Source organism: Schistocerca americana, chromosome 3 (assembly GCF_021461395.2).
Source record: "Schistocerca americana isolate TAMUIC-IGC-003095 chromosome 3, iqSchAmer2.1, whole genome shotgun sequence".
Taxonomy (NCBI): domain Eukaryota; kingdom Metazoa; phylum Arthropoda; class Insecta; order Orthoptera; family Acrididae; genus Schistocerca; species Schistocerca americana.
The window spans coordinates 701,322,582-701,466,760 of NC_060121.1; the positions used below are offsets into that span (position 1 = coordinate 701,322,582).

General features: G+C 42.6%; 1 protein-coding gene across 1 annotated transcript; it reads left to right on the plus strand.

Annotated features, from left to right (window-relative positions):
* The first annotated feature begins 18,665 nt into the window (after nt 1–18,665).
* LOC124606322 (transcription factor SOX-10-like) lies at nt 18,666–84,184 on the plus strand. Its single transcript, XM_047138305.1, has 4 exons — nt 18,666–18,687; nt 40,737–40,914; nt 73,629–73,716; nt 84,014–84,184. The coding sequence occupies exons 1-4, from the start codon at nt 18,666–18,668 to the stop codon at nt 84,182–84,184; spliced, it is 459 nt and encodes a 152-aa protein (XP_046994261.1).
* Nucleotides 84,185–144,179: the final 59,995 nt, after the last annotated feature.

Sequence of the window (144,179 nt, forward strand, 5' to 3'; positions counted from 1 at the left end):
ACAGCTGCACGACTACCCTAGCGTGCCTCCCGCCCAGATGGCGCGGTGGTCAGTGCATCTGCCTAGTAAGCAGGAAACCAGCTTTAAATCCCGGTCTGTCTTGATGCACAGTGGCTGCAGGGCCAAAATGGTATCTCCATAATGAAATTTTCACTCTGCAGCGGAGTGCGGGCTGATATGATACTTCCTGGTACATTAAAACTGCGTGCCGGATCGAGACTCGAACTCGGGACGAGATACTGGTGGAATTAAAGCTGTGAGGACGGGTCGTGAGCCGCGCTTGAGTAGGTCAGACGGTAGAGCATTTTCTCGCGAAAGGTAAAAGGTCCCTATTCGAGACTCGGTCCGGCTCACAGGTCTAATCTGCCAGGAAGTTTTAAAATCGTGTCTGTTCTTTCGCACATGTCTGATAGAACAGATACCACGTATGTAATTAAGGCGAGTACGACCAATTGGTAATACCAGTGCGGATGCACGCCACCCTCGAACTCTTACGGAAATCGGCGTAATGTCGCGAGTAATGAGGATAATGGGAAAGGAACACTGCATCTGCAGTGTGGATAAGCGGATAATTTGTGTCTGACAGGAGACGTGCTATGGTAGGTAATCCGTGTAGTTGCGATGACAGCTGTGTTCGGATGCTACAGTGGTCAGCGTATCTGGCATAGTAAGTAGAAGACCCATGTTCGAATCCTCATGTGGCACAGATTTTCAACTTTCCCCATTGATTTAAATCAATGCCCACTGGCAGACAACTTTGTGTCTTGAAGTTAAAAGGTAGTGGAGTTGGAGTTTCATGTCTCGTCGGCAGTGATGCCTCTAGAAGCGGAGCGCCTGTTCGATTGGACAAAGATGGAGGGAGAAAATCATCTGTGACTTTTTCGAGGGAACATTCCTCGTATCACCCTGATGAAATTTAACGAACCACAGAGAACTTCAACACCATGAAACTACAGCTCCTCGAGAGCTTCATCACATTACGGGTATTAAATGGTCAAACTTCCATTCAATTCAGAACTGATTTGATCCATTAGAAATTGACTGTGAAAGCCTGTGACTTCGAAAACAGTGCGTTTGTTTACGAATAATTTTTCTGCTAGCATTCACGATTTTCATTTTAGTAACATTTTACAAGATGCGTTTCACGAAATGATTCTCATTTTCTACTGTGTTTTTCTTTATGTAGTATGCCATTTTTTTGTAATGTTTTCGACGTGTGAGGTCCTGCTTTGTTCTGTTGACTTTACTGCAGCAAAACGCAACTTAAAGTCGGAAAAATTTCCCGAAATGCGTCGTTTAAAATGTAAATAAAAGGAAAATAGTGACTGGTACCAGAAAAGTTATTGACAAATCTACTCAATTCAGAACTGATATCCATCATCAACATCAGTATGGGTGTAGCCCTCAAGGGCACGAAATAGTCGTGCATTAGATGTGGCATGGGACCTACCGAATGTGATCTTCAGAAATTTCTTACCATGCCTGAAACATATACTATGTCGGTAATGAAGACTGCTGGCTGGAGGCATATGTGACATTTCGCTGTGAAACAGGAAGGTCAGCATTGGCCATTCAAGTAGAAATGTTTGTTATTGTTACAAATCAATTTGAATCACTGTGTGACCATCATCAGTGCTAATATTAAAGCCCTGTGGACTTATAACTGACCCTCTTTTTGTTATTAGTACTGGCGTGGTGGTTCTGGTGCACACAACTCCTGATGGAGTCCTCATTCAAATAAATATTGTCTGTCTGTGAAAGCTGCCAAAAATGCATTATAGGAATGCCATGTCATGTGTTCCACGAAGCAGTGCAATCACAAATATCCTAGCGTTTTACCGCACATGGTCCAAATAACGTCTGTAATACCTCCATCTGATGATGAGCCTGCAGTGGCTTGAAGACTAGTTAATGTTGCAATAAACCGTACCAAACTACAAAAATTCGGCTTGTTCCATACTGTCCACATATCAATCATTGGCATAATAGTGTCCATTGTTCGCCCAAAAAGTTCCGAGATTCATTTTATTGCTGGCGTATAAGCGAAATCTGCGGACTGATTACTGTGGCAGCTTGAACTAACAACTGTAAACAGCAGATGTGCAGTCGAGCAGTCAATTGTGAGCAGGCAGTGTTAAGCAGAGGACATGCGACCGTAGCGTATCGACTTTGTTGTGTCACAAATCGCAATGGAGCAACATCTCTGAATTAATACTTCAAAGACTTAAGATGGAGAAGTTAAGATTTCTTGATGCAGTCTCACATGATATGGATGATACTTATGACGATGCAGTATTGTGACGATACTACCTACAGACATACCGGAATCGCACTTATCCGTGGATTATAGTGCAGCTATTTCACTAACTTCTCCTGTAACTCGTTTGCTTGGTTTCCTTTTGCCGGTCTGTACGCTGCCATTAGACATAAGGGCGCTCACAGCCTTGTAAAAGAACGAACGTGAGCGATCTTTCTCTGGAAAATACTCGGCATACAAGGCAACAACTGCCTCAACATTTCTCCTATATTCTTCGTAAATCAGGATTATTTCAATTTTTTCCTCTGTCGTTGCAACAGTCATCGGCCACTTGCACGTATGTTCTCCAAGTAATAGGTATGCGAGCAGGCAATAAACGCTGCGCAAGTGTTGTAAGATTTGGAACCGCTATCTGTTCCACGTCTGCACGATAGTGAGTGTACTGCCTGTTATGATACGCCATAGTTCGCCACATGGCCACAGTGATGCGTCGAGTAGTCCCATATTTGACATGTCGGAAGAATACTTTGCGAATGGGATTTCCAATTAGAAGATGCGAAATACTGTCCTGTCCTACTCTCGAAGCATGGATGTCGTAAATTAAGATTGTGTACCCATTTCTGTTCCTCCGATTACAGCGCCATCTATGGCGAAACGGAAAAAAAGAGCTTGAGACAAAACGTGTGTAGATTTTGCCGTATAATCGTAATCTGCAGCTAAAAAACGGAGGTTCCCATTAAAGATCTCGAAGTTGCTCCCCGCCACCCGCGCACGGGGCGGGGTGGTGGGTCGAGAGTGGTATCGTTAGACATCCCCCTCAAGGTAAACAATTTGAATTTATAATTTTTTTGATCCGACGTGTAGTTTTCGAGATATTTCAATCTCTAGTAAAAATGAACACCATGTATATATTTAAGTTCTGTATAGAAAATTAAAGCCATTTTGAGGACATTGTTAATCTTGTGTTACACAGTTTTGTGGTGAGGGGAATTCTGTATATTTTTAAAACTAGGTACATAACGTGTGGACGGTCAAGCCAAACTTCATCAGTCGTGCACTATCTTGTACATTGAAACAGAAGGCCTTTTTACCACGGAAAACGTGATATTTAGGAAAGAACTGAGTTTCTTTAATGTATGAACAATTTCCCCCGTCTCCAAAATGGAAATTTGTGTTTATTGCCAATAGCTTCTATTTAACAATATTTTTAGCTTGTAACTGGTTTCTTAATTAGATTTCAGTTACTGATTATTGGTATGTAGTAGAGTAATAACATAACACACAGACTCTTACACACAGTAGTGATAAGATTTTTTCGACTGATACATTTTTAAATTTGAATAAAATATTTGTTACTGGTTACATGAGCTCTAACCAGTTTTTCACATCTGGAAAAAACCTTTATTTTCAGGAAAATCTTTTTGTAATTCCAAAAATAGTTGCATCACACAAAAAGCGATTGCTATTGTTTCAAGACGGAATAAGTAAATACGTGAAATTTCTCTGAGGCTAGAGGTGAAAGTCTGAAAAATGTTCCAAGGTACAAAACTCTCCGTCACTGAATTAAAATATATAACAAGAAAATGAAAGAAACGAGGCACCACCAAGGGGTTATGCAAATTGATTACAAATTGATATTTATTAGAGCTATCGAAGAAAAATACAAAATTGTAAATTTTGGTGGTCCATGGATGAAAGTGTGACGCTGCAGCGCAATTTATCCTCGCAGCTGGCAGGGATAGTGAATAGGAGATATATCGATACCAGGGCATAAAGTTTTTGCAAATTTCATTCGGTATTCTACGTTGGACAGTGACTGTGTGAATCACAGCATTCTTTTAAGTAAATTAAAATATTATGGCGTCACTGGTAGTGCTGCAAAGTGGTTTCAGTCATATGTTACTAATAGTAAACAAAGGGTGTCATTATGTAACACTTCAGCAGTAGGCAATCAGACATCATCTGACTGGGAAGAAATTACATCTGGTGTTCCCCAAGGTTCCATACTAGGTCCACTACTGTTTCTTGTGTATGTTAATGACCTGTCAACTGTTACATTACCAGATGCCAAGTTTGTCTTATTTGCAGATGATACAAACATTGCAATAAATAGTAAATCAAATATAAATCTTGAAAGGGCAGCTAATCAAATTTTTACTGACATTGATAAGTGGTTCACAGCCAATTCACTGTCATTAAACTTTGAAAAGACCCACTATACGCAGTTCAGAACTTCCAAGACATTTCCTTCTAGTGTGTGTATAAAATATGATGACATGGAAATAGGAGAAGTTGAGAGTGTAAAATTCTTGGGATTACAACTTGATAATAAATTTAGTTGGGAGCAACATACTAACGAAAGAAGATATAAATGTAAAAAAAAAACTTGCATATTTTGCTTATTTTCACTCCATTATGTCATATGGTATCATATTTTGGGGTAACTCCACAAACAGAGAAAAAAATGTTTAGAGTACAGAAGCGTATAATAAGAGTAATGAGTAGTGAAAATCCAAGAACGTCATTAAGAAACCTATTCAAAGAACTGGGCATATTAACCACAGCTTCTCAGTATATTTATTCCTTAATGAAGTTTGTTGTAAATAATATGTCTCTTTTTCCAACTACGTGCTTAGTATACAGGATCAATACTAGGAATACGAACAGAATACATAAAGATTTAAAATCACTTACTGTTGCCCAGAAAGGAGTGCAGTATTCAGCAACGCATATTTATAATAAGTTACCACCAACCATCAGGAGTTTAGTTTCAGACAAGGCACAATTTAAACATAATTTAAAAGAATTTTTGGTGGCCAATTCCTTCTATTCCATCCATGAGTTTCTCAACAAGTGCAGTAGACCATTTTAATGAAAATTTATCATATTTTAATTTTTGACAATACTTGGTTGTAACAGCCACCTACTGTGTGAATGACGGATGTATGGAAATCAGATGTAAGTCTTAAGTCTGTAAATAGTGGAAGTTTAATTTTAAATCTTGTACATAATCTGACTGTTCTTAACTGAGGATCACTGAAATGAATAATTTATTTTAATTTTTGACAATACCTGGTTGTAATAGCCAAGAAACTAGCAAATGTCTGAATGATGGATTTAATGAAAGCAGATGTAAGTATTAAACTTGTAAATATTAGAAGTTTAAATTTAATTCATGTACATAAGTTTACTGTTTGTTGACTGAGGATCATTAAAATTAATGAAACTCAAGTTTTTATAATTACATTTTTGTAATGTGTTTATCTCAAATGTTCCACACCCAGGATTCCCTCTATTATGAGTCTATGGAATGAATAATTAATCTAATCTCTAATCTAATCTACGCCCCGCAGTTGTCCGAATTTGAAAGAGGACGTGTAGGGAGTGTAGTTGGGCTCAAAGAAGACAGTTGGAGTAATCGGAGGATCGCTTGACATTTGAACAGGAGCGATGCCAATATTCGACGATGTTAGCAGGGATGGGTGAGACACGGCCAAATACAGCGTCAAGAAGGAAGCGGTCTACTTAGAGAGAGGGCAGGTCGTGAGGAGCAGGCAATCGTACGAGAGGCACTGACAGCCCCCGATTCATCAGTGTCATGCATCCGTCGCTCAGCTAGTGCTTTAGTGATCACTACGGCCATTAATATGCGGCTCACAGAAAGGGGGCTGAGCTCACGGCACCCCATGCCCCGACCCCATTAACCTCTGTACACGCAAACCAGTTTGCAGTGGTGTAGGGCAAATTCGGCTGGAATCGCACTGACTGGAGTAGAATTGTCCTCAGTGGTGAATCGCGCTACGAATTGAGCCCTGATGATCAGCGAAGACCTGTCAGAAACTCCCCAGACAGCAGTCCGGTACCAACCTGACTGTCGCTCGCAATACTGCGCCACAACCAGGGGTGATGGATTGGGTTGCGATTTCATTTCATAGCAGGATCCCTTTGGTTGTCATCTGCAGTACCCTTAAATCACAACGGTTCGTGACGATATTCTATGCCCAGTGGTGTTGTCCTTCTTATAATGCCATCGTGGCCTTATATTTGAGCAAGGTAATGCCGGGCTGCATATGGCGAGAGTCTCTACTGCCTGATAGGTCACCGGATCCCTCTCAAATTGAGAACGTTTGGAGCATTGTAGGCAAGGCCCATCAACCAGCTCGGGACTTTGAGGATTTAACGCGTCAATTGGAGAAAATTTAGCACGCTATCCCTCAGGAGGACATCCAACAGTTCTATCAGTCAATGCCAAGCCGAATAACTGCTTGCCTAAGGACCAGAGGTGGAACAAGCTTTATTGATTTTATGAAATTGGAATCATTTGTTTGCCTCTATATATACATCACATCAACCGAATTTCGTCCCACTCGGATAATTCATCCGTGATGCGTCGGTTTTATTTTTTCCATAGTGTAAGCAGAGATTTCAATCGAAATTTCCAATGCCTCGGAGAAATGCGTTCTGTTGTAGGTGGTGCTCCATCCTGTTGACAATTTAAAATTTCTGGCATATTCGTCGAGCTCCGCAGATAACGGGATAAGTGAACGAGCCAGCTTATTACGCCTGGAAGATCCCTACCAGGAACAAAATGAACCGGCAACTTACAAATGACGCGAAAGTACACTTTTAGTTTCTGTGTGTTGGTTAAAATGTACCCCAAGTTTCAGTATCAGTTCACGCATTCTGGTGAAATGGGATGACTCCCTGTACACAGACTAAGTTGCTGCTCCCACTGTCGGAAGTAGCCGCTGAGAAAGAGTTGCCTCCGCCGGCGGCCCACGTGGGGGTGGGCCGCGCCCCGCGCATATGCTCGCCCCTAATTGCTCATTTGGCTGTTCCGGGTGGACGCCGCCCCCGCCTTTGAGACGCCGCCGCAGTTCCGGCCGCCACACACGCGGACGCCGCTTCCTGCGTCGCCAATCCGGACCACCCGCCCCTAGCCGCGCGCGCGTGTGTGTGTGTGTGTGTGTGTGTGTGTACGAGCGTCCGTACGTGCGTAAATGTCAGCGATATGTCATGTGCGATGTGAGTATCCAGTACCGCAGATTACAAAATAACAGCAATGTTGTGCCTATTTATCATAATGCCACTTTCAATGCAATCATAGGCTTTTTCAGGCAAGTTTCAATAGTCGATAAATATTTCAAAAAACTCATGACACTGAACTGCATTAACTCAATTTACTTTCTACTTCCGGTTTCGGCCGTAAGTCATCATCGGATACGAAATCGCTTAAAACATTTCAGTTGTCAGGGATATTGAAACACAAACCACTGAACGTTTTAATCCACATAAAACACGTAATTAAAAACTTATTCATTGGTATACCAAGTCACTTTGTATTCGTGATTGTCATCTCATATGAATCAATGCTGTGAAGGAGGTTTTTATTACGCGGTTCTTGTGATTAAAATTCTCGATGCTTTGTGTTTCGATATTCATGACGCTTGAAATGTTTTAAGTGATTTTCGTACCAGATGATGGCTTAAGGCTGAAACCGGTAGTACTAATAAAACACAATTAATGTAGTTCAGGTTCAATGCAATCGTTAGCTTTCCAGTGAGTTTATGGACACACCGACTGACACTGAAAAACTACAACATACTGAGGCGAGCTCTAGTAAGGTTCTTCGAAGCTTTCATGACAATACCGGCTGCAGCCGTGTTTATCATTCTTCGATTATGCCCAATCGATATGACCTTGAGATACCAAGAAAAGATATATTTGTTCTGCGTTTACATTATACTCTCCAAGCCACCTAACAGTGCCTGTTGGAAGCTACTTCCGGTACCATTCATTGATCCCTTCTTTCCTGTTCCACTTGCGAATGGCCCATAGGAGGAATGATTCTTGGTAAGCCTCTATATTATCTCTAATTTTTCCGGATTTTCTCGTCATGGTCATTTTGCGAGATGTATTTATGTAGGAGGAAGTAGTAGGTTGTTGGACTTTTCTCGGAAAATGCTCTCTCAAAATTTCAATAGCAAACCTCTCCGTGATGCACAACGTCCCTCGCATAAAGTCTGCCACTGGAGTTTGTTGAGCACCATCAGTCCTACCCAGTAAGGAAATCAGATTGATGAACTATACTGAGCAATCGGTCGAACTACAGCCTTGTAAGCTACTTCCTCCGTATAAGAGTTATATTTCCTTAAGACTCTTCCTAAGAATCTCAGTCTGACATCTGCTTTTCCTTCTGTTTGTTTTGTGTGTTCGTTCCACTTAAGCTCGCTCTGGATAGTTCTTCCTCGATATTTTACGGTGGATACTGTTTCCAGCAGTATTTCATCAACAGTGCAGTTGCACAGCTGTAGATTTCTTTTCATATGTATGCACAATATGTTACACTATTTCAAAAATGTTTGTGAATTCCTAAGGGACCAAACTGTTGAGGTGATCGGTCCATAGACTTACCCATTACTTAAACTAACTTATGCTAAGAACAACACAAACACCCATACGCGAGAGAGGACTCGAACCTCCGGTGCGAGGGGCCGCGTAATCCGTGACATGTCACCTCTAACCGCGCTGTCACTCCGCACAGCTTGCACTTATTTACGTTCAGCATCAGCTTACAGAACGCTACGCTATTCATCAATCCTCTGCAGGTCATTCTGCAATCGACATTGTCTTATGGCGTTGCTACTTTCTTGTGGGCAACCGCATCATCTGTAGAGGACTGGAAATACATGGTGGTCCATTGATGGTGACCGGGCCAAATATCTCACGAAATAAGCATCAAACGAAAAAACTACGAAGAACGAAACTCGTCTAGCTTGAAGGGGGAAACCAGATGGCGCTATGGTTGGCCCGCTAGATGGCGCTGCCATAGGTCAAACGGATATCAACTGCGTTTTTTAAAGTAGGAACCCCCATTTTTATTACATATTCGTGTAGTATGTAAAGAAACATGAATGTTTTAGTTGGACCACTTTTTTCGCTTTGTGATAGATGGCGCTCTAATAGTCACAAACGTATAAGTACGTTGTAACACGTAACATTCCACCAGCGCGGACGGTATTTGCTTCGTGATACATTACCCGTGTTAAAATGGACCGTTTACCAATTGCGGAAAAGGTCCATATCGTGTTGATGGCTATTGTGATCAAAATGCCCAACGGGCGTGTGCTATTTACGCTGCTCGGTATCCTGGACGACATCATCCAAGTGTCCGGACCGTTCGCCGGATACTTACGTTATTTAAGGAAACAGGAAGTGTTGAGCCACATGTGAAACGTCAACCACAACCTGCAATAAATAATGTTGCCCAAGTAGGAGTTTTAATTGCTGTCGTGGGTAATCCGCACATCAGTAGCAGACAAACTGCGCGAGAATCGGGAATCTCAAAAATGTCAGTGTTGAGAATGCTACATCAACATCGATTGCACCCATACCATAATTCTATGCACCAGGAATTGCATGGCGACGACTTCGAACGTCGTGTACAGTTCTGCCTCTGGGCACAAGAGAAATTACGGGGCGATGACAGATTTTTTGCGCGGTTCTATTTAGCGACGAAGCATCATTCACCAACAGCGGTAACGTAAACCGGCATAATATGCACTATTGGGCATCGGAAAATCCACGATGGCTGCGACAAGTGGAACATCAGCGACCTTGGCGCGTTAATGTATGGTGCGGAATTATGGTTCAAATGGTTCAAATGGCTCTGAGCACTATGGGACTTAACAGCTGTGGTCATCAGTCCCCTAGAACTTAGTACTACTTAAACCTAACTAACCTAAGGACATCACACACATCCATGCCCGAGGCAGGATTCGAACCTGCGACCGTAGCAGTCGCGCGGTTCCGGACTGCGCGCCTAGAACCGCGAGACCACCGCGGCCGGCGCGGAATTATGGAAGGAAGAATAATTGGCCCCCATTTTATCGATGGGAATCTAAATGGTGCAATGTATGCTGATTTCCTATGTAATGTTCTACCGATGTTACTACAAGATGTTTCACTGCAAGACAGAATGGCGATGCACTTCCAACATGATGGATGTCCGGCACATAGCTCGCGTGTGGTTGAAGCTGTATTGAATAGCATATTTCATGACAGGTGGATTGGTCGTCGAAGCACCATACCATGGCGCGCACGTCCAACGGATCTGACGTCCCCGGATTTCTTTCTGTTGGGGAAGTTGAAGGATATTTGCTATCGTGATCCACCGACAACGCCTGACTACATGCGTCAACGCATTTTCAATGCATATGCGAACATTACGGAAGGCGAACTACTCGCTGTTGTGAGGAATGTCGTTACACGTATTGCCAAATGCATTGAGGTTGACGGACATCATTTTGAGCATTTATTGCATTAATGTGGTATTTACAGGTAATCACGCTGTAACAGCATGCGTTCTCAGAAATGATAAGTTCACAAAGGTATATGTATCACATTGTAACAACCGAAATAAAATGTTCAAACGTACCTACGTTCTGTATTTCAATTTAAAAAACCCACCTGTTACCAACCGTTCGCCTAAAATCGTGAGCCATATGTTTGTGACTATTACAGCGCCATCTATCACAAAGCGAAAAAAGTGATCCAACTAAAACATTCTTATTTCCTTACGTACTACACGATATGTAATAAAAATTGGGGGTTCCTATTTAAAAAAAGCGTAGTTGATATCCGTTTGACCTTTGGCAGCGCCATCTAGCGGGCCAACCATAGCGCCATCTGGTTTCCCCCTTCAAGCTAGACAAGTTTTAAAGAAAACGCACAGCAATAAATAAAGTGGGAAAAAAGTGTCGATACCCTCCCCCGCCTCCCACACCCCCGCCACCCCTCCCCCCGTAACCTTCCCTTCGCTCCCCCAAGCTGTCACTTTCTACTGACAGAGGCCGCATGTCTTCAAGAAGGGAGAAAAGTATTGTACCGCACTTTGATGAAACTACACAACTGAAAAAGTTTCCTTATCGTTACTCTGTTATTTGATTGTATCCATAGCTGCCAGCGTTCCTTCTGTGACTTATTACTTTCGTAAGATAAAGAACAGCCGCCTTCAGTCACAATCGTGATTTCATTTCAATGCATGATGCATTTCGAGTCCTGGGGCTCATCTTCAGGTGCCTTGACACTCCACACATATATATATATATATATATATATATATAAATCTTACTAGGACCAGAATTAACACGAATATATATATATCCATGTTTATGCATGTAAACTGTTGCATGAAAAGTAACTGCTTTGGTTACATAAACGAGCAGAAGTTACGCGATCAGCTAAATTTTTTTACTTATAAAATGCAGTTTACATTACGTAAGGACATAAAATACAAAACTGAATAACACTGAATGATATGCGTTTCTAGTTATGTGCAAAACAAACAACCAAACAAACGAAAAAACAAAGAGAAGGCGTCGTCTCATATTTTCTCTCTTACACATGTATGTTTCTTTCTCCACCAATTCTATCAATACTAACGATAATTTTACTATCTATTACGTCATTTATGTAATGTACCAAAACTACCGAACCGTAGTTTTGGTAGAACGCATCTGTGTCAGTATAACTTATTACAATCCGTATTACTCTCTTCTCCCTAAAAATTATATCAAAAAGGGTAAACAAGATGTTATGGAGATATGACAGCATTACCGTTGCATGATTGCAATTCACGTGGTCGATTTACAGAAATTACATTACAGATCTGTATTCCGTGGCACATATGTACGTTGGAAAGCTACGTCGAAATAAACGATAGTATATGAATATTGTATGTAGTCTTCAACGATGACTGCACGCTTCTATCTTTGCGCTGTTTGTTCTTCACGTTGCTCTTCTTTTTCTTCAATTTTTTGTTAGAAATTAACTTCCTGTGAAGAGTGGTGCCGTAAGTGACAGAGCGTTGGCTTTGTTTTGAAATGGGTTGCGCGCGGATTGTTCGAAGAACGAGACCGACACCCGCTGAGGGATATTTTCGGAAACCACTGAAAATCTAATTAACATGGTGGCGTAACGAGTTGAAACCAACGTTTTCGAACAAGTGTATAATAATTTACCGTCACGCTGTCTTTCCTAGTTTACTCATGGTTATCGCAAGAAATGACTTAGTCTCCGTAAGAAGTCAACTCTATTGTGCGATTAATTTGGCATCCAAATGCAGTACACGTTGGCCGCTGCCACAGATCTTTTTAAGGGAAAAAAGCAGTACATATGGAGAAGGTGATGTAGTAACGAGAAACACGTCAGGTGGCACGAGGAATACAGTACAACCTGGTGCCACTACATTGTCTTCTCCTCTCAACTGGCGTTAATAAAGTTGCTGACCTGAACACACTCATCGGATTGACCTCAACAACGTTACATCGCCCACGAAAGGAAAATCGTTTTAAACATATTGTCTAGGCAGGTATCAGCATAGATATACTGTAGGAAATGCGTAAGACAGATGCTAGCTTTAAAGCAATTTATTTACCGACCGGTTTCAGCCCAGAACCATGTTTACGGTAGTCAAATAAACAGTTAAAAACCAACATTACATATCACACATGTTTCGAAACGGAAGTTACATAATTTAACTGGTTGTTGTTGTGGTCTTCAGTCTTGAGACTGGTATGATGCAGCTCTCCATGCTACTCTATCCTGTGCAAGCTTCTTCGTCTCCCAGTACTTACTACAACCTACATCCTTCTGAATCTGTTTAGTGTATTCATCTCTTGGTCTCCCCCAACGATTTTTACCCTCCGCGCTGCCCTCCAATACCATATTTGTGATCCCTTGATGCCTCAGAATATGTCCTACCAATCGATCCCTTCTTCTAGTCAAGTTGTGCCACAAATTTCTCTTCTCCCCAATTCTATTCAATACTTCCTCATTAGTTATGTGATCCACCCATCTAATCTTCAGCATCCTTCTGTAGCACCACATTTCGAAAGCTTCTCTTCTTGTCTAAGCTATTTATCGTCCACATTTCACTTCCATACATGGCTACACTCCACACATATACTTTCAGAAAATACTTCCTGACACCTAAATCTATACTCGATGTTAACAAATTTATCTTCTTCAGAAACGCCTTCCTTGCCATTGCCAGTCTACATTTTATATCCTCTCTACTTCGACCATCATCAGTTATTTTGCTCCCCAAATAGCAAAACTCCTTTATTACTTTAAGTTTCTCATTTCCTAATCTAATACCCTCAGAATCACCCGATTTCATTCTACTACATTCCATTATCATCGTTTTGCTTTTGTTGATGAATTTAACTTAGTTATCGTATTCATAACTGTTCCGCTTGACTTAAATTACGCACCTTGGATTTCGAAAAATCTGTGATATATAATGTTGGTCCTGTACTGAAACCTGCCGGTAAATAAATTATATTTTATTCAGCATTTGTGTTATGCTTTCCCACAGGTGAAAATTGTACCTAGCACATATCTTGTATGTCTTGGAGACAATGTATACCTTCCCTCTCTATAGGGTCATAATCCGTTCATGGATTTTAGATTGATGTGAGGGACACGGAAAATTATAAAAAAAAAGACGGTCTCAATATAAGCGATATATTTCGCATCTTCCACCACGCCTAGGATGAGCACTTATTGTTACACATTGTTAGTTTACATTCATTGAAGTGTCCTGGTTCGTTTCCGTATAACCTTCACCTGTCTCCACGCCTCAAATTCGTGAAAGAGAGGAGGAGACCCTTTCGTTTCATGAAGAGGCTACCTCTGCTTGTGAACATGTGCTACACTAAGCAGGAAGCTAATCTGTTTCTGAGGAAACGAAAAAGTGTGAATCTCCTTGTACCATAGGCAGCGAGGTCAATAGATATTATCTACATCTCCATCTACTTACGTACTCCGCAAGCCACTATACGGTGCGTGACGGAGGGTACCCTGTACCACAACTAGTCGTTTCCTTTCCTGTTCCACCCGAAAATAGAGCTAGGGAAAAATAACTGTCTATATGCCTCCGTTTGAGCCCTAATTACACATATCTTATCTTCGTGGTCCCTACCCGAGATGTATGTTGGCGGCGGTAGGACCGTTCTGCAGTGAGCTTCAAACACCTTTTCGCTAAACTTTCTCAGTAGTGTTCATCGAAATGAATGTATTCTTCTCTCCAGGGACTCCCATCTGAGCTCCAGAAGTATATCCGTAACACTTGCATGTTGATCGAACCTACCGGTAACAAATCTAGAGGCTCGCCTTTGAGTTGCTACAGTGTCTTCTTTCAATCCGAACTTGTGTGGATCCCAAACACTCCAGCAGTATTCAAGAACAGGTCACACTAGCGTCCCACATGCTGTCTCCTTTACAGGTGAACCACTCTTTCCTAAAATTCTCCCAATAAACCGAAGTCGACCATTCGCCTTCCCTGCCGCAATCCTGACATACTCGTTCTATGTCATATTGCTTCGCATCCTTACGCCCAGATATTTAAACGACGTGACTGTGTCAAGTAGGACACTACCAATGCTGTATCCCAACATTACGGATTTGTTTTGCCTACTCGTCGGCATTAACTTATATTTTTCCACATAAAGAGCTAGTTACCACTCATGACACCAGTCAGAAATTTTGTCTACGTCATTATGTATCTACCTACAGCTACTTACCTTCCATACCTTCCCGTAGACCACAGCATCATCAGCGAACAACCGCAGTTTGCCGCCCATCATGTCTGTCAGATCATTTACGTACATAGACCATGGAAACGGTCCTATCACACTTACCAGGGGCACTCTTGATGTTACCCCTCCCCTGTCTCCGATGAACACTTGCCATCGAGGACAACGTACTGAATTCTATTACTTCAGAAGTCGTCGAGCCAGTCACATATCTGGAAGCCTATTCCGCATGCACGTACCATCGTTAACATCTGCAGAGGGGTAGCGTGTCGAATGCCTTTTGGGAAATCTAGAAATGTGGAATCACCTGTTGCCCTTCATCCATAGTACGCAGAAACAAGCAGAATGGTTCTAAGCACTGAAATAAATTTCCTAGAGACCGAAAAGCTCATGTCCACGAATCAGTGCGGCTTTAGAAAACATCACTCCTGCGAAACCCAGCTTGCTTTTTTCTGCCGGCCGCTGTGGCCGAGCGGTTCTAGGCCCTTCAATCTGGAACCGCGCTGCTGTTACGGTCGCAGGTTCGAATCCTGCCTCGTCCATGGATGTGTGTGATGTCCTTAGGTTCGTTAGGTTTAAGTAGTTATAAGTTCTAGGGGACAGATGACCTCAGATGTTAAGTCCCATAGTGCGCAGAGCCATTTGAACCATTTGAATCCTCTCTGCTTCTCTGTAGTGCAATAGAGTGACAGGAGAGTGGAAGGGCTGGTTGGTTATGTGAGTTACTCTATATGACATTAGCTAAAACAAATAAATAATAATACAACATAATCGTCTCCAGCAGGCACAATTAAGAAACACATATTTAGCAGTTAGGCCCAGCCGCCACTTCAACAAAAGATTTCTAAATTGTCACAACAGGCACTGTAACAGGAAGCATTTTGAATTCAGTCTAATTAAAGAAGCACACACTAGCCGCTTTAAAAAAATAAATTAAATAATTGCATTCGAGGTTATCCACGTCATTCTCAGATCCGTAAAAATGACCACTGAAAGCCTTTTTTTCGGCACAAACGCCGCACCACTAGTTACTACTACTGGCAGCTAGTTTCTGGCTTATGCCAATGTTTACATGCACATAACCTGACACAGTTGTCATCAACGATATTCTTAAATTATTTGTAGTGCTGCCACTTCTCAGTTGATCGTAGAACTGTTAACCAATGTGAATAAGGCATAAGTAGCACATTCCATGTTTTGCAAGAAATAACTCTGTTTCCCATCGACCGTACTTTACGATTCTTTACAGCCGAGATCCACAGTTCTATCTACTGTAACGTATGCATGCTAGGTTCGTGAATATTTCGCTCGACTGCGCTGTAATATGGTAATGTAAGTGTCACCGTTGCGATATTTTCACGCACGATTCAATGAAATAAGGGCGCAGGAGTTACTCGATCAACTAATTTTTATTACTCATAAAATGCAATTTATAGTCTATAAGAATATAAGATACACAATGGACTAATATTGAATGATGTGCGGTTCTAATTCTGTGCGAAACAAACAACCAAACAAACAAAGATACTTCCAGCTGCTAACAAGTTCTTCGCTTTGAAATTTAAAACTTCCCTGGCGTACAGATGGTTCCACAAAATATCGGGAAAACTGCCGGATGTCCGCAATTTGCCACCGCAATATTTGGACGCAGTGTCTTCCGGACATCTTCAGGCGAATACCAATGCATGCGCTTTAGCTGCAAGCCTGTGTGCTGTGCCGCGCGCCGGCCATGATCAAGGCAAGCTGTTCACGTACTGAAGACCGCCGTTTGCAAGGACGAACATAAAAACTGTCCTGTGAATTACAGAACATGAGAAGCAAAGAAAGCAAACCGAAGAACAAAATAAAAGAATGTTTACTTCACATTTCCTACGGAATAATGAAGCCGGCCGTTGTGGCCAAGCGGCTCTAGACGCTTCAGTCCGAAACCGAGAGACTGCTACGGTCGCAGGTTCGAATCCTGCCTCGGGTATGGATGTGTGTGATGTCCTTAGGTTAGTTAGATTTAAGTAGTTCTAAGTCTAGGGGACTGATGACCTCAGTAGTTAAGTCCCATAGTGCTCAGAGCCATTTGAACCATTTTTGAATCTTCTTTGATGGAAACACTGTTAGCGGTCATCAGTATTTTTTCTTTGTTACAAAAGTGTTTGTTTCCGTGGCTGAACGAGAACTACTTCATTTCTCAACAAGGCGAATCATCCCTTCACTGGGGTCGACAACTGCGTGAAAATCTAAGAGAAACTCCACGGAGTTTCAAGCCGTCGGCTGAGCAGTTCTCAACTGGCCTCCACGCTCACCGGATTTGACTCCCTGTGACTTCTTCCTGTGGGTTTTTATAAAGGACAACGTTTGTGCACCAACAGTACTAAAGGACCTAGAACAGTTGAAGAACCGGATCCTTACCGCCATAACACCAGTGACGATGGACATGCTTACCCGAGTGTGAGAGTAATTCTAGTATCGATGTGATATTTTTCGCGTTGCTCGTGGAGAATGCATTGAACATCTGCAATCTAAACGTGAGAGATTCGTAAGTTTGACAGTTGTATGTGTAACAGTTCAACAAATATATGCGTTCGAAATACGTATATCCTTTTTGAAACACGTTGTATTTTGATGGTTTTCGCATGGTGTATACTGGATAGTCCTGCCAAAAACACGTATTTTGAGACATGATTAAAGGAGACGTCTGACAGTCGGGAATTTGGCGAAACTCTTAACAGATTCACAGCCTACCCCAGAATGGAATCCACAGCCCGTGCCCGTTGCAGACAGTTGCAGAGGAGGGCTAACGACTGCGGCGGCGTACGACACGGGGTGGTCTATTTCGAAGACATTTTGGCGGTGAACGGGATGAGTCAGGGCGCACTGGCGCCCTCTTCCGAGCCGTGCCCGTGACTCTACTTCTTCTCCCCGACCGCTTTGAGGGGGCGCTGCCGCTGCCGCGACGGCTTCAAAGCGGCGGTCCACGGATCATATCCCGGCCAAATTGGTCGCGAGTTGTCGGCTGTGATGTACGGCCGGGCGCGGGCCCCTTGTCGGCAAATCTCGCAGCAAATTAAACGGCGGCGCCCTCTGTCTCGTCTAATTATTTACTTCCTTTCCGCGCCGCCGGCGATGAGAGGTGCTCGTGTTCGCCGTGCCGGCGTCTTCCTCTGCGTAGGTCGTTTGTAACTCAATAGCGCGTGGCTGCGCCGCGGACGCTCTTAGCCCGCACCGCCGGCTCGCGGTAAATTGCTTCTGCCGTCGTTAGTTCAGGTGCAGCTCTGCTGAGACAGCTCTGTCGGTAAGCACAGCCACCTGCTGGTCGTATGATGCTTCAGGTGCATCTGTTCTTATTGGTGATTTACTAACTTCACATGTCGTAGGAGTGATTCACTGTCGGACGTGTTTTATGACACCCGTAGCGTGTCCCAACAGGAATGCTCGACATTCAGTGATTTGACAGGAACGATCATTAGAAAGAAAAATGTCTGATAAACACGGGCTCTATAATGTATGTCTCAAGAGCTATAAGCACTTGTTTAGTAGAAGAGATGTTTCGCAGCAGTGATGATGAGGAAGTTCTCATAGCTTTTAAAGCATTTTTACGGGACTGTTTTTCAGGAAGCAGTCTCCATAAAGATCCATAAAGAAAATCTCATATGATTGGAATACTTAACTGACACCAAAGGAAATGATAAACACCAGCACTAGTGATTGTCGGTAAATAACTAATGCAGCCTTACTATTCTTTTACTCCTAATAAGTATTTGCATGCCCTGTAGAAGTGAGAAAACGTTAAAAGCAACCAAATTGTGAAAAGGTACATGGCTCAACAGAAGCAGCAAAGTGAGCCATGTCTCAGCAGCAGTTTTTGAAGGTAGAAGGGGGAAGTCTGAGGGTCAATTGTCAACTTGCCAATGGCTATTGCCTTGTAGCAGAGCTGCTAGATGCAACGCTTTGTATCGAAACACCCTTTTTTAGCAGAAAGCACTGATAGATAGATATAAACATCTTGGAGACAGATGGGCCTTTGAAAACGTGAGACATCGCCGACATTTGACTCTACAAAAAAACATATGTTTACACGATGTAATCCTGTAATCCTGGCGCATTGTCTCATGCAAATAAATTATGCGTTAGATAGACAAACCGGACGGTGTTACAAAGAGCAATTCACACGTCGATAAAAGAGAGACAGACAGAAAGTGACGCGACTTTTTTCTGTAGAGGATGGTTGGACGCAAGTTATTTATTAACCAGCTAGAGGAAGGGAACTAGTGTTTTGTAAGAAGCGATTTGATCTGCCAGCGCCCGGAATATACGGAGCTAATCAATAGTCTGTGAGAGAAGCAATACGCGGCAATGCGATGTTTTCTTTCAATTCACACTCGATCAGAAATCAGACTTAGATTGCAGCTCCAACATTCGATTGCATCTTCGGCAGCTCCCACCACCAGAAGACTTTCCCGCTGAGAGTCTGCTGGCGGCTGCCAAGTCGCGTGATCTGATTTACTAGTGCTTACAAAATTTTCGGACTAATCTCAACTCAGCCAAAGACGAGGATCGGTCATTCCGCCAATGATAATTCCACAGCCGCTCCAGCCACTACTTGCGATATTATGGTGAGATGATGTGTATGGCCATCTGTCATTTTAAAGTATTCCGATTACTTCAAGCTTCACTCTGAAGACTTGCATCTTAACGCCATGAACAGATGCTTTCAACTCTGTCTACTGCTATCTGTTTTCAATGAACATCATGACAATCACTGGGCACTTCGTAATTACAATTAATTTACCAGCGCGATTATTAAAATCTTTCCTCCGACCCCTATGTCAGTTACGCCAAGGTATTATTAGACTGACGTTACCACAGGTTTCCATTTGTTTATCTGTGATTTTGTTGTATGAAGATTTATGTTGCCACACGTTGTCACTTGTTTAACGATCATTTCATTAAAATAAATCAAAGTAATTATCATTCATGTCTCATTTAATAGCATAAATTTTCCAGTTTATTATTTTGGAGGGTACCCTAGCATATTTAATCGACGCCTGCCGGGATTCAATTCACTAACCTGGTAGGTCAACACACGATATACAGGATGTTCAAAAATGGGTGTCGAATGCTTTCGAAGGTGGTAATACTCATCGAAACAAGAAAAATAAGTCCAATAAACATGGGTCTGAAAACGCATACTTTCTGCGTTAAGGCCGGCCGGGGTGGCCGAGCGGTTCTAGGCGCTACAGTCTGGAACCGCGCGACGTCTACGGTCGCAGGTTCGAATCCTGCCTCGGGCATGGATGTATGTGATGTCTTTAGGTTAGTTAGGTTTAAGTAGTTCTAAGTTCTAGGGGACCGATGACCTCAGAAGTTAAGTCCCATGGTGCTCAGAGCCATTTGAACCATTTTTTTCTGCGTTGCACTCGTGTTTATAGGGGGTGTTCAGTGTGGCGTCAATTCATTCTATTACAAGAAAACGTTGACTAGAGAGACGTTACAAATGCTTTGCACCTCTATTACTAATGTATAACATGAAAGTAGTTTACGACAGACGGATTTCCATTCATAAGTTTTTATGTTACTTCTCAATATTATTTCTATTGAGCTCAATACATTTTCCTATCAAGACTGCAAGACTTTTATTCTCCCACGAAAGAAATTTATTTATGGTTATCTTTGCTACTGAATGTGCCAACAACCTTCACATCGTTAAAAAAATTCGCACTAGCGCATTATTCGAGTTATCAAAGGACCAGATCTAAAGGCTAATTAGACGGCCAGCTAATGCACTTTTGGCTCTGCAGCAGCCTACTCGAGAGCAGACAACGTGCTGGGGCAGGAACACTGCTCTGCAAGCTAGTCATGATCACTCTGTGGCCGGTGTATAACACTATTTGTTTATGGTACATCTATATTTTTTATAATTTTTTGCTTTAAAATTTTCGCATATTGGTACTATATTTTCTGTATATGTAAAGTAAAGTGTACTATACCGGAGGTTGAAGTTCTTTGTATTGTATATAAGTAATGTATGTAAAATACTATATAAATTGTTTATTACGTTAAATAATTTTCTGATGACATTCGTATTTCAAAATATTTGTGTGTATTAACTATTCATGTAGATGTAAATTTGACAACTGTAAGAAAGGCTCACGCTTAGGGACAATGTAAGAAGTAGGTGTTATGTAAAAGGCAGTGTGCTTTTGTCTGAAACGAAAGTACCTCTGAGGAGTGGAAAAGGTGGGTGGCAAGGGCGAACTGGTGCGCTACCTAGAGCAAGCGCGGGAATTAAGTCACACAGTCTGTAGGCAGCAGTGATTGAGGCAACAACCTTGTGGAGCAGGAGAAGCTTTTTCTGCAAATTTGCACAAAAATGCCTCGGATGAAGGCTGCAAACGGCTTACGGCATAGCTGCGAGTTGTCAGGTTACTGTACGTGAAATTCGACGACGCGAAGAAGAGAAATTGAGTCCATCAGCAAGATATTTGCAGGCCGTACTGTGGGAGTATAGCCGTTGTAATCGTTCGCCACTCTCAAGCCTACAGCCACTAGATAAGAGTTTTTTTGTATTCTACTTTTGAACAGCGTGAACCATTAACTATAACTGTGAGTAACCATTCTTGAAGAAACTGGTTCACCCTGTTATATCATCCTAATCATACATTTATATAGGGTTCCTCTCTGCTGTTTGATTAAACCGAGTATCCTGTTTTACAGACTTATGAAGAGCCAAGTAAACATAAAGAGGCACCATGCAAATCGTTTTTTGGGTAAATAATGAGATAGTTTTCTTAACTATTGCAAAGTATTATAGCAAAAGTTTGCGTACGTGAAATTCAGTTAGAGTGAAGCAAAGTTACTAGAATCTATTAATGACTATACAGAGTTAGTTCAAAGAATAATGGCTTTTGAAAGTAAATTACGGTAAGAAAGATATTTTCTTGAAGTGGAATGTTCAGTATAAAAAGTTTGTGCTTTAGTGTCTAAGTATTTTAGCATTTAAGTTTGTTGATTATGGAAAGCGTTTTTCTAAAGGTCCCCCATGGCAAAAATTGTTTTAGCTTCCATGAAGTCATCTACTGGGCTTTTTCTCTTTTAAAAACGTAATGTATAAGGGTGTAGAAGTCAAAAATAAATTCCAGTGTCTGCCCCAATATTGTCTACATGGAGTAATACTTATTTGAAGAAGCAACTTAAACACTAGCAAGAAAGTAGGCAAAATTCATACTTCGCTGTTTCATTGCCTTCATACGCTGGCGATCGTTAGTACATATTTTAAACCACTGACTAAACTTGGAACTGAGTTGTCCGACCTTCAGTATTATACTACTCATACTGCGTTTCTGTCTAACCGCTGGGTAAGATCTTAGGAAAAGAATCCAGTAGTATGATTTACTTATCCATTAGACATAACACACCGTCAAACCCTGTAAAAAGGGTAACTCTATTGATTAGCTTTTACTATTAACAGGACTACCTTCTCATAGTGTACATTATTTGGAAAACAAGCTATATTTAGTAAGAGGGTTATATACGGCAACATAGAGAAAGAGTTATCTGTTATTCAGGTAAAAGCATACTAAATTACAATAGTAGTGGTAGGGTTATAGATGCTGTCCGTGGCTTACTTCATACCGGCCTCTCTCCGAAGGGATGAAAACCTCTGAGCTGCCTACAAACCGAACACTGTTCATTAACACAGGGCTTCCTTCTTCGCTGGGAAAATGCTCCAATCTGTGATGCCTATGGCAAAAGACTCACTGCAAGCCACGTTTTGATGAAGTCCATGTGATAGGACGAGAGGACAGCGGCTGGTGTAACTGGAGACCTAAGCTCTGTTTTAGCTAAAGATAAGACAAATGTTACAAAGCATTTCAAATTTCGTGCGTTAAAGGCTGTGGTCGGAGGTTCTAGTGTGTTGCAGAGTGGCTGTGATTCCTTCTTGTTAGTGACCAGCTAGTCACGTACATCTAATATAGTATCCCAATCACTTCTTCATTGGATCCGTCAAGCTTAACGTCTAAGAATTAACGTAGGGACACTTTTTTATTTAGTTTGTGTGTGTGTGTGTGTGTGTGTGTGTGTGTGTGTGTGTGTGTGTGTGTGTGAATAGATCTCAGCATAAGAACTTTAAAGAAATTATGTTCTCTTTCAGTATACAGGGTGGTCCATTGATAGTGACCGGGCCAAATATCTCACTAAATAAGCATCAAACGAAAAAACTACAAAGAACGAAACTTGTCTAGCTTGAAGGGGGAAACCAGATGGCGCTATGGTTGGGCCGCTAGATGGCGCTGCCATAGGTCAAACGAATATCAACTGCGATTTTTTTAAATAGGTACCCCCATTTTTTTATTACATATTCGTGTAGTACGTAAGGAAATATGAATGTTTTAGTTGGACCATTTTTTTCGCTTTATGACAGATGGCTCTCTAATAGTCACAAACGTATAAGTACGTGGTATCACGTAACATTCCGCCAGTGCGGACGGTATTTGCTTCGTCATAATTACCCGTGCTAAAATGGACCGTTTACCAATTGCGGAAAAGGTCAATATCGTGTTGAAGTATGGCTATTGTGATCAAAATGCCTAATGGGAGTGTGCTATGTATGCTGCTCGGTATCCTGGACGACATCAACCAAGTGTCCGGACCGTTCGCTGGATACTTACGCTATTTAAGGAAACAGGAAGTGTTGAGCCACATGTGAAACGTCAACCACAACATGCAATAAATAATGTTGCCCAAGTAGGTGTTTTAGCTGCTGTCGCGGCTAATCCGCACGTCAGTAGCAGACAAACTGCGCGCGAATCGGGGATCTCAAAAAAGTCGGTGTTGAGAATGCTACATCAACATCGATTGCATGGCGACGACTTTGAATGTCGTGTACAGATCTGCCACTGGGCATAAGAGAAATTACGGGCCGACGACAGATCTTTTGCACGCGTTCTATTTAGCGAAGAAGCGTCATTCACCTACAGCGGTAACGTAAACCGGCATAATATGCACTATTGGGCAACGGAAAATCCACGATGGCTGCGACAAGTGGAACATCAGCGACCTTGGCGGGTTAATGTATGGTGCGGCATTATGGGAGGAAGGATAATTGGCCCCCATTTTATCGATGGCAATCTAAATGGTGCAATGTATGCTGATTTCCTACGTAATGTTCTACCGATGTTACTACAAGATGTTTCACTGCATGACAGAATGACGATGCACTTCCAACATGATGGATGTCCGGCACATAGCTCGCGTGCGCTTGAAGCGGCATTGAATAGCATGTTTCATGACAAGTGTATTGGTCGTCGAAGCACCATACCATGGTCCGCACATTCACCGGATCTGACGTCCCCGGATTTCTTTCTGTGTGAAAAGTTGAAGGATATTTGCTAGCGTGATCCACCGACAACGCCTGACAACATGCGTCAGCGCATTGTCAAAGCATGTGCGAACATTACGGAAGGCGATCTACTCGCTGTTGAGAGGAGTCTCGTTACACGTATTGCCAAATGCATTGAGGTTGACGGACATCATTTTGAGCATTTAGTGCATTAATGTGGTATTTACAGGTAATCACGCTGTAACAGCATGCGTTCTCAGAAATGATAAGTTCGCAAAGGCACATGTATCACATTGGAACAACCGAAATAAAATGTTCAAATGTACCTACGTTCTGTATTTTAATTTAAAAAAAAACTACCTGTTACCAACTGTTCGTCTAAAATTGTGAGCCATTTGTTTGTGACTATTACCGCGCCATCTATCACAAAGCGAAAAAAGTGGTCCAACTAAAACATCCATATTTCTTTACGCACTAAACGAATATGTAATAAAAAATGGGGGTTCCTATTTAAAAAAAAACGCAGTTGATAACCGTGTGACCTATGGCCGCCGGCGGGTGTGGCCGAGCGGTTCTAGGCGCTTCAGTCTGGAACCGCGCGACCACTACGGTCGCAGGTTCGAATCCTGCCTCGGGCATGGATGTGTGTGATGTCCTCAGGTTAGTTAGGTTTAAGTAGTTCTAAGTTCTAGGGGACTGATGACCTCAGATGTTAAGTCCCTTAGTGCTCAGAGCCATTTGAACCATTTTTTGACCTATGGCAGCGCCATCTAGTGGGCCAACCATAGCGCCATCTGGTTTCCCCCTTCAAGCTAGACAAGTTTCGTTCTTTGTAGTTTTTTCGTTTGACGCTCATTTCGTGAGATATTTGGTCCGGTCACGATCACTGGACCACCCTGTAGTTTATTTTGATTTATACTGGGTCTAACGACACTGGTCTCCTTATATTTCATTGTGGGCACTAAAGATATCGACGTATGCGGCCAAATAATCCTGCTGTCGTCAACGTCGTCGTCGCGACCGTAGCTTGTGTCCCGTGGTTAACATAGCTGCCTCTAGACCTTGCGGTCCTCAGTTCGATTCCGGACACAGTCGAAGGTTTTCTCCGCTCGGGACTGGATGATTGTGTTGTTCTTATTTCATCTTATCTTCATGGACGTGCAAGTCACCGAAGTGATCTCAGATAGAAAGATTTGCAACGTGCGGTCGAAAAATCCAACACTGTGTTTCTCGGTCGACAATACCATACGATCATTTTATTTCATCATCTTTATCATTTGCTTCAACTCAGTAAGACAACACAACAACATCATTTCGTTATAAAGGTCAGTCACTGTTCTACATTTTCCTTATAGCCAAAGACAACGACATCGAGCAAGTAAAAGAAAAGTTCTCCTATCCGAAAAACCAATGCAGTTTTATCTGCGATAACCTGCTCTTTTTAGTGCCTTCAGAATTACGCTTCAAATCTTCGAAACACTATTTAAAGTATCCTCCCGCGAGTGTTTCCGACCTCCTAGCAACAAAGGCGCCAGGAATTTTGCAATCAGCCTCCTTATATGCAGAATTCCATTCTCGTACGCAGAATTCCATTTAAGATTACACTTCCATATGAGCTCCCTTTCATCTCAAAAATCACGCGAATTTTAAGAAGACTGTCAATTTTATTCATCAAAGGACTCTTTAACATAACTCACAGAAGGTGACAAATCAGCGCTGTTTGTAATATCACAATAAATTCAGGTAACCAATAATAAGGCAACGCCGGCCGGAGTGGCCGTGCGGTTCTAGGCGCTACAGTCTGGTGCCGAGCGACCGCTCCGGTCGCAGGTTCGAATCCTGCCTCAGGCATGGATGTGTGTGATGTCCTTAGGTTAGTTATGTTAATTAGTTCTAAGTTCTAGGCGACTGATGGCCTCAGAAGTTAAATCGCTTAGTGCTCAGAGCCATTTGAACCATTTGAACCAATAAGGCAACCCTCATATCGCATCCGAAAATTGATCAGCGAAAGTTTTTGTAAAACAGTTCTTCCTCATATTCCATGATGATATCCAGTTACCCTATCCGAAAATGTTAAATGATTTCTACATAACATGGGGCGAACATCTAAACTTCGAAGAAGAAACTGTCACAGCTTGCAGGAAATAACTCTCTTGTCTTCACGCAATTCAAAAACTTAGGAACATATTTTCACCTAAAATAAAAGCAGTCATTAGTCCTGCCGGATCTCTTCCATTAACAATTAGTTTAACTCAGCAGAGATAGCGAATACTTAAGTAATATGTATTTCGGTCACATCAATACTTTATGGGCTCAGTTGCGATATGTGTGATCTGGTAGGCGAAGCAATATCAGGCGGTCTGTTTTCTTAACCGGATTTTCAGCTACTGATGTTCAGTACACCTCTTTGCATACCAAATGGCTATTTTTATTTCACAAATGCAACAGAAGATGTGATACTTAAGTCATCTTGGTATTAGCAATACATAACACTAACTTTTTCTCCATCTCCTTCTCCATTCCAGCCATATAAATGACACGAAATTCGTAGTAACGTGCTTCTGATCCAAAACCACATTAAGTTCAGCAAGGAATTGAAGCTGTTTCTGTTAACAACGGGGTTCCCTTCTCAGCACGTTCTTACTTTTCTTCCTGCTCTACAGCGAATCAGTATTTCTGTCTCACCCCCAACATTATCTGTGTTATCTGCATTCCTATTTGCTTGTCTATTTGTGTGTGTCACATTTTGTAACTTTACCCTGGAATTTCTGACTATGCGACGGAGGAATCAGTTCCTTTTTCCTCTTTAGTTTCCTTTTTTACTGCTGACATGCGCTTCTGTTAATATATCAATACTCCCATTAGATAAGAACGTAGTGTTATGATAGAATTATTAACACACTTACTGCGTATGATCTTACAGTAATATCTACATTCATTATTATAACCATTACTGTTATTATTATTATTATTATTATTATTATTATTATTATTATTATTATTACGTACCACTCATGAACCTGTACTATGAACGATGCAGTGATAGCTTTCCCAGTAAGTCTAGATGTAAGAGGGTGCCTAGAGACCCTAATCTTACGTAGTAAAGTAAATGCAGAAATAAAAATAAAATAAAAAAATTTATTTACAGCGCTGGTGCACATTCACTATGAACTTCTCTCTGTTCAGTTTGTATTTAGACTATAAGCCATTAAAAACAGCGTTTTATCATTGACCAGTACCCCTCTTCAACCATTCCTGCGAAATGTATGACTTGCACAGTTTGTTGCTATTTAGCAGAAATGTAAGACACTTGTCAATCCATCCTGCTAAGAAATAGTACATCAGTGATGACTTTTCTGTTCCATTGTAGTACTTCATGATTTACATTTTATTATATTATTTAAGTTTTAATTCATCCAGAAATATTCTGGATAATTCCAGCCATTCTTTTCCCCGTCTTCAGATTCAAGTCCTCTGCTATCTTTGTGCTATACACTACAAAACATAGTAGGGAGCGTAATATACCGATTCAGGTATTGTCTATACAATGACGTGTTCATGGAACCTGCTTTTCTCATTATTTTTAATGGAGCTGCATGAAAAGGTATATTCACTTGTTAAAATATAACTTTTTACTTAGCTGATTATCTTGAAGTTGGCTTCGTTGCCTTGTTATTGACGTACGATAATGTTCACAGGTCTGGTTTGTACGAAGAACATTTCCATATAGTAGGGTTACGCATGACCGTTGAATCATTCAATACAAAATGAAATAAACATATGCACCTTTCAAAATTTGTATTTTAACTCTTCAAACATCTAAATAACGAATTTAACATTCATTTGCTTTCTTGAACTTTTACTTTCCAATTACAAAATCTGCTTTCTACCGTATCACAACCCACTTGCCTCTGTCACTCCACAACGTCCCAGCAAATATAGAAAAGAAAAACTCAAAGATAACACTTGAAGCAAAGAGGTTTAGATCGTTTTCAAAGACATAAAATGGTGAATATTGAGCATAACTTGATAGATTTAAATATACATATCTTTATGTCAAAACTTCAAAATTTGTGCTACACATATATGACGCAAACAGTTACGCATGAAATAATTTATTTTCGTGGGTGTAGTTTTGTAAAAGCTTTTTGATTTATAAAATGAAAATACCGATACCCATCGGTATCGAAGAATTCAGAATATGTTCGGGCTTGATTACATCACGAGAGCGAATGTAGCCTCTGCAAGTAACGTGAGCTCAGATCACCTCCGCTAGACAAAGACAGAATCGTCATGAACAGCAAAACACACAATCATAGTTCTAAAATCAAAGTCTAAGTACGGCAAGGGAGACAACATCTGCATTTGTGAATAGGCGTAGGCAGGCTTCGATAATAAGGCACGAGCAGCCGATCCAGCCACCGTGTCAGGTACTTGTTTCATGTATTGGGCCAACGGCCGATACCAGCTACATCTACAACTACATCCATATTACGAAAACTACTGCAGAGTGCATAGAAGAGGGTACTTCCCATTGTACCCTCTAATAAAGCGTCCACCCGGTTCATTCGCATATGGAGCACGGTTACAATGGTTGCTGAAATGTGACGCGTTTGGCGCGACTTGCGGCATCGCGCGTCCAGCGTCAGGAACTATCCACTGCACAGATGCTGTCGTAGCATTCTCAGAATAGCTTTCCAGATCGTTGGAGTGGCAGGATATTAGTCTAATTTTGTTGTGGGCCGATACCACACTATTTTCTCATTTACCATAAAATACTTTTTTAATTGTCTTCCTTGTGGTAACCATGTTTATCACGCACGCTAGTCGATAACTCGATGACGAATATACCGTTTTGCTTCGAACAAAAGAAGGCACTTTGCAGTGGTATACGTAGCCGCATTTGTAGTTGGGGAAAGAGCTTGTTGCGGTGTCGAATCAAGCGAGCTACGCTGAGGAGGAATAACATTGGGTTAAGTTTGGACTGTGATCACTGGATCAGTAATGTTAATTCTTTATGACGAAGTTGCAAATAAAATTGTGTGTAATCTCAGACTTTCACCAAAGATACGTTTCCTTTGTCAAACTACGCTCAAAGACAAGAAAAGGAACGCACCATGAAGGAATTATCCAAATGGGATCGAAATCGGTAGATATGGTAGCTTTGATGTACATGTATAGACTAACAAATGTTACAGAAAAACTGTATGATTTATTCAAGTGAAATAGTTTCACAAACTGAGCAAGTAAATGACACGTTGGTTCACGTCTGAACCTTATACAAAGAGTTATTCGGCTTGGCATTGATTGATAGATTTGTTGGATGTTCTCTACATCTACATCTACATTTACACTCCGCAAGCCACCCAACGGTGTGTGGCGGTGGGCACTTTACGTGCCACTGTCATTACCTCCCTTTCCTGTTCCAGTCGCATATGGTTCGCGGGAAGAACGACTGTCTGAAAGCCTCCGTGCGCGCTCTAACGTCTCTAATTTTACATTCGTGATCTCCTCGGGAGGTATAAGTAGGGGGAAGCAATATATTCGATACTTCATCCAGAAACGCACCCTCTCGAAACCTGGCGAGCAAGCTACACCGCGATGCAGAGCGCCTCTCTTGCAGAGTCTGCCACTTGAATTTGCTAAACATCTCCGTAACGCTATCACGGATACCAAATAACCCTGTGAAGAAACGCACCGCTCTTCTTTGGATCTTCTCTATCTCCTCCGTCAACCCGATTTGGTACGGATCCCACACTGATGAGCAATACTCAAGTATAGGTCGAACGAGTGTTTTGTAAGCCACCTCCTTTGTTGATGGACTACATTTTCTAAGGACTCTCCCAATGAATCTCAACCTGGTACCCGCCTTACCAACAATTAATTTTATATGATCATTCCACTACAAATCGTTCCGCACGCATACTCCCAGATATTTTACAGAAGTAACTGCTACCAGTGTTTGTTCTGCTATCATATAATCATACAATAAAGGATCCCTCTTTCTATGTATTCGCAATACACTACATTTGTCTATGTTAAGGGTCAGTTGCCACTCCCTGCACCAAGTGCCTGCCCGCTGCAGATCTTCCTGCATTTCGCTACAATTTTCTAATGCTGCAACTTCTCTGTGTACTACAGCATCATCCGCGAAAAGCCGCATGGAACTTCCGACACTATCCACTAGGTCATTTATATATATTGTGAAAAGCAATGGTCCCATAACACTCCCCTGTGGCCCGCCAGAGGTTACTTTAACGTCTGTAGACGTCTCTCCATTGATAACAACATGCTGTGTTCTGTTTGCTAAAAACTCTTCAATCCAGCCACACAGCTGGTCTGATATTCCGTAGGCTCTTACTTTGTTTATCAGGCGACAGTGCGGAACTGTATCGAACGCCTTCCGGAAGTCAAGAAAAATAGCATCTACCTGGGAGCCTGTATCTAATATTTTCTGGGTCTCATGAACAAATAAAGCGAGTTGGGTCTCACACGATCGCTGTTTCCGGAATCCATATTGATTCCTACATAGTAGATTCTGGGTTTCCAAAAACGACATGATACTCGAGCAAAAAACATGTTCTAAAATTCTACAACAGATCGACGTCAGAGATATAGGTCTATAGTTTTGCGCATCTGCTCGACGACCCTTCTTGAAGACTGGGACTACCTGTGCTCTTTTCCAATCATTTGGAACCTTCCGTTCCTCTAGAGACTTGCGGTACACGGCTGTTAGAAGGGCGGCAAGTTCCTTCGCGTACTCTTGTGTAGAATCGAATTGGTATCCCGTCAGGTCCAGTGGACTTTCCTCTGTTGAGTGATTCCAGTTGCTTTTCTATTCCTTGGACACTTATTTCGATGTCAGCCATTCTTTCGTTTGTGCGAGGATTTAGAGAAGGAACTGCAGTGCGGTCTTCCTCTGTGAAACAGCTTTGGAAAAAGGTGTTTAGTACTTCAGCTTTACGCGTGTCATCCTCTGTTTCAATGCCATCATCATCCCGGAGTGTCTGGATATGCTGTTTCGAGCCACTTACTGATTTAACGTAAGACCAGAACTTCCTAGGATTTTCTGTGAAGTCGGTACATAGAATTTTACTTTCGAATTCACTGAACGCTTCACGCATAGCCCTCCTTACGCTAACTTTGACATCGTTTAGCTTCTGATTGTCTGAGAGGTTTTGGCTGCGTTTAAACTTGGAATGAAGCTCTCTTTGCTTTCGCAGTAGTTTCCTAACTTTGTTGTTGTACCACGGTGGGTTTTTCCCGTCCCTCATAGTTTTACTCGGCACGTACCTGTCTAAAACGCATTTTACGATTGCCTTGAACTTTTTCCATAAACACTCAACATCGTCAGTGTCGGAACAGAAATTTTCGTTTTGATCTGTTAGGTAGTCTGAAATCTGCCTTCTATTACTCTTGCTAAACAGATAAACCTTCCTCCCTTTTTTTATATTCCTATTAACTTCCATATTCAGGGATGCTGCAACGGCCTTATGATCACTGATTCCCTGTTCTGCACATACAGAGTCGAAAAGTTCGGGTCTGTTTGTTGTCAGTAGGTCCAAGATGTTATCTCCACGAGTCGGTTCTCTGTTTAATTGCTCGAGGTAATTTTCGGATAGTGCACTCAATATAATGTCACTCAATGCTCTGTCCCTACCACCCGTCCTAAACATCTGAGTGTCCCAGTCTATATCTGGTAAATTGAAATCTCCACCTAAGACTATAACATGCTGAGAAAATTTATGTGAAATGTATTCCAAATTTTCTCTCAGTTGTTCTGCCACTAATGCTGCTGAGTCGGGAGGTCGGTAAAAGGAGCCAACTATTAACCTAGCTCGGTTGTTGAGTGTAACCTCCACCCATAATAATTCACAGGAACTATACACTTCTACTTCACTACAGGATAAACTACTACTAACAGCGAGGGATATCGTGCTAAATTCTGTCCAGTTGGCGCGATAGATCTTCAAAATCCCGAGATGGGGGATATCGAGCTGGGGGAGAGAACCATCGACTTGCTGACCAAGGTAGGGTTTGGCAAGCACGAAGGTAAGCAGTAGAAACTCTTTCCGTGTGCAGGCGGGCATTATCATACTGGAATGTAAGCCCAGGATGGCTTGACGTCAAGGGCAACAAAGCGGGGCGTAGAATGTAGTCAACGCACCGCTGTGCTGTAAGGGTGTCGCGGATGGTAAACTAAGGGGTCATGCTATGTAAAGAAATGGCACCACAGACCATCAATCCTGGTTGTCGGGCCGTATGGCAGGGACAGTCAGTTTGGTATCCCACCAGTTTCCGGGGCCTCTCCTGACACATCTTCGAACTGGAATCTCATTGACTGGAGTAGAATTGTCTTCAGTGATGGTTCTTGCTTCGAACTGAGCCCCGATGATCAGTAAAGGCGTGACTGGAGTGTATTATAAGCGTACAGGTATGCACCGCTATACAGTATTCTATAAATTTTCCGCCGAAGTTACGGAGGAAGAAATGGAGTTTGATACTTAATCGTAAAAAGTGCTGGTCATGATGTGCTGGAATAGCGAATCACATCTGCATAACTTCATACCGTAAGATTATTTTGTACTAACAATGCATGACTCCTTTTCAATGGAAGTATCACTTAACTTTCGTTATGTTCACAGTACGGAATAGACTTCTGCTCACAGGCAGGATAGAGGGAAACGGCTGCAACGCTATTCAAGCGACCAAGTAGATTGTAAATGATACCAAGGCAGGCCAATACAGAATGTGAAATGCATACAAAGAATAGCAATAACGTCGGTTTGTGAATAATAAATATTACAGGTATGCTGAGCAATTCGTCAAAAAGAGATTCTGTTCAATTTCCACAAACATTTTTAAAAAATTGTGAGGAAGATTTCAAAATTTGTAACAATAACTTAGGGTACAGGATCATAAGGTTAGTTAAACTTCTTCCGGTATGAAGGTCTAGTTTCCGATTCATGAATGAAATGGGACGAAATTTTAAAAAGGAAAAATAGCTTTCACTGCGTACTTTTTAAAACCTTAGAGATACAGTTATTGACATAGTCTTGTCGATTTGTTGTTTAAACATCGTCGGATGCAACATCTGTCGTCAGTCTTCAGTTAAACGGCGGAAATCGTGAGTGAAATATTTTTGGCGTTGCATTTTTTTGTTTTGTTTTTTAAGTATAGCTTACATTGCGCATTCGAAGTGGCGGATAGGAATCAGCAGAGTATTCATTCCAAGACCCTATTTTAAGCGACTCGAAGCCCTTGAATCCGATGAATCCTCTTCTTTTCATTGTGCTCCGTTATTAGAACAGAACACCATCGGAATTTTCAAATTATTCGTTGCAACACATTTTTGTTACGAGCAAACATAGTCATTAAGTAGAAATGATCATGTTTTAAATAACTGTTTTTCTTGTTTTTTGAAGAGTAGTAAAATATGATTTGAACTGTCTTTTTTTTTTTTTACAAATTATTGCAGAAGAACGTATTTCCTAAAACTGTTCGGCTTACTGCACTCAATTTTTAAGATTGTGTCTCCTTGTTCGAAGGATACTTGTGTCCCGTCTTCGTTCGCCCATCGTAGATTTGCAGTTGGTACAGACAGGCATGCTTCTGAATTAGGCTCAGTTATGTAATCTGTTGTTGTAGGTCTTCCATGTGTCCCTGCGAATCGTAAGACGAGTTACCTCTTGTCCTTTCTTTCTATCCATAGTGCGGGAAAATTTTTATTCAGATGACATCTGAACGCCAGCAGCAATGAAATGTTACCAGAAAAGATACTGAGGCAACAAAGAAACACTTGTAATTAAATCCAGTCTTAATATTAAGTTTTCCTCCTCTTACAACGTTAAAGTGAAACTTCTCAACATAGCTACTGTTCTGCTAAAATATTTTGTTGACGGTGAGAACGGTTAGAGGATACTTCCAATAATATAACTGAAAAGGGAATAACTTATCAAATGTTTCCAGACCAAGACGTATTCGGTTTGAGAGCTCTTCTTTCAACGATCCTCATTTAGTATCTCACTTCCATCCGAAACTCTGATGTTGTTTCCATTTTCCATGCAATACGAAATTCTGCGCTTAATTCGCCCTCAATGTTCTGCACAAGACGCATTATACTTGAATAAAGTCTGTCTTACCGTTTTCGAGAAAAATTCCAGTCGCGGTATGTTAAAGGCACCCAGTATATTCCCTGGCAAATAGATCTTTTCTCTTCCAGTTCACTACACTTAAAATTGTCCAATACCTGTTCACTTTTAGTAACAATGATAGGACGCCAAGTTTTTGCTGGTGTTTTGAATGGTACCATATCTTCCTCAGCATCTAACCTAGAACATGTACCTAGCCACCATTGTTTGGATAATTAGCCTGAGCCCACATTCCCTCGAGCCGGGCCAAGTTCTGGACTTTTTCCTCTTTCTCTAGCTATTTCCTGCTTACGTGTTTCCTATTTGTCCCTCGTCTCCGTTATGCTCGAGCATTATTAGTTAGCCACACGGCCGTATTTCGATTCGAATTCTTTGGCATTCGCTGCCACTGCTCCGATTTATACGTCTCGCCTAAAGGCGTTCCTCTATCTCGAAATTAATGTTTGTTCGGAGAACTAACTGGCCTGTCTACGAGGGAAAGAAAGCCGGTCTTCTTAAGCTCTAATGCATCAAGTTCCGAAGAGATAGTCCATTGTTAAAGCGTTGTGAACTCTCGTTGTACGCTCCATTGCCTTCGCTACAACCAAGAGCATTGTATCGGGTGATACACTCGCCCTGAGTACCCTGAAGTGTTGGTTTGACGCGCTACTCCTTACCACTAACAATCCCAAAACCAAATAGTGTACATAGTGTCACGCCATCTTCTGCTCATTTTTTGTTTAATTCCTTAGATCATTCGTATTTGACACCATGTACTGTAGCCCCGAGTAGGCTATAACAATTACGCTGGCGCAATTTAATGTTGCCTCATGTTCCAGTGGCGGATAAGCTGCTGCTTCCATGACGAGGAAGGTACATTTTGCTTCTACAATAGTCTATTTTTGTCTAACTAACTAAAACGTTGAAGCACGTATTAACGGTTAACTCTAAGTGCGTTCTATACCATTTACTCGAAATATACTACTCTCAGAAAAATCAGTGAATCTGGTAGCATATTTAGAACTGCAGATTACCAGACTCCAGTGAACACTTGCTTTATAGCCCTTATTTTAAAATTTCTTTAAAATAAATCATTATTGGTCGGTATCAGGTGACTTCTGTTTGTTTTCCCTTTTGACTTTTTTCGTAACTCTGAATGCTTTTACAACTTGACGATCTCCTGGTATCGTGTAGCAAGGACATGTAACAAGAAGTCCGCGGAATTTTTACCGGGATATGAAATGTGGGCTCTCAGTCGCAGGCACACGTATTGCGAGTCTTAGTCACTGCATGTGTGCTTTTCTGCAGGTTGTTTTTTTTCTCCGATTGGTTGCAACGTCAATCTACATCTTGACTTGCCTAATCCGCCAAATACAGATGTTTCTGGCTTGGAGTTGGATGAAGCACGATGTTGAATTTTAAAAAGTTACTGATTCAAAACCGATGCAAGGTGTTTTTTTTCTATTTATCACTCATTATTCCCAAAATTTCTCGTTTATCATCATGGTCATTTCGTTATATATAACAATAAGTAGGGTGAATGTTCAAACTCACCTTAGGACTTTCGCTTTCTCGAACCTCACATAGCCTTTTCATTTATCTACACTTCTCACAATGTCTGCCTATCATACTCATCTATGCCATTCATTTTCAGTTTATTTTAAATCGATTATTGTTTCATCGTACATTTACGTTCTGTATAAGTATGGCTAATCTTATTTCATGGATAAATCTATAAGTTATTTATATTTATAACATATAGGTAATTGCTATGTTACAAAATTCAGTTCTTATGTAATTTAATTTTTACTCATAACCTAACTTGCCTCACCTTGTGACACCTACTCACTCCGATTCCTTACCTTTATTTGTACTTAGTTCCACTGTTTCCCACTATGCCACGATTTCACTTACAAGTATAGTCTTTACTATGTGAGGTTTGCAACTCACTTTACACGCAAATAGTTTTCACACAGGAACTGCCATCGATAATCAGATATTGTCTTATTGTACGCCCAAAATCTATCGATTATTACTGAATTATTGAAATTCAGTTTAGTTAGTGGAAAAAATATTTGACGGGAATGGATGGAAGGGGACTGGTCTGGTTCCTAATCCCTTTTCATTTAGACTGTTGCCCTTTTTCATAGAGTTTCACTTTCATATTGTAGACCTACATAATCTAGTCTAATATCAGAATGCCTTGTAAAATGGGAAGCATCGAGAATTCAAGATTTTCATGGAAAAAAGGATATATTTTGTGAATTTTGAGAAGCTAGCTGTAATGAAAGTCGTTAAGAGGTAACAGAATTAGAACAGGTGATATATTTCATAGAACAGAAGATATACAAAGTTTCAAATATCGTGATAAATTCGATTTGATTCACTTTTATGTAATACAACCTTTACAGAGTCCTTAAAATCGAAGTTAACAGCAGTTCTAAGAAATGAGACTATAGTTCCGATATTATGAGGTACATTTAGATCTGCTTTAAAACAATGCCATGCTGCATAATACTAAAATTTTAGGAGCTGAAGCAAAGGCAATGGCTGTTAGCTGAAATAAAATCTTTCAAGCGTAGAAGTTGCAATAGTGGAACAGGCAAGAAAATTTACACATTTTAATAGCTACATTTTTAATTTTTTAAACCAAACTACCACAGACAAATAATTATCAAAGTATAAATAATTGGATGAAACATTAAACGGAATCTTTGCTTAAAAATGAGAAAAGAAAGACAAATAACGGTTCACAATGTCATTTCATAATATACTCTCCTATATGGAATTTAATGTTGAACTCTTCAACGAAATGACAAAGTCAAACTGAATAACGCATAAAAGGGGTTTTTGGTGTTCTCTGAGTGGTGTAACATTGAGGAACAGAGTTCGGAATAAAAATACAAGAAAAGAAGGACCCGCAGAAGAAAAGGTACGTAATTTACAGATAGACCGATTTAATTTTACTTGGATGCCATAGACAGGTTTCCACATAAAGTGCCCCATTATAAACCCGGAGGAAGAAGAATCTTAAAAAGACTGTATTGTTGATGGACCAAACAGCATAATCACAGGAAGTTGGATACCGAATACTCATAAGCGATACTGATTTCAGAGAAGAGTAAATTATCAATACGGCTGTATAATGCACATAATATAGATTCTATGGACAGTAGTGACAAAAAAGGAAATAGAAGAAAGATTCGGCCAATTAAGAAAGAGGTCACTGCGGGAAGTAATGACTGACATTTTTTTCTTCTCCTTCCTACTATTTCTCTCCAAGACTAGCAATGGCGGATCATGTCACAGCTGCTGAATGTATCTGCTTGAGAAGGTATTATTTTCCTTACATTGCATTATGGCGTCAGTATCTATACTCAAAAATTTGGAACATTCTGATATAATTTTTAGTTTCTGTTAATCCTTTGCGTCTAGCTTTGATATTGTTCTAATACTGAGAAGAAATGAATATACTACGATTTTTTTCAAGATTAAGGGAAAGTCCGTTTACACAGAATCATTCATATATACACACATAAAAAAAAGTTTTGGATCACCTCAGTTCCAAGAACTCTTGAAGATAGACGTTGACTGTGGATACTGTATCACAAACACACTCCCTTTGACTGTTCAGAGATGTCACTAATCCAGCCCAAAGATGTAAACAACGTTGCATGAACAGCGCCTATTAGACGGAGGGGGTCCGACAGCCGACCAGTTCCAGTCATTCCACCAGGAAGGAGATACACGGCCAGTACTGTCTGTAGTTCAACCATGCCTAGACGGTCAATACCGCGGTTCGATCGCGTCCGCCTCATTACTTTGTCCCAGGAAGGCGTCTCAACAAAGGAAGTGTCCAGGTGTCTCAGAGTGAACCAAAGCGATGTTGTTCGGACATAGAGGAGATTACAGAGAGACAGGAACTGTCGATGACGTGCCTCGCTCAGGCCGCCCAAGGACTACTACTGCAGTGAATGACCGTACATACAGATTATGGTTCGGAGGAAACCTGACGGCAACACCACCATGTTGAATAATGCTTTTCGTGCAGACACTGGACGTCGTGTTACGACTCAAACTGTCCGCAGTAGGCTGCATGATGCGCAACTTCATTCCCCACATCCATGACGAGGTCCATCTTTGCAACCACGACTCCATGCAGCGCGGTACAGATGGGCCCATCAACATGGAGAATGGACCGCTCAGGATTTGCATCACGTTCTCTTCACCGATGAGTGACGCATATGTCTTCAACCAGAAAATCGTCGGAGACATGTTTGGAGGCAACCTGGTCAGGCTGAACGCCTTAGACACACTGTCCAGCGAATGCAGCCAGATGGAAGTTCACTGCTGTTTTGGGGTGACATTATGTGGGGCCGACGTACACCGCTGGTGGCCATGGAAGGCACCGTAACGGCTGCACGATACGTGAATGCCATCCTCTGGCCGATAGTGAAAGCACATCGGCAGCATATTGGCGAGGCACTCGTCTTCATGGACGACAATTCGTGCCCTCATCGTGCACATCTTGTAACTGACGTCCTTCATGATAAAGGCAACGCTCGACTAGAGTGGCCAGCATGTTCTCCAGACATGAGCCCTATCGAACATGTCTGGCATAGATTGAAAAGGACTTTTTATGGACGACGTGGCCCACCAACCTCTCTGAGGGATCTACGCCGAATCGCCATTGAGAAGTGGGACAATCTGGGCCAACAGTGCCTCGATGAACTCGTGGATAGTATGCCACAACGAATACAGGCATGCATCAATGCAAGAGGATGTGCTACTGAGTATTAGAGGTATCGGAGTGTACAGCAATCTGGACCACCACCTCTGAAGCTCTCACTGTATGGTGGTACAACATGCAAAGTGTGGTTCTCAGGAGCAATAAAAAGGGCGGAAACGATGTTTATGTTGATCTCTATCCCAATTTTCTGTACAGGCTCCGGAACTCTCTGAACCGAGATGATGCAAACCTTTTTTTGATGCGTGTATTATATCTCAAGCCAATATCCCTTTGCCTCAACAGATACTAATCGTATGAGGGTGAGTAAGGTAGCGTTAGAAAGGATTTTAAACCGATTTCTGACATTGCAAACTGATTTTGCTCCATTACTTCCCATTTGTTTCACGTAAAGGAGACTTAACTATGATTGGCAAAAGAGCATTATAAATGCCCAGCTTCACACCTATATTTTACGAAGCCAAGTTATTAATCTCGAGTAAGAGAGTCTCTTTTCTTATTATCTTATTACACACTCTATTTTGTTTTAAAGTACTTAATAACTGGATAATTTTTTGCAGTATTGTCATAGATTATACCGTGATCGCTGCTGTAGTTCTTATCTCTGCCTAACGTACAAGTTGACTTTTATAAATAAATATTCTTTCCAAAATGATAAACATCCTGTAGAATTCTTACACTCATTAGACCTGTCGAGACTACCACCACATAAACTTACACTTACACAACATATTATAGTCATGTTGATTACATACCTGAATGTTAAACAGGGGTCAATGGAGCACACATGGTTGTAACAAAATTCAGTCGATTGACAATTAATGGTCAGCTGAGTGTCACCGAGGAAACTGTTGCACAGCCACGGATAAACTTAACAGCATCTGATCGAAGCATGCCTTTTCAAATGACAAGAAGACAGTTGCCTATTAAAATTGCATTTGCTATCACTGCAAACAACTCACAGGAACAAACGCTACAAAGAGCAGGATTGTGTTCACCAAATCCCGTCTCTACTTACGGACAGTTGTATGTAGCCTTTTCAAAGGTAATTAAATCAACTAAGATTTTTGTACCCCTTAAAGAAAATAGAAAGCAAAAAGTACACGAAGATTACATTCTTGGGTCAAATATCGTTTACATCGAGGTATTGACATACTCTGTAAACAATCTTGTTCAAATATATGTGCATGGAAATGTATATACAAGGATGTATCATAAATTCATGACTATATATTTTACGTCGTTCGGTATATATTTTACATCGTTCGGTCACTTTTCAACATGTTTTCTCTTCAGTCCCACATCTTCCCTTTTATCAACGACTCCACTTATTCCAAGTACTGTCGTTATTTAAGACTATAAAAGCACGAAGGTCCCGCTTGGGTCACCTGGTTAGTTCATAATTTTTTGAATAATATTATTGAGAGTGGCTTTGTGATTGTATGTCTAAGAGACCCAATAAACTATTATAATATCTAGATAATCTCCAAAAAGTATTTACATTATATGCAGAATCCCAATTTGAAAGCTACTAAGATAAGTGTAAAAGTGTCATCAGTAGACCCAAAATTGAACTGTGTGGGATACTAATTGGCTCCCTTTCCTGCCTTTTTTGAATAAGAAATTGTTTTCCGAGGAAGTCGAGGTAACCGAGGGTGTGTTTGCTCAGGCTACGACTGGACGCTACTACCCGTGACGCAGAAGTCGTCAGCGAAGAGAAAGCAGCACATCAAGCGGCCGATGAACGCGTTCATGGTGTGGGCGCAGGCGGCGAGGCGCAAGCTCGCCGACCAGTACCCGCAGCTGCACAACGCCGAGCTGAGCAAGACGCTGGGGAAGCTCTGGAGGTGGGTCCTCAGTTTCCTTCCCCTATATTCACATGCTTACGACAAGTCGACGTAACGTAAGTAAAATTAGTTCCGTAGCGCAAAAGAAAGGTAAAATCCACGAAGGGTCATCAGAACAGAACGACATTAATGCTACTTCTGATTATTACTGATACCAAATCCAACGAAAACCTATTTTTGTTAAGATGACTGACTTTAGAAAGTATGGAAGATTGAGACAATCCAACAGCTGATTATTCTTTCCCTGTACATGTTTGGCTCTAAAAAAATGGCTCTGAGCACTATGGGACTTAACATCTGTGGTCATCAGTCCCCTAGAACTTAGAACTACTTAAACCTAACTAACCTAAGGACATCACACACATCCATGCCCGAGGCAGGATTCGAACCTGCGACCGTAGCACCCTGTACATGTTTGTTCGGCAATATGTCGGGTCAATAGGTATGTCCGGAAAGACTCAGAATGAACTGTGCCTTGAAGGAGGTCTCGACATTGTTGGAGACATCCACATCTAAATATGCAAACTGTTGGTCAAAGTGCATGGCAGGGAGCTACTTTTATTGTACGATATGTGACGGATATTTGTAGTTCCATTTGCATTTGAAATTTTGGAAGAATTATTCCGTATATATTTGTGTACAATCTCTTATTAGCGCAACATTATCCGTACGATCCGTATGGCAACGCAAATAACCGAGATGGTTTCTTGGAAATGAACATAGTAATTCTACTTCCCCATCTCCTTCCAACTCCTAATTAGCTGAACACTATGCGTAGTCGCCAGCCATAAAATGCGTTCTTCACATTTTCTGAGTATGTGTCGCCATTTTCTTTCTTTGATTGTTTGTCAGATAGGAGTTATCAGAATTTATAACACTCTCTCCTCAGATCAACAAGCCTGCGACCAATCGTACCTCCATTCTTTACACGGACTCAACGTTTGTTATTAGTTTGACCTAATCAGAGAACCCGCATAATTAAGAGCATACCCATTAAAAAAATAGAGTAAACAATGTATTTTGAAGGTAAACTGCAGCTTCTCCGTATTTCTGCTAATGAATTTAAGGCTGTCGTACGCTTCGCCTAGTCATGACCGCCCGAGATCAGTCCTAATCTTCACACAACCACCCCCAAGTAATTGTATATCAATTACAATCTTTTTCTGTGTTTTCTAAATAGTTGACTTTACATTTCTGTGCATCTGTGATCTGATTTTTTGTCAAGGTGTAATATTCGTTATTGACACTGGATAAGCTAATTTCAAAAATGGTTATCTGTCTGGTATGTACCTTCATGGAGAGTCAGCTGGACAAGAGGAAAACTGCACAGCATATTAGAACACAAGAACACGCTCATGTTGTTGTTGTTGTGGTCTTCAGTCCTGAGACTGATTTGATGCAGCTCTCCATGCTACTCTATCCTGTGCAAGCCTCTTCATCTCCCAGTACCTACTGCAACCTACATCCTTCTGAATCTGCTTAGTGTATTCATCTCTTGGTCTCCCTCTACGATTTTTACCCTCCACGCTGCCCTCCAATACTAAATTGGTGATCCCTTGATGCCTCAGAACATGTCCTACCAACCGATCCCTTCTTCTGGTCAAGTTGTGCCACAAACTTCTCTTCTCCCCAATCCCATTCAATACTTCCTCATTAGTTATGTGGTCTACCCATCTAATCTTCAGCATTCTTCTGTAGCACCACATTTCGAAAGCTTCTATTCTCTTCTTGTCCAAACTATTTATCGTCCATGTTTCACTTCCATACATGGCTACACTCCATACAAATACTTTCAGAAATGACTTCCTGATACTTAAATCTATACTCGATGTCAACAAATTTATCTTCTTCAGAAACGCTTTCCTTGCCATTGCCAGTCTACATTTTATATCCTCTCTACTTCGACCATCATCAGTTATTTTGCTCCCCAAATAGCAAAACTCCTTTACTACTTTAAGTGTCTCATTTCCTAATCTAATTCCCTCAGCATCACCCGACTTAATTCGACTACATTCCATTATCCTCGCTTTGCTTTTGTTGATGTTCATCTTATATCCTCCTTTCAAGACACTGTCCATTCCATTCAACTGCTCTTCCAAGTCCTTTGCTGTCTCTGACAGAATTACAATGTCATCGGCGAACCTCAAAGTTTTTATTTCTTCTCCATGGATTTTAATACCTACTCCGAATTTTTCTTTTGTTTCCTTTACTGCTTGCTTAATATACAGATTGAATAACATCGGGGAGAGACTACAACCCTGTCTTACTCCCTTCCCAACCACAGCTTCCCTTTCATGTCTCTCGACTCTTATAACTGCCATCTGGTTTCTGTACAAATTGTAAATAACCTGCCGCTCCCTGTGTTTTGCCCCTGCCACCTTTAGAGTTTGAAAGAGAGTATTCCAGTCAACATTGTCAAAAGCTTTCTCTAAGTCTACAAATGCTAGAAATGTAGGTTTGCCTTTCCTTAATCTTTCTTCTAAGACAAGTCGTAAGGTCAGTATTGCCTCACGTGTTCCAGTGTTTCTACGGAACCCAAACTGATCTTCCCCGAGGTCGGCTTCTACTAGTTTTTCCATTCGTCTGTAAAGAATTCGTGTTAGTATTTTGCGGCTGTGGCTTATTAAACTGATTGTTCGGTAATTTTCACATCTGTCAACACCTGCTTTCTTTGGGGTTGGAATTATTATATTCTTCTTGAAGTCTGAGGGTTTCATACATCTTGCTCACCAGATGGTAGAGTTTTGTCAGGACTGGCTCTCCCAAGGCCGTCAGTAGTTCCAATGGAATGTTGTCTACTCCCGGGGCCTTGTTTCGACTCATGTCTTTCAGAGCTCTGTCAAACTCTTCACGCAGTATCGTATCTCCCATTTCATCTTCATCTACATCCTCTTCCATTTCCATAATATTGTCCTCAAGTACATCGCCCTTGTATAGACCCTCTATATACTCCTTCCACCTTTCTGCTTTTCCTTCGCACTCTCATAGCCGATGCGAAAAACCGATTTGACGCAGTGATTCAGACACTGCACTCGCTTTCCGCAGAACTGGAGTTCAGATCTCTACTCGGCCACTAAGATTTACGATTTCCGTTTATTCTGCCACCAAGATTTACGATTTCCGTGATTTTTCCTAAATCAGGTAGCGCCAATAAGCGAGATAATTTCTTCCAAATAAACGCAATAAATCTTCCGCATACTTGAGCTGTTCGTGGTTGTGCTCCGTTTCTTATATCCTAATAGCTTACTTGCTGTTTTTTTCCCTTTGGTCATACATTCTGAATAGGAACTAATTTACATCACTCTAATATCTTAGACGCTTAAAATAGCGAAAAGTGAAATGATCGTATGGCATTGTTGGCCGAGAGACCCCATTCGGGGGAGTTCAGAGGCCGTATTGCAAGTCCCCTTTAGTTGACGCCACTTCGGCGACTTGCGAGTCAATGTTGACGAAAATGTTGAAGAAGGACACACAACACCCAGTCCCCTGGCGGGAATCGAAGCCGGGCTCCTGGGTGGTAGGCGGTAACGCTACCGCTACGCTACGGAGGCGGACAGAAAAGCGTATTTTTTATGTAAATGAAATCTTGACTGTTACCTGCAAATCTGTTTTTGATTTCCTTCACTTTATTGTTTCTAGTACTGCATCCCTGTCAAGACTCTATTTTGTAAAAAACTGCTTACTGAATGATATTCTTTGAGTTTATTAAGTTTTACGGAGCGAGGCGGAGAGGTCCCATTCCATAATAGTTGGAAAGCGTTATAGACTGGAAATAGGTGTTTAGGAAAACATTATGTTTCCCAGTCGATATGTCAGTGTAGTGGCCGATTTCAGAATCACATGTAGGAATGCACCCTGGAGACCACAGTATTTAATTTCTGGCATTTTTTTACTGTTTTTGTTGTTGGGAGACATGAGGTTGATCTACAATTCTGAGTACTGTATAATATATCAAAGCTGTTTGGAAGATCTTGTCGATTTTTCAGTTGCATAATTTTACGGTGAGCAGAATTCTGTATTTTTTTGAAACTACTTACATAATGTATGGACTGTTAAGTCGTACTTCGTGGGCCGTGCACCATTTTGTACCTTCTTGAAACGGAAACAGGTTTCCTAGTATGGAGCATTTGATATTTGCTAACCGTGTTTCTTTAATGTCTTAAGAATTTTGTCTGCCTTGAAACTAGAAACTTGAGTTAGCTTTCAGTAGCTTATATTCCAAAGAATTTATCTTGTAAATGGTGTTTTTAATACTTATACTAATTGGTTTGCAGTAGAGTCATAATGTAACACATAGACCATTATATACAGTACGGGCAAGATTTTCTCAATTTCAACACTTTCAAATTTCATTAGATTATTTTTTCCTGTATACATGCGCATGTTGTACCTTAGAATATTTTTTTAACACTTGGAAAAGTCTTACTTTTCTGGAGTAATTTGACTAACTTCAGAAATAAACTATAGCACACAGAAAGTGATTGCAATAATTTTAAAATGTAATGAGAAAGTATACTGAAATACTAGCTGGGGTACCCGACTTCGCTCAGGGATTTTATACGAGATTGTGTGGCAGTTGGAATAAAAGGATAAACTTTAAAATATAGGGGGTGAAATTTTTTTATTGAAAACGTGTTCTAACTATTTACAATACGTAATTATAAACCACATTTCTCATTTTGTCATCCAGGGCATATATGTACAAATTTTTTCTAATTTCCTACTCATTAGTAAGCTACGTATAGTTGACCGTGAGAGAAACAAAATTTTTTAAGGTTGATGCCGCAATATTTTGAAGTTTGACCTTGCGCTTTGTTAACTGTAAAACTATAAGCTAATTTGATTCGGAACTGCAGTTTTTTTAAATTGGAATGGCAGTTCAGTATAGATCAGCTGTATTTTGGGGATAAATAGTGTGTGTCCTTTGTACTTTCCAGTCATGGGTTCGGCTTCGATGATGTCATTCGATAGCTGTTTGACTATCATCCTTGTTCCATTACATAGTTTTGATGAGTTGAGATTTCTGAACAGGATGATCGGAGGCCCAGTTTTAAGTCGAAGGTAGTGTAATGGCATTCCTGAAACTTGCAAAGTGTTAAGAAATTTCGTAGGTAAGTTCACACTTTCTTCAACGTTTACCATAGTGCCGATCAATTTGTATATTCGCTCTTCACCGGGAATTTTATTTTGAATATTAAAGTTAATATCGTCGACAATTTTATTTTTAGATGCCAAAATTGCACTTTCATATTTGAGAGTTGCCGGTCTTGATTGGTACATTGTGAACAATGTGTTGTGACTTGGCAAGACAGCCAAGCCACTATGAGGAAGCCGAAAGGCACGCGTTTAAGTTCACGCAGGCTGGCGTGAGGTCTGGAACAGGTCAGGGATATGAGACTAGCAAAAAAATAGTACGTATCTGTTGGAATACTTAACTTTAATCCATAATTGGTGAACATCGCTCTTGATGATACATGAATTACAAGATCAATAGCAACTGATAATGGCGCCTTGCTAGGTCGTAGCAATGACGTAGCTGAAGGCTATGCTATCTATCGTCTCGGCAAATGAGAGCGTAATTTGTCAGTGAACCATCGCTAGCGAAGTCGGCTGTACAACTGGGGCGAGTGCTAGGAAGTCTCTCTAGACCTGCCGTTTGGCGGCGCTCGGTCTGCAATCACTGATAGTGGCGACACGCGGGTCCGACGTATACTAACGGACCGCGGCCGATTTAAAGGCTACCACCTAGCAAGTGTGGTGTCAGGCGGTGACACCACACAATGTTTGTATAAATTTGACGTTGCAGAAATCACTGTTGAATTTTATGAGGCCAAACGTCTGGTTAGTAGGACATGTGCCTTCGCCTATTTGTAAGAGTACAGAATGCGTGTCCGCAGCTCGTCTGCCTCGTGATGACTGGGTGTTGTGTGATGTCCTTAGGTTAGTTAGGTTTAAATAGTTCTGAGTTCTAGGGGACTGATGACCATAGATGTTCAGTCCCATAGTGCTCAGAGCCATTTTTTTAGTACAGAATGAGTACAGGATATGGATTGAGAATAAACCGGAAAAAGAGAAAATTAATAACAAGAAGCGGAACTCAGAATAGCGAGAAGCTTAATATCAAAATTTGTGAACACAAAGTACAAACGAAGTTCAGCAGTTGTCCTACGTTGGAAGCAAAATTACCCATGACGGACCAACCAAGGAAGACATAAAAAGCAGACTAGCACATGCAAGGATGGCATTCCTGGCCAATAGAAGTGAAACATAGGTTATAATCTAAGGAAGAAATTTCTGTGAGTGTACTTCTGTAGCACAGCATTTTATAGCAGTGAAACATGGGATGTGACAAAACCGGAACAGAAGAGAACCAAAGCATTTGAGATGTGGTGCTTCAGACGAATGTTGAGAAGGTTCTCCGCATAGTCGGCGAAGAAAAGAACACAGGGAAAACATTGACAAGAAGAAGGGAGACGTAACAGAAAAAGTGTTACGACGACAGGGAGCCGTGGAGCGTAAAAACTGTTGAGGAAGACAGAAATTTAAATACGTCCAATAAATAATTGAGGGTGTCGTGTGCAAGTGCTACTCTGAGATGAAAAGGTTAGCACGGGAGGCGGATTCGTGACGGGCTCCATCAGACCAGTCAGAAAACATATGACTCGATAAAAAATTATTGGTTCCATTGATTAACCACTGACATAAAAATTGAACAGTACTGGATCTCTTCGCCTAATTACGCGCAATACGTAACATTTATTGAAGTTCAGGAGCAACTGATAGTTCATCCACCAACAATCGATCCGCCATTGGTCTTCCTGCATTTCGCTACAGACTTCTTCCTATAGAAAACAGCATCGTCCGCGAGCAGCCTCGTGGAACTTACCCAAGTTACATTGTAAACAGTAACGGATCTACAACAGTGCCTTGCCGTACTCCCAGTGGAATATATTAGAGAAACTTGACGAACACTGCGTGTTACAGTATGTTATTCAAAAAGTTGATCTCTTTAAGATCTTCTTCGTTAGAATAATTTACTCAGTGGTCGACGTATCTTGGTAAGGCACTGCAGCCAATGGCTCCATGTATTTATAATTAATTGCCATTCATTAAACTGGGGAATATCGACAGACTCTTAGTTTAATTTCTGTGTTTATATCACATTAGTTTAATTTCCGTGTTTATATCACAAACAGGTGTGGGAACTATTAGTTACACAATTCGCTTCATATTTCCGCACTCCCAAAGAGATCTCTCGGACTTTTTATGCAGCTCTTTTTAATTATTGTAGACGATGCCTAAAACGACTAGTGCCAAAATTATAATACTCTTCGACAAGGCAAGCTAAAATCGCAGCTAGTGTTCATAGCTGAAAAGCAGAGGTAGACAGATAGCAGCAGCGTAGATTCAGGTATTCTGCTGTCAAGCGCTACGCGTCAGGTGACAAATGTCGATCAGAACTTTGTTTAATACTACTCCTCACGCACTGTCATTTTTGTACCATTTATTAACAGTACGATGTGTACAAAACTACTGGTCGTCTGAATAGACCAGTGGTGGTTTGAATTCTAATGCATTTTCCACCAAAATCTAACCTACTTTGGCAACTAAAATTCACACTTTATCATTCGCTTAACCTGGTAGCTTCTAACATGGAATCTCAAGATAGAATTAATTATTCTGAGAGTTTCTACGCTAACGTCTAGTTCTGTACGGCAACAGCTCTGAAGTTACCATATCACAAGTATTTCGTAATTGTCTTTGTACTATCACAACAGTGTCTGCGGACCGGCAAACTTACGCTCTTCCTAGTTGGGGAAGATAATCGAATCCTCTCTTTTTTATCTCCTCCATCCTTCCGTAACTGTCACAACACTGGATCAGTGTTAACATTTTGCATGTACCTTCGATTACCTTCGTCTTCAACGGAGTTACTCTTCTGTTCTTTACATTGCTTTTGTTTTTCCTTTTACCGTAAGCCCTCACACGCTAGACTTTCCAGAACTATCTACCTTCTTACATGTGTTTCATAATCTCTTTTTTCCGAAATAGGAAGTCCATCATTACAATGCCAGCCAGCTATCTATTTACCTTACTCTCGCTTGCCCCTTCTTCTGGAGAAGGACAATTTTTTAAAAAAATTATTCCATTCAAATGGCTCTGAGCACTATGCGACTTAACTTCTGAGGTCATCAGTCGCATAGAACTTAGAACTAATTAAACCTAACTAACCTAAGGACATCACACACATCCATGCCCGAGGCAGGATTCGAACCTGCGACCGTAGCGGTCGCTCGGCTCCAGACTGTAGCGCCTAGTACCGCACGGCCACTCCGGCCGGCATTATTCCATTCCTTCTTTGTGTAGTCGCACAGCAGCGTTATTATTGCCACGGTAAAAAGCAGTCGTACGTTGTCAAAGTTCTTTATTAATTCAAGAACGATGCGTTTCTCCCGGTTTGAGCATCATTAGGTTACCTGAAAATATAAGTGGAGGACCACATTACAATTAATCCAGCGTGGTCCTAACCTGGACTACTATACAAGCAAAATAAGCTTGAAACACCGACCGAATAAAATTGCATACACACACGCAATGTAGTACACGTTAAAAAATCAAAAATTTTCTGCCAAAAAGCATCCTTCAAAGAAGGTATGACACCGAATAAAACGAACTAAAAGGCAACCTATACGGAAAAAATATTTAAAATTAATCATTAAATACACCGAGGACGGGCATGAATAGAGAACGAAGGAGAAATTGGAAAATGCATATTACCTCAACGAAGTGACGACAGAGCAGCGCAGAACAAGACCTCGTGCACGAACTCTAAACATAGCCATACGTTAGAATGGCGCCGGAGGCCCGTCCATATTCACATAGTTCACACATGAGAATGATAGGAGCTTAAGAAAATTTAAATAGGGCATATGACAATAAAGATAGTGCAGTACGCGCTAGATCGAAAACTGTGTACAGAGATATACTCAAATGCAGTGTAAAAGAATAATGGAGTAAAATAAGTGGAGCAATAAAATAGAGATTAGACTACAAATATAAGGCTAAAATATAACAATGTTAACTCAGTATTCTCTTTGGAATCCTATCATATCGCATCTTCTCCATATGACTTTATCAATATTTTCTTCTGCCGGCCGGGGTGGCCGAGCGGTTCTAGGCGCTACAGTCTGGAACCGCGCGACCGCTACGGTCGCCGGTTCGAATCCTGCCTCGGGCATGGATGTGTGTGATGTCCTTAGGTTAGTTAGGTTTAAGTAGTTCTAAGTTCTAGGGGACTGATGACCACAGCAGTTAAGTCCCATAGTGCTCAGAGCCATTTGAACCATTTTGAACGTAAACAAAACTTCTCCTGCCACTTTCGCAGCAGTGCTTAACGATGTTGGTGTGCAGCAGGAAACTGTTTACTAGCTGAGAGATGACCCAAACGGAAAGAGCAGCGAAACAGGTGTGTGATTTCAGCGCAGAGTGCGATCCGTCTTAATTAGCTGTCGTGTCCGGTCAGACAGTTTGTTTTAGTCGGCTAACTTATTCCCGGAGCCGCCGCCGATATACCTCCCGTTCAGTTCATCTCCGGGAAATAGTTTCTGGAAAGGAACGTCACAAACAGACCCTGGGAAAACAAACACGGCCGCTATCGGGGATTTTAGAGCGTTTTATTCGGCGCCGACCGGGGCAGTGGCGTTTAAGAGACAGTTAAGCTGAGGCGGCGCGTGTTGTTTTTACTGGTGCAACATCAAAAGGCGTCGCTGCTGCCGGCGCTGTTTGTTTGGGACGCCACGCGCATGCGCGGGCCGCTCCTGTTTACTCGGAGCCAATTCCAGGGGACGCGCGCAGGCGTCGCTCAAACACTGGACGGGCGCGAGCTATACCAGGCGCCATGTGTTGCAGAACGCGTGTAATGCACCAGCCGACGCTGCACAGGTTTGTCTCTATACAGTGACAGAGATCAAACAGCACGAGTTCATTTTTCCAGTTTGCCGTAGCCAGCATCCATATCGCCGCAAATTGTGGATTATTCTAGAACACGCCCATCCAGATGTTCGCCGAGGATATCGAAATCTAGTTTCCTAAACGAGGAGATTCATTGGTTTGCCGACGAAACTCGTTACTATTAAGCCAAAACCGCAAGTTTTGGTGAACGTACTAGCCTTTCAAGTAAGATTCCAAGGTCTTTCCGCCCGCATCTCGTGGTCGTGCGGTAGCGTTCTCGCTTCCCACGCTCGGGTTCCCGGGTTCGATTCCCGGCGGGGTCAGGGATTTTCTCTGCCTCGTGATGGCTGGGTGTTGTGTGCTGTCCTTAGGTTTAAGTAGTTCTAAGTTCTAGGGGACTGATGACCATCGCTGTTAAGTCCCATAGTGCTCAGAGCCATTTGAACCAAGGTCTTTCCATTTAGTCGAGAGTAGAGTGGTGTATCGCACGGTAATTCAATTTCGGAAGCAGCGAAAATGTCGCAACTGTGATAGGCCAATCCATACAACTAAAGAAGTTTTCTGGATTAGTTGACACAGGTACGAGGGTCACTCGAAAAGAAATGCACACTATTTTTGTAAAAATACAGTTTTCATTGTGCAGGTTTGAAAGTTTCACAGTGTGTTGATACATTCTTCCCCTTTGTTTTCAAACTTAGTTCAACCGGTTCCCGTGAGTGGCACCGTCACAGCATGTCTTCAAGATGACTGCTACACTTGACGTTCGTCAGATGTAACGTGCTGTCATATAATTCCTGTGCTGTGTAAACGAGACAGTGGGAAACATCCACAAGAGGTTGAAAAACGTGTATGGAGATGCTGCTGTCGATCGCAGTACAGTTAGTCGATGGGCAAAGCAGGTTACGTGATGTAAGCGGATACGGCAGTATTGAGGATTGTCCTCGCAACGGCAGGCCTCGTACTACACACATTCCAGACAATATGCAGAGAGTTAACGGATTGGTGACTGCTGACAGACACATCACAGTGAACGAATTGTTACGCTACGTTGGGATAGGGCAAGGAAGTGTTTGCAGAATACTGAAAGTGTTAGCGTTAAAAAAGGTTTGTGCCAGGTTGGTTCCCGGGATACTGACAGTGGCTCACAAAGAAACAAGAAAAACAGTATGCAGCGAACTTTTGGAACGGTACGAGAATGGTGGAGATCAATTTCTTGGAAGAATTGTGACAGGTGATGAAACATGGCTCCATCATTTTTCACCAGAGACAAAGAGGCAATCAATGCAATGGCATCATGCAAATACAGCCAAGAAAAAAAAATCTGCTGGAAAAGTTATGGCTACGGTGTTTTTCGATTCCGAAGGACTCTTGCTTGTGGACAGCATGCCAAGTGGAACCACCATAAATTCTGATGCATATGTGACGACACTGAAGAAACGTCAAGCTCGACTGAGTCGTGTTCAACCATATCGGCAAGTTTTGCTGTTGCACGACAATGCACGGCCACATGTCAGTCAAAAAACCATGGAAGCGATCACAAAACTCGGATGGACAACACTGAAACACCCGCCTTACAGTCCTGACCTGGCTCCATATGACTATCATCTCTTTGGGAAACTTAAAGACTCTCTTTGTGGAACAAGGTTTGAAGATGATGACTTCCTTGTGCACGCTGCCAAACAGTGGCCCCAACAGGTTGGTCCAGAATTTTACCGTGCGGGTATACCGTGCTGGTTCCAAGATGGCGTAAGGCAGTTAAGAGGGATGGAAATTATGTGGAGAAATGAAAATATTGTTACTAAAGAATGTATCTACGCACTGTAAAACTTTCAAACGTGTAGAATAAAAGATGGATTTAAAAAAAAGTGTGCATTTTTTTGGAGTGACCTTCGTATAACATTCCCGCTGCATCCGAAATTCAATTATTGTACGATACTCGACTCCATCAGTGGGCTGCCACTTTCTGTTTCGGATCTTCTAACGGTATGCTGCATTAGAGTGTCGCGGCGGTTGCAGCGTGTACCTCGACTACAGACAAAAAGAAAAAAAATGAAAAACATAACTTTATTTTGTCGAGGTGATAATTAGAGCTGCACGACTACCCTCGTTCGCCTGCAGCCCACTTACAATGTGAATAAAAAGATTTCCCAATCACAAATTTCTATAGAACGGTGGAAATCAGTGGGAAGAAGAGGCTTGTTACTACAGGAATTTTCCTTAAAAACAACTCGTGTTATTTGAAATCCCGATGGTCGCGAATTAGGCCGAAATTCTGCGTAACATAAACACTGAAAATTGTACTTAAGTTTTCATAATAGTATAAATTTCGTTAAGACAAGGCAGCTACTAGCTTCAGTGGTGTCTATTCTCGCCGTAAAAGTGTAATTAAACGTTTCTAAATTCGAATTTTTTTATTAGTTCACAGGCCTAAATTTTCCGTGCTTTAAACTTTTAAAAACCTAGCCAACAATCTTGGTAACGCGAATACTCTAAAAACAAAGAAACTACCAATTCATTCTTCATTCATTATTATCCTAAATCAGTACAAAAACAGCGGCAAACGGTACAAAAAGTTTCCTGTCGTTTTTGTTTACATGCGTTGCGCCCTTGACAAACTTGATACATTCTTTAAAGCTACACTTAATTCTCCTTTCGAAATTGACCATGAGTGGGAAATGTGAGAGATGTTACAGGGTAGTGAGGAGGCAGATATTTTGCCAATCTTATAGGAAATATTTTCACGGGGGATGGGGAGAGGGCCGGCCGCTGTGGCCGAGCGGTTCTAGGCTCTTCAGTCTGGAACCGCGCGACCGTTACGGTCTCAGGTTCGAATCCTGCCTCGGGCATGGACGAGTGTGATGTCCTTAGGTTAGTTAAGTTTAAGTAGTTCTAAGTTCTAGGGGACTGATGACCTCAGATGTTAAGTCCCACAGTGCTCATAGCCATTTGATGGGGTGAGATGGTGGGAGGGAGGGGGGAGGGTCACAGTGGGGAGAACGTTGGGAAAACAGAAGAGGCTCGCTCCGGGAACTGCAGAGTACGGAGTAGGGACTTTTTGATTGAGGAACAAGACGGTAATATCTGTGCCTTTCAGGCACAGTTGGAGGGAGCAAGTAATTGATCAGGATCACAGGAGATAGACGGGAGGACTGCGATTGGGAACTATTTGTTGATAGAGAGACAGGCAGAAAGAGAAGATGATCTGACAATTTCATTATCAACACTAAAAATAGGTATCCATCACCGGCAGAGTAAAGAGGAGAGAAGCCTCAGGCAAGACTAGGAGCAGGAAACGTGCAGTATACTTCACTTCAGTCGTTCTCGGGGAGCGTAGGATTGTGCGAGGTGTTAGGAGAAGGAAGTGCTGCTGCTAGGTAGTAGCCAAGGGCGAGGTGTAGGCCCTCAGTTACAGGGAAGTTTAGGGGCAGCTACCAGGCCAAATGCAAGGCTAAGTCAAGCGATAGAGGAGTTAAGGAATTTATGTAAGGTTTTCTCAAAAGAGGAGCATGGAGCGGTAGTGGGTGGGGCGAGAAACAGTTTGGATAGGGATGGGGCATATGACACAGGTAACTTCCCTGATTCGCGGCACTAATGTACGCTTTGTTGAGCTGTTCCAGCGTCACCATCGGCCACGCTTTAATGGAGCTGTAAGGCGGATTAATGTGAGGCTAGAGACGACACTACTGCAGCCGACTTCGCACATGTTATTCTAGTGCCCGTCGTGACTATCAATAGATGGTGTTTCACTAAGCATGGCCTACACCTAAACAGGACTGGGAGGTAAAGATGAGAGTACAGCGGGAGGATCCTGGGCCACACGTGGTCAGATACTGTTGTCATGTGTAGGTGAAGTAGGTTTTTTAGGATGATTCGAAACGACAGGTTCCCTGACTAAAGAGTATCTCCAGTAGTTTAAAAATTCTGAAACTACTACTCATAAAATAGAACTAACATCCCAAATAACCCACATACTACACCTGCACTACATGTCATGAAGAAAAAGAAAGGCTGGCCGGTGTGGCCGTGCGGTTCTAGGCGCATAAGTCTGGAACCGTGTGACCGCTACGGTCGCAGGTTCTCATCCTGCCTCGGGCATGGATGTGTGTGATGTCCTTAGGCTAGTTAGGTTTAAGTAGTTCTAAGTTCTAGGCGACTGATGACCTCAGACAGTCCCATAGTGCTCAGAGCCATTTGAACCATTTGAAAAAGAAACCACTGGGAAAAATAGCATGGGACATTTCACAGACTTAACAATCATTCATCAAATCATGCAATCAATAAAAAATAAAACACAACACACTGAAGTTCAGCTCCAATTTTTGAACTGCACAGTAGTTTGTGTCACTGAGCACTGGTGTAGAGACGCAGAAATCCAACAAATATGTAGAGGAAAAAATGTGGTGCAACTGTAGAATATCTCGGACTACCAGACTATTTCTGCCAAATAATAACAGTGAAATAGAGTATGGAAGAATTCACTAAATAGCAAGTTTACAAAAGATATTTATCAGAAATTAAAACACATGATTTTTCAAAAGAACTAGAAAACCAAAGCTGGGATGAAGTGTGTAGAGAAACCAATGTAAAAGTGAAATTCTCTAAATTATCAACAGCCAGAGTTCTTAAATTTCTATTGTAGATACAAAAATTTACAGGAAGGAGCTGATTTCTGCAAAAAAGTCATTTAAAGACAATATAATATACAGTGCATATAATAAAAGCAACGCGGTCTGAAAAGTCATAAAAAAGGAACACGGAAAGACAAATTAATGTATAACAACACACTGATGAGACAGGGGATGAAACAGTAAATGATCCACCCAACCAAGCACTATGTGAACGAGCATTTTTCGAGTATTGCAGGGAAGTAACTGCAAAACTTTCCAAAAACAAATATAAGACCTGTAAATAATTATGCACTAAGTACAGTGATGTTGCTACCGGTGACAGAGCATGAAGTCAGTAAAACCGTACAAAAACTAAAAAAATAAAAAGTCAGTGGGCTTAGATGAATCACTGATGTGTGTACTGAAATAATGCATAGAAAGCTCCATTAATAACCATAATAAACGTTTCCTTTCTATCAGGGAAATTTCCAGAGTGTTTAAAGCGGGCAAGAGTTGTACCTCAGCTGAAGAAAAGTAATAAAGAAGAAATCGAAAATTATCAGCCCATTCACATGCTGTCAGTTATGAAAGACAGGTTAATGAGTTTCTTGAATAAATAAAACCTTTCACATGAACTATCGATTATTTTCCACACAGTTCGCACTTGGTCCCATCTGATTTTCATCTGTTTCAAACATTAAAGAATACTTTCGAGTATAGTGATGAAGCGGTGCAAGCAGAGGTTAGGTTATGGCTCCGCCAACAAAGTCAAACGCGCTACAGTCACGACACCAACAAACTGGCCCCTTATTGGGAGAAATATGTCCGTCACCGGGGTGATTATGTTGAGAAATTAATATGCAGATAGGAAGGATAAAGATGTAGAGTGCTAATAAAGTTTGTATTACTCAAAAAGTTTTGAGAATTTTCACATAAAAATTTCGGGGCACTGCTTTTCAGCACGCTCTCGTAAAATAATTATTATAAATGTGTTGCTATCGTTATCAACGTTATAAGTTTAAAAATGGTTCAAATGGCTCTGAGTACTATGGGACTTAACATCTGAGGTCATCAGTCCCCTAGAACTTAGAACTACTTAAACCTAACTAACCTAAGGACATCACACACCTCCATGCCCGAGGCAGGATTCGAACCTGCGACCGTAGCAGTCGCGCGGTTCCGGACTGCAGCGCCTAGAACCGCATGGCCACCGCGGCCGGCTTATAAGTTTACCCAGTACTTGCGGTTCGAGATACAAAATGCAACTGACTAGTCGTTGACAAGACTTATACTCACATCTTCTTTCACTTTTTCTCAAAAGGAAATGTTCGCAATGGAGTGTGATGTGTTTTCCAAGTCCAACGACAATAAAAGATGGAGCAGACCCCAGACTCACATAGGGAGTAGCAGGATTCAGTTTTAGATTTAGATCTCCGTATCTTTACTGAATCACTTCAAATGACGAAAACCGCAACACCTGCGTCAAAATTATTTATTTATCATGAGTATTCTCATGAAATTATAGACTCATCATCAGGTAACCAATTGCTGTCCTGAAGAAGTTATAAAATAGTAATTAGAACTATCTTAAAACAGGAACTACCGAATTAATATAACTTTCATTAGCAAATGCGGTACATGCATCTTTTAATACACGATGTCCACAAAATCTTCGTAAGGTAAATAACAGAAGTCCCCTATTTCCCTGCACGAAACTGTCTCCATGATGTACGCAATCGTCATGAATAAAATAGCCGCTGGAAGATAGGGGAGTTCTGTTATTTATTCTTACGGAGATTTTGAGGATATTATGTACGGAAAGGTCCATACACCTTACTTGCTAATCAATACTCGTATTAATTTAGTAATTCTAGTTTCTCTTTTAACGTTGTTCTAATCAAGACTTTTCAATCTTCTTTAGATCAGCAGATTGTATCTGAAGATTTGATTAGAACTTCGTTAAACAAGTTGTGGTTAATGAATCATTATGAGCCACCTGTTGCGGTTTTCCCCATTTGGAATGTGTCATCATAGCTGCGGTTGCCCCTCATACCAAGTGATTTGTAATTTTGTGAATTAGTTACGGCAAATGCTAGGAGCATTTCTTTAACTATCCAATCTCGAGTTGGGCTCTTTTGTGTATGAGACGTTAAGCTGAAGTATTCTAGCCATCAAATCGAGTACTTCTTTACGTCTAGAAATATACAGGATAAACGTGTTAACGGATAGAATAGTGATATGAAAAGAGTCCGCGTGTTATTAACTACATATTATTTCTAGGGAGAGAAACGTACATGGAACAGTAGGAATGAAGGTAACTTTATTGCAACGTACAAACATTAGCTTGAAGCAGTAACAGGAAGGAAGGAAGAAAGTGAAATGACGGGCCTTCGTTGGAAACAAGAAATTGAGATTGAAGCCTAAGGAAGAAGACAGACTAGTCAGAAAGCATACTTGACCTCTTAGGAACAAATAATCCTGGAAAAATTGGGATTAGCGACCATAGGCAGTTGCTGCTAGGCTGAATACCGTAAGACTCACACCCATCAGAATGAAACGCAAAATACATCTATTTAAAAAAGCTGATAATAAAGCTCTTAAAGCCTTTTTAAGAGACAGTCTCTACTCCTCTGATCTGATCACCTAAGCGTAGAAAATATGTGGAATGATTTCAAGGAGATAGTATCGACAGCAATTGAGAGAGATATATACCACATAAATTAATGAGTGATGGTACTAATCCCCCATGGTACACAACACGGGTCAGATCGCTGTTGCAGAAGCGACGAAAAAAGCATGCAAAATTTAAAAGAAAGCAAAATCCCCAATATTGGCAAAGTTTTGCAGAAGTTTGAAATATAGCGCATGCTTCAATGCGAGAAGCTTTTAATAATTTCCATAATCAAACTGTCTCGGAATCTGGCAGAAAATCCAAAGATATTCTGATCATACTCGTATACAAAGCACACCACTGGCAAGACGAAATCAATACCTTCACTGCGCGATAACAACGCTGAAGTTACTGATGACAGTGCCACTAACGCAGAGTTATTAAACACCCTTTTCCGAAGCTCCTTCACCAAAGAAGACGACATAAATATTCCTGAATTCCAATCAAGAACAACTGCGAAGATGAGAAACATAGAAGTAGATATCCTCGGTGTAGCAAAGCAGCTTAAATCACTTAATAAAGACGAGGTCTCCGGGCCACTTTGTATACCAGTCAGGTTCCTTTCAGAGTATGCTGATGCACTAGCTCCATATTTAGCAATTATATACAAACGCCCGCTCACAGAAAATTCCGTATCTAAAGACTGGAAAATTGCTAAAGTCACACCAATACCCAAAATGGGAAAGAGGAGTAATCCGCTGAATTACAGGCCCGTATCGCTAACGTCGAATTGCAGTAGGGTTTTGGAACATATACTTTGTGCGAAGATTATGAATTACCTCGAAGAAAACGATTTATTGACACACAGTCAGCACGGATTCAGGAAACATCGTTCTTGTGAACCACAACTAGCTCTTTATACTCATGGGGTAATGACTGCTATCGACAGGGTATATCAAATTGATTCTTTTTTTTATTTCCAGAAGGCTTTCGCAACCGTTCCTCACAAGCGTCTTCTAACCAAACTGCGTGCCAATGAAATATCGCCTCAGTTGTGCGAAGGTTGTAAATTCAACTAAATACTTAGGGATTACAATTACAAATAACCTAAATTGGAACGATCACATAGATAATGTTGTGGGTAGAGCAAATCAAAGACTGCGATTCATTGGCAGAACACCGAGAAGGTGCAACAGATCTACTAAAGACACTGCTTACACTGCACTTGTCCACCCTTTTCTGGAGTCCGCGCGACTGCTACGGTCGCAGGTTCGAATCCTGCCTCGGGCATGGATGTGTGTGATGTCCTTAGGTTAGTTAGGTTTAAGTAGTTCTAGGGGACTGATGACCACAGATGTTAAGTCCCATAGTTCTCAGAGCCATTTGAACCATTTTTTTCTGGAGTACTGCTGTGCGGCGTGGGATCCGCATCAGGGGGGACTGACGGATGACATCGAAAGAGTCCAAAGATGGGCGGCTCGTTTTGTATTATCGCGAAATAGGCGAGATAGTGACACAGACATGATACGTGATTGCAGTGGCACTCATTAAAACAAAGGCGCTTTTCGTAGCAACGCTCATGAAACTGCAATCATCAGTTTTCTCCTCCGATTGCGAAAACATTCTGTTGGCACCCGCCTACATAGGGAGAACTGATCCTCACGGTAAAATAAGAGAAATCAAGGTTCGCACAGAAAAATTTAAGTGCTGGTTTTTCCCGCGCGCCTTTCGCGAGTGGAACGGTAGAGAGACAGCTTGAAGGTGGTTCATTGAACCCTCTGCCAGGCACTTTATTGTGAATAGCAGGGTTATCACGTAGATGTAGAAAGCAAAAGAAATAGATCCCTAAGAAGGTGAAGTAGGTAATGGAACATCTTTTTTATATCAGTGAACGTAAACCATGTTGAAAAGGTATTAAATTTGTTGGATAACACACACGTTGTACTATAGTTACTTCAGTAGCACAATGCGCAGCTGTGCTTACCCGAACAGGTAGACACGTAAGGCAGCTGACATTACTGCACGTACAGCAGCTTACTTACTCGCCATCACTCCTCATAACAAAACTACTGATATCCATATCCGAATACAGCCACGGGCTACAAGTACATTCTAAGCCTATGGGCCACTTCATCACATGACTCGACAGCAGTGCTCCTAGCGCATAAAGTCAAAACTATAGAACGTGTTCGGGAATTCTCGTTACAAAAATCTGGGACTTGTAGAGGTGGGTGAGTACATAATATTTTGAATAGAAACCCATTTCTGGAAGCGTATCGTTTCCATTTTACGATGGTTTTAATTCAGAGGTGTAACGTGTCCAGATCTGCTGAGAGAAAGAGAAAATTCTCAGAGTTTCTTGTCCTCGTGTGCAGTAGGACAGACAGGATGACTTCTGGAAATGTGGTTTCAGCATGATAATGCAACACCTCACTTCTCACGTGCGGTTCGGAGTCATCTCAACAGACGATATGGTGAAAGATAGGCCGAGGTGGTCCAACCACATGCTGACGCAGTCGACAGATTTAACTACTATGGACTACTTCTTGTAGGATCACATGCAAAGTTTAATTTACAAGTCTCCTGTAGAGTGAGAGGAAGATCTGCTGGCACGAGTTCTGTCCCTGCGCCAGAAATTGAAGACACCAGGTTTGATGGAGAATGTGTACCAGAACATGCTTCGTAGATAGAATGCCTGTATTACACGTCGGTGGTCGCCACATTAAGCCACTATTGTAATGCATCGCTACTGTTCTGTGCGTGCAGTATGCTTGATTCTTTTTCGTTTTGGAATAATATAAAAACATAACGTTTAAGTGTGGAAGTTTCTTGACTACTTAAACTCCTGTTCGTGAGTGTCAAGTCAGTATCTAAGAAATGCATAAAACTTTTTTTGATATCGAAATATGTAAAGATCAGTGCAGGGCAATACAACTATGTGGAAATTTATTTTTGAACGGAAATATGTGGAGCTCATGCTACACGGTGCGAAATTCAGGCTAGCCAGTACATCAAACAACTTCAAAACAAAGAACTCAGTTTAAATATTGTTAATCTTTATATTTAGTCTTGCAAATAATCACTGTACCAGAATTGTTGTTATAATTACACATCAAATGAACTTAAAAATTAATGCATCACACTTTTTGATACAACTGCTTGAAAATTCAAAAGATAGCACTTTACTGAAATATTTTACCAGTATTAAGCCTCTGAACTGATACGGATATGATTTTCACAAATAAACTCTGACAGTCACTGTGCCTCTCAGTGGACATGAACTCTGATGGCAATTAAATGTATTGGCCTACCTGTGCACACTGTACGCTCATCTGCTCTCCGACTTCTTGCTATCAGGAATAATAATGTGACTATAAAATGAAAGTTTTTACGACCGGATGGTACTGTTGTTGATAATTCTTCCGGGTTATATGGCCGTGGTCCATGGAATTATTCTATTCCTAACGTTTCGTCCAATACCTCGTTGGACATCCTCAGATGTATGGCTGGTCCTGCTGAGTCCTGCCGACTGACGAGTGGGGCGTCGGAGAGCGGCCTAAATACCGAGGAAAGTGGGCGTGGCCTAGCTTGCACATAGTAGCACAGAGAAAACTAGTCAAAGATAAAATGTAACTATCAATAATAGCCCATCATAGATAAAAATCACTTATCGATTCTGTAACGCCACTGTCCATATCTCGCTTAACTTCAAGGCCTCTTCTTTTCTATTAAAATTGTCTTCATGTTTATAAATTTCAATAGCCTCCCTATACAGTCGTGGATAATAGTTCGTGGTAGCACTTAAAACTGTAGTTTCAGAAAACTTAATTACATGGTCACCTGACTGAAGTGCATGTTCCGCAACGGCCGATTTATCTATTTTTCCCAGTTGGCAAAGACTTTTACGCTCCTTTACCCTCGTATTCACACTTCCTTTCGTAGTACCAATATAGACCTTGCCACAAGTACACGGAATTTTTTACACACCGCTAGATGATAATGGTGGCCTTCTATCTTTAACAGAACGAAGTACTTGTCCTATTTTTCTGGTAGGTTTGAATACCGGTTTCACTTTATGTTTCAGCAAAATTTCGCCGATTCGATCTGTAACCTTACTAATGAAAGGTAAAGACACCGTGTTCTTCCATTGTTGTGTAGCATCCTTGTCCTTTGGCCTGCTGTAATTAGGTAATTAGGTCTTAAAACTATTAATTTCTTTGTTTGAGTAGCCATTCTTTTCGAAGGCGGAACTGAATCATCTGGAACAGGCCTTAGAAAAGAATGGGTACTCAAACAAAGAAATTAATAGAGTTGTAAGACCTAATTACAGCAGGCCAAAGGACAAGGATGCTACACAACAATGGAAGAACACGGTGTCTTTACGTTTCATTAGTAAGGTTACAGATCTAATCGGCGAAATTTTGCTGAAACATAAAGTGAAACCGGTATTCAAACCTACCAGAAAAATAGGACAAGTAATTCGTTCTGTTAAAGATAGAAGGCCACCATTATCATCTAGCGGTGTGTATAAAATTCCGTGTACTTGTGGCAAGGTCTTTATTGGTACTACGAAAGGAAGTGTGAATACGAGGGTAAAGGAGCGTAAAAGTCTTTGCCGACTGGGAAAAATAGATAAATCGACCGTTGCGGAACATGCACTTTCAGTCAGGTGACCCTGTAGTTAAGTTTTCTGAAACTACAGTTTTAAGTGCTACCACGAACTATTGTCCACGGCTGTATAGGGAGGCTATTGAAATTTATAAACATGAAGATAATTTTAATAGAAAAGAAGAGGCCTTGAAGTTAAGCGAGATATGGACAGTGGCGTTACAGAATCGATAAGTGATTTTTATCTATGATGGACTATTATTGATAGTTACATTTTATCTTTGACTAGTTTTCTCTGTGCTACCATGTGCAAGCTAGACCACGCCCACTTTCCTCGGTATTTAGGCCGCTCTCCGACTCCCGACTCGTCAGTCAGCAGGACTCAGCAGGACCAGCCATACCTCTGAGGATGTCCAACGAGGTATTGGACGAAACGTTAGGAATAGAAGAATTCCATGGACCACGGCCATATAACCCGGAAGTATTATCAACAACAATAATGTGACTATCAAACATCAAATTTCATTTGTTGTACCTGCGATCTGCAACGTAAAACGGTTATCGTATCACTTTTCATAAATGCTTGTCGTACACAACTCGCGATGTGCAATGCGAGTGTGTAAACGGTCATGAAATAAATAATAATGGGGAACTAATCTTAACATCTGATAAGTGAGAAGAAAGATGCCAAGTTTAACTGTGCTTCATTAAGCCATAATAACAATGCTTTTCACATCTAGACAGGTTGGTAGGATATTTCTTGATAACTCTCCTATGAAAAACTAGCCCCCTCCACCTTGATACTTGTTTCAACTATAAGACAAGTGCTTATACTTCATTACAAATTTTCTAAAGCAAACTTCAACCATACACAATGTTCTAACAATGAGAAGCTTCACAGTTACAAATGTAAAAGAAACTTGATTACCTTAAAAGTTGGCTTTTATCATTCTTCCATTAATATAATCTCATTTGCTCAATATCTTTCCTCAAAACATATTATTGCAAAATCTTTTCTAAATAATGACGTCTCCACTACACAGAGTCCAGCTCCATCCTTTTCAAACGAAGTACATTCCCAGACTGTCCACCACACTCTTCTATTGCTTCACTACACGATATTTCGGCGATCCATCTGGCCGCCATCTTCAGGTGCAATCGCTGAGTACACCTAGGAATCACACACTCTGCTTTTGCTACTCTCTGACAAAGCAAAGTTAACCTCTTTGACTAACATCTCTGGTCTCGAAGACAGTCTTCTTACAAAGAGTACGATTACATCGATTTTACAGAGGTTGAGTACATTTATCAAATTCGCACACATTTATGGCCAAAACATCATGAAAATCGTCATGGGAAAAAGGACAGAGCCCTTTCAGTTGTTAATACAAACAAATGTGCTGAAGTGATAAACGGATGCTTCGTTATATTTCCTTTCGAATTCTTTCCTAATATTGTACTGCGTCACATACAATTCAGCTCCTCATGCAAAAATGGATGAATTAATCATCTGAATTGAAACCGTCGTAAAATGGAAATAATATGTTTCTGGACACGGGTTCCTATTTCAGATATTATGTGCTCACTCCCCTCTACAAGCCCTAGAAGTTTGTAACGGAATTTCCGAACACACTGTATGAAGAACATGGTACAAAACAAAAATGTATCATATAATGTGTATTCACAGTATACAGTATATGGCACAACGTCCTGATATGAATGACACCTCTTTCACGATACACCGTGCCCATAAATTACGCTTTAAAACACGCGTTTTTAAGAGTACATACATTTCATGTTCACCCCATCTCCAAGTGTTTACATTTATTTACCCGTCGTGACAATTGTTTCTTTACTTATGATATTTTACGAGAGCGTGCTGAAAACGAATGCCTCCGATTTTTTTATATGATAACCCTTAAAGCTTTTAAAATAAAACAATCGTTATTAACAGTTTACATCTTTATGTTTCATGTTTACATATTTATTTCTCAACATATTCACCCTGGCGACGAATTCATTTCTCCCAACGAGAGACCAGTTTGTTGATGCCGTCACTGTAGAACGTTTTGACTTTCTTGATGGAGCTAGAACTTCACCTCTGCATGCATTCCTTCAAAAAAAATGGTTCAAATGGCTCTGAGCACTATGGGACTCAACTGCTGTGGTCATAAGTCCCCTAGAACTTAGAACTACTTAAACCTAACTAACCTAAGGACGGCACACAACACCCAGCCATCACGAGGCAGAGAAAATCCCTGACCCCGCCGGGAATCGAACCCGGGAACCCGGGCGTGGGAAGCGAGAACGCTACCGCACGACCACGAGATGCGGGCATGCATTCCTTCATCACTATCAAAGTGAAGTCCTCGCAGGTGTTCTTAAGTTTTGGAAACAGATGAAAATTAGATGGGCCAAGTGAACGATGCCAGTGAACCGAGGACGTCGGATTGTTACAGATGTCGCCGCGCTCATGTGTGGTTTGGCATTGTCACGCAGAAAGAGACGGCGCTCCGTGTGTTGCAGCACGCTGTTTCTCACGCAGCTTTGTTACACACCGCCATGTTACACCATACAATTCGCAGCCCTCTACTGGCAGGGGGCTGGAAGTATGTTAACACGATGAATAAGAATGTAGAATGTTAATACCGTTTGTTTTATTGAAGAAGCTTTAAGAGTTTTCATATAAGAAATTCGGAGGCATTACTTTTCAGCGAGCCCTCACAAAAGCTGTCTGAAAAACATCCGCTGCAAAATTCTGCAACGCTGTTAGTAAAGAAACAATGTTCACGACACGTAAATTAATGCAAACATCTGAAGATGGGAAGCCAAGCATCTTGAAATATCATAATCGAAAAATAAAAGCCTGTAATAACAAATGTTTGCAGACGATTCATTGTAAATCACCTGTTCTTCCAACAGTTGCATTGTTGTAATAAGTTCGCAACGGACAAGAATTGTTTACTAATGTTAATACGAGAAGGAATGGAAAAACGAAATACGGCAGTGAGATAGCCAGGCCCAGTCGACAAGTAGACATTCGGGTGTTTGTGGTTACGAACAAACTAAATTTGAAACACTGTTAGCAAGTATTTTTTAAATACTAATCCAAAAATAATTCTGATGGCTGATCGCATGTGCAGCGGCTGTTTCTGTAGCACTAATGAAGCCATCATGAGCTTAGCATATATGTGCTGCATTATACAGAAGGCAAGCTGCAAAAAATGCGAACAACAGAACGGCGAATTTTCAAACCGATAATGCTTGCCCCATCGTGCTCGCTATGTATAGGTAATGTTGATAATATTTTGGCCGGCATCAATACTGTTCGTTAATATTACTAGTATTGACAATTCAATAACGCTCACTCTCAGACGGTCATTTTATTAACGCATTGGCAGTAATATTCAACATGTGAGGGCCCCTTAATTGTCGTGTGACATTTCTACCATACTTCTCTCCGCGGAGCTGTTTCCCCCGCTCTCAGTAAGCGCATTAAGTACAAGGGCCGTAACTTCACACTCTAGACTGGAAACGTGTTTCTCCTTGTCGTTCAAATCTAGCGGCCGCAAAATAGCATTGCGCATGGACGAAGTAAGCAAAACTTTCATTCGTCTGCGGCGTTGAGTTGTAAACCCGAGGCGAGTCAAGCGTCGACGGAAATATCCGAAAAGGCGAACAGGGAGGAGAGCAATGCTGGCGCCTCTGCCTCTTTTCCACGAATATTTTCCGTGGCCAGTTGGGAAATTTTGTAGTGACAAATAATTGGTTAGACAAATAACTTAATACGTTGCCTCTGTAGAGCACTCTGGAATTAATTTTGTTGACTTTTATCACAAAACACTAGAAAATTTTAATGTTGACATTAGTCCACCTGCTCTGGTCAGGGCCATATCCATATTACTGAAGTTATTTGTAGTGGTTTATCTGAGATATTCCATGGCAGCATCTACTGATCCTAAGAAAGCCAACTTTTCAGTAACAGTTATGACATACTTGTTCAAAATGTATTGCTAAACTGCAGGCAGCTGATACCATTGTGTTATGATGACGACGAGCGAATCGTCGCCAATTTGAATGACTGGTGGCCAGTGCTAAATAGAAACATACAAATCTCATATACAGCAGATTCCTCAGTGAAGTCGATAAGGAGCTGGCTGCATGATCCGAGTCTACAACGACTAACATAATTAGAAGTCGTTGGTAAAAAATAATATATTGTACTTAACTGGTGGTGTAGGAGTCTTCATAGTCAGGAGGAATATAATTACAAACAGAGAGCTATAGAGGCATCATATAGGCCATACTTTAACTAAGCGCCTTGTTAGAGGTTGCTTCCTATCAGCTGAAGGTTGTACTACTTTCATACATGACGTCCTGAGCAAGAATGGCCGAGCGCACCCTAGATACTTGTTGCAAGCCGCGGAGCGGCGCCAGTCTCGACTCGCGGGTCCAGCTAAACTAGTACCGACCGCGGTCGATAATTGCAACCCCTAACAAGTGTGGTATCGAACGTTGATACGACACATTGTATTAATACCCTTAATGCTATCCGCTCATCTTCATCTTTGGTTCTGCCAGTCACATTCTTTACTACATCCTATGCTGACATTATTTAGTTACCAGATTTAACTACGTTTTTCTCCAAACGCATTTGCTTTGCTGCCTAAGTTACTGTATTCAATATACTGGATACAGTATTGGTTTCGTAACGTAATTTTGTTCGTTAAATATTTCTATAAATATATTGTCAGTGGCTGTTTTTGAGCAATTGGCTACTCTAGTTGAGACGTTTACGCCAGGAATTAAGTTGAATGACTATGTTACCACATGTATTAATTAACAACTGGAATAATTTTTAGAAAAATTTATATCAAAATCACTATCGATCACTACTTCTTTGTTTTTACTGTTAAATGGGTCAATAGAGCCTCAAGGTGATTTATAAACAGATTAAAATTACCTGCGGGTTCTCGGTATACACTCGCTACTGTAAAGGATTTGTTACGCAATTCTGCTTCTGTTACGCATATTTCCATATGCTGCCACAATCAAAATTTATGAATGTCTTTTTTCTTAAATTTATGACTTTTTCTGAAGTATCTGCCAACGCCTCCTTTCTCCATTTCTGCTCTACAAAAATGGAGAAAGAAGGTGTTAACCATATAGCTCAGAATAAGTCATAAAGTTCTGCTCTATAGAAATATGATGCTAACCTAATTCCTGTAACGTTCGGAGAGGCAGATTATGTCAATTCAGTTTCAATACTCCAATTCAAGAATGCAAAAAAAGTAGATCGTTCATGCCACTTCGAATATTCTGAAGCAATACAGATAACTGGCATTTCTCACTGTCTGAGGTATTGTTCAAAATGTGTGTGAAATCTTATGGGACTTAACTGCTAAGGTCATCAGTCCCTAAGCTTACACACTACTTAACCTAAATTATCCCAAGGACAATCACACACACACACCCATGCCCGAGGGAGGACTCGAACCTCCGCCGTCTGAGGTATTATTGGAGGGAAATGAAATTCCTAATGATTGCGGAAACATCTTTTTGTAGCGATGCAGTTGCTAGAATATGCTGTTCAGTTTCTTTCCCCAACAGAAGATTTGCTTAAATCCAAACCTCTCAGAATATTTGGTTTCATTCTGTCTCCATAGTCCTTTGGCGAAATGTTTACACAGTTTAAATTCTCTATTGCCTATCCTAGAGCAGAACTAGGTTTAAAAGTATTGGTGACTTGATATTCTGATCCTAGTTCATCCTCTAAATGCTGTCCAACTCCTCTAGCGTGAGAATTACCTAACAACAAAACTTTCTCTTTTCTGTCTTCCTTATATCCTTTGTTGTGTCCTGTCTACACCCAGACCACCTTTAGACTCATTCGTTTCTAACAGAAGCAACAGGTCAAACTTACTTTCACATGTTCACTGCAAAGCTGCCAGAGGAAATCCTATAACTATTCCTTCTATTATTTGTTCCCACTTCTCATCTGTTTCTTTGCCCTTCTCCTTCTTTAACTAGACCTTTCAGAGTCTTTTCTAACGCGTCCTGAATGGCAGCAACTTTCTCCCCCTTTTCCACTATCTTCCTGTCTCCAGTATATATGTTGTAAAGCCACTGAAGACCTTCATTAACTTTCCCAATTTTCACGATGCAACAGTCACTCAGATGGAAGAAAATACTATAGAATTTATCACGCCATACCCTGGAACTACCAACCCTGCGCCAACTTACGCACTTTTCATTCATGGTTTTACAATAATTCGGTAAGAAGAAATTGAATAAATTACTAAGAAACAATAAAATAGGTTGATAAAAATCTGGCCTATATACAACTGTATGTAAACAAACCACTTGAGCAAGTATTCTGAACCAGAGTAATTGAAATTTACACTATTTTCCAGAAAAGTGAACTAAGTAACGAAGGGATAAACTTTAATCAAATTTCTGCAGGCAAAAAAAAAAAAAAAAGAAAAGTAAGCGTGACTGCCTATATTTGCTGCACCAAAACATAAACAAAAGTAAGACTACAAGGTATCATTATGATCTTCTCGTCCTTTCTGGAATAATATGTAAATAAAAGCGAAACCTTTAATAGGACTCTTAATACATTCACTAATACACACAGCTAGATGTGTTAAGTTGACTGACTCTAGTTGTGACTCACTGATATTATGTCCCAGGATACAACGTTTTTTCGTTTTGTGAGCGGCAATTTCGCATTTCTGAACATTTAAAACAAAATTCCAATCTTTTCACCGCTTTGAAGTCTTATCAAATTCTGACTGAATATTTTTGCAGTATCTGCAGTATTATAGGTAACTACATTATCTGCAAAAGGTGTGAGGTCACTGTTAATGTTTTATGCAAGGTCATTAATATACAACATGAACAACTATACCCAGATGTGAGCCATTCAATAACATCATTATTTCAACGAAACAGTTACTATATTTCCTGTATAAGAATGTTCCAGTCTAATGTAATTGGCTCGCCTAGAGTACAGGATATACGACTGTACAGCTGACAGACACTGTGCCAACTGTGGTAGTGGTAAGTTCCTATGGTACCAAACTGCTGAGGTCATCGGTCCCTAAGCTTACACACAACTTAATCTAACTTAATCTAAGTTACGCTAAGGACAACGCACACACCAATACCCGAGGAAGGACTTGAACCTCCGACGGGGGGAGGCGTGCGAACCGTGGCAAGGCGCCTAAGACCGCGTGGCTACCCCGCGCGGCTTCGCCAACTGTGAGGTACCTCACTGTATGGCACCGCCTCAGAGCTAGTAAAATTCAAAGAGTGCTCGGTAAACCCATGGTAATTAACTGGTCTTCACAGCCAAAGCTCATTGTATCAAATGATCCGTGCGACGTTAATATTTAATGACAATTTTTAGCATGTGTAACCTCCCTGTTACTAATCGGCCTCTCCTGCTTGCGATATAAAATATGACCGTGGATCGCGTGTACGCCTAATGGATTTTTTCTAATTGTATAAGGCTATCTTTCCCGAAGAAGCGATACCGATAAGTAGGAAGAAAGTGTACAACCGACCCTTCTCATGGAAAGTCTACTAAAAATAAAAGTAATTAAACCGAACAGGGCTATAATTTGGAAAATGAAAGTTATTTTGTGCATTCACTCACGAACAACACTGGACAGAAATAGGCACCACTGATCATGAATCCAAAAGTTACACTAATGAACGAAAAGGAACTAACTAATGGTCGCCAGCACACTAGGGCAATTTACATCCAAAATCTTGTACAAGATGATCGGAAAGAAAAACATGTATTGTTAAACACTGACGTGATAACTAAAGGTTGCCACGTTTCTTTTTTTCTTTTTTTTTTGCCACTAATTTTAAGTGAGTATGTAATGATAAAGAAAACTGAAAAGTCACTCTTACGTTATGTTTGGCATTAAATTTTGAAAAAGGCAATGGAATAATAATTTGCAAATATGCAGTTAAACTGTATGAGTACTAAACTTCGTTACATGAACAATGACTTTCAGTGACCTCAGCATAAAGTCATCAAAGAAATTTATAAAAAAAGCAAACAATTTTTACTTTGCCGTTAATTTTTTTGCAAATTGGATTTCATATTATTGTCTGAACAACTGAGCCTTTTTTACTGACTTGGACAGAATTAAATACTAGAATACGTACGGTACCAAACCAAACAGCCATGTGCTCCAAGCTATATGTAAAATAAATAAAACTTCCGCACTCTTAATTTGTGCATTTATTTAGATTTGGATTTTTTCCAGTGATTGATTCTCAAACTTGAAAAATGAAATTGCTTTACTTTAGTCATATACTGAAGCCTCTGTTGTACAACAGTTAATTGATGGTAGACTGAGGCTAAAATTCTTAAAAGAGAAATTATTCATTAATGAAGTGGCTGTACTATTCAGTTTGTTTCTTATGACACTCAGTCAGCATATTAGGAAAAAAAGGAACAAGGATCCTGCTTGGTAACGTCTGGAGGCAATGAGGACACAATTGTCCTGAGTTTAACTGATTGTTATTTAAATAAATCTTATCAATCAAACCACATTCAGTTGTGCTACTGCGTTAGCCGTTAATACTTTCTATCAATGAACAGTCTTAGCCGGCCGCGGTGGCTGAGCAGTTCTAGGCGCTTCAGTCCGGAACCGCGCGACTGCTATGGTCGCAGGTTCGAATCCTGCCTCGGGCATGGATGTGTGTGATGTCCTTAGGTTAGTTAGGTTTAAGTAGTTCTAAGTTCTAGAAGACTGATGACCTCCGATGTTAAGTCCCGTAGTGCTCAGAGCCATTTGAACCATTTTTGAACAGTCATACTTCAGTGCTGTGCATACGACGAAACTGTGTTGCTGGAACTGCTGCTGTTGTTGAAGACGGTAGCATGTTGTGGAGCCACGGCTAATTGTAGGAACGGGCAATCGTAATTAATATAACCTCTTCCGCCCGTCCACTGTCCGTACTCCTGCACTAGACATCTGGCCGGCGCGCGTACATGATGCCTCCCGATAATGGTACTCTCTACTGCGAGAGCGTTAACACCACACTTCCGCACACTACAAGTGCTGGATACCGTCTCCCTCTCTCTCCGCGCGCTCTGCGCAACAACTCCCTACCCAAAGATTTTACAGCGCATAAGCACTGCTATTATCGTTGCCAGTGGATGCAAATAATAATTCCTTTGGCTTTTTCCCAGAGCTTATAAGCACAGTAAAACACCGATAAATACAATGAAATGTCAACAGACTTCTACCTAAATTACACATACAGTGAAGCAATGTCCTTACTTACTAAAAGAAAGCATTTAAATTACAAATATTTACATACAATTAAAAAAAAGTTATATATCGGTAGTAGGTGCCATGCATCCTATATTTTCGGTGTTACACATGTTTTTTTAATAATCTGGTGACACCTATCGTCATACGATATTCGTTGTTTGGTGTTGCAAGATGAAGATAAAACTCTTAAAGACTAGAAGCAGACGCCACATAATAGCAGCAAGATTCTAGCACTAATAATATGCTAATTATTTAATAATTTTCCTCGAAATCACCAGTGTTATGCTATCATGCAACAAAATTGATACCCTCTCTACTGAAGCAACCCTTGACGATGTACAGGATGCCGCATGTTCTACACATCTCAGTACCAGTGAACAATGCCGTTATCTGTGACCAGACCCACACATTCACACTGTCCAGTTACATTAATGTGACCAACTGTCAAGTCTGAGTAACCACCTCTTCAGCGTGGACTTCTGCGAGACGTGAAAGAACGAGAGTCATGTGGTTCTGTAAAATATTAAGAGGGATGTGGAGCCATGCCGACTCCAGTGAGCATCCTCCAGTCGAGGAGATCCGGCGCGAGCAGTCCGGTCGAGGTGGTCCCGTAGAGTCTTGATTGGGTTTAAAACTGGGGAGTTTGATGGCCATGGGAATAGAGTAAACTCATCTTGGTGCTCTTCCAACCACGCACGTACTCTGCAATACGTTGCGTTGTCCTCCTGGTAGATGCCATTGTGCCGAGGAAAAATAAACTTCATGCAGGGGTGGACATGGCATACAAGTTGATCAATTGTGCCTTCCAGAATGAGGAGATCGCCCAGGGGATGCCACTAAAACATTTTACAGACCACAACGGCCTGGACCCTACCGACGATTGTTGCAGGGTGTTCGCTTTCAGAAGTTTCACGCCGATGGAACATCTGACCGATGGAACATAAAACTTGATTCATCAGAAAAAGGCCACCTGTCGCCACTCGGACTTCCTGTTGAGGTATTGGCGTGCAAATTCCAGCCCTCGTCGCGGACGAGCAGCAGTCAGCATGAGTGCATGGGGTCAGCCACCTGCTGGAGAGACGAATACGCTGCAACCTTAGTTGCAAGGGTTGAGGAGACACTGCTGGTAGCCCCGTGGTTCATGTGGGCGGTCAGTTACTCAACAGCTGCACGTCTAATCACCCGACGCATCTCTGCAGTCGTCGTCCATCCCTGTCATCTGTGGTCAGTGATGCACCATAGTTGCCTCGTTGCCGGTTTAGGATAGCGCTGTTCTGCCATGCGTGGTATACTTTAACAAGATGGAAACGCGAATAGTTTACAAGCTTAGCCATTCGGAAACGCTACCACCCTTGGCCCGAAAGCCAATGATTATGCTCTTTTGGGCGTCGGGTAAATATCACCGTTTTTGCATCACGACAGCAAGTGTATCGCTTTCCACGTCCCCCCAACACGATTTACAGACCCTCCACTGCTTGTGTTGCCATCTACCGTCTGGTTATCCCACGTTGACGTCGAATACAGGCCGTGATTACCTTGATGTGACTGGACCGCTTAATACCTAACAGATGGTTATGAATACGTACAGTGTGCTTGTCTTTGTGTGTGGTTAAACGTGTTCCTCCTGTGCCGCAGGATTCTGAGTGAGGAGGAGAAACAGCCCTTCATCGAGGAGGCAGAGAGGCTCCGAAACGCCCACAAGAAGGACCACCCCGAGTACAAGGTGAGCGCCAGCAGCTACTCACTCTTCTGTGAGTCGCGTCCATCGTTAGTCCTTATCTCTTGGTACTAGCTAAGTGTCGCCAGAAGTGAAAGTTATGGTTGGCTGCAGTATGGAAATTGGTGGAGGAAGTGAGGTGAGTGTGTCCGACGCCCTCAGAGGCTGCAGTCCTTAGGCCCTAGTACACATTAGCAAGCAGGATAACGTTAAAGCGGCGAAGCTCAGCTCTTCGTGGTTACTCAATCACTGTAAAAGGAATGGATGCCGTATCGTGTCCACCGATTAAAAGAAAGTAACAATGGTCAATAACGGCTAGTGTGTTACCAAATTTGCTTGGTAGTTACTAAGAGAGACATTCGAAACATCAACGGATGAAGTCCCACAATTTGTACGAATACGCGTCTTCAGAGTAGGGTTTTAAATACACGGTGGTTAAACTTTCGCTGCTTGAGTCATTGTAAACGGAAACTGTTTATCGTACGGGTACCAAACTTTAAAGGACTGTTTGCTGCAGGATTTGCGTTGTTAGTAGTGCTAAGTGTCGTAGTTTGGCGACGGGCGCCGGTACAGGTACGGTGTGGTAAAGTTGAAGCACAAGCATCATTGTACAATGCAGTTACAGACGGTCGGCATGGATCTGGACATGGTGAACGGGGCCTTAAATACGTAAAGCTGTTTTATCAAAACGGTAATAGTTCTACTCCTCTTCGCGGGCATCGAAGCGTTAAAGAAATACTGGGAGACCTCTCTCTACACTGGGGTTGAAGAACATGATTCGGAAATTCGAAGTATCTGTCGTTTTGGAAATGTTTCCAGAGAGAAGTCAACGGCCAATCGTGCCACAGATTGTTGAAGAAGTTACTGTTGCCACGGATGAGAAAGCTGGATGCAATGTGCGATCTTCAAGCAGTGCACGAGATGTGTCACGTCTGCTGAACATTCAATGATCCACCGTTCGAAAACTGCTGCGAACAACTGTGAAATGATATCAGTAGTGCTGTTCCAGACTGTCGTGCAGATTGAGCAACGTTTGTAACCTGGAACATAAACATGGGATGCAATTAAGAAATGTTGTCCTCTCATGCGAAAATTAAAGTGTGTTTCTTTCCATGGTTTACTCGTTATTTTTCTTCCGCATGTCCTTAAAAATGTTTCCATAAAATTTCATTGTGACTCTATCACTCATTTTCATGGGGACCCTCTCCAGCAGCTAAAGATTAATTATAACCACCCTGTAGAAGCAAAAGGAAAAGGATGATGAAAAATGAAAACTCCTAAAATATGTGCAGAGCTCTAAAACAGGGGAGTAACCGCGATGATTCAAACCACCGAGCGGTGGACTAAGTTTAAACAACGTAATGAGCGTGGTAATAGTGGTCCAGTAATAATCCATACGACTTTCTGTAAGAGCGATTTCGATTTCAGGTGTCGTACTCAGTCAGTAAACATTCTAGACGTTGCAGAACAGAGTCGACGAACGTAAGTCGCATAACGACTATTTTTATACAAGGAACCGCTATGAACTTGCAAGGGATTGGAGGCTCCTTCCAAAGAATTGCCAGGCTCTTTGTAGGTGATGTGTAGCTGTTCATCAGGGTTGGTGCCGGTGCTCCATGGAAAATACACATGCTCATCGTACGTGTTCTAAATGGCAGAAGCATTCACCGCTTACCAGGAAGGGTTAACAGAACAGATGGAGTAACAGGATCCAGCGAAGAGCGGCACTGATTTAAATATATAGGCTTCAGCAGCTTTTTTCAGTTTCATAAAATTCTCCTGTGAGCACTGTCGCATCATCATATAAAATACTAAAAACGCTAAAAATCATTTTATAAGATGACACGGCAGTATACCCAAAAGAATTTTAACGAGAAGAGTGGCGCGTTTCGTCACGAGAGCGCGTCCTCAGCTCGTGGTCTAGTAGCTAGCGTTGCTGCCTCTGGATCACGGGGTCCCGGGTTCGATTTCCGGCCGTGTTGGGAATTTTCTATGCTTGGGGACTGGGTTTTTGTACTCGTCATTTCATCGTAATCATCATCATTTTTTACTGTGGCTAGATTGGACTGTGTAAAAAAATTGGAGTGTATAAAAATTGGGACTTTGTACGTGTACTGATGACCGCGCAGTTCAACACCCCCCAAACCAAACATCATCATCTTCGTCGCGGGAGCGCACAGCAGCGCGAGAGCGTTACGGAGCTGCGCAGTAAAGCCACTGACACGCACTACAAAAGAGGTGTTCCATATCATATAGAGATGTACAGTTGAAAATTCGATAGCGTAAATTCCAAGAAGAGCCGCGCAACATATCACGTCATCGCAAGTACGTTTCACAAAATGAACTCGATGATAAAATAAGAGACACTGGGGCTCATATGGAGGTTTATTGACAGTCGTTCTTCGCACTCGCGCTTTGGAAATGGAGCAGAGGAGAGGAGGAAATGAGTGTGGTAAGCGAAGCACCCTCCATCACACGTCGTAAGATGGTTTCAGGAGTATATATGTAAACACAGATTCATGACTGGATTGCTTCATGAGCAGGCATTGCTGACTGCATTTCGAAGGGCTACAATTTTTACACGTAGAGTGTCAGTTTGAGTCACCAGGAAACGTTTCTTAGAAAATGGTATACGAAAAAGGATGCCATCGTCAAACATTCCTTGCAAATCATTCCTCTCCAGCTCGCCCCGAAGGTGTAAGCAAAAGACATTACTGGAGTGATACGGCCGGCCGAAGTGGCCGTGCGGTTAAAGGCGCTGCAGTCTGGAACCGCAAGACCGCTACGGTCGCAGGTTCGAATCCTGCCTCGGGCATGGATGTTTGTGATGTCCTTAGGTTAGTTAGGTTTAACTAGTTCTAAATTCTAGGGGACTAATGACCTCAGCAGTTGAGTCTCATAGTGCTCAGAGCCATTTTTTTGGAATGATACGTAGCGTTTTCTTGTGATGAGAGAACATCTGCTTTATTATCATTAATTGTTGTTTGCGAGTGCAGTGTCAAAAAGGAGAGCGGAAGCTATAGTAGTGTGCGAACCAAAGACGTGCGAGAGCAACAGAGGATATCTCGTGTGTCACATCATAGCCTGTTATGACCATAACACACTCCTTGCACATCGTCCTAACCATCTCTTGGCGTTCCTGCTATGCCAGGAAGATATAGTGTTCCACGTGTACCGGCATGACAACACTTGTGTCCAATCTTCTCTCGTTACCCAGCACGTTCTCATTCTGGCCAGCACTTTCACCAGACCTGCCTCCCGTTGAGCACGTGTGAAACAAGATGGAAGGACTTACGTTCCAGTCTTCATTAACGGCAATATCTCTTGGCCATTTGTGACAATAGATGAGTAACGTGGAACGCTATCTCCCAAGATGACATCGGTCGACTTTAGGGCCGTCTAAATGTAGGAATGCATAAGGACACTTGGCAAATAATTAATCATCCCTAGGAGATATCACGCCAATAGCTTGCAAAGCCACCTCTAGCCATGGTAATGGTCTCATTTCGGCGAAGAAGTAATACCATGATTTTCTACAGCTAAGCCACATCCAGGTGCAACGCCCCGTTGGTAAATAAACACCGCAGACTTACCGAACTGCAGTGATGTTGTTTGCTACGTTTCATCCACTGACCCAGAGAGTCCCAGAAAATTTCTATGGCTTTAAGAGGTTCGTCAAATCAGGAACGCATGCGTGCAGCCCCGTGAAGACGGTTGCTGTCATATTGAAAGACGGGAGTAGAAGAAAGGGCGACACCTGGTTACCGAGAATGTTGAAATAAGCATCCTGGTTCATGTTCATAATAACCTGAATGAGTCCGCCCAAGTCATGGCACCAGACACCAAAGAATCGCCTCCAGCTTGAAATACACGCTCCACGCACTGCGGTTTATATGCCTCACTGGGTCGTTGGTGAATTCGACGCCTGTCGTCATTTGAAAAACTGGGGGAATCGCGACTCGTTGGACCACACTAGACGCCTTCTGTCAGCTGCAGTCCATTTTCTGTGCTGTTTGGCTCTTGTAAGAAGGTGATTAATACTTTGATGGGTTTAGTAGTTAGTTAAGGCTATAAGCAATAAGAACATTTTCCCATAGGTGAACGAGGCTGTTATTATGACCATATAAAGAGTGACACTTGAAGAATCAACACCTCGAAGCAATCATCTCACGTTAGTCTACAACTGGTAAATCCGGGATAGATAGATACCTGTCACTTTCGTTCTCTGCAAAACTAAGTACAAGGAACAATATTGTACAAAAGCTATGTAGCACCACATGGGACTCATCGGTATCTACTTTACGAACAACCGCTTAATTTAGTAGCAGAATACTGCTGCCCCATCGGGCTTAATAACCCGCTATAGCAAGTAAATAGACACCGAAGTAATTCAAACAGCGAGAATGATTTCGGACACGGTTGAGGGGGTACCTACATTCTGATCATCAGTCCTAATTCAAATATCTCCAGCACCAGACTTCCTACAGAATTCAGAAAACTTCAGAACAATTAATATCTTCCTCTTAATTCGATCTCTGATTACATAAACATTAAACGACTCCGCTCTAGAAAATCATTATTTGCGGAAGTTGTCTGCTTAGAAAATAACAACTTTTAAAGTTTGCGATACCGGAAGAAAGCCTGGAAAGTTACTGCGACTGCGGATCTCGAGAAATTCCGATTTATGTCTAAAAACCGACTGGCTTTGACCTCCCAATAAAATCCTAGGTAATTCTAAACCTAATTAGAACCCACGATTGCGAATGATGGTATTCCATATTTGAATAAAAACCAAACGCATCTCCAAAGTGCGACTGTGGAGAAGAAAGGCAAACAATCCAACAATTAGCGCAGATATGTCAATTAAGAACCTACACGGGACAATTCGAAGACTTCCTGAATACGACTGATAGTTCAGTAAACTGTGTTTGTAAAGTAGATGTTCTTTTATGAATGTTACTCTAAGTTTATGTTAATTAATGTGGTGTATAATGATGCTATACGATGATTACACTGGTGTGCCAAACTCAAGGATAAAAGTAACTTTCGCATGAAATGTCATTGCCAGAAAACACGGTTAGATCAAGGTGACCACACATAGCAAGAATTGCTACGGTGTAGTACAGAAAATAACTGGAAGAAATATGCAAGAACCGAACAGAAATGACATCGTTATTCAAAGACAATAATTACACTGAAGTCACCGCGATTCATGATGGCTCTTCCACATTACAAACGATGGGACATGGATGTCAATATGGTGTGTGATCACGATGGACGGCAGTGCATGCTCTGCCATGTGCCCCCAAGCTGGACACATGATTGGTAAGGACTTCTAATAGTAGGGCGTTCCATTTCTCCACCACGGCCGTTGACAACCTGCTGGATGGTCTTTGGTGCATGTAGACGTGCTGCACATACCACACGTGCGGAATTTAAGTCCGGGGGACGGGCAGCACATTCCCCAAATATCCACTCATTCCAAGACTTCCTCAATCTGCGCTGTTTGATGCAGTTGCGCATTGTCATCCATAAAAATAATGATAACGTTGACCGGTAAGTGTAGCATGGTCAATGATTTGGAAGTCAGTACGCCCATGCAACATTATGCCTCCTCACACTATAAGATCTGGGCCACAAAAACAATCGTATTCGACGGTGTTCCTGGCTGCTTTACGTGTTCCCACCTCATGACATTTGAGGTTTCGTCCAGCACTGTGGACGTATTCGCTTTGGTGGTTCAGGAGTAGGGAGGCATAATGTTGCATAAACGTACTGACCTCCATGTCTTTATTCTTCTGACACAGTACTCCTGCCCCATGAGCGTCTTTTGTGGGGTGTATTCCGCCCTAACTTCATTTTTAGGGTTCCGTGTTTCAATCTGTAAAAACGGAAAACTTATACGATGGCTTTGTTGTCGCTCTTCTGTCTATCTGTTTGTTAATAGAGCCTTTCTTAGCAATCATATACAACCGCTCACTTGACGAAAGGTCTGTTCCTAAAGACTGGAAAGTAGCATAAGTCACACCAATATTCAAGAAAGGAAATAGGAGTAACCCATTGAATTACAGACCTATATCACTGACCTCAATTTTGAAGCATATACTGCACTTGAACATTATGAATCACCTTGAAGAAAATGACTTATTGACACATAACCAACACGGATTCAGAAAATATCGTTCTTTACTCCGATGATGTAATGAGTGCTGTCGACAAGGGATCTCAGTTCAGGTCGCAGGTTCGAATCCTGCCTCGGACATGGATGTGTGTGATGTCCGTAGGTTAGTTAGGTTTAAGTAGTTCTAAGTTCTATGGGACTGATGACCTCAGAAGTTAAGCCCCATAGTGCTCAGAGCCATTTTGATCTCAGGTCGATTCCATATTCCTAGATTTCCAGAAGGCTTTTGATACCGTTTCTCACAAGTAACTATTAATCGAATTGCGTACATATGGAGTATCGTCTCAGTTGTGTGACTGGATTCGTGATTTCTTCTCAGAGAGGTCACAGTTCGTAGTGATAGACGGTAAATCATAGAGCAGAACAGAAGTGATATCTGGCCTTCCGCAAGGTAGTGTCATAGGCCCACTGCTGTTCTGATTTACACAAATGATCTAGGTGATAATCTGAGCAGCGCCCTTAGATAGTTTGCAGATGACGCTGTAATTTACTGTCTAGTAAAATCATCAGACGATCAATTCCAATTACAAAATGATCTAGAGAGAATTTCTGTACGGTTCGAAACGTGGCAATTCGCACTAAACAAAGAAAAGTGCGAGGTCATCCCATGGGTACTAAAACAAATCCGATAAATTTAGGGTATACGATAAATCGCACAAATCTAAGGGCTGTCACTTCGACTAAATGCCTGGGAATTACAATTACGAGCAACTTAAATTAGAAAGACCACATAGATAATATTGTGGGGAAGGCGAAACAAAGACTGCGCTTTGTTGGCATAACACTTAGAAGATACGACAGACCCACTAAAGAGGCAGCCTACATTACACCTGTCCGTCCTCTGCTGGAATATTGCTGCGCGGTGTGGTATCCTTACCAGGTGGGATTGACGAGGACATCAAAAAAGTGCAAAGAAGAGCAGCTCGTTTCGTGTTATCGCGCAATAGTGGTGAGAGTGTCGCTGATATGATACGCGAGATGGGGTGGCAGTCATTGAAAGAAAGGCGAGATCTATTTACGAAATTGCAATCACCAACTTTCTCTTCCGAATTCTAAAATATTTTATTGACACCCATCTACGTAGGGAGAAATGATCATCATAAAAAAATAAAAGAAATCAGAGCTCGAACGGAAAGGTTTAGGTGTTCTTTTTCCAGCGCGCCATTCGAGAGTGGAATGGTATATGGGTAGTATGCAAAAGGTTCGATGAACCCTCTGCCAGGGACTTAAGTGTGAATTGCAGAGTAACCATGTAGATGTAGATGTAGACCCTTTTCCCCAGGAAGAGTAACATATCAAATTAATGAGTACTTGATATGACATTAATGTCACCTGTTAAGGTCTATAGTCCCTTAGCTGTGTAACAGTTTTAAGCTCCTAAGTTAACGCAGCCAAAAGATGTGCCCATTTATGTCACATATTTTGATCCTCGGAAACGCACTCATCAAAACCTACAGCGTGCTCCCCGTTGACCTAGAATCATGAAATTAGGCAAGAAGCAAGGCTTCACAGTACAAGCAAAGGAAAAAACCCGAAAATATTTAATTTGTAATGTTATAACAAGAGAAAATATTTGTTTTCAAACCTGAAATTACAACATTCTGAAAGTCTCGGAATCCCTGGGATAGACATCTTACCAATATAAATGTCGATAACAGGGAAAAATCGTCAATATCGTGGATTCCTGGAACTTGGGAATTTGTGATAAGTTTGTATGGCACCAAACTGCCGAGGTCATCGGTCCCTAGGCTTACGCGCTACTTAACCTAACTTAAACTAACTTACGCCACGGACACCACACCCATGCCTGAGGGAGGACTCGAACTTCCGACGTGGTGTGGATTCCTGGAATGGACGAAGTGTCTGTATACACAATTAAGTTTGTACGGCACCCTCAGGGCGCGGGTCCTCCTCGCACGTGGCCAGTTATTATGGGCGACACTGCACAACTGCAGCGAACAGAGCAGGTAAAGGAGCTCTTGGGACGGGAGGATATTCGGCTAATGAACTGATCTGTCCTTTCCATCGACTTAAATCCCATCAAGTATATGTGGTATGCATTTGGGAGACGTACTGATGTAAGTCTACATGCACCAGCGACCATCCGGCAGTTGTCATCTGCGCTGGTGGAGGTATAGAATAACCTACCACAGAAACTCCTTACCACCTCGAGGCCAGCATGGCAACCCATTGAAGAGATTGCATTGCTGTCTGTCGTGATCAGACACAACTATAAACAACCACGTCTCGCCGTTTGTAATGTTCATGGCACTAGTATGAATTGCGGTGACTTAAGTGTAATTATTGCTGTGAAAGGCTTATCGCTAATAAAGTAAGAGATACTGGCAGGGGACGCCAAATGAAAAGCTTCTACTTATGTTTCTAATCTAGACTGTAATAATAAAATGGGAAGGAACTATTAATCAGAACTCAGGGAGAAGTTGTGATCCAAATGACACTAGATTTATTCATTCTTAACATTACAAGACAACTAAAATGATGAAACAAACATTACACAAAAATTTTTTTCTTACCAATCGCTTTCACTGACGAGGGGCCTATGGTGTACACAGTGATCAACAGGGGATCGACACACGACACTAACCAGAACACTAATCGCTTTATCTGACTTCATCTGGGTTGTGGCACAAAACTACGCCACCACCAAGCATCTGTAATCTACTATTTAAAAAAGAAAAATGTGGTTCGAAAGAACAGGGTACTGAGAAACATATATTTGAGCCCCACGCCCCAGCGGCGAATACTTTACCCTCCTGCTGGTCAAGGTGCACACCACGATGCGTTTGGCGACTGAAGTCGTGGATGGCGGCAATCTGTCATTAATGGCACATTCCCACAAAAGGTAAGTACGCAGTCTCGCATTCGGTTAATTCGGAATGCAGGTACTTTCCTGTGAGCCTCTGAAACCCTGGTGGATTCCAGTGTGCAGGTGGACCTGTTTGCTGGTCTGCCAAACCAATTTGGCTCTGTGCCACTACTGTGCGTAAGGAATATGTCAAATGTTTGGACAGCCGACTCAAGACAAATAAGTACATCCACACTTCACTTGTTGTGAGCATGATGATATACCGATTTGACCAATCAGAGACTTTAAGGTTAATTGTGAGAAAAAGGAAAAAAAGATTCAGCTTCGTAGCCTCTTTCCCACGCATTTGCCGTATCTTTTGCCAACAATATGCTCAGGATGGAAGCACAGTCCTCCATAAGCAGCTTATCATCTCCTCTGTTGCGTCCATTTCAAAGTTTTCACAGAATGGCGATAAACTCGCTAAAAGCCTCGTGCTTTCACAAATATGTTTTGAAACATAGTCTGGACGTCTGGGTGCCAGTCTCCCTGTCCCACGGAAATTCGTAGAACGTTCACAGTTCTTTTGTCACCTTCCTCCCTAACAAGGACCCGTCCTCTGCTTTATTGCCGGTCTACAATGTGCTGGCCAGTGCAGCGGCGACCTCTCGGCGCTAGTCTGTATACACGGACATGCCTGCCTTCCGCCCGGCGCCAACTAAATGGATCTCCACAATGAGACTGCGGAACTCGGCCGTCCGGAAATGTCTCCACACGTCCCGCAATAAAAAACGCGCTTTTCTGGGCCCACCAGCAACACAGCTTTTACTGCAGTCCTTTAAATCGGCACCCTATTCCTTTGAACGCAGGTAAAGCTTACTGTCTTTCCTTCCCTAGATCATTAACTACTGCGCACCATTTCATCATAATGTATGAAGTCAAATCGCAGTAACGATCATATTCCGTCAGAACATGAAGCGGCATAACACTGAATCAGAAGTGAGAGTGCCCTGCAGTCTCTCTGCCATTCATCAAGTGTCATTTCTGTTCATGTCATCTGCGTCTTGCTTCCAGTCACCTTCTGTATTATACTGTAGCTGTTCTTTATTTGCATAGTCCAGGTTTCGTCGAGCTGTGTTACTTTGCAGTGACACACCATGCGGTAGTTACTTTCGTCCTTAAGTTTTTCACACGAGTGTAAATCTGCAAATGTCAAGAAAACGAAGTAGTGTCGAACTCATTTTTAGCTAGCTGCAATAATCATTGCGTAGTTGTTTGGTCAGCAACAGGAGATGAGTGAGTGACTGTGTCCGCAGTACCAGCCGCGCCGCCGCAAGCCGCCCAAGACGTCGGCTGCGATGGGGGTGGGCGTGGGCGTGGCGGCCGTGTCCCCAGGCAGTGACGCCGATCTACCCTCCACCTCCGGCGTCAGCTCCACCTCTCCGGACATCGGACGCTGCCACAGGTACGCAGTGTCTGCATCTTGACAACATTTGCGTTGCTGGTAGCCAAATAGTGAACGTTATTCATATTTTTTAAAATCCTTTTTCTCTTTCGTTTTGGACAACCAGATACCACTTAGCACTTTCAATTCCTTCTCGTTTTAATATGTTTTTCATTTCGGATGACACAGCCACAAATTTACTGAATAGCAATCCCATTTTCTTTCCCGGTTGTTATAACATCACTGTTACAGTGGATGGGCAAACATATGGAAACAAAAAATACAACACACTACCATTCCTAATGCAGTGTAGCAAAGCCGTTAGCTTTCAAACTAGCTTCCAGTCGCCTCGGAATGAATAAATAAGGTGATGTATTGTTTTCCAGGGAATCTTCTACCATTCTTCCAGCAACATAGTGGCATATTCGCATATCGTTGATGGAGGTGGATAGCGATTACGGACCCTCCTCTCCAAAGTAGGCCATAAAGGCTCATTAACACTGATATCTGCTGGCTGTGGTGCCCAGGGAAGATGCGACTATGTGTCATCGTGTTACAACACCAGTCCTGGACGATGCGAGTTGTGTGAACAGGGGCCCTGCTGTCTTGGAACACAGCGTCACCGTAAGAGAACAAACATTGTACTACGGGATGGACTTGATCAGTTAAAACTGTCACATGAAACTTGGCAGTAATGCGACCTTGGAGAGTAACTATGGCACGCCTGCACAGATCATCACCTAACCCCAGCCACGTTTCACTCTTGCGACACAAACTCGGCCAGAAGTTGGAAACAATGTGAAATAAGGCTCATTCGACAAAATTACTTTCTCCCATTGCTCCATAGTCCAGGTTTTGTGGCTTCGGCACCCCGTTTTCCTGGGACGGAAATCTGCATCACTCTATGTGGTTTTGGAGTCCAGCTCGCATTGCAATTCCCTGCCAATGCAGCTCCCTTCGTGTCCCTTTGATGCCGACATGATTCGCGAATGCGACGTTCAGATTTGCAGTGACTTTTGCAACTGTCGCCCTCTTGTTTTTCGTCACTGTCCTCTTCAATGACCGTCCGTCACGATCACTCTTTCTCTCGTCAGCTTTGGGTTCAACGGATGACGTTTTCTCGCTCTCCATGTATGCGGTATAAATCTTCGATCGATATCTCGTGAAACATCAAACACTTCCGCTACCTTTGGTTCTATAGCATCCACGATACGAGCACAAACAATTTGCTCACATTCGAATTCACTTAGCTCCGACATAATGCACTTACAATCACACAGAACACGTTTCTGGCAACCCCGCGACCGCTACGGTCGCAGGTTCGAATCCTGCCTCGGGCATAGATGTGTGTGATGTCCTTACGTTAGTTAGGTTTAAGTAGTTCTAAGTTCTAGGGGACTGATGACTTCAGCAGTTAAGTCCCATAGTGCTCAGAGCCATTTGAACCACTTTTCTGGCCATGACTGATACTTGCATGGTCAGACAGAACAGCACAACCTGCAGCTTTATCTAGCATATTTTTGTGTAACCTCTGTATTTACACCACCGTCAGCTCATTTCAGTTCTTAACTCTTCCAAATGGCTAACAGCCAAAATCAGCTTATTGTGGTGTAAACAACAGTGATATTATAACAGCCAGGGTTGAAAATGGAATTGTTCTTTCTTGTCAGTTGCTCTTTTTTTATCCTTTAATCTTTGCACCATATCTTCTTTTTCGTTCGTCAAACCACTTTATACATGTTCTCTTACTCCATCTGCATTGGAATTATCTGATATTTAACGTTTTCCTCAAAAAGTTATTTCTTTTTGCTAATTCTTCTGATTTTATGTTGTTTATTTCTAAATCTTTTTAACTTCTCGGATTCAGCTTCCTGTTAATTTGTTTTCCCAGCGATACTTGAAAGGTTGTAACCTATTGTCATTCATCCTGTATAAATGTTCAACAAGAACACCATTCTTCTCTCACTTTTTGTTTCCGCTGTTATTCTATATTTTTGTATATATCATCACTGCTTCTTAGTCACTTTCAGGCTTGTACTCTTCATATTGGACCTAAAATTTGCCTCATGTTTCTTTATCTTGTTTAAATTGTAATTCAGTGCTACAAACTCACTTCCGTAGACGGCGCTTTGGTTTCCTTACAGTGTGGAAATGAACAATTTTAGCATTTCTTGACATTATATTTTTTATTTGCTTTTTTGCCATCCTATATGCCTTTTCATTTTGTAAAACCTTTAATTCAATTCAAATTATCTCTTCTAGACATCTGAACTTTTTGACTTTTTCTGTTTGACCAATGAATGTAAAAATTTTGGTGCATTTCTCATGTTAGCGATAAATTCGTTTTTTCCTCGCGGATTCTTAAACCTTCTCTAGTGATTATCTGTGCCAAGTTAGATACTTGAGTCAATGATATATTTTACAGAATACGCCGTACACAAAAATTGTTGCAGGAATGTAAAGAAGTCATGATTTGTTGCAGAGCACTAATACGTAGCCTTCATTTGATCACCATCAGAATTCTCTCGTTGCACCGAGTTCAATTCTTTTTGAAGTATTTAATTTTTCTGAGTCTGTTGTTACGCGCTTTAGATTATACTTTACTAGCCAACCTGACAATGCTTTGAAAATGCTAACTGGAATTGGAAATACATCCGAAATTCCTTCCTCCCCCTCCTTGTTCATCTTCGCATCCCCCCTCCCTCTTTCTGCCCTCCTCTTCTGCCCTCCCTCTGACCTTGAGCCTAGTTTATTGTTGTTGCAAACGAAAACTTGACTGGGAACTGAAGTCACTTGAAATGAATGGTTAAATAAAAAAAAAAAAGAAATGGTTCAAATTGCTCTGAGCACTATGCGACCTAACTTCTGAGGTCATCAGTCGCCTAGAACTTAGAATTAATTAAACCTAACTATCCTAAGGACATCATACACATCCATGCCCGAGGCAGGATTCGTACCTGCGACCGTAGTGGTCGCTCGGCTCCAGACTGTCGCGCCTAGAACCGCACGGCCACTTCGGCCGGCAATGGTTAAATCGATGGGATCATTGGTATACACATGTCCAACTGGTGGATTTTCAATGACAGTATTTCGCATAGATGTAATCTGCATGTGTGGAGGATTATAAAATTTTGGACGATTCATATTTCGTAGTAGTATTTTAATCATAACCCTATAAGCCATAAACAAAACTTTCCTGTGTTCTGTAAAGACGATGGCGAGGAATAAAACAAAGTGCACATTGTTGTGTGTACAATTTTTTAAAAATTATATACAAGGTGTAACAGGTATAAGTGCACATATTTTGATATGTGGTACCTTACCAGTGTGTTAGTTGTTTCTTATCTGCATCGTTCGGTTTTCCCACAAACATGTCACAAACTTTACTACCTGGTATCTTCTGCACAGTTGTAATTGCACCTGTAAATGGAATACACCTGTCAATACAGACTAAACCGTTTTGCGTCCACGTGTCCACACTACCCCGACGAAAATAAGCATTAATGGCTTGCTTATGCCGGACATACGTGGAAGTACTAACCAACGTAAAAATATACTAGTATCTATAGCTAACTCAATCACCAGTAGAAATGTCTACACTTACTCCCATTACACCCTGTATAAGGAGAAAGAACATATATGGGCGAAATAATTTGTCTAATGGTTTAAACTGACTGCAACAAGTAAAACGGTACCGCACATTTTTACAGCACAGCACTGTATTTTCGTTCTAGTCAGTTCTAAAAAAAAAAATCTGTACCTTATCATTTAAAAAATATATAGTCTACGTCCGTCTGAATGTTTATTAGTGTATTGTGCAAAAATTTGAAGTAAATTGTTCAAGAATTTTCCGATATTTTTACCAACAACGTTTCCCCTTTGTATATTACATATATTAAAAATATGCAGCCTATGTCCATCCGAATGTTTATTAGACCATGCAAATCGGTCAAGAACTTTGCGAGATTTTTGGTAACAGCGCTAAACGAAGACTTGTCTTTATATACACTCCTGGAAATGGAAAAAAGAACACATTGACATCGGTGTGTCAGACCCACCATACTTGCTCCGGACACTGCGAGAGGGCTGTACAAGCAATGATCACACGCACGGCACAGCGGACACACCAGGAACCGCGGTGTTGGCCGTCGAATGGCGCTAGCTGCGCAGCATTTGTGCACCGCCGCCGTCAGTGTCAGCCAGTTTGCCGTGGCATACGGAGCTCCATCGCAGTCTTTAACACTGGTAGCATGCCGCGACAGCGTGGACGTGAACCGTATGTGCAGTTGACGGACTTTGAGCGAGGGCGTATAGTGGGCATGCGGGAGGCCGGGTGGGCGTACCGCCGAATTGCTCAACACGTGGGGCGTGAGGTCTCCACAGTACATCGATGTTGTCGCCAGTGGTCGGCGGAAGGTGCACGTGCCCGTCGACCTGGGACCGGACCGCAGCGACTCACGGATGCTCGCCAAGACCGTAGGATCCTACGCAGTGCCGTAGGGGACCGCACCGCCACTTCCCAGTAAATTAGGGACACTGTTGCTCCTGGGGTATCGGCGAGGACCATTCGCAACCGTCTCCATGAAGCTGGGCTACGGTCCCGCACACCGTTAGGCCGTCTTCCGCTCACGCCCCAACATCGTGCAGCCCGCCTCCAGTGGTGTCGCGACAGGCGTGAATGGAGGGACGAATGGAGACGTGTCGTCTTCAGCGATGAGAGTCGCTTCTGCCTTGGTGCCAATGATGGTCGTATGCGTGTTTGGCGCCGTGCAGGTGAGCGCCACAATCAGGACTGCAAACGAGCGAGGCACACAGGGCCAACACCCGGCATCATGGTGTGGGGAGCGATCTCCTACACTGGCCGTACACCACTGGTGATCGTCGAGGAGACACTGAATAGTGCACGGTACATCCAAACCGTCATCGAACCCATCGTTCTACCATTCCTAGACCGGCAAGGGAACTTGCTGTTCCAACAGGACAATGCACGTCCGCATGTATCCCGTGCCACCCAACGTGCTCTAGAAGGTGTAAGTCAACTACCCTGGCCAGCAAGATCTCCGGATCTGTCCCCCATTGAGCATGTTTGGGACTGGATGAAGCATCGTCTCACGCGGTCTGCACGTCCAGCACGAACGCTGGTCCAACTGAGGCGCCAGGTGGAAATGGCATGGCAAGCCGTTCCACAGGACTACATCCAGCATCTCTACGATCGTCTCCATGGGAGAATAGCAGCCTGCATTGCTGCGAAAGGTGGATATACACTGTACTAGTGCCGACATTGTGCATGCTCTGTTGCCTGTGTCTATGTGCCTGTGGTTCTGTCAGTGTGATCATGTGATGTATCTGAGCCCAGGAATGTGTCAATAAAGTTTCCCCTTCCTGGGACAATGAATTCACGGTGTTCTTATTTCAATTTCTAGGAGTGTAGTAGTGTAGGTATATGTGCTCTGAGAAATGATCTATATACAATTAAGTTCACTTCTTCCTAATACACTGTCAGACTCCAACACCTTATTAAACTATCAATAAAAGTTAGTATTGTTTCCCCCAGCCTCATAATTGCGTCACATTCCATGCAGCTGGTTCATATACCATCCTGATTATTTTACTTCGGGGTAACTGAGATGATTGAATTCTCAATTGGGAGAGCGGCTGCATCGAACTCCTCCTCAAGAGAAACCAATTACATTCATTAGTGAATAATACATGTAAGTTCCTTACCTAACTAACTTATTTGGCCAATATAACTGATATTTGTATAGACAATCTTAATCAGTCTCGCCTAAAACGCAAGTGAACGCATCATCTGGGCAAACCGTTTTCAGCCTAATCACACACTTCAAAAATATGTTATAAAATTACACATACTTTTGTAAAGAGCTGTGCTCAACGTAAATGGAGTTTACTCACCTAGGTCGCAACATGTTTTGGGGGTTATACTGAGCTCATCTAGTCTTAGAATAGGCAGTGCAGTTCCACAATGTCGTAGGCGGACGAAATTTGTCAAATAAGTCAGCAGATATTCATAAAAATTAGAAGCTACTGCAGACTGAGTAAGGCGGGAATTATGTTATCTGGTGAGAAAGAGCTGTGAAATCATAACGGTGGGCTTAGTATGGTGTTTCTACAGCTTTTTGAGGAAGGTGAAGCGATGAAGGAGAAAACAGGATAGATATAAATTGGTCACTGCATAAAAAATTAAACGGCATCAAGCCTAAACCGCACAAGCGAAGTAGATATTTGGATCAGATCTGATGATTTGGTTTTTATAGAACGATGATCATATTACTATAAGTGATCCTTCAATCGCCTGAAACTTTAATAGAAGTCAAATCGATATTAAACAATTATTACCTGATAAGGACAGACCTGGGACTTACACTGGTAATATCTTTATAATTCAAAATTGTGATAGCTTTACTTTTTTTCTGTTTTTGTTTTTGTTGTTGTTGTTGTTGTATTCAGACTTGTTTGATGCAGCTCTCCACTCTCTCTAATCTATCATTTGGGATTCTCTTTGTTTCTGCATAGCCACTGCAAGCTACATCCATTTGGCCGTGCTTACTACAGTCAAGCCTTAGTCTGAACTTTTAATCGTCCATGTTTCACTTCGGTACAACACTGTGGACAAGTATCTTCACAATAGCCTTCCTAACACTTAAATTTATCTTAGATTATAACAAATTATCTTTCTTCAGAAATTTTTTTCGTGCTGTTGCCGGTATGCATTTTACATGCTCTTACTTCGGCCATAATGTTATTTTGCTGGTCAAATAATTAAACTTATCTACTACATTTAATGTCTGATATCCTAATTCAAGTCATCCATAATTTCCTGATTCCATTACTGTTGTTTTACTTTTGTTATTTACCTTATAATCTAATTTGAAGATATAATCCATTCCTTTTCACTGATCTTTCAAGTAATTATCCGTCTCAGACAGAATTACGATGTTTTCGGCAAAGCTCTGAGTTTTTATTTATTCTCTCTGACCCTTAATTCCGTGTCCAAATTTTTCCTTGATTTCTTTTACTGCTTGCTGAACGCACATATTGAACTACATCGGGGGTAGGCTAGAATCCTTTTTCGTTTCTGCTATTATTATTATTATTATTATTCTTTTATTATAAACTGCTAGAGTTTCTTAGCTCGGTTATAAAAGCAGGACACATTTGCGTTTGTGGAGATGTATTATTTTCCTTCTGTGTTGTTGATCGCTAAGATATTAAATCAGATATTCCACTAATAACAACATCACATTGGATGTCGTCTAGAGATATGATTGCAGCTGGCGCAGTGACGACAAAGGTACTTTTTATTTTTGGTACTGGTAGCGAATTCGTTGCAGCTGTGAGTGGCTTGTGTGTCTGGTGCTAGCAGAAGCGCTGTTGCAGACCTTCGCCCGCCCCATTTTTCTTGAGAGAGAACAGTGCAGTTGTTGACTATCCGTACCACGTTTTTGCAGCCGTATGAAGGCGGAGCCAGACTGCAGCTTCGCCAAGTTGTACGAGCGAGACCTGGACGGGCCTCGGCCAGTGGAGGACCTGCCGCTGGCGCACAAGCCCGCCTACTCCTGGTGAGTCCTGCACACAATCTGCGCTGCTGTTGCTGCTTTCATCTAGTACTTTCCCCTCTTTGGGGAAGTGTGAGGGGGAGTCTGTAGCCTTTCGGCTTTTACTCCCCTGTGTACTTGTATGTGTGATTATTTCTGTACTTTTTTGGTGTCTGTGAACTGTGATGATTGTTCTGTGTGAGTCTGGTACTTGCCTGAGGTTTGGCGAGATAATTGTAGTAATTTGGGTAGGAGCAGGATTTGGGAATGGATATTGGGATTTTTCTCTTCGACTTAGTCGTCGAAGATCGTCATGGGGCGATTGTGTTTATCGCGGGACATGTCGTACCGACCTAGGGAGTGGATGAGGGCGTTTCCCGACCTGGAAGTACCTTCATAGAAGGCTCTTGCCAGGTCTTCAAAACGCTCTCTCATGAGTGGGATTTCTGCAGCGGCATGCAAATCGTCGATAGGGAATCCAAGGGGTAAACGCAGTGCCCTCCTGAGGGCGCGGTTCTGCAGCCTCTGGAGTTTGTCCAGGTGCTGCTTCGCCGCGTATCCCCAGACAGGACACGCGTATTCCATGACTGGCCGGATCAGGGCCTGGTATACGTTCACTCCTACTGAGCAGGAAAGGGAGCTGGATGAGTTGAGGATTGGGTACAGGATGGACATTCTGGCGCAGACCTTCCTATGGCCCTCGTCTATGTGGGGTTTCCACGTAAGACGAGAGTCCAAGGTTACGCCAAGGTACTTGGCGGTTCTGCGCCAGGGGAGTTGGGTTCCGTTTAGGTGAAGGTGGTGGTGGGGGGGGGGGGGGCGTTGAGGAGGTTCGCGCCTTCCGAGCCTACGGGTGATCAGCATCGCCTGCGTCTTTTCAGAATTGATGGTGATTCGCCAGCGACAGGCCCAAGTTTCTGTGTCATCTAAAACCCTTTGTAGCTGCTGCACCCCGCGCACAGCTGTAACGGAGAGGAGTGCGCCGTCCGTGCCTCGCCTCGCCGCTCCGAGGCGCGCACTGTGTTCCAGTTGGAGCGCGCCCATGGTCTGAAGATGGAGCGAGCCGAAGCCACGTCTAAACTGAGCGCGCGCAAACGCGCCACTTCCTTTGATGTACCGCCAACAGCCGGAAAACTGCGCGGCGCGGCACGGCGCGCTCAGTGTGGACCCGCCTTACAGCACAGCGCGCGCGCGCGCACACGCCCTCTCCCCCCCCCCCCCCCCCCCCCCCCACACACACAAACTGCTTGCATGGATTTCTCCGGGACACTTTTGGCTCATTTGTGTCCTCCAGTAACAAAGGTTTTCACCACTGATTAAATTTCATAGCTCTACACTGATAATCCAAAGCACCATGGCCACCTGCGTAATAACGGACCCAAATCATCATGGCCACCTGCTTAATAGCGTGCTGGAACGCAGTGCATTAGCCATTATGTTTGGCATCAGTTTAAGTCCGCAGTAGTTTTCCTGAGGTATGTTCCACCAGATGTCTTCGCGCAAGTCACGAAGTTCCCGTAAATTAGCTGGTGGTCTGTGAGCGCGAAGCTGGCACCCGATAGCGTCCCAGAGGTGTTCCATGGGATAGAGACCAGGCGAATTTCATGACCAGGACATTAAGGTATATTCAGAAAGCCTCAGACTTGTGGAACAGGAAATGTACATGGATGAGTGTACGGATAACGAAGGATCAGTGCCTTCGAGTGAAACAGTAATTTTCGGTTATCAGTCACTGTTTATTTATATGCGTACACGTTTCAAAGGTTTAAACTTCCATGATCGGGTGCATTTATATTTATTAATACGACTTGTATGTGCTGTGGGACGACTTTGGGATAACTTATGGCACTGCCTAGTGGAGAAACAAAACATTGTTTCATAATATGGCTCTGTGGAGGTCTCCGATTAAAAAATACGAATGCGAATGTGTAAATGAAACCACTAAAATAGAATACCTCCAGTGGTCATAGGCACAGTGGTCTCTGTTGCAATACATGATATATAAACTGAAGCACTTTGTTTACAAAGATGGTGTCTGGAAATTACTATGTGCAAAGAACATGTATTATCAAAAGCAGAAACACTATTTCATATTGCAAAGAACATATAGCAAAACAACACCGTTGTTTCAGAGTAAGTCTTAAAGCATTGCGGAGATCTTTCGTTGAGTTGATGAATAGATATGTTAGGGTAAATATTTCAGGTGGTATACAAATCCATTTGTGTCAAGTTTATATAGCTTAAATATCGTACTCGTTTATGTATCAGATTACATGTGGAAAACATTAAGAGCAATAATTATATTGCAAACAATAGCAAAATTATACATAAATAACAGTTATACATAAATAACAATTCTGGCTGGGATTCAGAGATGGAGGATGAAAGGAGTGCGAAAAGGAGAGCAAAGTTTTGGATACGCTAGAGCTGCGAGTTTCTTAAACATACATCTGCTATGTAAATGTTGAAGACACTGACAACAAATTAAAGATATATAGCTGGATATAATACTATTAATATAAACAAATATATGTAATATCTGGCTGACATGGGGTAAACTGTTGGTTTTATTGCTGTGGCTCTATTAAGTTTTGTGAGTTAGGCAAGTCAATTATTCATTTGGAAAATATGAAAAGCAACATGCAAATTAACTGAAGTATTTCGTGGTAAATATGAAGGGAAGGATGGAAACGAGCGCACGGGCGCACACACACACACACACACACACACACACAGAGAGAGACAGAGAGAGAGACAGAGAGAGAGAGACAGACGGATAGAGAGGTAGACAGAGGGAAAGAGAGAGAGAGAGAGAGAGAGAGAGAGAGAGAGAGAGAGAGAGAGGGAGGGAGAGTATGGAAGGAAGGAAAGAGAGTAAATGTTTTTCCAGCTGCGCGTTGTTAAAATTATATCTGTTACATGTTACAACTTATTAAATGTTGGAGTAATAGATTTATTATGCTTTAAAATAATACGCACATAGATATATCAGGGCGCAAATTGTTGGTGTGTTGTTATATTTGTGAATAAGACCGTCCTGTTGTTCATATGAGAAATGTAATGATAACTAATGATTTATGGTAAATATGAAAGGAAAGATCGAAGTTGTATGTGTGTGTGTGTGTGTGTGTGTGTGTGTGTGTGTGTGAGTGTGTGTGCGTGCGTGCATAGCAAGTTTAATAACGTAGACTGGCGCTAAAAACAGAGATGACACCACTGTACTGTAAATGTTGTAACTGTTATCATTTAAAATGGACTCAGGTCGTTTTCTTTGGTGTTTATGTATTTGGAGTGTTTTAAGGATGTCTAGTTTTTTGCCATTCGGATGGATATGTAGGATGCTGAGACCTGTGTTGTTTTGTTTCGTGCAGGTGGATGGCTATTGCTGATATGTGGTAGTTTTTGTTTGTTTTTTTCAATGCTGTCATGTATTCTTTGAATCTAATCTCAAATGATCTACCTGTCTGTGCACCTTGGTCTTCGCAAATGATCAGGTGGCTAGTACAGAGGATATCCGCTTCATGCTAACAAAATTATTAGATGAATATGATAAGTGGGAATCGAAAATAAATTTTCAAAAGACTGAATACGTATACAGTAGTGAAAATGTGGGAAGCATAATAGTAGATGACCAGCCCATCAAAGCAGGTAAAAACTAAATATTTGGATAGCATCCTAACGGCGGACAGAACAGGTAATTGGTAAATGCAGCAACGAGTTGGGAAACAGCACTCCAGAAGTTAAACCTTGTGTTATGGTCTTCTAAGATAAGATGGAAAATATAGAAAATGTTCTATAAAAGTCTTCCAGGGACTATAACAACTTACGGATACGACTGCTGGGAACCAGCTGGAAAAAATAAAAACAAATTGAGATTTGATCAAGTGTACTACCTCACAATATCTCAGCGAGTCCACGTAAGAAATTCAACGAATAGAATAATGACTCAGTTCAACAAAGCATCACTCATGAAATAGAAGAGTGGCTATTCGCCTTGTATGGACATACACTCCTGGAAATGGAAAAAAGAACACATTGACACCGGTGTGTCAGACCCACCATACTTGCTCCGGACACTGCGAGAGGGCTGTACAAGCAATGATCACACGCACGGCACAGCGGACACACCAGGAACCGCGGTGTTGGCCGTCGAATGGCGCTAGCTGCGCAGCATTTGTGCACCGCCGCCGTCAGTGTCAGTCAGTTTGCCGTCGCATACGGAGCTCCATCGCAGTCTTTAACACTGGTAGCATGCCGCGACAGTGTGGACGTGAACCGTATGTCCAGTTGACGGACTTTGAGCGAGGGCGTATAGTGGGCACGCGGGAGGCCGGGTGGACGTACCGCCGAATTGCTCAACACGTGGGGCGTGAGGTCTCCACAGTACATCGATGTTGTCGCCAGTGGTCGGCGGAAGGTGCACGTGCCCGTCGACCTGGGACCGGACCGCAGCGACGCACGGATGCACGCCAAGACCGTAGGATCCTACGCAGTGCCGTAGGGGACCGCACCGCCACTTCCCAGCAAATTAGGGACACTGTTGCTCCTGGGGTATCGGCGAGGACCATTCGCAACCGTCTCCATGAAGCTGCGCTACGGTCCCGCACACCGTTAGGCCGTCTTCCGCTCACGCCCCAACATCGTGCAGCCCGCCTCCAGTGGTGTCGCGACAGGCGTGAATGGAGGGACGAATGGAGACGTGTCGTCTTCAGCGATGAGAGTCGCTTCTGCCTTGGTGCCAATGATGGTCGTATGCGTGTTTGGCGCCGTGCAGGTGAGCGCCACAATCAGGACTGCATACGACCGAGGCACACAGGGCCAACACCCGGCATCATGGTGTGGGGAGCGATCTCCTACACTGGCCGTACACCACTGGTGATCGTCGAGGGGACACTGAATAGTGCACGGTACATCCAAACCGTCATCGAACCCATCGTTCTACCATTCCTAGACCGGCAAGGGAACTTGCTGTTCCAACAGGACGATGCACGTCCGCATGTATCCCGTGCCACCCAACGTGCTCTAGAAGGTGTAAGTCAACTACCCTGGCCAGCAAGATCTCCGGATCTGTCCCCCATTGAGCATGTTTGGGACTGGATGAAGCGTTGTCTCACGCGGTCTGCACGTCCAGCACGAACGCTGGTCCAACTGAGGCGCCAGGTGGAAATGGCATGGCAAGCCGTTCCACAGGACTACATCCAGCATCTCTACGATCGTCTCCATGGGAGAATAGCAGCCTGCATTGCTGCGAAAGGTGGATATACACTGTACTAGTGCCGACATTGTGCATGCTCTGTTGCCTGTGTCTATGTGCCTGTGGTTCTGTCAGTGTGATCATGTGATGTATCTGACCCCAGGAATGTGTCAATAAAGTTTCCCCTTCCTGGGACAATGAATTCACGGTGTTCTTATTTCAATTTCCAGGAGTGTATAATACGAATGACAGAAGACAGATGATCAAAAAAGACATAGATGTAGCATCCTCGGAGAAGAAAGAGAAAATTAAGGCAGCAGGCTGCCCGATGATATTGATAAAGGAGGCTATCAAAACAAAGAGAGGGTTAAGTGGAAACAGTGAAAGACAGAAACCGAAGGCGATATATGGAATGCGGCAAAAGCTGTAGATATCCCACAGGAAGAGAGAGACGTCAATGTGAGTTCAGTGACATGTTCTTCAAACCACTGTAGGATGATTCTGTCCTTGTGACACGAACGCTTATCCTACTGGAAGATGCCATTGCGTCGAGGAAGACATCAAGCATGAAGGGGTACACTTGATCGGCAATAATATTCACATAGTCCACAGTTGTCATGATGTTTTAGGTTACTACCACACATGCCATCGAAGCGCAAGTAAATATCTTCCACTGCGTAATACTGCTTCCACTGCGTAATACTGCTTCCACCAGCCTGAGGCTATGGCGCGATGTATGTTACGAGGATGAAGACTTACCCGCACATGACTATCGACCTGACATAACAACAGACGTGATTCATTCGACGAAGCGACAGATTTCCACTGATCCATAATTTAATCTCAGTAATATTGTACCCATTTCCACCGCAACTGACGGTGTCGTTGTATCAAAATTGGAACACTTTGGAGTCGTCAGCAGTGGAGCCCCTATGTGCGCTGAACATTGTGCTCTAAATTACTTGTGTATGCAGCAACGATGTAATCTGTCGTCAGAGCTGCAGTAGATCGCCACGTACCCTGCTTAATACAGAGGGCAAGCCTCAGAACTCGGCGTTCTGTAATGAGGTGCGGGCGTCCAACACTTTGTCACCTACTCGTGGTTTTCAGCATCCTTCAGACACTTTTTACCGATGTTTACTGCAGTAGCACGAGAGCAACCAACCAGCTACGGTAAACTCCTCCTAGTGCTCTTCGAACCGTGCATGTAAACTGCGATCTGTTTGACACACTGCATTATTTTGTTCGTAGACTCCATCGCGCGAAGGAAAACCAATCTCCACGTAGGTGTGAACATAGTGCCCGAGGATGGATGCATACATGTGTTGATCCATTTTGCTTTCCAGAATAACGAGACTACCCAGGGAATGCCACGAAAACATTCCCCAGACCATAATGTTCCCTCCTCCGACGGGACCTTTCCTATGATTGTTGGATGATTTTAAAACCCAATAGCCATCTGTCATCTGCATCTACAAGGCTACTCTGTAAATCACACATAAGTCCCTGGCAGAGGGTTCATCGAACCACCTTCACACTAATTCTCTATTAATCTTCGTTGATCCATTATGGATCGTGGGACGACGGCTGGCATGAACTTCTTGATGCAATAATTTACCAACAGCCGTATGTATCGTAGAAATTTATTTTATGAACTTCTATGTGCCACCAGTTTCGGCATTACATTGATGCCATCTTCAGGCCCCACTCGTCACAGTCGTAAAATCGCTATACACGGAAGGAGCCGTATAACTGGATCCGTGAATCAAATCGTCCTGTAACAGCTCTTGGAGGCTCAGTCCGTGCCGCCTGGCCACCAAGAACTGTTGCAGGACGATTTGATTCACGGATCCAGTTATACGGCTCCTTCCGTGTATAGCGATTTTACGACTGTGACGAGTGGGGCCTGAAGATGGCATCAGTGTAATGCCGAAACTGGTAGCACATAGAAGTTCATAAACTAAAATAAATTTCTAAAATATATATGGCTTTTGGTAAATTATTGCATCAAGAAATTCTCTATCATTCCACTCTCGAACAGGGCGCGGAGAAAACGAACACCTGTATCTTCCGTGCGATCTCTCATTCCCCTTATTTTATTATGATGATCGTTTCTCCCTACGCAGGTCGGCGTCAATAAGATATTTTTTCATTCGGAGGAGAAAGCTGGTGACTGAAATTTCTCGAGAAGATCCCGCCGCAACGAAAAACGCCATTGTTATAATGATTTTCACCTCAAACATCTGAAAAAGCCACTGGTCACCACTCAGTGCACATACAATAGCGTTACTGGCGAGCAAACTCCAGCCTTCGTCGCCGATTAACAGCAGTCGGCATGGGGGCGTGAACCAGGCGCCTGCGGCTGAGACCCACACGCAGACCCGTTCGCTGAACGGTCGTTGAGGAGGCACTGTTGGTAGCTCCTTGCTTCATATGGGTGGTCAGCTGTCTAGTAGTTGCACGTCTATTCTCCCGTACACATCTCCGCAGTGTCGTTCACTCCTGTCATCTATGGCCCGTGTTGCACCAGCGTTGCCTCGGCGCTGGTTTTGAATAGCGCCATTTTGCCATGCACGGCATTTTCTGCCTCCGCTCCTTCCCGCCACCCCCCCTCCCCCGCCATGCTTTACATACCCTTTAATGCTAGTGCTGCCACCAGCCGTCTGTCAATTATTGCACTTCAAATGCGAACATTTTTAGGTTAGGCTTTACCGTGACTGTTACTGAAATTAAATGAAACAACAAGTTTACTGTTCCCAGTCACCGTTTTATTTTTTCCACGACGCGTTTCGAAGGTTTAAACCTCCATCATCGGGTGGATTTACATTAGTTAGTGTTACATATGTGTGTATGTTGTGTTACGACATTTGGAGGAACTTGTGGCACTGCCTAGTGGAGAAACAAGACACTATTTCAGAATATGGTTTTGGATAACTTTTGACAAAAAATTAAACTGATATTTAATGGTAAATTTTAATAAGTAAACTAGAGTACCTCCAGTGGTCACAGGTTCCTTTTTCTGTCGTAACACTTCACATGTATACTGCCACATTTGTAAACAAATATGGCGTCTGGAATCAGCTGGGTGCAAGGTTCGTACAGCAGAACAGAAGACATAATCGCAAAGTGCAAAGAATATACATTACAGAATAATCGTTTAAACCATTTGGAGGTGTTTGTTTTGAAGTGTCAAATATATGTGTGTGTACTTCAGGTGGTATATAAATCCAATTTTGAAAGGTTAAAGCAGCTAAACATTCGTACTCGTTTATGCAATCAGGTGAAATGTTAAAATGGCTTAAACTTCATACTTGCTAATAACAATTAGGTAAAATGTTACAGGCTTGAATTACAATGATCATATTGGCTACAGCAGTAAAATCATACATAGATGACACTCTTTGAAGAAAGAGAGAGAGAGAGAGAAGAAGGAGTGATTATACACTCCTGGAAATGGAAAAAAGAACACATTGACACCGGTGTGTCAGACCCACCATACTTGCTCCGGACACTGTGAGAGAGCTGTACAAGCAATGATCACACGCACGGCACAGCAGACACACCAGGAACCGCGGTGTTGGCCGTCGAATGGCGCTAGCTGCGCAGCATTTGTGCACCTCCGCTGTCAGTGTCAGCCAGTTTGCCGTGGCATACGGAGCTCCATCGCAGTCTTTAACACTGGTAGCATGCCGCGACAGCGTGGACGCGAACCGTATGTGCAGTTGACGGACTTTGAGCGAGGGCGTATAGTGGGCACGCGGGAGGCCGGGTGGACGTACCACAGAATTGCTCAACACGTGTGGCGTGAGGTCTCCACAGTTTATCGATGTTGTCGCCAGTGGTCGGCGGAAGGTGCACGTGCCCGTCGACCTGGGACCGGACCGCAGCGACGCACGAATGCACGCCAAGACCGTAGGATCCTACGCAGTGCCGTAGGGGACCGCACCGCCACTTCCCAGCAAATTAGGGACACTGTTGCTCCTGGGGTATCGGCGAGGACCATTCGCAACCGTCTCCATGAAGCTGGGCTACGGTCCCGCACACCGTTAGGCCGTCTTCCGCTCACGCCCCAACATCGTGCAGCCCGCCTCCAGTGGTGTCGCGACAGGCGTGAATGGAGGGACGAATGGAGGCGTGTCGTCTTCAGCGATGAGAGTCGCTTCTGCCTTGGTGCCAATGATGGTCGTATGCGTGTTTGGCGCCGTGCAGGTGAGCGCCACAGTCAGGACTGCATACGACCGAGGCACACAGGGCCAACACCCGGCATCATGGTGTGGGGAGCGATCTCCTACACTGGCCGTACACCACTGGTGATCGTCGAGGGGACACTGAATAGTGCACGGTACATCCAAACCGTCATCGAACCCATCGTTCTACCATTCCTAGACCGGCAAGGGAACTTGCTGTTCCAACAGGACAATGCACGTCCGCATGTATCCCGTGCCACCCAACGTGCTCTAGAAGGTGTAAGTCAACTACCCTGGCCAGCAAGATCTCCGGATCTGTCCCCCATTGAGCATGTTTGGGACTGGATGAAGCGTCGTCTCACGCGGTCTGCACGTCCAGCACGAACGCTGGTCCAACTGAGGCGCCAGGTGGAAATGGCATGGCAAGCCGTTCCACAGGACTACATCCAGCATCTCTACGATCGTCTCCATGGGAGAATAGCAGCCTGCATTGCTGCGAAAGGTGGATATACACTGTACTAGTGCCGACATTGTGCATGCTCTGTTGCCTGTGTCTATGTGCCTGTGGTTCTGTCAGTGTGATCATGTGATGTATCTGACCCCAGGAATGTGTCAATAAAGTTTCCCCTTCCTGGGACAATGAATTCACGGTGTTCTTATTTCAATTTCCAGGAGTGTATGAGAGCAAACATTTACATGGCAAGGAGTCTTAAGATTACATGTTGCATATATTAGCTGCCTAAAGGCTGAGGTAATACACTGGTTAATGTTATAAAATATGCAGATAGATATACATTTGTGCCAGTAGTTGATGTACATACAGTTTTAAGCTGACAGTGGGTACAAGCTGTTGGTGTGATGAATTATCTGTGAATGAGGTCAATCTCTTGTACTCTTGGCGGCTGTCAATATTTAGGGTAAATATTAGTATATGTGCACATGTGTGTGTGTGTGTGTGTGTGTGTGTGTGTGTGTGTGTGTGTATGTATGTATGTGTGTGTGTGTGTGTGTGTGTGTGTGTGTGTGTGTGTGTGTGTGTATTTTAAGAGTGTAGGCAGTTGCTGAAAACAGAGATGATAGTATTATAAATATTGTCATTTTTGTCATTTAAGATGGATTCTGGTTGTTTCATTTGGTGTTTGTATATTTGGAGTGTTTCAAGGATGTCTAGTCTTCTGCCTTTTGGTTGGATGTGTAGGATGCTAATACTTGTGTTGTTAACTTGGTGTTTTGTTTCATGTAGGTGGGTAGCTGTTGCTGATGTGTGGTATTTTTTGTTTTTTTTAGTGCTGCCATGTGTTCCTTGAACCTAATCTCAAATGATCTGCCTGTCTGGCCTATGTAGAAGCAGTCACAGTCCAAATATTTTGTTCACACCTGTGTGATGAAGTGGGTTTCGTGTGCCGATGTTGTGGGGTAACTTCTGTCCAATCTTGTTGTCTGTTGTAAAGGATATGCTTATGCCTTTCCGTTTGAAGACATTAGCAATCTGGTATGAAATGTTACCCAGAAAGGGGATTGTATGCAAGACATTATTTTCTTTTTGTTTTTTGTGTTGTTGCTTTGCCATTATTGAGTGTTTTAGAGTGTCTACACTCCTGGAAATTGAAATAAGAACACCGTGAATTCATTGTCCCAGGAAGGGGAAACTTTATTGACACATTCCTGGGGTCAGATACATCACATGATCGCACTGACAGAACCACAGGCACATAGACACAGGCAACAGAGCATGCACAATGTCGGCACTAGTACAGTGTATATCCACCTTTCGCAGCAATGCAGGCTGCTATTCTCCCATGGAGACGATCGTAGAGGTGCTGGATGTAGTCCTGTGGAACGGCTTGCCATGCCATTTCCACCTGGCGCCTCAGTTGGACCAGCGTTCGTGCTGGACGTGCAGACCGCGTGAGACGACGCTTCATCCAGTCCCAAGCATGCTCAATGGGGGACAGATCCGGAGATCTTGCTGGCCAGGGTAGTTGACTTACACCTTCTAGAGCACGTTGGGTGGCACGGGATACATGCGGACGTGCATTGTCCTGTTGGAACAGCAAGTTACCTTGCCGGTCTAGGAATGGTAGAACGATGGGTTCGATGACGGTTTGGATGTACCGTGCACTATTCAGTGTCCCCTCGACGATCACCAGTGGTGTACGGCCAGTGTAGGAGATCGCTCCCCACACCATGATGCCGGGTGTTGGCCCTGTGTGCCTCGCTCGTTTGCAGTCCTGATTGTGGCGCTCACCTGCACGGCGCCAAACACGCATACGACCATCATTAGCACCAAGGCAGAAGCGACTCTCATCGCTGAAGACGACACGTCTCCATTCGTCCCTCCATTCACGCCTGTCGCGACACCACTGGAGGCGGGCTGCACGATGTTGGGGCGTGAGCGGAAGACGGCCTAACGGTGTGCGGGACCGTAGCCCAGCTTCATGGAGACGGTTGCGAATGGTCCTCGCCGATACCCCAGGAGCAACAGTGTCCCTAATTTGCTGGGAAGTGGCGGTGCGGTCCCCTACGGCACTGCATAGGATCCTACGGTCTTGGCGTGCATCCGTGCGTCGCTGCGGTCCGGTCCCAGGTCGACGGGCACGTGCACCTTCCGCCGACCACTGGCGACAACATCGATGTACTGTGGAGACCTCACGCCCCACGTGTTGAGCAATTCGGCGGTACGTCCACCCGGCCTCCCGCATGCCCACTATACGCCCTCGCTCAAAGTCCGTCAACTGCACATGCGGTTTACGTCCACGCTGTCGCGGCATGCTACCAGTGTTAAAGACTGCGATGGAGCTCCGTATGCCACGGCAAACTGGCTGACACTGACGGCGGCGGTGCACAAATGCTGCGCAGCTAGCGCCATTCGACGGCCAACACCGCGGTTCCTGGTGTGTCCGCTGTGCCGTGCGTGTGATCATTGCTTGTACAGCCCTCTCGCAGTGTCCGGAGCAAGTATGGTGGGTCTGACACACCGGTGTCAATGTGTTCTTTTTTCCATTTCCAGGAGTGTATTATGGAGTTGTTATAGCCATTTTCAACAGCTGTTTGTTTTATTATTTCAATTTCTTGATCACGTTTATCTTCTGAGAGTGATAGTTGGATAGCTCTATTAATCATGTACCGGTATGCTGCCATTTTGTGTGCTGCGGGGTGGCAAGAGGAGTTGTGGATTGTAGTATGTGTTGTGGTAGGCTTCCGATAAATTTCAAACTGGTGTTCAACTGTGAATTTTATGCTTTCATGGGAGTTGTTGAAAAACTGATTCAACTCACTGATGTCATCTTTAGTGCCTTTGATTAAAATTATGATATCATATTCATATCTGTAGTAGTAGATGATATTTTTGAGGAGGTGGTGATTGGAATTCAAGATTTTGTCTTCTAGGTTACTTATAAATATTTCTGCTAACAATCCGGAAAGATTTGAGCCCATTGCCAGACCGTCTGTTTGTTTGTAGATTTTATTGTTAAATTTAAAATAGTTGTGTGAAAGTGTGAATTCAAGCAGGTCCATTAGTTCTTTAATGTGAGTTGAAGGGATTTTTTGTGTTTATGTAGGTTGGCATTAATTATTTGTAGTGTGGGATCTATTGGCACAGATGAATAAAGGTTTTGTATGTCAAATGAGGAAAGTGTGGCTCCATCAGGTACTTGTATGTTTTTGACATAATGTGTGAATTCTGTTGTATTTTTAAGTGTTCTCTCATTATTGAATGTGTATGCTTAAATGACAAAAATGACAATATTTACAATACTATCATCTCTGTTTTCAACAACTGCCTACACTCTTAAAATACACACACACACACACACACACACACACACACACACACACACACACACACACACACATGCACATATACTAATATTTACCATAAATATTGACAGCCGCCAAGAGTACAAGAGATTGACCTCATTCACAGATAATTCATCACACCGACAGCTTGTACCCCCTGTCAGCTTAAAACTGTATGTACATCAGCTACTGGCACAAATGTATATCTATCTCCATATTTTATAACATTAACCAGTGTATTACCTCAGCCTTTAGGCAGCTAATATATGCAACATGTAATCTTAAGACTCCTTACCATGTAAATGTTTGCTCTCATATAATCACTCCTTCTTCTCTCTCTCTTTCTTCAAAGAGTGTCATCTATGTATGATTTTACTGCTGTAGCCAATATGATCATTGTAATTCAAGCCTGTAACATTTTACCTAATTGTTATTAGCAAGTATGAAGTTTAAGCCATTTTAACATTTCACCTGATTGCATAAACGAGTACGAATGTTTAGCTCTTTTAACCTTTCAAAATTGGATTTATATACCACCTGAAGTACACACACATATATTTGACACTTCAAAACGATTATTCTGTAATGTATATTCTTTGCACTTTGCGATTATGTCTTCTGTTCTGCTGTACGAACCTTGCACCCAGCTGATTCCAGACGCCATATTTGTTTACAAATGTGGCAGTATACATGTGAAGTGTTACGACAGAAAAAGGAACCTGTGACCACTGGAGGTACTCTAGTTTACTTATTAAAATTTGCCATTAAATATCAGTTTAATTTTTTGTCAAAAGTTATCCAAAACCATATTCTGAAATAGTGTCTTGTTTCTCCACTAGGTGGTGCCACAAGTTCCTCCAAATGTCGTAACACAACATACACACATATGTAACACTAACTAATGTAAATCCACCCGATGATGGAGGTTTAAACCTTCGAAACGCGTCGTGGAAAAAATAAAATGGTGAATTATTGCACGTTGACGTCGAACGTAGGTGGTGGTCATATTAACGTGGTTGGACCGTGTATGAAGCCTTAATAGACTAAGAAGGAATATTAGAGGAAAAATGTCGTTGACTACTAGATCGTTAAGACTGGTTTCTGCTGAAAACATGTTCAGCTCTTCATGTGTACATAATTGTTTCTCAGCATAGTCACCCTGATGACAAACACACTTCTCCCAACGAGAGACCAATTTGCTAATACCGTCACCAGAATGTTTGGCATTGTTGACGGAGCCACAATCTCAACTGTGCTTGCACCGCTTCATAAGTATCAAGTCCGCCCCGATAGCGGAATGGTCAGCGTGACGGACTGCAGTCCTAAGGGGACAGGGCTCGATTCCCGGCTGGGTCGGTAATTTTCTCCGCTCAGGGATTGGGTGTTGTGTCGTATTTATCATCATTTCATCACCATCCGTCGCGCAGGTCGCCCAATGTGGCGTCGAATGTAATAAGACCCGCACCAAGGCAGCCAGACATGCCCTGTAAGGGGCCTCCCGGCCAATGACGCCAAACGCTCATTTCCATCAGTATCAAAGGTGTTCTTTAAGTTTTGGAAACAGATGACAATCGGATGGGGTCAAGTCGGGAGCACCATTGTGGATAATCTCTTCGAAATCGAAACTAGATTACAGAAAGCTGTTTCTTACAACCGACATAGGTACGTTACACATCGCCATGCTGCGCGCTACATTTCGGAGCCCTCTAGCGGCAGTGGGCTGCAGACGTGTAGACATGAAGAATAAAGATTCAGAAATATTGTTTAAGTTTGTTTTATTTAAAAAGCTTTTAAGAGTTTACACTTCAAAATTCCGAGGCATTACTTTCCAGCACGGCCTCGTACCTCACAATAATTATCATTTATCAATTATATCTGTACGTAAAATGATCAAAAAATCATACAGGGCTATTATAAATGATTAATTCGTTTTCAGCATTCTATATTTTAAAAAAATTACGTGTACAAATATGACTGATGCAAATAATCGTAGGTAAACTACACAGTACACAGCAAATGTAATTTACAACAATTGTCTGTTCACTTCTAAGAACTCACTAAACGACGTTCCCTATCTAAGGCAGCTCTGGACCATGATGTATAACCAAGTGGGCGAGAGCTGCTCTTCTGTCTTCCGAGAAAGCTTCTGTCCGTTGTCGTCCGGTGATTGGTGGATTTTACTCGGCCGGCAACTGTGCGAGGTGAAGTCGATATCTTCATCCTTAGCGCCGCCCGTGGAGCTGGTGGAACTCGCGCAAGTGGCGAGTCTACACAGGGTGTTACAAAAACGAACGGCCAAACTTTCAGGAAACATTCCTCACACACAAAGAAAGAAAATGTGTTATGTGGACATGTGTCCGGAAACGCTGACTTTCCATGTTAGAGCTCATTTTATTACTTCTCTTCAAATCACATTAATCATGGAATGGAAACACACAGCAACAGAGCGTACCAGCGTGATTTCAAACACTTTGTTACAGGAAATGTTCAAAATGTCCTCCGTTAGCGAGGATACATGCATCCACCCTCCGTCGCATTGAATCCCTGATGCGCTGATACAGCCCTGGAGAATGGCGTATTGTATCACAGCCGTCCAGAATACGAGTACGAAGAGTCTCTACATTTGGTACCGGGGTTGCGTAGACAAGAGCTTTCAAATGCCCCCACAAATGAAAGTCAAGAGGGTTGAGGTCAGGGGAGCGTGGAGGCCATGGAATTGGTCCGCCTCTACCAATCCATCGCTCACCGAATCTGTTGTTGAGAAGCGTACGAACACTTCGACTGAAATGTGCAGGAGTTCCATCGTGCATGAACCGCATGTTGTGTCGTACTTGTAAAGGCACATGTTCTAGCAGCACAGGTAGAGTATCCCGTATGAAATCATGATAACGTGCTACATTGAGCGTGGGTGGAAGAACATGGGGCTCAATCAAGACATCACCAACAATGCCTGCCCAAACGTTCACATAAAATCTGTGTTGATGACGTGATTGCACAACTGCGTGCGGTTTCTCGTCAGCCCACACATGTTGATTGTGAAAATTTACAATTTGATCACGTTGGAATGAAGCCTCATCCGTAAAGAGAACATTTGCACTGAAATGAGGATTGACACATTGTTGGATGAACCATTCGCAGAAGTGGAGGCCAATTATCTGCTGACAGTGCCTGCACACGCTGTACAAGATACGGAAACAGCTGGTTCTCCCGTAGCACTCTCCATACAGTGACGTGGTCAACATTACCTTGTACAGCAGCAACTTCTCAGAGGCTGACATTAGGGTTATCGTCAACTGCATGAAGAATTGCCTCGTGATGAACACTAACCTGTTGATGCTACGTACTGATGTGCTTGATGCTAGTACTGTAGAGCAATGAGTCGCATGTCAACACAAGCACCGAAGTCAACATTACCTTCTTTTAATTGGGCCAACTGACGGTGAATCGAGGAAGTACAGTACATACTGACGAAACTAAAATGAGCTCTAACATGGAAATTAAGCATTTCCGGACACATGTCCACATAAGATCTTTTCTTTATTTGTGTGTGAGGAATGTTTCCTGAAAGTTTGGCCGTACCGTTTTGTAACATCCTGTGTAGCACTGGCACCAGCTTGCATCTTTGCGCTTGTGGTGATTTTTCCCTGGCTGTGTCTTTTTCGGACGACACAACACCATCTCTTGCCACTTTCTGATAATGAGTAGATGGCGCTGCCATGTGCAGCAAGTGTGTGAGATGTCACTCTGTGATGGATGCCGTGAAATAAAGTTGTGTGTGCTGAAGCTTACAGTTTTTCAGTTCTCTAAATTAGTTGTAAGTAGGATCAAAGCTATCTGCTCTTACCTCACAAAGCTTAGTGCTGCACATCTGCTGTCCCTGAGCAACAAAACACGACAGAAAGGCTACACAAAGACAAAAAATCTCACCTTACAAAAAACATACACTTTGATAATTTATACTGTTAACTGTGCGACACTCATCAAACTCTGGTATTATGTAGGAATAAAAAGTATTCTTAATTTCAAACAGCAGCTGCTGGGTAGCTAACGATGTTTGCTACTTTGTACTATCACTTGTGTACTGCACCAATCATCCCATTCTGTTTAATTCAATCGCCTATGTAGACCAATCCTTTTCCACCCATATCATTGCCACTGATCTAAATAGCCACAAACGCTCTCGAGCTTGTATCAACTGACGGCGTCAGTTTACCATCTTCCTTTCTGATCATACCGTCCCTCTTTCTCGTTACACCTGTTCTGGAAGCAATTCCACTCCTGTTATCATGAAGGCATGTAGAAACGTTCTTGGACGCATGCATGCAGAGGTCCTAGGTACAGTTGGAAACGACCATGACAATGTCCTACTGCCAATCAATCCCCTGCCCACACCACCAAATACGACTCCACAGTACCCCACCCAAATTAATTCATGATTACAGCTATACCGAGTGGAATGGCTAACGGGAGTATATTCACACTCACTTCGGGAGCCGCCTCGTTAACCTTACACACACAACCCCCCCCCCCTTCCTCGTATTTTCTTGAGGTAGAGGCGTCATCTCTAACACTCTTTCTAGCTTAACTACGTGCTGAACTCACTCAAACATCACTGGCAGTTTCAGAAGCGCGTCCACAATTTTATGACTGCCAAAATACAGTAATGGTGACAGAAATGCACTAAGGTGAGTATACAGCTGTTAACTCCAGCAAGTAATACATAGATTTCCACCAACCCAAGGCCACAACCTGCTCCTCACTACCCACTCACCCACAAAAATCAACCTTTCTTCCTGACAACGTAAGCAAAGTCAGTCTTTTCGCCTCCTGTTCCAAGACACCTTCAGCATCCCTCATAATCTCAACTTTGACCACATTATGGACCCATATATCCAAGAGGAGAGCGACACGTTTGCTGCTCCCCTTGCTCCTAGTTTCCAATAATAATTCCACACCACAAACAAAGTCAAACACGCCAGTTATAGCACACGACATAAAAGCAATGTTATAGAGAAACACAACATAGACCATGGTCATGATTCTGTAACATACCACGTCCTTAAAGCAGGTCATTTCCCCTTACTAGGAACCTTTGTAGTTTATACATCACCTTCCTCTATATCGGTTACTACACCGCGCCATGGAAAACCTCGAAAAATCTCCGTCTGTTAAAACTACTAGTGAAATCTTTTCCGACTGACCCATCAGCCTTATCTACCCGCAAGATCTTTGAACGCATCATCACCACCTTGAACAACACCTGATTTCCCCTGTTATCCAAATTGGCTTCTGTCCTAACTTCTCAAAAAGCTGTCACCAATTAAACCCAGTCCAATTCCTATACCAGAAACACTACAAACGCCGACCTTCCCTGTACCTACGAACTAGTGCGGAATTCTGGCATCCATTTGAAACTCTGGTGGTATACTCTTCAGTCAATTATATCTGCCTAATTGCATCCTTTCTAACTAACCGTATATCCTTTGTTACAACAAATAAAACTCTGTCCCGCATTTTCCACCCAGCTGAAGACCTGACCCAAGGATCTGTTCTTTCACCATTAAGTTTTCTCCTGTAAGTTACACAGTAGATGTTCATAAAACATCCTTTCCCGTTTACATACTTCAGTATGGTAACTACACCGCGTTCCTTGCTGTCCATTCCGTCCTCCATTTTCCCTAAGATCCCTCCAACTCAGCCTCCTGATGTAAACAGTGCGACGTCTCCATCAATATTGTATAACCCAGGCAGTAATTACAGAAAGAACAACCCAAGATTTCTGTCCTCGAGACCTCTACCTAACAATCCACACCGTCCAATGCACTTTACTAAAACATTAAAACGCCTTGGTCTAAGGTTGGCCAATAGCTAATCTGGACATCCCACCTACCAAACATCCTAAAGAAATTCCGCAACGAACCGAAACTACTAGCCAGCTAAATATGGATATTAAATTTCTCGACTATCACACATATTCCAAAGATCCTCATCGTCCCATCCCACCTAAATATTGCATGGATCTCTGCCCTCCAGCTCCCTCCTCACCCCCCCCCCCCCCCGCTTCGAATCTTAGTGCTCGTTCCAAATCTTTGACCACCATGTACTTCACCTCATTTTCCCATCTCACGCATAGCTTACAGTGTTCCACATTTCCTAGACACCTGGAATACCTTCGACAGTCCTCTGTCTTTGGCTACTAAATCGAATTCCAAAACACCCAACATTCTTGAGAACCCTGTCCTGATGCCAGGCCTCTATCACTTGCTTCCCCTTCCACACACCTCCACACACACTATTTTTTCCCCAGGGTAACTTCAGCCTCGTCCCTCCCACACCATGAAATCATTCCGAAGCTCTGCTCATTGCTACCAACCCAATTTCTTACTTTCCAGAGAAGGCATCAACCCACCCCCCACCCCCCCCACCCCCCACCCCCTTTTCCTGTGTAACTGCAAATCCTTCCTGCCTCCTTGTCCTCGACTCTCTACATACCGATTCTACACCCTTCCTAATTTTTAGCCCATGCTCTTTCATATACCAGTTCCTCTCTAGTCCCATCTGCATCCATATCATTTTACTAGGAACTCACTGCACATCATCCTTAAGATTTTGAAGGCCGGACACATTATCTCATTAACCTCAGATCATCAAATGTTTTCATAACCAAGTCTATTATTTAAGTATTTTAAATGTGTTAATCAAAATCTGAAGGGTACTAATATGTTCTCTGCCAGTATCGCCCCCTCTCTGAGAAAGAAAAAAAAACTTTAGCTTCGTTTGGAACTTCAGGACCACCAATAATTCCTGATAACACGCAGAGAAATACTCCCTTGTGCAACGAAAAACATAGTAAATTGTCGTCGACAAGTGGGCACGTTTTCTTTTCATCGTGATCCACATCCCTTTTCTCTGAAACGTCATACAATTCACATCAAAAGCAAGACAGCGCATTTTTCACATGAAGCCGCGCCATTTGCAAGGGTGAATCAAATATAAACTAGACTTCTTTTGTTCTTTTAGTTGACAATATAAATTATAAATGTAGGTGTGTACATTAATTTTCTACGTATCTCTCCCCACCCGTTCCTCTCTCGTCTTTCGGAATACATATTTCCCAGCAAGTAGGTAACTTTGCTACCCCGTCCTCGTAGAACTTAAGTTGCTCCCTAAAAACCGCGTTATTAATATGCACCGTTCACTGTCCGGCATACGTGCAAAATGTCGATATGGAACAAGCCTCGCCAGTCTCAAAAAGTAGGTATCATGACGTTGCCGGATGACAACCGTGATTTAAATTTCACAGGTTCCCTCCCCCCCCCCCCCCCCCCCCCCCCACACACACACTGTTGTTTCTCCACTCCCTGTTTTCTTCTTTTGATTCGCGGGTGTATTGATGCACTCACATTTCATCACAGGCGATAATACGTCCGAAACGACTCTCTGTCCTCCTGAAATTTAGCCTAGAGACTCTCACTCATCTGCGAACGATTCAACTTTTTATTAGTTGTCGAAAGGTAATTAATCCGTCTTTCATAAATCCTAGCTTGTCTGTGATGACGGGAAGAGTACTGCCATAACATATCCCGACTTTATCTGCAATGTCAGCAACCGTCAACGATCGTCAAACACCTGACACTCTCAAAACGTTATTGAACACGGTGATTATTGTTGTTTGTAATTCTGATGCTCGGTCGTCGATCGTAGCCCTCATTCTCAACGAGCACACGACCCACAACAAATTGCTTGCGCCAAGCAAACACTAAAGATCCTGGAAGAGTGCATCCCCGGAGGATTTCGCCTGGTTTTACACCTTCCCGAGCGAGAAACTTGACAGCAAAGCGTTGCACAACTGAGACGTGTGCCTCTTGCACAGATGTCGTGACGATGAAAAAATGTTCAAATGTGCTTGAATTCTTAAGGAACCAAACTGCTTAGGTCATCAGTCCCTAGACTTTTTTTTTTTTTTTTTTGGTCATCAGTCTACTGACTGGTTTGATGCGGCCCGCCACGAATTCCTTTCCTGTGCTAATCTCTTCATCTCAGAGTAGCACTTGCAACCTACGTCCTCAATTATTTGCTTGACGTATTCCAATCTCTGTCTTCCTCTACAGTTTTTGCCCTCTGCAGCTACCTCTAGTACCATGGAAGTCATTCCCTCATGTCTTAGCAGATGTCCTATCATCCTGTCCCTTCTCCTTATCAGTGTTTTCCACATATTCCTTTCCTCTCCGATTCTGCATAGAACCTCCTCATTCCTTACCTTATCAGTCCACCTAATTTTCAACATTCGTCTATAGCACCACATCTCAAATGCTTCGATTCTCTTCTGTTCCGGTTTTCCCACAGTCCATGTTTCACTACCATACAATGCAGTACTCCAGACGTACATCCTCAGAAATTTCTTCCTCAAATTAAGGACGGTATTTGATATTAGTAGACTTCTCTTGGCCAGAAATGCCTTTTTTGCCATAGCGAGTCTGCTTTTGATGTCCTCCTTACTCCGTCCGTCATTGGTTATTTTACTGCCTAGGTAGCAGAATTCCTTAACTTCATTGACTTCGTGACCATCAATTCTGATGTTAAGTTTCTCGCTGTTCTCATTTCTACTACTTCTCACTACCTTCATCTTTCTCCGATTTACTCTCAAACCATAATGTGTACTCATTAGACTGTTCATTCCGTTCAGCAGATCATTTAATTCTTCTTCACTTTCACTCAGGATAGCAATGTCATCAGCGAATCGTATCATTGATATCCTTTCACCTTGTATTTTAATTCCACTCCTGAACCTTTCTTTTATTTCCGTCATTGCTTCCTCGATGTACAGATTGAAGAGTAGGGGCGAAAGGCTACAGCCTTGTCTTACACCTTTCTTAATACGAGCACTTCGCTCTTGATCGTCCACTCTTATTATTCCCTCTTGGTTGTTTTACATATTGTATATGACCCGTCTCTCCCTATAGCTTACCCCTACTTTTTTCAGAATCTCGAACAGCTTGCACCATTTTATATTGTCGAGCGCTTTTTCCAGGTCGACAAATCCTATGAAAGTGTCTTGATTTTTCTTCAGCCTTGCTTCCATTATTAGCCGTAAAGTCAGAATTGCCTCTCTCGTCCCTTTACTTTTCCTAAAGCCAAACTGATCGTCACCTAGCGCATTCTCAATTTTCTTTTCCATTCTTCTGTATATTATTCTTGTAAGCAGCTTCGATGCACGAACTGTTAAGCTGATTGTGCGATAATTCTCGAACTTGTCAGCTCTTGCCGTCTTCGGAATTGTGTGGATGATGCTTTTCCGAAAGTCAGATGGTATATCGCCAGACTCATATATTCTACACGCCAACGTGAATAGTCGTTTTGTTGCCACTTCCCCCAATGATTTTATAAATTCTGATGGAATGTTATCTATCCCTTCTGCCTTATTTCACCGTAAGTCCTCCAAAGCTCTTTTAAATTCCGATTCTAATACTGGATCCTCTATCTCTTCTAAATCGACTCCTGTTTCTCCTTCTATCACATCAGACAAATCTTCACCCTCATAGAGGCTTTCAATGTATTCTTTCCACCTATCTGCTCTCTTCTCTGCATTTAACAGTGGAATTCCCGTTGCATTCTTGATGTTACCACCGTAGCTTTTAATGTCACCAAAGGTTGTTTTGACTTTCCTGTATGCTGAGTCTGTCCTTCCGACAAGCATATCTTTTTCCTGTCTTCACATTTTTCCTACAGCCATTTCGTCTTAGCTTCTCTGCACTTCCTATTTATTTCATTCCTCAGCGACTTGTATTTCTGTATTCCTGATTTTCCCGGAACATGTTTGTACTTCCTCCTTTCATCAATCAACTGAAGTATTTCTTCTGTTACCCATGGTTTCTTCGCAGCTACCTTCTTTGTACCTATGTTTCCCTTCCCAACTTCTGTGATGACCCTTTTTAGAGATGTCCATTCCTCTTCAACTGTACTGCCTACTGCGCTATTCCTTATTGCTGTATCTATAGCGTTAGAGAACTTCAAACGTATCTCGTCATTCCTTAGTACTTCCGTATCCCACTTCTATGCGTATTGATTCTTCCTGACTAATGTCTTGAACTTCAGCCTACTCTTCATCACTACTATATTGTGATCTGAGTCTATATCTGCTCCTGGGTACGCCTTACAATCCAGTATCTGATTTCGGAATCTCTGTCTGACCATGATGTAATCTAATTGAAATCTTCCCGTATCTCCCGGCCTTTTCCAAGTATACCTCCTCCTCTTGTGATTCTTGAACAGGGTATTCGCTATTACTAGCTGAAACTTGTTACAGAACTCAATTAGTCTTTCTCCTCTTTCATTCCTTGTCCCAAGCCCATATTCTCCTGTAACCTTTTCTTCTACTCCTTCCCCTACAACTGCATTCCAGTCGCCCATGACTATTAGATTTTCGTCCCACTTTACATACTGCATTACCCTTTCAATATCCTCATACACTTTCTCTATCTGTTCATCTTCAGCTTGCGACGTCGGAATGTATACCTCAACTATCGTTGTCGGTGTTGGTCTGCTGTCGATTCTGATTAGAACAACCCGGTCACTGAACTGTTCACAGTAACACACCCTCTGCCCTACCTTCCTATTCATAACTAATCCTACACCTGTTATACCATTTTCTGCTGCTGTTGATATTACCCGATACTCATCTGACCAGAAATCCTTGTCTTCCTTCGACTCCACTTCAGTGACCCCTACTATATCTAGATTGAGCCTTTGCATTTCCCTTTTCAGATTTTCTAGTTTCCCTACCACATTCAAACTTCTGACATTCCACGCCCCGACTCGTAGAACGTTATCCTTTCGTTGATTATTCAATCTTTTTCCTATGGTAACCTCCCCCTTGGCAGTCCCCTCCCAGAGATCCGAATGGGGGACTATTCCGGAATCTTTTGCCAATGGAGAGATCATCATGACACTTCTTCAATTACAGGCCACATGTCCTGTGGATACACGTTAGGTGTCTTTACTGCAGTGGTTTCCATTGCCTTCTGCATCCTCATGTCGTTGATCATTGCTGATTCTTCCGCCTTTAGGGACAATTTCCCACCCCTAGGACAAGAGAGTGCCCTGAACCTCTATCCGCTCCTCCGCCCTCTTTGACAAGGCCGTTGGCAGAATGAGGCTGACTTCTTATGCCGGAAGTCTTCGGCCGCCAATGATTAGACTTACGCACTACTTAAACTAACTTATGCTAGGAACAGCACACACACCCATGCCCGAGTGAGGACTCGAACCTCCGGCGGGAGGGGCCGTGCAATCCGTGACATGACGCCTCAAACCGCGCGGTCTCTCCGCGCGGCGTGTCGATGACTAATGACAGAAGCGAGCGACTTCTCTCAACTGCTTCCCCCACTCCTCACATCCCCGCCCAATACTGGCTGAAGTGGGATACGTCATACGCCAATAGTGCACTCGGGTGGCCAAGAGTCTCGTTGATATTTGATTCACTCTCATATACAACGGAAATTTTTAGAGTGCCATGGTTCTAAAAGCAAATGAATCTTTTTAAATATTTGACAGCCACTTCCAAGTCTTTTGTAAGTTCATTGTCGGCTAATCTGTTCGATTTGCTCTAACCGTTTGTTAATTATCTATATTTTCAGATGTTGTGTGCACCGTAAGATGAATTTGACGAGAGAATATTCCCGGGCTATTAAATCTCCATTAACGCCTGAACAAGGTGAAGATCGTCTTAGAAATGCATTTGGCAATGAAGCACCATGCAAACCAACAATTTACAACTGGCACAGCGAATGCAAAGAGATCGGCTTTTTACTTTTTAGTATGAATTTCGTGAAGGACGCCCAAAATATATTGTTACTCATGAAAATATTCCTGCTGTTCTGGCAATACGAGTACTTGAAAAAGATCGGCAGACATCTTGTGAAACTATCGGGACGACAACGGATATCAGCATGAGTCAGATCCAAAACATTTTACGTAAATAGTTAGAAAGAGAAAACTTTTTTGTCGATGGATTCCACATAAATTGACTCCAGATCAAAAACAATAATGCTTTGATTGATGCAAAAAAACCGTGAAAAATTCCAAGGCGCCATTTCAAATTTGGTTTGGAGTATCGTTACTGGTGATGAATCTTGGATTCATTGTTAAGAACCTGAAGAAAAGTCCGTGCGCTCAATGGGTCTTTCGAACTGAACGTAAGCCTACAAAAGTCTGACGAATTCGTAGTGCTGGTAAGAAGATGGCTGCCAACTTTTTAAAATTTTTTAACGAGGCATATTGCTACTACAGCATCAAAATATACGAGGTGCGACAATAAAGTAATGAGACTGATGTTTAAAAAGATGTTGCTTACCGTTTTAGTCAAGTTTAGTGTTGTCTCCTTCAAAGTAGTTCCCTTCTTCCAGCGCTTCTGGAACCCATCTTCTGTAATATGCTCCAAGACCCAGGTCACAGCTTTTTGGACATCTTGTGTTGTTTGAAAATAGTGTCCCTTGACCGCCGTTTTGACTCTTGGAAATAAAAAAAAGTCGCACGGAGCGATATCTGGTGAATAAGGTGGCTGTGGTAGTACTGAAATATGTTTTGAGGTTAAAAATTGCTCTACTGACAGAGCAGTATGGGATGGCGCATTATCGTGATGCAGAATCCAATTATCAGTAATGTTGGCGTGGACACGAAGAACTCTTTTACGAACTATTTCTAAAATTTCTTTGTAGTAATATTGATTAACTGTTTGTCTAGGAGGCACCCACTCTTTATGAACAATTCCCTTGGAATCAAAGAAGCACACAAGCATGCGTGGTCGTCCACTGCGGTCTTCATCTTCAACATTCGTTCTGCCTTCACTAAACTTTTAATCCAACGAAAAACTTGAGGTCTTGACATAACCTCCTCTCCAAAAGCCTTCTGAAGCTTACCGTGAGTTGTCGTCGCGTTTTCACCAAATTTAATGCAAAAAGAAATGGCATACCATTGCGCAATATTATGCTGTTCCATTTCCGTGACGAGAGACACAAACACGTCTTAACTTATTACAGCACAACTCACGACTGAGCAGTTGCATCGATGTGCTGCTTGCACTAGAAGCAGCTTATAGACCAAGATCAAAGATATTGTTCCTATGCAGGCCTACAGGGTTGCCACATCTTGCAAATAAAACCAGTGTCATTACTTTATTGTCGCTCCTCGTAGAATTGCAGTTACCGACAACTGATACACCAACATATGTTTACCGTAAATTTTTGAAAAACTTTGTGAAAATAAATTTCCATCACGACAACGCATCAGAGCATACAGCAAAACTAACAACTGTCTGGATGCCTAAAAGTCAGCACCATGAACCCTCCACCATACACTCCTCACCTAACACTTTGTGATTTTTTTCTGTTCAAAATTTAAAGATAAAATGTCTAGAATCACTTTTCCGTCACCAGATGAAGCAGTAGAACATTATTAAAACCTAATTTCTGAAGTGCCTCAGAAAGAGCGGCGGCATCATTGTATTGAAGACTGGTTCCGTCGAATGCAAAAATGTATTGAGGTTAAGGGGGACATTTTAAAAAATAAAATAATTTACCAAATGAAACTATATGGCTCCAGACACCTTTTCAAGTCCCAAAAATCTGTGACGTGTATGCGAAGACTGAAGAGAAATTTGTACCAGTGCTGAGATTTGAACCTGGATCTCCTGCTACACTAGGACACATCCCTCCTCAATCAAATTCCCATTCTGTGCAGTTGTGCACTTTGCCAGGGTGGTATAGGAAGAGGGTGAGTCAAATGAAAACATTAAATATTTTTTTAAATATTATTTATTGTACAGAAGTGGTAAAAAGCAGTATCACTTTTCAACATAATCTCCCCCACGCTCAATGCAAATCCTCCAGCGCTTACAAAGTGCATAAATTCCTTTAGAAAAAAATTCTTTTGGTAGTCCGTGCAACCACTCATGCACCGCGTGGCGTACCTCTTCATCTTTATTCTTCATGCTGCAATGTCATTCATTGTCATTCGGCGGTTTTCCTTCACTATGCCGGCCGGAGTGGCCGTGCGGTTCTAGGCGCTACAGTCTGGAACCACGATACCGCTACGATCGCAGGTTCGAACCCTGCCTCGGGCATGGATGTGTGTGGTGTCCTTAGGTTAGTTAGGTTTAAGTAGTTATAAGTTCTAGGGGACTGATGACCTCAGAAGTTGAGTCCCATAGTGCTCAGAGCCATCTGAACCAATCCTTCACTATGGCTTCAACTGCTGCAATGTTCTGTGGAGTCACAACTCGTTGTTCAAAAAAATGGCTCTGAGCACTTTGGGACTTAACATCTGTGGTCATCAGTCCCCTAGAACTTAGAACTACTTAAACCTAACTAACCTAAGGACATCACACACATCCATGCCCGAGGCAGGATTCGAACCTGCGACCGTAGCAGTCGCGCGGTTCCGGACTGAGCGCCTGAACCGCGAGACCACCGCGGCCGGCCAACTCGTTGTGCCTGACCTGGACGAGCAGCATCTTCCACTGAAGTCACACCATTTGCGAAGTTCCAACTCCATTCGTAGACTTGCTGCTGTGACAAACATGCATCACCGTACTGAACCTTCATTCGTCGATGAATTTCAATAGGTTTCACACTTTCACTACGCAAAAAGCGAATAACAGAACACTGTTCTTCCCTGGTGCAAGTCGCAAGTGAGGTGGCCATTTTTATACTGATACTGTGACGTATGTGAGCATCCCCACTATGCTGCCACCTACAGGCCATTCTGCACGCTGTTTGTAGTACGCTTACCAACTTACAGGATAACGGCGTGAAATTTCGATTTTTTATTACAAATTTAAGGTTTTCATTTGACTCACCCTCGTAGTTAGTGTATTTACCTAGTGAGAAGGAGACATGGGTTCGAATCCTACTCTTGGTACAAATGTTCATTCGTCTCTTCAGTCTGCAAGTATAAAATCATTTATATTTTTTTTTAATTAATCCTTTCTTAATTATCTATAAATTATCAGTGTCACCTTCGTTCATATTTTTCTACAGAGTGCACAAGGATAATATCGCGACGGTACTGTCTGCTTGCAGTGCGCACGCGCAGTACTCGTTGGAGGCCAGTGAGCATCACCACCTGCACCACCATCCGCACCAAGGCTTTCGGCCTGCCGCCGGAGCGACGGGCTTCATGTACGGGTCGCCGCTGGAGGCGGCGGCAGTGGGCGGCCGCGGCGGACCGGTGCCGGCGGGGGCAGCGCACGGGGGCGGCGGCAACGCGGGCGGGGGCGGAGCCGGGCCCGCGGGGCCCGCCGCGTACGGAGCGGCGACGGACTTCCTGCACCCTCATCTGGCTGCGGGCGCGCCTCCACCCACCGTCTCAGCGCCGGCGCCGCCTCCCGCCTTCCCCACCGCGTCCCACGCGCACCACCAGTCCTTCTATGCATACGGTCCTCCTCAGGGGCCATATTACATGGCACCTAGGTAACCGCGCGGCAGTGTTCCACTGGCTGCTCTGTCGTCGACTACAGGACGGCTAATACTCACAGAAGCCACGGGGGCTTCCTTCCGGACTCGTTCCGCAGACATCCGTCCTGCCACCTTCCAGCGAGGACTGAACCGTATCAGTGGTCCAGACTTCCTAGCAACTATTACCGTCCCAGTGATTTTGTCTTTTACACCTGATATGCTAACCGAGACTCATGAGTAACCCAGTCGTGACAAGAAAGTACAACAACATTCAGTCGTGGGAATGGGACAACAGAAGACCTCTTAAACCATAGCGTTCCGTTAAAACTGTGTGGTGTACTGGAATTGGAACCCTGATCTCAAAACTCTGCCAGCACTCAGTTCAGGTTTCAGAATACACTTTACAGATCGACTCCAAGCTACGACCTAGTACGACAATGGATGTACCAGAACTCCAGCAGAAAATGCCCTTGTTGTTGTTGTTGTTGTTTTTCTTCTTCTTCTTCTCCATGTCCTCCTTATTCCTCCCCTTTTCCCGGTTCTCTACAGGACTGGCATTGTTATATGGGTTATGGCAATGTCAGTGACAGTGGTGGCCGGGTGCCCTTCTTGACGCTACTGCTCCCCTGGGATGGGAATTGTTTGCCGCACCTTCTGCGTCTAGAATAAATTGCATGTTCAACTATCAGAATGTTTTCTGAATGTTTAAGTAGCATGTATCTGAGGCAGGGCATGGGCGCCTGCCCCAAAATCCCTGCAAAACCACATTCAGGTTGGCTGGCGAACCTGCCCTAGTTCTTAATCCGCAAGGCGGATTTCACCTGGCGCAAGCTCATCTGCCCAAAGTCCAGAAGCGGCGCAATAGCGCGATCTGCCATCTGTGTGTGACAAAAAAAGTTCGGAGGACATTCAGGATACCTTCTGAGTACTTTAGTGTAAGGGACCTATAGTCTTTCGTGGCTCAGTACGGAGTAATAGCTAGAGTTGTAAAACTACTGTAGACTACAGCAGACTATGGTACGTAAGCATAGACTACGTTAGTTTATCTAATAACTTTGGCTATTTAAGGTCTCCACCGCATTACCTATACGTTAGGGATGTTGCATACCAATCAGGCGTTAGGTCGTTCACGTACTGTGCCAAGCTACTGACCTGTAGTTTTGATAGAACGCGATGTAGTAATCAGGTGGTTACGATTCATTCGGTTTTTTACACCATTTACCTTTGTTTCTGTGAAAATACCCGCACAACAATGAAAAAACCAGTAATACGCCATCACCAAAACTTACAACACAGAGTAATGGAATAACCCCAGAGGCAAAGGTACCGTGATGCCATCTCCGTCGCTGTGGGAACATCTCAGCAAAGCGTCGTTGTGTCTCTCTTCCAATGCATTCAGTGAACTCGTAAGTGAGTTATACATTGGTCAACTCCTCATCAGTGGAACTGTCTATGACGCTGCCAACGTACAGTTAACACTGCCGAAGAACAAACACGAGACAGAAGCAAGCAGTACCGAATACAAGCTTCAGAACGAAGGGTAAAGTAGGCATTACTGTTTCCAACAGCAAATACCGTGAGAGAACGGGTCGAGTTCGTTTACAAGCAAGACACACAATGAATACCGCCGATATTTGCACTGTTGTGCTGATGTTTTCGGTGCAGTACCGATACTAAGATAAATGGCGGTAAGGAATGGGTTACTCTTAACGAGTCACCGGGGACCACTGGTTCTCGATACCAGAATACTCAGAAAATGTACATGAACAAACTCCGAAATTTTGCCGGTGGATACCGTAGAGTTCATGGCGGTGGTGCTTGCAGCATTGCTAGTTACTTCCCGTCCTACTCCAATGGCTTTTGCACCGAGTAGACACGACTGTCTGTATGTTTCTGTACAGATTCTGATCTATTTTACCTTATTCTGGTTACCCGTATGCGAGATGTCGACGGAGACTGTTGGCTGCTGCATAATCCACCTCGGATACCAGTTCTATAAATTTACTCAACAGGATTTTTCGCAAACAACTCTGTCCGCCAAAGATGATCATTTAACTTCCCTGAGCAATCTACTGCTCTTCAAAAATCCCATACTCTTTACCTCTGTAGCCCAACTTGTGGTTAAACCACTCCCCATCTCACGTAATACAGATTTTAATCAGAAGATTAGTTTGAATCCGCCATTGGTGTGCAAAGCACTCTAGTATTGCAGGTATGTCCTCAACCTCTTGAATGTTGTGGCCCGAATCACTTGACCTATACGAGGAGGGTCTACATTTTTATATGTACTTCTAGCCAAGGACAGACAGGGCACTGCCCTCTCTTCGTTATACTTTACTATTAATTCTGCATCAGTAGCTGGTCAGCCTTTCCTGACTATGTAACTAAGGACGTAAGTATGGTGTCGTTCTGAAGCTCTGAGTCAGTACATAACGAGGGCTCCAACTGGGAGAGTATGAGGACGGTAGAGATCGGAGTTATGGACGCAAGCAAGTACACAGTTTTCATCTGTAGAAATGTCAGCTCAGAGAAACAAAATACCTTCTGTCAACGTGCTGTGGCCGAAATTGTGGTCACACCTGAGCCAAACGGGGTGCGCTGTTTCTGAAACAAAGACACGCCACTCGATTGTAAGGACAACGCCGTATTAAGACGCAAGATGAATAAATGTTTTCGTTTTGTGTAAGATCTAGAACCACTCGACATTTTCCACAATGGATGATTTTATTCTGCAAGACTACTGCCTTTTTAGCTTTATCATTGATAAGCTGAGAGCGTCCCATCACTCGTCCGTTCTGTAGAAGAAAACTGGATCAGCCAACACAGGAGTCGTTCTCAAATTGGACAGCGAGTGCGGGAGCGATATAGACCTTGTGTGACGGACTTAAAATCAATGGTTTCCTAATTTATAAACTATTTCTCGTTTTTGTTACAGTTTGATGCATTGTATGTTTGAAGACTTAAGTAAACAATTAAAATCACATTTGGGTTTTGTTAATGTTCCAATTTCAAACATGTAGCATCGCCTGAAGAAATTCTTTGAAGGTGTTTTGATAGTCACTTCATTGTCCTTATTTCTTCCTCAGGAGCAAACCAACTGAAGAAAAGAGCTTTTTTGTTTAGTGACAAACCAGGTGAGTGTGATGGACATAGAATAATCTCATAGTAAACACTGTGTAGATTATGTGCTGTTCTTGTTAGTGACCCGATAATTTTCATTATCGCAAATCACTAAACCTTTAGTCTTTTCTGATTCTGTTGATAGGTGAAGGCTGATTATTTTGAGCAGGATGTCTAACTCAGCAATCGTTGTTTCTCAAGTTTTCAACTCGAATATTAGCAGCATACCACACAAACATTGTCCAAGGAAGACAGCAGCGATCTCCTCATGCCGGCCGGAGTGGCCGTGCGGTTCTAGGCGCTACAGTCTGGAGCCGAGCGACCGCTACGGTCGCAGGTTCGAATCCTGCCTCGGGCATGGATGTGTGTGATGTCCTTAGGTTAGTTAGGTTTAATTAGTTCTAAGTTCTAGGCGACTGATGACCTCAGAAGTTAAGTCGCATAGTGCTCAGAACCATTTGATCTCCTCATGCAGTCACTGTCAGGGAGAGTGGAAGTAATAATCTAACTAGCTGACAAACCTGATATTGCCTGGGTATTTATTTTGCCAATTTTCTATTAGAAACAAAATGTTAGATGTACTCCTACAGTATACTCGGTATGAGATGATCCCGGATAGTTGCTGTTCGCTGGACGCACCTCCTTCGCGTGTCTGCAACGCCATTTTGTAAACGTCTCAATGGCAACTCTTCTTCATAGCTCTATAGATGACTATTGATTTCGCGTATAGCTGTTTGCGCTTTGCAGTTGGAATCTGTCAAAAGCTCTGCCGGGTATCAGAGATTTCCTTAAGTTGGATCGACTGTACGAGTGTCTTAATAGTATGAAATACACTGAGGTGACAAAATCATGTTTGCGACGCCTATTGTTTACACTTCACAGAAGAGTATTTATTTATATATTTGGCCCTGTTGATTACATATTATGCAGCCAGTGTACAAGTAATATAGGATAAGTCAATTGATGCAATTACATTCGTACATTAACATTTATACATCACATTGCACAGACATTGGTTTATTTTACAAGAACAATTACTTGCATGCAGTATTAAAGCCTGCATTATGCCAAAAACAGTTTAAGTGATTGTTTAAAATGTAGAATAAGTGACAGTGCATATTTTTATGCTACTGACATATATAAGGAAGTAAATTTTCTTCATGGTCATGGTTTGAATGAATACAAGTTTGAACTGCATTCCTTAAGAAGAGGTTTAAGTGAATGCTCAAGAGAGTGGGATACATGGGAGTTCCCATTTTCTCGTAATGAAACAGATAAATTTACATTTTATCACCACAATTTCAGTTAAACTACAAGTAACAGCACAGCACCACACTTTATCTTTAAGGGAGTGCCTTTCTAACGCAGATTCCCCCACTCTTGTACATCATCTTCATAGTATCTTGATGGATAGTGCGATTTTCACGGAATGGTTTATAGAACTTTTTCTACCCTCAGTAAAAGCTCATCAGTTAAAGAACAGTGAAAGGGAGAACACATTATTGCTCATTGACAACCCACCGACGCATCCATCATGTAATATCTTAAACGAAAAGGACTTGTTCATAAAAGTGATGCCTCTTCCATCTAACGTAACTTCCACGAAGAACGGCGTTATTGAGAGTTTCAAATAGTATTACAGAAAATAATTGTTACGTAAGTTACTGTTGAAAAGAGAACAGGAGAGAGAATAAAATCTGTCAAGAAACCATAAAAATATTGACTTTAAAGATGCGTCCTATGTGATCGGAGCAACGTGCGATATTATAAAGGAACAGAATCTAAAAAGAAATCCTGGAATAATTTTTTGTGTAAGGCGGAAGGTACTCCAAATGTAATTGAAAATGACGAACAGAATAATATGTACGAAACGCTGAATATGCTAAAAGGACTCAATTGCCATGAATATGATGAAAAAGACCTTCAAGAATGGATGGATTACGATCATACAAGTCCAGCACACCAAATCCTGTAGGATAGCGAAATTGCAAAGCTTGTCACTGATAAAGATGACGCCACCAACACCACATCAACAAGTGGTCCAGAAAATGGAGATGAAATTATATCGGTTGCTTCTGAAGAATTTACATGTTTAAATACTGCCTTGCGATGGTATGAAGCTACGGATGAAAGAAACCAGTATCAGATATCTGTCCTGGAAAAAGTGCGTGATTTAGCTGCTAGTAAGCGGATAGGCTTGCTTATGCACACCAAAGTTAAGGTTTTCTTTAAGAGTTAATTACATACGTGTGAAGTATAGATGGAAAATGCATATGTTTTACATATTTTTATTTACTAGTCTGCACTACAGACGTTATCTCTCTACTTGCCTTTATAATAGTAGAAGAGATTCATATTATCATGAATATAAGCAGTTTTTATTGGTAAGTAAAAGTACGCGATTTGACGACCCGTGTCGCCCAATTAGTTCGAATAATCGACGCTCTACTGCAATAATAAAAAAGACAGAAAAACAAAAAAAAAGATCGTCCACACTGTTCACGACATGTGCTTCGGTGATCTGTGGCAAGGATTCACAATAGGTGAAAGGTGCAGTCGATCCACACTCGTACCAAACCAATCAGAAGACGTATCAGAAGCGATAGAAAATCAGACACAGTAGTTGCACTGAATATCGACACAAATTTTTCTACACGAAGAATACTATGGAGTACAGTGTGACCAGAAGTACCGTCTATAGGATGAAAATCGTTTCCCTCCATATCACACCCACGTTCATCGGGTATGTATCAACCGCGATCTACAGGTAAGAATCGCATTATGCACCTGATTTCTAAACCAAAATCTGGAATTCACGACTACCGTACTGTCGACTGATGAACCTACTTTCAGACCTAATGATGAGATAAATATCAGCACTGTTTATTACTTGTGAGAAGAACGCCATCAAGCCAAACAGCGTTCTTAGTGCATGCTGTCGGCTCATACACGATAAAGATACCGGACCTTATTTTATAGTGAACAGTTAAATAGTGATCGTTTCTCTAATTTCCCCCGCCATGCACTTGCAAAGTTGCGTCTAGATGTTCCACTAGCGCCCTGGTTGTTAACGGGAATGCACCAAGATAGGTGTCGAATACATTTGTCCTTGATGTCCAGGAGTAAGTTAAGTTACATCTATCCTCTTCAGTGGATTGGTAGAAGAAGGCCAGTAACTTGGTCACCTCATTCGCAGATTTAACTCTCTTTGATTATTTCTTTTGGGGACGCATGAAGGACATTGTGTATCAACAGTGTCCTACACCGTGAAATGATGTGAGAGATAGAATTCGCGAAACATGTCGCTCATCCCAGATGCAGAAATACTTTGGGTTACTCAACGGGCAAAAAGGCGGACAGCATTTTTAACAAATATCTTTGTAAACCGAAACAAAAAATGCGACTTTCCTAATAAATTTTGTAAAAAAGCAATGTAAGAGTTAAAACTTCAAATAAAGTTTATTCAAAAAATGTAAGAAACAAGTCCTCCCTGCCCCCCCCCCCCCCCATTGCAACATAAAAAGGTCACACACATCATCCTATAAAATTTAGTTTTTTGACCTTAAGCGTGTTCAAATCGTGACGTTCAAGAAGAATTTTTTGGTGATATCATCGACACAGTTCAAAAAGCAATCAAACGTTTTACACAACAAGCGTTGTGTTGAGAGCGCTTTTTAGCGGTGGTAATTTTCTCACATACTCAAATTGAACATTCTGAAGTTGTGTTCGTTTCCTCAATTAGCCAGCAGTTCACAGGTCATTTAAGGTTCACCATTCTATTTCCCTTGCCGGTTTGCCTGAAACACGTCCCACCCGATACACATCCAGCGCTACGTTACCGAGAAATTTAGTTCTTTACAGTCGGTCCGAAGCACCCAGTACATTGATATTAGTGAGGCTGCGGAAGATGGTTGTGAGATGGACTGTATACTTGCCTGTACGATAATCGTGTAGAAATACAGAGTGTTTCAAAAATAATATATGTATTACAAAGTATTTTGTCCAAACTATCAAACGCTGCGCCTCGGCTCGGCTATTGGAGAAATGAATAGATAGTCTAGTTCATATTACTAGCCGCTAGATGTCAGTTGTCTTCTGTTTTGCTTGGTAACCGTCATATGTTTTAAATGGCTACCCCGCAGCAGATGTCATTTTGTGTTCTCGAGTTTGCGAAGTGCAATTCCGTGATTACATTGCAAAGACGTTTCAGATTGAGGTACCAAACTGATACTCGGAATGGGCGGAACATTCGCAGATGGTATCGACAGTCTCTAGATACAAGATGTATATGTAAAGGAAAGAGTCCTGGCGGCCCTCGTGTTCCTGAAGAAAGTGTTGCACGAATTCAAACCGCTTTTCCAACGTAGTTCTTTAAAATTATCTCGTCGTGCCAGTCGGGAGTTACAACTGCCTACAACAATTTGGCGTGTTTTGAGACGTCGGTTGGTTATGAAGCTGTACAAGTTACAGCTGTTACAAGCTCTGCATCCAGATGAAAAACGCAGACGTGTGGCATTTTGTAACGGGATTCTTGATGCTATTAACAATGGTAACACTTTCGCACAGCGCATCGCGTTCAGTGATGAAGCTACTTTCCATGTTAGTGGTCGGGTAAACAAACACAATGTTCGAATTTGGGGCCTACAGAACCCACATGCAGCCATTGAACATGTACGAGGTTCGCCCAAAGTCAATGTGTTTTGTGCGATATCCTGATTATCTGTTTACGTCCCATTCTTCTGTGACGGAAACACGGTTAACACTCAGCATATCTCGCTATGTTACAAAACTGGTTCCTTCCGAGGCTGCACGAAGACAACTTCATTTTTAAACAAGATGGGGCACCCCGTTATTGGAGTCACCAAGTGCGTGAATATCTGAATGAAACTCTACTGAACCGTTGAATTGGTCGTCAAGGAGCTGGCGACTTAGCATGTCTTAGCTGGGCTCCACGGTCACCGGATTTGACACCCTCTGACTGCTTCCTCTGGGGTCCCCACAGAACCCGGAAGAGTTGAAGAACCGGATCCGTATTGCCATAACATCAGTGAAGGAGGTCATGCTTGCCTGAGTATGGGAGGAATTTGTGTATCGATGTGATATTGCCCGTGCTACTGATGAAGGACATATTGAACATCTGTGATTTGAACTTGAGAGGTTTCTAAATATGTGTTAAAGTTTCATATTCGTATGCTTTAAAGTTTAATAAGTATATGCATTCGAAATACGTATATTCTTTTCCAAACACCCTGTGATTTGATAAAAACATAGCGTATTTGCTTTCCATTTTCCATATCTATATGGAACAAGTGCGTGCAATATACAAACCTACAAGGCTGGAGTCGGTAGTGACTGCCATCATCTAACAGAACTTCTAAATGAATTTAAAAGCATCTATGATAGTACCCTTGGACCCACAAAATTACCCCACAGCATAGAGACAGAGTAAAGTGATGCAAATTCAGAAATAGATTTATACAGTGTTGGACAAATTTTAGAAGCTAGAACACTGCAGTAACTTTATTAAAAAAACGTCTCTCTGTCTCTCAGAATTTACGAGTCAAATGACATACGTAGGTTGAAAGTATGATGCTTTTAATGGAGGCTGATGTCACCGTTGCTCCTTTTTTAATTTTTTGCTGCTGCAAATATCTTCCAATGAACGAATGAAGTCCTGTGAGTGGAAAAGCTTACACACATTGTGCCTATACATGTTCGTTGACAGCGTACTGGTATTAATCTATTGCAACAGTAAATACCTGATAAGCCATTATTGTGCTTTTCATATTATTTGTTCATAGTATTCGGACAATTTTTGAAATGCTTTGTTATTATTATTGTCTAATATTTTTGTAAGCGTAAGCATATTTTTCTGCAGTCTGTAAGGTCTAATGTTAGTGCACGAAACGAAATAGTATGGATATACTGCTACTACTGCTTAGTAAGTTGGCTACAATTCGGTTCATAGTCCCACTCTCCAATCTCTTCCATTGGTCTCTGTCGCTGGCCATGCATTCGGGGTTCCCAGGGTCTTCAGGTTTTTCTTGACGCCATCCACCCACCTCAGTTATGGTCTATCGAAGGATCTCATCCCTTGCAGCTTCCCTTCTCCATTCTCTCTTCTCTTCTTAGTGCACGTCCCAGTAATTCAATTCCCCTGCTTTTATTACAGCTTTTATATGTGGTTCAGATTTTTCTTAACAGCATCTTTTCGAATATTACACTACTGGCCATTAAAATTGCTACACCACGAAGATGACGTGCTACAGATGCGAAATTTAACCGACAGGAAGAAGATGCTGTGATATGCAAATGATTAGCTTTTCAGCGCATTCACACAAGGTTGGCGCCGGTGGCGACACCTACAACGTGCTGACATGAGGAAAGTTTCCAACCGATTTCTTATACACATACAGCAGTTGACCGGCGTTGCCTGGTGAAACGTTGTTGTGATGCCTCGTGTAAGGAGGAGAAATGCGTATCATCAAGTGTCCGACTATGATAAAGGTCGGATTGCAGCCTATCGCGATTGCGGTTTATCGTATCGCGACATTGCTGCTCTCGTTGGTCGAGGTCCAATGACTGTTAGCAGAATATGGAATCGGTGGGTTCAGGAGGGTAATACGGAACGCCGTACTGGATCCCAATGGCCTCGTATCACTAGCAGTCGAGATGACAGGCATCCTCTCCGCATGGCTGTAACGGATCGTGCAGCCACGTCTCGATCCCTGAGTCAACAGATGGGGACGTTTGGAAGACAACAACCATCTGCAAGAACAGTTCGACGACGTTTGCAGCAGCATGAACTATCAGCTCGGAGACCATGACTGCGGTTAACCTTGACGCTGCATCACAGACAGGAGAGCTTGCGACGGTGTACTCAACGACGAACCTGGGTGCACGCATGTCAAAACCTCATTTTTTCGGATAAATCCAGGTTCTGCTTACAGCATCATGATGGTCGCATCCCGCATCTGTGTTTGGCGACATCGCGGTGAACGCACATTGGAAGCGTGTATTTGTCATCGCCATACTGGCGTATCAGTCGGCGTGATGGTATGGGGTGCCAGTGGTTACACGTCTCGGTCACCTCTTGTTCGCACTGACGGCACTTTGAGCAGTGGACGTTACATTTCAGATGTGTTACGACCCGTGGCTCTACCCTTCATCCGATCCCTGCGAAACCGTACATTTCATAATGTACGACCGCATGTTGCAGGTCCTGTACGGGCCTTTCTGGATACAGAAAATATTCGACTACTGCCCTGGCCAGCACATTCTCAAGATCTCTCACCAATTGAAACCGTCTGGTCAATGGTGACCGAGGAACTGGCTCGTCACAATACGCCAGTCACTACTTTTGATGAACTGTGGTATCGTGTTTAAGCTGCATGGGCAGCTGTACCTGTACACGCCATCCAAGTTCTGTTTGACTCAATGCCCAGGCGTATCAAGGCCGTTATTACGGCCAGAGGTGGTTATTCTGGGTACTGATTTCTCAGGATCTATGCATCCAAACTGCGTGAAAATGTCATCACATGTCAGTTCTAGTATAATATATTTGACCAATGAATACCCGTTTATCATCTACATTTCTTCTTGGTGTAACAAGTTTAATGGCCAGTAGTGTATAATTTTTTTCTCTATCTTCTTACTCAGTGTCCATATTTTGGCTCATTAAGTTAATGCCGATCGCACAGTTGTCTTGTAGGTACAGAGTTTTGTTGTTCTTGTTAGTAGTCTTCCACTGAATAGTTTGCCCATTGAGAATATACACCTTTATGCGGATTTCATCCGGTTCATTACATCCACTTCCATGTGGTTGTTTGCAATGACAGTATGGTTCAAATGGCTCTGAGCACTATGGGACTTAACAGCTGTGGTCATCAGTCCCCTAGAACTTAGAACTACCTAAACCTAACTAACCAAAGGACATCACACACATCCATGCCCGAGGCAGGATTCGAACCTGCAACCGTAACGGTCGCGCGGTTCCAGACCGTAGCGCCTAGAAGCAATGACAGTACTTCCTAGATAGCTGAAGGACCTACTCTTCTTAAATTCCATGTCTTCTATTGCCAATGATCGCTCCGTTTTCATTGTTTCTTGTTACAATCGTGCACCTTGTTTTATCCTGGTGATCCTTAGACCCAAATTTCGTGCCTCCTCTATTAGCTCTTTAGCTGTTCTTGTCAGTTCATCTTCATCATCCACTATAATCAGCGAACGCTAGCATTTTCACTTGATCATCTTCATTTACACCTCTTCCATTTGATGACGCTATTTATATGACCTTTTCCAATATCAAATTATTGGTTGAAGGAGATGCATTCTCCATGTTTGACATGTCTCCACTGCAAGACATTCAGACTCCCTGCCTTCAACTTTCATTTTATCTTTAGTTTCCTCAATGCACATTTTGGTTAGCCTGAACGGTTTCGAAGTTATCCCTGATTCTTCCATTATCCTCCACTTGCTTTCTCTGTGGACACTATTGTAGGCTTTTTTGAAATCTATGAGTAGGCAACAAGCATTTTTATCAAACTCCTACAATTACTTGTCTGAGGGTGAGTATTTGCTCCGTGGTTGGCAAGCTTCTTTGAAATCAGCTTGTTTCTCTTCCAGGTTTTCCTCTATATACGGTAAAAACCTTAGAGAATGCACCAAAGATCTTGTAGGGCCCATGCGCTAAGTAATAATGATATGTCTTCGTAATTCTCACACCTGCTTGTTTTTCTCATCTCGTGTATTGGGCATATTACTGGTGGTTTGTCATTCATTGGCACCTGTGGCGTAGCGTAGGGGGAAGGGGCCTGTGGATAGGGTTTGGGGGGAGGGGGATGGCCTCTGGCGGCACAGACGTGGGGAACGGAAGGTAGTGACCAAAAATGCATTGTTCCGCTGCCGTTGGCGGTTGGACTTCCAAGGATTTCAGGATGTGTTCAAGTTTCTCTTTATGTGTTAACTTTTGTAGGACAGTAGGCTCTTAGATCCGTTTGACCCTCATTCCCTTTATTTAATGTGGAACCTCTTTTACTGCGCGAGGGTTAGTGGCGATGTCTTAAATGTATATCAGGCCCCATTGCATCGATTTTGTCTACAAAGTTTTCCGTCTTCCATCTGATTAGTCGGTTGTGCATAGTTTGTATTCTTGTGCACTTTCGGGCTTCACGTATTACGTGGAGACATCTGTTTTGGATTATTGTAGTTTCTTCTACATCTACATCTACATATATACTGCGCTAGCCACCAATCGCTGTGTGGCGGAGGGCACAATTCGCGCCAAAGTCATATCCCCCCCCCCCCCCCCTCTGTTCCACTCGCGGATCGCGCAATGGAAAAACGACTGTCTGCACGCCTCAGTGCGAGCTCTTATTTCCCTTATCTTTGAATGGTGATCATTGCGCGATTTGAAAGTCGTTGGTAATAATATATGCTCTACATCCTCGGTGAAGATCGGATTTCGGAATTTAGTGAGCAGCCCCTTCTGTTTAGCGCGTCGTCTATCTGCAAGTGTGTCCACTCCAAACTTTCTATGACATTTGTAACGCGATGGCTAAATGTACCAGTCACAAATCTTGCCGCTCTTCTTTGGACCTTCTCAATCTCTTGAATCAGACCCAACTGGTAAGGATTCCATACAGACGAACAATACTCCAAGACTGGACGAACTAACGTATTGTAAGCTGTTTCCTTTGTTGAAGGACTGCAACGCTTCAGGATTCTACCAATAACCCGCAATCTAGAGTTCGCCTTACCCGTTACTTGTGTAATCTGATCATTCCATTTGAGATCGTTTCGAATTGTCACACCCAGATATTTGACGGACGTTACCATTTCCAAAGACTGGGCATTTATTTTGTAATCGTACATTAATGGGGATTTTCGCCTTGTTATACGCAGTAGGTTACACTTACTAATATTGAGAGATATCTGCCAGTCATTACACGATGCATTTATTTTCTGCAAATCCTCACTAATTTGATCACAACTTCCGTGTGATAATACTTTCCTGTAGACTACAGCATCATCGGCAAACAGTCTAAGGCCGCTGTCAATACATCAACCAGATCGTTTATGTAAATCGTAAAAAGCAGAGGACCTATTACGCTACCCTGGAGCACACCTGAAGTTACGCTTGTTTCTGTTGAAGTCACCCCGTTCAGGACGACATACTGCTCCCTGTCTGTTAGAAAACTTTCTATCCAATGGCATATGTCATCGGATAGACCGTAAGCGCGCACTTTATGTAGCAAGCGACAGTGCGGAACTGAGTCGAACGGCTTTCGAAAGTCGAGAAATATGGCATCAACCTGGGAGCCAGTATCTACAGCCTGTTGTATATCATGCACAAAGAGGGCCAGCTGTGTCTCGCACGACCGCTGTTTCCTAAAACCGTGCTGGGTTCTGCAGATGAGCTTCTCAGAGTCTTGTGGTTGGATTTACTGGCTGTGTCCGGGAGGAACTGCCATACAACACTCAGTTATAATAGTCACTTGACAGATCCTGAGTTTGATCTTGATATGCATATCAGTGCTACTAAGCACGAGATACAGCCCATCAATTGTTTTTATTAGCTTTTCTCGTTTAGTTTTCTGTCTAGTACTGGTCGTCGGCGAGTCTAGACAATAGCATTTGTTTTCAGGGGGTTAGTCTTGATACTGTTATCAGCTGCCCAGAGCTGAAGAATGTCAGTTGATGCTGAAGGCTTTTTACGGCAATGTTCGGTTGTCTGCTGCCAGACATGAGCGTTGTGTCATCTGAAAACTGCGCTAATAGTACGTTCTGCAGTTTTGGGAGATCATTCGTACATATCGTAAGCAGAATGGGCTAAAGTACCGAGCCTTGCAGAATTCCTTCAGTTTACATTTTCCGATCTTTTTCCATGGATTTGATAGTGTTTCAGTTTTATGAGTACTTTATCTCTCCACACTTTGTCGAACGCTTTTTCTACATCAAGGGGTATAGCAGCTGTGTATTTCGAAATAATTGTATTACAGGCTATGTATTCCGATATGTGGAGGAGTTGCATCTCTGCTGAAAGTTGCTGTTGATACGCGAATTGTTCGGGGCATATGATATTGTTGTCCAATAATCATGTGGTATGATTTTTCCCAATATTGATAATAGTCTTGTGGGCATATACAAGGTGTTTCAAAAATGACCGGTATATTTGAAACGGCAATAAAAACTAAACGAGCAGCGATAGAAATACACCGTTTGTTGCAATATGCTTGGGACAACAGTACATTTTCAGTGGGACAAACTTTCGAAATTACAGTAGTTACAATTTTCAACAACAGATGGCGCTGCAAGTGATGTGAAAGATATAGACGACAACGCAGTCTGTGGGTGCGCCATTCTGTACGTCGTCTTTCTGCTGTAAGCGTGTGCTGTTCACAACGTGCAAGTGTGCTGTGGACAACATGGTTTATTCCTTAGAACAGAGGATTTTTCTGGTGTTGGAATTCCACCGCCTAGAACACAGTGTTGTTGCAACAAGACGAAGTTTTCAACGGAGGTTTATTGTAACCAAAGGACCGAAAAGCGATACAATAAAGGATCTGTTTGAAAAATTTCAACGGACTGGGAACGTGACGGATGAACGTGCTGGAAAGGTAGGGCGACCGCGTACGGCAACCACAGAGGGAAACGCGCAGCTAGTGCAGCAGGTGATCCAACAGCGGCCTCGGGTTTCCGTTCGCCGTGTTTCAGCTGCGGTCCAAATGACGCCAACGTCCACGTATCGTCTCATGCGCCAGAGTTTACACCTCTATCCATACAAAATTCAAACGCGGCAGCCCCTCAGCGCCGCTACCATTGCTGCACGAGAGACATCGCTAACGATATAGTGCACAGGATTGATGACGGCGATATGCATGTGGGCAGCATTTGGTTTACTGACGAAGCTTATTTTTACCTGGACAGCTTCGTCAATAAACAGATCTGGCGCATATGGGGAACCGAAAAGCCCCATGTTGCAGTCCCATCGTCCCTGCATCCTCAAAAAGTACTGGTCTGGGCCGCCATTTCTTCCAAAGGAATCATTGGCCCATTTTTCAGATCCGAAACGATTACTGCATCACGCTATCTGGACATTCTTCGTGAATTTGTGGCGGTACAAACTGCCTTAGACGACACTGCGAACAGCTCGTGGTTTATGCAAGATGGTGCCCGGCCGCATCGCACGGCCGACGTCTTTAATTTCCTGAATGAATATTTCGATGATCGTGTGATTGCTTTGGGCTATCCGAAACATACAGGAGGCGGCGTGGATTGGCCTCCCTATTCGCCAGACATGAACCCCTGTGACTTCTTTCTGTGGGGACACTTGAAAGACCAGGTGTACCGCCAGAATCCAGAAACAATTTAACAGCTGAAGCAGTACATCTCATCTGCATGTGAAGCCATTCCGCCAGACACGTTGTCAAAGGTTTCGGGTAATTTCATTCAGAGACTCTGCCATATTATTGCTACGCATGGTGGATGTGTGGAAAATATCGTACTATAGAGTTTCCCAGACCGCAGCGCCATCTGTTGTTGACAATTGTAACTACTGTAATTTCGAAAGTTTGTCTGCCTGAAAATGTACTGTTGTCCCAAGCATATTGCAACAAACGGTGTATTTCTATCGCTGCTCGTTTAGTTTGTATTGCCGTTTCAAATATACCGGTCATTTTTGAAACACCCTGTAGCTCCCAGGATCTTTGAGATCTTTGTCTGGCTTGAAAATTGCCACTACATTTGCCGTTTACCATTTGGGAATGACTAAACAGCAATTGTAAATTCTAGTTATAAATACTAGCGGCTTCCGCGGCAGATGTTTGACGTAGTCATTAGTTATGTCTTCAGGTCCAGGTGCTAAGTTGATATTGAGATTCTTGATGATTCGTTTCAGCTCATGTGGTGTAATCAGTTCCGGCTGCTCTCTGCTTCTGGCGTTGCGTATTATGCTGGCTGATTGTAATGTTCCATTGACCTTAATCTGGTCAATTTGGAAATTTTTTAAATTAATAATGTGTTGTTCTTCGAACGTCGTGGCGTATAATTCTGCCTTTTCCAAGGGATCAAATGTCAGTCTACTGTTACCCAGCAGAGCCCTTTCTCGGTTGTCGTAGGTTTCAGATGGTACGGATAAGTTGTTATTCATGTCGCTGTCGTAGTTGCAAGGTTGACATTCGATATTCCCACAAGTCAGAGCGCCATTCTTTGGTTCTTCTAGTCAGTTCTCAAGACAATTGTTTCATTTCTTTTCTATGAGCTGACTAAAGGGTTCGATGCCTTTGTTTCCTGGCTCTTTAAATTTTCTAAGGTCTTGCAGAGCAGGAAAAAATGTTTCGTAGAATGGATTCTGAAAAGTTGTTATTTCTGAAGCTTGCCTGGCTGCTCTTTTAATTTTCGACGACGGTGTCCCAATCGTTTGGTCAATATGTTCCGTTGTGGTGACATTTTCTGCTTGTCTAATACTCTTATTTACCCAACGTTGTAGTTTACTCCAATCCACGGCTGTTTTTGTTATTGGCATTGGTGCATCTATTGCGAGAAATGCGGCCGAGAATGGGATTGTCATTTGATGTCAAATCATTGATTGTTCTTAAGATGAGGTACGGGATGATGTTTTTTACAATTACTGTATCCAACATATCTGGTCTGTGATTCGTATGGTTGGCGTATGTGTTTGTTCTTCTAGTTCAGTAGACTGGACGCGTTCTTCAAGGTCGTAAAGTTGCCTCTCTGTTGCGTTCTCTTGACGTGAAATCCATGCTATATGCTTCACATTTAGATCCCCGCAAAGCAAGATTTTGTCGAATTTCCATTCATTTTTCGTCTTTTAACGTCACTGAGTTTTTTTCGCTGTTGGATTCTGTCCTGGACTGAACTGTTGTTGCTATTTCCAGTGGATGTTAGTAGTGGTGGTAAGACTTCTGTTAGAAACCGGGATGTTGTTGCTATGGTTCTTAGGTCTTCGCTGTTCGTGGTAGTACGATCTGATTGCTTGCTGATACTCCTCGCATCCTCTCGATGAAACTGGATGTCCTGAGTAATTGCAGTTTGCATATTTAGGTGTTTCGTTGCGAGGATTTGTGCAGAATGGTGGTCGTCTCCAGACCCGACAGATCTAGTAGGTATTGTACAGTAATTAGCTATTTGAAAGAACTTCTGACAGTGCTTGCATTGGTCAGGGCCATCCTTTGATTTGTAATTTTCTACTTCTTGTATAAAACATGTATTTTATATCATACACTGCGTCATTTTGAGGTCCTTTGGGAACTGTGACACAGGATGTAGGTTCTGGAATGACCTTGCTTGTGTGCAGATCTCGTCTCTTGAATTAATGCACAGACGTGAGATTGAATTTAAGCCGCTTCAGTTCTTCATGAAGTTTCTCTTCCAAAACTTCCACAGGTATCCATCTGATAACAACTTGTCTTTCTCTATCTGTTGCCGGTTGGTGGGTATATAATGGCAACTTTTTGTCTTGAAAGAACTGAAGTGCAGCTCTTCGATCATCTAGGGCGTCAAAGTGGTGTTTAATTGAGTTAGTTTTATATATTGCTTGCCGGCCGAAGTGGCCGTGCGGTTAAAGGCGCTGCAGTCTGGAACCGCAAGACCGCTGCGGTCGCAGGTTCGAATCCTGCCTCGGGCATGGATGTTTGTGATGTCCTTAGGTTAGTTAGGTTTAACTAGTTCCTAGTTCTAGGGGACTAATGACCTCAGCAGTTGAGTCCCATAGTGCTCAGAGCCAGCCATATATTGCTTTCACAGACCCAATTATTCTCTGTTTGAGAGCGGAGTTAAGTTGAATGTATTTTCCTGTGTAATTGATGGTTGTGGGTGTTTTGGCTTTTGTCAAAACTGGCTAGTGGCTGATGTGGATGGCCTGGCTGAGTTTCTGTAGCGTTCGTATCTGCGGTTTGAAGAGATTCATATTTAATTGCTGTTTATATTTGTGTGGTTCTCGTGCTGGTAAATGGCATTTTGAAGAATTACTTTCGTTTTCTGTTGCTTTTCTTGTGACGAACAGTTTCAAATAGCTGCTCGGCCCTTGGTTGACCATCTTGTACGCCGTGGTTTGGGACTGCTCGGTGTCTGCGTTGTTCGTTTGACTTTGGTCTTTGTCTGAAGAGAATTCCGGATGTGAAGTAGGGAGACTTTTTGAAGTCTTTTTTATGATCGCTGCTTCTTGCCCCTTAATGTCCCTACTTGTTTGAGTTGCATGATTCTTTTCTTGAATCAATCTGGAACACAATTCTTCTGTCACGTGATGTTTGCAGTAATCGACGCAGTGGTCGTCAAACTGCAGCCCGCGGGCTGTATGAGCCCGTATCAAGTTTTCACGTGGCCCTCGGTTCTCAGGCGTATTTTATAACAAAACTAGCGACCCGCCCCCGGCTTCACACGTGTACACGTGTATTAGCGACCCGCCCCCGGCTTCGCACGTTCACACTAAGCATTTACCGCCAGATGTCTTGTCAGCCGTTGCGGTAATTTTTTGCTGGGCATTGCGTAGCATTATGATTACAAATCGGAGAGTAACATTAGATAAATTAATATCGTCACTTTCATAAAAATTAAACGATTTAAGCAACACACGTCAACTACCGGCGTGTAAAACTCAGCTGAGCTATAAATGGACGCATCGCTATGGTGGCCGGGGTAGATGATTCGAAAGTCCACGACTACGAAATTTGGCCACTTGCCAGCCGCAGCGGCCATAGCGAGATAGAAATCGCGCAGCGCCGCCATGGCGACGAAGGGTGCACCACTATTTTCTGCTCAGCTCTGTCCATCAATGACCTTTACCGCAATGCCAAATATAAATTTAGCCGCCCTTCTTATATCTTTTTCCCTACATTTGTTTATGCTTTTATTTAAAATAAAATTCATTCGCCCGTTGCGAAACGTACTTTAGCAGTTTTTTAAACGTTTTTAAAACAACGCTAAAATATGTTATTTGTTATGTTACGTTATTAGTGCTATTTCGTTTCTTACGTTGACCGTTCATCTGAAATGTTTAATTTGCATCCTGAAGTCCGAACACTATTTTTATCCAATATACACTGATGAGCCATAACATGAGCACCGTCTTCAGAACGAAATAAAGCACTGATTCTGCGTACCAGGGATCCGATAGATTATTGCTAGGTTTTTGGACGTATGTGGCATTACACGTCTACGCGCAGGTCATGTAATTCGCGTAAATAATGGGCCACTGATTTGCGTACGCGGTGATGGCGCCCGATAGCGCGACAGCGACCCAGATGGGTTCCATAGGATTTACATCAGGCGAATTTGGTCGACGAGACATCAACGTGAGTTCACTATAATGTTCTTCAAACCATTGCAGTACGGTTCTTCCTCCGAGACTCGAACAATTATACTGCTCAAAGATGACATCGCCGTTAGGGAAGCAATCAAGCGTGAACGGATCCAGGTGGTTCGCAGCTGCCAGCGTGTCTCCCATTACTACCACAACTAGGAAAATGTTTCCCATTGCATAATACTGCTCCCACCAACCAGCGTCCGTGGTACGCTGAATATTTCTAGCCGCCGTTCACCTCGATGACAGCGTTTATGGAGACGCAATCGACCTAGTGTAGCAAAAATGTAATGTACCCAAAGAGCCGACACGTTCCCATTGATCGACAGTCGAATCCTGATGGTCCCATGCCCACTGCAATAGTAATTGACGATGTCGTTGGGTCAACATGTGAACACGTAGTGGTAGTCTGCTGCGGAGCTCCATGTTCAACAACGTACGATAAACGGTGTCCTCCGAAACTCTTGTGCATGCACCAGCACTGTGCGCTTTCGGCAGAGGTGCCTCAGATCACGATCTATCCTACATCACAGAGAAAACCTGTCTCCGAGCCCCAATTTCTGTGGAGAGTCGTGGACCATCAAGCATTAAAAGCCTAGTAGTAATTTCACTGTCCTACCAGTTTTGGTAGATGTTCACGACATTAGCACGTGAACATTTGACTAGCTACGCCATTTCCGAAAAACTCGTTCACAGGCTCTGCGTAGCCGTCCGGGATTAGCCGAGCGGTCAGTGGCGCTGCAGTCATGGACTGTGCGGCTGGTCCCGGCGGAGGTTCGAGTCCTCCCTCGGGGATGGGTGTGTGTGTTTGTCCTTACGATAATTTAGGTTAAGTAGTGTTTAAGCTTAGGGACTGATGACCTTAGCAGTTAAGTCACATAAGATTTCACACACATGTGAACATTTTTGGCTCTGCGTAATAATAATCCGCCCTTTGTCAAATTCGCTTATATCAATAAATTTCCCCATTTGTGTCCGATACTTTCCCTAGAGCGATTCCTCGCCTGTATCTTCTCCGCTTAGTTTTGTTACCTCGTCACGTGCCCGCAGCGCCACCAGGTAGCATCCAACGTCGCGGCGGGCAGTGGTCATAACGCTTTGGCTTATCAGTGTAAATGTATTTGTAACCGATGGTCGTGTGATTGTCTTTATTGGAATATATTATGTCTGGCGTACCATCAAAAATAGTGACTAACAGAAAGGTAAGTGAAGAGAATAGAAATTTCAAAAAAATATGGAAAGAAGAATTTGGTTAAGAGAAAGAGTTGTCTAATTTTCCAACTATTGCTAGGCTCCGATCAGACTTAACTATTGCCGACAGTGTTTACCAATACATGGTGCACTATTTGAAAGAATATTTGGAAGAAATATTAAGAGATTTGCAGACGTTAGAAATATACGAGGTTTTTTTTTCATTCTCGTAGGAAAATCCTTTGCATTTTGGCCATGATGATCGCAAGTTATTCTGCCAATTTTGGTTTCGTAAAATGTATTTGAGAAATGAAATAATTGAACTCAGCACGACATACAGCTTAAAGCTCTTTTTATAGAACGTCGTGAAACGCAGGAGTACATTGAATTTTCGTTATGTGTACCTAGCAATTGCATGCAGTCCAAATGACACAAATATAGACGAGATAGCCAAAGGGGTACAACATCACAGGTCGCATAATTAAGCTTTATTTTTTTACTTAAGTTCATTTTGCAGTTACAATGAATAAAAATCCAGATTCAAGAACAAACATGTCGCTTCCTTCTATAGCGTTTAGCATGTGAACTGTGTCAGAAGGAAAGGGGCTCGACGGCTTTTTGTCAGTTTGAATGTTAAGATTAATGGTATTACAATTAAGCTTATGTGGCCATTTGAATAATGTAATATAATTTTTTTAATGTCACGACTGGCTGATCTTGCATAGAAGTACTCTTAAATCGAGTAAAGGAACAAGATATATTGATCCCAAACTCGCTTTTAATAGGGACTCAAAATTATCAAATTACTAATGTGTCCCTTCCTTTCCTGCACCTTTCATATGCACCTGTCAAGCGACATGAACATTATAAGATTACACAGGTCAAGTGAATACTATTTTCACACGGATAAGTTAGACTGGACTCAATTAAATCGGCGCGCTGTATTCTTTCTTTTAGGTTCTTGAAAACTGATCAGCAGCGCTTTATATTATTTTCTTCACTCACAAACATGATGGCGGTCTTTCTGTGAAATTCTGTCAATAGCAAATCACTTCACTGGCTCATGCTACAACGACGATTATTCCAGCCAGCGCCAACACTCGACTCCCATGTACACACGCTAAAAATGTAATTATGTCAAAATGGCACATGCCAACTGTTGACGCTCATGAATACATCCTCCCAAAATATAATTGTTGTCAAACCAGCGCACGGCAATTTAAAATTACTATTTCCTTTATTGCAGGGTTCTGGCATCATAAATATGGCTGATCATTGCGAGAAACTGCTCAATAATTTTATTCGACGAAAGAGTCAGGGACAACCGACACCTGTGTTCGGTTAGTATTTTTTCTTTATCGGTTTCGAAAATAAATTTCTATTAATTACAGGCGTTAACTTTCAGTACCTTCAAAAGAAGGATAATTGGTTTATACCCAAATCCTGTAAAGAATAAATACTTGGCATTTTTAGCTGTTGACTGTACCTGACTCCTTCGTCGAATCAAAAATATGCTGGAGGAATTGTAGTAGGCGCGCGATACGTTGGGCGATCTCCCCAACGGACGAAGCTTGCTACAGAGGCAGACAGATTTGTCGTCGTGGGGTGAGGGGACGCAATAGAGTGAATGTCTTCCTGTTTGTCTTCTCGTGCTGACATCTCATGAGCATGTGCGAGTCGTACCAATCACCTGCTAGGGTATGAATTTCAAACGGAAGTAATATGGATTCATGAATGCGTATTATACAGACGGTCAGGTACAAATGGGGTTCATATTTGTAGCAAAAAAATATGAAGTAAAATTAAGGCTGTTGCGATACAATTCTATGAGTAGAAGAAAAACGACATCAAAACATTTGGTATATATTTGCGATGGTGACTCATCTTGCATAATGCATTTAAATATAAGTACAACTACTGTCATTAATCAATTAATCAACCGCTCAGAAAAACATTATCTCAACACCGAGTCACAATTTTGCAGTCGGTGACAGAGGCAACAATCTAAAATAGGCAACAGGCAGACGAAGTGTTCCGAATGGTGTTGACTTTTAACGATCAGTACTTGGAGGTCATCGGCAAATCTATCGTTCCCCTACTACAGATAGTGTATGGAGGGGGGGGGGGGGCTCATAATATAGTTGTAATTTATGTGGGTTACCTATTAATAACAAGATCGGTACATACGCGGCTCGAGGTGCCGCCCCACGATGTCATTATTGATTCTTGAGCAAAAATGTTTGACGACCACTGACTCAATGGTTGAGACGTATCCTGAGCAGTCCTGCTCGCGTTTTCTGGCTCTAGCTTGATGCTCTGGTCTGTCCTAGAGGAGTGCGGATTGGCCACCCGCGGTTGAGGACTTGGTTCCTCGTCGTCCCCTGAGCTACCCATCCTGTCTGTGCCTCGCCTGCTCTATGTCGGTCCTTTCAGACGAAAATTCTGCTTCTACTGGTGTTAAGAAACACCGATGAATTGCACAGGACGCAAATCGTTCTCAAAAATACGTAGCGATCCGTGTAAAGCACCCCGCGCACAGTTCTGAATGGTTCATGCTGGTCACGCAAGCTCCCAGGTCGGAGGCCATTGACCAAGCTGGATAACCTAGTCTGCACGGTCATTATATCAGATAACTGTATTGTCATCGGGACTACATGGATACTTAAGCGTAATTTCAGTGCAACTGTACAAGGGGAAGTGGTACAAATGGAGAGTTGTAAGATTTGACCTAAGCAGATCTACTGTAAACTATGATTGCTTGAAACCTAAGGGTTATCTTTAGCCCAAAACGGAAAAATGTTTCGGTCTGTCATCGGAAGCAACAGTTACTGACGACAGTGTTAGTATTATGATTTTCGGATAGGTAGCAGCAGTGTCTTTAGTGCGGATGTATTTGTTAGTTCATATACTGATCACCAGAGGCTCTCTTCTGGCTTGTTTGTTACAGTGCAAAATTGTTTCGTTTAGTCCTCAGCTTTCACCTATACAGGCACCATAAAGGAATAGATTGCTGGTAACTGATTTTTTTTCATTTTCACATCTTTTACAATTTTATCCATAGTAAGTCTAATATTTTTATAAACCATATAAACACGTCGATTTAAAAAACTTGTCATATGATTTGGGTTCAAGTGTCCCCGAATCACATTTCTAACCTTCAAAAGCAATATTACTGTGGAGTCAAGTTGCCCATAAAATACATTTATTTGCAAACTA

Bases quoted from the DNA above. Each gene is read 5' to 3' on its own strand.
- LOC124606322 (XM_047138305.1), top strand. From the start codon at position 18,666: ATGGCTCAACAGAAGCAGCAAA. The intron at 18,688-40,736 runs GTGAGCCATGTC...GTGTTTGCTCAG, and splicing joins GGCTCAACAGAAGCAGCAAA to GCTACGACTGGACGCTACTA. The intron at 40,915-73,628 runs GTGGGTCCTCAG...CCTGTGCCGCAG, and splicing joins ACGCTGGGGAAGCTCTGGAG to GATTCTGAGTGAGGAGGAGA.